The following is a 144179-nucleotide window of genomic DNA, read 5'->3' as shown; positions in this document are numbered from 1 at the left end:
CTTTATGGTGTGAGCCTGCCTATTTAACCTCTAACCACTCCCTAAATACACTCCTAGGTATTTATATTCCTCGGCCCTTGTCACAGCAGCATAATTTACGGTATACGTATTCAATTGGAATGAAGGTTTTCTTGTAAAGGTGCCGTTAACACACTGTTTAACATCGAAAAACTTTTTTGAATCAGCACACCAGGATGTTATTAAATTCGAATAAAGCTGCAGGTATACGGAATCACGTTCATTCGCTACAGTCCGGTAAACTACACAGTACTTTTGAACAAAGCTATAAGGCCAATAGTAATAAAAATGCAAAAACCGATTCATTCAGTTCATAGGATGAAATGTACTACGCAGAAGGTGGTATGGAACACCATCATTTGCTTTTTTGCAGTCCAAGAATGTACAGTCAACCACTTTAAGCTTATCTATTGCAAGAGCCAAATCGCGCGTGAACTGAACAATCTGCGTTGAGCAAGAAAATCCTGACAAAATCCGTGTTTGCTGGGATGCTGGCGATTATGTTTAACCAAATGAGTCATATCTCAAGAGTAGCTAAGCTCACCTTCAAACATCGGAACTAAATTAACAGCTAGGCTTCGTCAGTGCAAGGCTCTGTTGTTATCGTAAATTTAAAATAATTTTTTTTGATAGGCAGTCGTAAAATTACATGAAGTAACATAGTGCAGGGCATGAAGTTGATCCTATCAATGCACGAGCGAGTCTCTTTTACGTTTATTACCAACAACATAGTGGAACATTGCTTGTCGCAGTTTAATTTTAAGCAGAATAACTTGTGCTTTTGCTCGCACTTGCCTTTCTTTGGTGGGGAGTACATGACATGGCGGCGGTTTAGTTCCTGCGTGGTGGCCGCTTTCTCGACGCCCTTGAAGGCCAGTTATTTTGGTGAACCATCTCCATCTCGAACCGGACATCTCTGCCGGGTCGATGTCTCCAATGCTCTCCATTTCTTGAGGGGCCGAATAGCCTCGAGCTGATGCGTCGACGAAGCCGGCGGCAGAGGCGTGGTAGCGGCGATGATTGGCGAGGCTTAGCTCACCCGTCGGTGTGGCACAGTCTTCTTGTGGCAATAAATGCATTTCGATGGCCTAAAAGGTTCCCTGCTCCTTGTACCTTGCCCGTTCACCGAGAACACTCATTACTGTTTGACAAACGATGTTCGTTCATTTAAAACGTAGAAACACGGAGCGGATGAAAAACGCGTCCCCGTCGTTCGGCTCCCTAAAGGCTTTTTCTCCCCCCAGAAAAAAACCCGTCGGTCTCCTTCCAAACACGTCTGTGCATGAATTCTCGGCGCCCAGGCGCGTGCCGTTGTTCGGCGGTATGCAGTTTGCCGAAAAAATGACGTATAACCAGATACCTTACGTAGGCCGGTCTCCTCTTGAACACCGGTTGCCAAATATTCTGTGGCCATTCGCTTGCCGTTATTCGGCCGAAGACAGCTAACCGAACGAAAAACGTATATTCTGGGGCTGTACGTCGGCCGGTATCCTTCATAACACTGGTTGCCCGAAGGAAACGAATATTCTACCGCCGGACGCGCGGTTCACCGTTGAAGCAACGAATGCACGGCAGCCGCGCTCCGGCTGGTCTCCCTACGAACACCAACTGCCGCAAGAATACGCACATTCTGTGGCCGGTCGCTTCCCGTGCTTCGGCCGATTACCGCTTCCCGAAGAAAAAACGGATGCCCTAAGGCCGTACTTCGGCCGTTCTCTTTCTCAAGATCGGCAGCCGTAAGAGAACTGAATATCTGGCAGCCGTTTAGCTGCCGTTGTGCGTCCGGACACGGGCCGACGGCAAAATACTGAAGCGCTGGTTGCCGAATGTTGGCCGTTCAACGCATGATCAGTGGCTGCCGGAACCTGGATGCTGGCCGGACATGCCAGAAAGCGCTAATAGACGGGCCGGTCTTGGGACACACTTTCTGTGCCGCCTGGGAATAGAACGGAGGAGCTGCGGAAATTTCTCTCCACGCCGCCGCAGCCTCAAGTTGCTTCCCTTACCGTTGTGATTATGGAAGAAGTGCAGCAAGCGCTGGGAACTTCAACGACGCCAGACACAACCCACGATGCGCACGCCATGTTCTACGTGGATGCCGTTGGCCGGCCTCGCCCACCTGCTCACTATCGTCACGAGGCTCCGTACCGTCGCCGCTGTCACCGGCCCGACCACCTGCGGTGTAACCCCCCGCCCCGAAGAAGACCGAGGTGTGGCCAACGACCGATAATCGTCCGCTGTGTACCCCTGCGAAGAGGCCGACTACATCTAACGTCGCTGCCCCTGCAAGACGCTCGGTTTGCGAGGCTTCTCCGTCGACACACAATTCCCCCGACCCGGGCAGTGCCATACTGAGATCAAAAACTACCGGTCCAACACCAACCGAGGGCCAGCCCGATTCAACCGTTCACCGTCGCCCTACCTGTTTCAGTCACCAAATCATCGCAGCACTGCTGACTTCTCACGTTTAAGGTCCCCCAGTCTACGCGGGGGAAACTAAAAGCAGCAACATCTGGAGGCAAAGTTTCAGGACCGCGGAAAATTCAAAACCCTCCAACGACGCAGCGAGTTGCTGAACACCATGATTCACAACATGCCCTCAGCCCGAAGACCCTATCTAACTCTGACGTGACTTCCCAACACGACGACAGCAAATCAGTGTGACGCTTACCCGACATGACCGAACCTGCCGCTGAGAATACGACGACGACGAAGACGCATAGCGCCCGACCGTCAACACGTAGAAGCAGGGATACGACGCCACGACGCCCAAGGAACTCGAGGAAGGCAGCGTCCGATGTTCAGATGTCCATCGACGGCTTTGATGTAGTCGCCATCATAGACACGGGAGCCGACTACTCAGTAATGAGCGGTGAATTTGCGTCTAAGCTGAAGAAAGTTACGACACGGCGGGACGGTCCGCACATACGCACGGCAGGAGGCCACCTCGGGACGCCAAGTGGAACGTGCACATCGCCCGTCACCGTAGACGGCACAGGGTAGCCTGCTGCTTTCGCCGTTCTGCCTAACTGCTCCCGCGACGTAATTCTCTCAATGGACTTTTTTACGGACAACGGTGCAATAATTGATATACAGGCCAGGTCTATAACATTTTCCTGCGATCACGACAGGACGCCAGAACCAAACCCTGAACACCGTGCTGCTGCAAGGATCGCCGACATTCATGTCACCCTGTCACCCCGGGCAACCTTGATGATCAGCGTCTACGGTGAAGAGGCGGCTCCTGACGTCGTAGAGAGTGACCAAAGGCTGCTTCTCGGCCGCGGTGTCTCTGTCTCAAGAGGCATTGCCCGCATTAAGCACCGCCACTCCCATGTTTTGGTAACTAATTTCACCGACGAGTACCAGCATTTAAACAAGGGCGCTGCAATAGTGTTCCTCGAAGGAACGCAAGGAGCAAGTGACGTGATCGAAGTTGCCGAATTTGAACACGCACCCGAAGATACCTTCAAGCTTAAAAATCCTTTCGATGTAAATCCGGCGTTCGCGGAAGTAGAACGGGAGAAGTTCTTGGCTTTGCTGCGTCGCTACAGGGAGTGTTTCTCGTCGAACTCAAAACTACGTCAAACACTTCTTGCGAAGCACCGAATAATAACTGAAGAGGGAGCCCGACCTTCCCAATAGTCACCATACTGCTTTTCTTCACACGAGCGGGAAGCCACCCAGACTCATGTGGACGAAATCCTCAGCGACGACGTTATACAGCCATCGAAAAGCCCCTGGGCTGCGCGGTTCTTACTGGTGAAGAAAAAAGATGGCACATTGACGTTTTGTGTTGACTACCGGCGACTAAATAAATTCACCAATAATATGGTTGTTTCCTCTTCCATAGGAACCGGTAAAACACGAAAGTGAAATGTGCATTCACAGGCCCAGCTGAATGTTTATTGTGAATCGATATTAACTTGTACGTCGCTATTTGTATTTCGTCGGTATTGCACCGTTAGATGCATCAACGTTAGACACTGGATGGCACGCACCGGAGCATTGCGGCTATCCGACTGAAACCACAGGCGCTCGCAAACCGTCATCGCGAACGAAGAGAAACGGGTTGTGAGCGAACCGTTTGGTGAACACACGGTCCGCTGCAGCGAAAGGAGCATCGGAGCAGCAGACCGGGTGTCCTGGCGCGCCAGCGCGGCGCCGACGCAGCAATATCTGCAAGGCTATAAGGCGCGTCTGTCGTCACATTCGCGCGTCCGTTCATAGCGCAGTCGGTAGCGCGTTTGGTATCTCCGGTCGCGGCCAGTGAGTCGTGGGATCGAAACCGGGCGCCGCCGCGTCAATTGCAGTTTTTCTGGGGATGTCACTTCCGTGACGGCTAACACGTCACCAAAATCTCTGTGTAGCCGTGAATAAAAATTCCGTCCACCTCCCCTCGCGGGAACCCTGGTGTGATGCTACGCCGAGGGGGGTTCAAGCGCAAGCGGAGAGCAACCATCGACCAAAAGACCGCCGGTGAGCGACACACCGCTTATATGCGCAGCTCGCCCGAAAAAGAGGAGGCCGCGGAGAGGGAGAGCAGCACCGCGCGCAGCGCCGCCTACCGGCGGAGTGTGAGCATGCTGGGCTGCACACCCGCAGATGTTGAGAGAGAGTGTACGCTCTCACCTGGGCACGCGCCGGTGCCAGTGTGTCTGCCGAGGCTATGACGCAACACCATCCACCTTAATCCAATCCAATTCAATCCAAAACCAATCCACTTCAAGCCAAGCCAATCTAATCGAATCCAATCCAATGCCGCTCGCGAGAGAGTGCTCGCTATCGGAGAGGAGAGGAGGTGAGCAGAGGAGAGTACGGACACCGACGACGACGGACGCACGCAGGAAGAAAAAGGGCCGCCGACAAGAGATGCTCTCAGAGTCGCAACTAAAACCCCTTCGTGTTTTAAAAATGACATGTACCCCCTGCCACAAATCGACGATGCCCTCCACAACGTCTGCCTTACGAAGTACCTATCATAGATGGATCTGAAGACGGGCTACTGGCATTTGAAGTGGACGAGAGAGACCGAGAGAACACCGAACCTATAACCCCGGACGGCCTATACGAGCTCAAGGTGATGCTTTTTCGGCTGTGCACGGCGCCAGCAACGCTTCAAACACTCATGGAAACTGTGCTAGCTGGTCTGAAATGGCACACATGCTTCGTATAGTATACCCCGACGACGTTGTAGTATTCGCCCGGACTTTCGACGAACATCTTGCAAGGTTGGAGTCTGTACTCTATGCCATTTGCACGTCGCGGCTAACGGTGAAGCCTGAAAAGTACCGTTTCGTGTAAGAGCAGCTCAAGCTTTTGGGCCACGTCGTCAAAGCCGCGGGAGTCCTTCCTGACCTGGAAAAACTTCAGCTATTGCGAACTCCCCAATGCCAAAAAACAAGAGGGCGTGCGAAGATTTCTCGGGCTGTGCGCATACTACCGGCGCCTTGTCGCAAACCTCACACGCATTACAGAGCCACTCACAGGCTTGACGAAAGATAGCACCCCTTCAAGCCGGGAAAACAACCAAGAAAAAGCATTCAGCGAGCTGCAAAAACGCCTCCGGTGCCCCCCGTGCTTGTTCATTTCGACGAAGACGCCTGAAAAACTCCGGTGTTGTGAAGAACAACTTCAGTCCCGGAACGAGAACGAATTATCTTCTTGTCATCTCCGCAGACCTTCGTGACGAAATTTTGGAAGCGTGCCACCACGACCCGCCTTCCAGGCATCTCGGCACAGCCCGCCCAATTGTAAAAATCAAGGCGAAGTACTACTGGCGCCGCCTAATATCCGACGTCACCCACTACGTCCGGTGCTTCTGTGACTGCCAGCGAGGAAACACGTCACCGACGAGACCCCGTTGACCTCTGCAGCCGAACGGCATCCCATATAGGCCCTTTCAACAGATTGGAATGGACCTTCGGGGCCCGTTCGCTACATCCTGATCCGAGAAAAAGTGGGTTTTCGTTGCGACAGACAACATGATGGGATGCGCGGAGACCGCCGCTACGCCGAGGGGGACTGCACAAGAAGTCGCAATGTTCTTCATGAACCAAGTTGTGCTGCCACATGGAGCCCCTGAAGTCCTAATCACGGACCGCGGAACGGCCTTTACTGCGGAGCTGATGCAAGGAGTATCACGCTACAGCAACACGGATCACCGAAGAACGACGGCGTACCACCCCCAAACGAACGGGCTAACCGAACATCTGAACAAGACAATCGGGGATATGCTGTCAATGTCCGTCTACAATGAGCAAAAGACTTGGGACGAAGTGCTCCCGTATGTCACGTTTGCGTACAACACGGCTATCCAGGAAACTACGCCTACGACGCCGGTCGAGCTTGTCTACGAAAGACGGCCGAATACGCTGCTTGACGCCCTGCTTCCACATGTTTAAACGACGACCTGAACTGCGACGACAAAGGATACCTTCAGCGTGCGGAGGAGGCCCGCCAGCTGGCACGAGTTCGTACAACGGATAAGCAGCTGGTGGATGCCGGACGCCACAACCTACGACGCCGAGAAGCCGAGTACCACCCAGGGGATCGTGTTTGGGTATGGACTCCCATCCGACGACGCGGACTCAAGGAGCAGCTTGTTCCGCGGCAAGGGTGCCACCGAACAAGCTGCTCCTTGAGTCCGCGTCGTCGGATTCGAGTCCAAACCCAAACACGATCCCCTGGGTGGTATTCGGCTTCTCGGCGTCGTAGGTTGTGGCGTCCGGCATCCACCAGCTGCTTATCCGTTGTACGAACTCGTGCCAGCTGGCGGGCCTCCTCCGCAAACTGAAGGTATCCTTTGTCGTCGCAGTTCAGGTCGTCGTTTAAACATGTGGAAGCAGGGCGTCAAGCATCGTATTCGGCCGTCTTTCGTAGACAAGCTCGAACGGCGTCATAGGCGTAGTTTCCTGGATAGCCGTGTTGTACGCAAACGTGACATACGGGAGCACTTCGTCCCAAGTCTTTTACTCAATGTAACGGACATTGACAGCATATCCCCGATTGTCTTGTTCAGATGTTCGGTTAGCCCGTTCGTTTGGGGGTGGTACGCCGTCGTTCTTCGGTGCTACGCTGACTCACGTGTTGTGGGATTGTGAACTGCATCCAGAAGAGGCGGCTGCCTACCCAGGCAGGCTGCCGAAGGACATTGCTAGAGCCGTGCTAGCACAGGACTCAGTGCAACAGCTACAGGCGGTCCAGTGGATCGAGGCAGCTCTCGCTCGCCAAACGCGCAGGGATGCATCCGACGCGATCCAGGGGCTGAAGCCTCGCGGAGAGCGTTGGATTCCCCGACGTAAGCGACGGGACACGACTTGATGACTGCCCCCATATAGTCAGGTAGCAAGAGGGCCCTGCGTGGCACCCTGCTACCTCCGCCGGAGACTTCAATAAAGTTCACTTCTCTCTCTCTCTCTCTCTCAAGGAGCAGCTTCTGCGACGCTATTTTGGACCCTACCACACACTACAAAGTGTAGGCCAAATTACCTACGAGATGATCCCCGATGGTGATTCCAGAACATCACGAGGACGCACACGGCCCGAAGTCTTCCCCGTGGTTCGCTTGAAACCTTTCTATGCATGATGACAAACTTTTTTGTTGTTTGGTCGGACTGTCTTTTATTTTAGCATCGCGTCTATGCACTCTTATAAGGGGGTAATGCCGGAAACCATGTATTGGTTTGTTTATTTTTTGTTTGTTTTTACTGCCGGCCACTCCCGGCTACGCAATTGGTGACACCCAAGCGAAGCGCGTCTTCCATTCTTTATTTTTTTGCCGCGCGGGCCATCTCAATCAGATAAGCAGACATGTCAGATAAGCAGACATCTCAATCAGATAAGCAGCCCAGAATAATCTTCTTTGATCTACAATGTTGTGGATGTAAATCGACGGTCCTAGAAACACTCGCACCCAATAATAAAAGCCTGCAGAGCAGACGCCACGGTATTCGATTCGCCGAGAATCGCCTAAGCAAGTCACTTTGTTGACTGCTGCTTCGCCGCCTGTGCATTATTTGAGCTTTTTTGGGCGCACAAGTTCGCTCCAATAAACTAGTTTTTCCTATTTCAGCTGCGTCCTCTTTGTCTACGTGACCATATGAACGAATATGATGTCGTTAGTGTGCTGCAGAAAGCGCTAAATAACCAATCGCGCCGTTGCGAGGCACGACGCTGAGCAGGCGATGCTTCTCTACGCTACACGTGCCAGAAAAGGCCATGCAATTACAAACTTTCTAAGGCGTGATGGTCATAGGAAAATCAATGACATACGTTCAGGCAAATTTCTAACCCAAAAACATTTTGAAAACACGGCAACAAACTTTGCAACAAAACTGTGAGCTTTCAGTTTTGTTTAAAAGTGTTATACTTTGCCCAGATGTCGTTGACCACCCATGGTTTTTTAGTTTAGGTTTTTTAGTGTGCTCAAAAGGCCTTTCAGTACCCCTTGAAGGAACTATGGCAAAGGGTTTACATCGGCTTTGTAACGCGTCGAAGCCAGGTTTGTAAAGCATCTGTAAAAGCACCTTTGTAAAGCATCTGTTTGCCATGTATATTCTTGCTTCAGTGGTAGTCTTTTCTGAAGACTATAGTGGCCGTGCCCCCATGCCATGTAAACGTTCTCCACTCCTTGCTGCCACTCGTAAAGCCCTCCCCCCTGTCTTACCCTTTTCTTCATGAATAGAAGAAACATTTTTCAATGCCAATCATTTCTCGCCTTCGCAGTGCTCGCACACGTTCTCCTTGTGCAGCTCACTTCCTGTTTTAACATCAAAGTGTTTTATTCTCGGCCACACACAAATATTCTGGTGATGTGATATCCGTCACGGAAGTGGCGTCGCCAGAAAAAGTGCAATTGACGCGGCGGCACCCGGTTTTGATCCTACGACTCTCTGGCCGCGACGTAATGTGCGAAGTGCGCTCCCGACTGTGCTACCTCCTTTTTTTTCTTTATTGGCTGTTTTCGGTATACACAATACAAATAAAAAGAAAGGATTACAAAGCGGAAAAAGACACCAGCACGTCACTTGCTAGTGTGCCATTGTTAAAAAGGCCGAAGCCATGCCACACTTTCCAACACATTTAACCAGTCAGGTGGGGGAGGTTGGGCTTTATACACTTCTAAGATCTCCCGTACACTCTGGAAAAACAACTCTCTGCTCGGCCTCACATCAACATCATCATGGCGAACAGCCATTCGAGATTTCCATATACTATTCAGGGGCAGCAACATCAAAAGATCATAAGGGACGCCGTCGTAGTTTTCAACGGCCAAGAACCTGATTCCATGGCTATTCAACGGGAAATCCTTTTTTAGTGTTCTCTTCAAAACGTCCCACAGGAAAAACCCGTGCCGAAAGTCTAGGAATGCATGCTCTACTGTTTCTGGCTTTTTACAAACCAAGCAGTCAGGGACCCAGGGAACAAACAAACCTTTTTCAATCGTCTAAGTTTTAACAGGTAATACTCCCGCATGTAATTTAAAAAAGGACTTTACGTAAGGCGGGACAGTCATTTTTTTCACTTGCTGACACACATCTTGTCGTGGCCCTGCACTGTATAGGGATCGGTACAAAGGAATCGGTAAAGTCATGTCAATAAGGTCTCTATACAGTTTTTGTCTGTGCAGAGTAGCCAGATATTCGAAAGATAATCGTGAGAATAAAAATCTTGCCGCAAGTACCACCTCACGTAGATAACCATGAATGCCACCGTCACGAACACAAGAAGTAACAACGAATTCTGGCAACGCTATGCCTAGGCGCACTTGACACAAGGTGCGCAAAAAAGGGTTTTGCACATCACGTGGAAAACGAAAGCGGTTCTCTACCTGGCGTAGAAAAAGGTGCGCCAGCGAAAGGCCCCCCCAGCACACTCGTCTGAAAAGGTTAGGCCGGCTTGTGCGCTCCCAAGTGGAATACCAAATAAAAACAGCAAACACCATGTGCAATCTTTGAACATTGGCACGCGAGCAATGCACGACCTGCATCACTTACCAAAGTTTTGACACGAAGAATAGATTACACACAGTCGCTCGCGCGAACACGGACAACTGCTTACCTCCACACTTATCCGCTTTATCACGGATTTCGGTGGCTTTCCTGCTCCAGAACGGATCACTGTCACGATAGTTATCGAGAGGGACACCTAAGTACTTCACTGGCGTGTCTACCCACCTGATACCTGCGAATGTATGCGGCTTCCACAACCAGCTGCCGTGACAGAAACCAATACACTTATCCCAATTGACGGAACTGCCAGTGTAGAGGCAGAACCTTTTAAGAACATTTATACTTTCGTGGGTGCTACTCTTGTCTTGTAAAAACAAAGCAGTATCGTCTCCCTAAGCGAGCACACGAACTTCGCAGGACTGTAACGAAAACCCGCTGATTTTCTCATTTCTAAGGATGTTTACACAAAACATTTCAATAAACATACAGAACAGCAGCGAGGACAGTGGGCACCCCTGGCGTACAGAACTCCTGACCTGAACTGGAGCGCCTACCGACTTGTTGACTACCAAACTTGTACTACAGTCCCTGTACGCCATGCGTACACTATCCGTAATCTTTTTTCCTACGCTTATGTGCTCAAGAATCATCAATAGCAGTTCGTGGGAGACCTTGTCGAACGCTTTTTCTAAGTCTATTTGTACCATTTCTACTATTTGCTCAAGGCTGTCAGAGCATTCCAGGATTCTACGGGCTACATGGGTATTGGTCGTAATAGAACGTCCCTTAATGCCACATGTTTAGTGGGGTCCGACTATTTCTTTCTCTACTAGTTGCAACCGAGCAGCTAAGACCTTCATTGATATCTTATAGTCGACATTTCAGACTAATAGGATGGTACGCTGTTACATTCCGAAGTTTAATGGCATCTTCAGTCTTTGGGATGAGAACTGTGTGAGATAGAGTGAAGGATGGTGGCAGTCTGTTTCTTTCGTACGCTTCAGCGTAAACTTTACATAACACTGCGCTAAGTGTGTCTTTAAAGGCCTTGTGAAAACACGCGCCTATACCATCCGGGCCAGGCGTTTTACATGGGGTTAAATCATCATTGGCACTTAAATTTCATTTATGGTGATTGGCATCTCAAGGATAGCCTTCATGTCGTCTTGTATTCCAGCATGAAAGTTGAAGAATTCGTCTTTGAAATTATCGGCTTCGACCTTATGGACAGAAAAAAGGGCTTCATAAAAATCCTTAAAAGCAGCCTCTATCTGCATCTTATCACTCGTTACCACACCGCGATTTTCGATTTCGACTAAACGATTTCTACAAGCGTAGCGTTTTTCTGATGCAAGCGCTCTCTTGGCGGACGCTTCATCCAATAACAACTTTTCTGCCCTTTCTCTTACGAGGGCACCATGGTATTTATTCTGGTCTATAAGTTCAAGCTTCGATCTAAGCCTTTATTTCTCTTCCGTATTCGACCGCGGGGACTGGCTTTCTTCATTACTAAGCAATGCAAGGTTTTTACGTAGAAGTTGTTCTCTTTGTCTCTCACGATACATCCGTGCACTTGATTTTTCTATCGCACTCAACTATACTTCTTGTTTAAAAATTTCCCACCTAGATGGCAAGCTAGTTTGCCCATCTGGTAAACGGTGTATTTGTTCATTTATTTCAGTTGTAAATTCTTCATCCTGCAATAATTTACTATTCATTTTACAAAGACTCTATTTAAACGTGTTTGCTCTTGGGTTGCGCTCACCAAGCCTAAAAAAACCAAGCAGTGTTCGCTAAACGACACGGGTGTCATGCAATAATCACCGCACTCAGGTAAGCGCTCGAGCGAAACCTAAGCCCGATCCAAGCGGGCGTGGCTTGTGCCCTGAAAAATGGTGAAATGCACTTGTCTTACGCCAAGCAGCGCATACCCGACATCTTCTAAACAATAGTCTGATGCTGCCTCAAGCAACGCCAAGATACTCAAGTCACGGAATGGCGTATCACAGGACTTATCGCGTGCAGAGCACACACAGTTAAAATCTCCTAGAAAAACAACTATACGTTAAGTGTCCAGGCGTGCACGGATATTTTCAAAAAAAACTTTCCTTTCGTTCGCTCGTGTCGGCGCATACACAACTACAACACGCCAATCGCGCGACAAGAACTTAAAATCGCAAACTATGAACCGCCCTGCAAGACAAGCCGTGACGGATTCAATTGAACGCCTAAGCTCTGTTTACTTAACATACACCCCCCAGAAACGCCAACTGCGTGACCTGCACAGACATGGTAGTTAGCATTAAAAGTTTGCGCAATACGCTGCGTTTGCCCTTCTCCCTCAACTTTAGTTTCCTCAATCGCCACAATATCGAGTTCTTTATCGGCAACCAAGTAGTAAACTTGGTCTTGCCGACGCCTGTCAAACAGGCCACGAACGCTTAGCGTGGCGATACGTATAGGGGTGTTAAAATTTAGAATTTCAAGGCAGCGAAAAACTGAGGACGCGCGGGCGTATATGGCGCATTCAAAAAGGGGGAAACACCTCGAGGGAACCTGCGCGCACGGGCCCCACACTGCAAACCGCCAAAAGAGTCATTAACACATCTTGTTGATTCTTCATAATGACGCGAACACTGGTAAACGTCAAACAAGCGTTCTCAATGAGCCTATGAATGCGACAAAAACAAGAACGGTGGAGAGGTACCTTGATGAACGCACACTTTCACGGCGGTTTGGCCCTAGCCGGCGTCCTCTCGTACGGCGTACTGTTTGGCTTTGGTTTAAAGGACGAACGACGAGCCACTAGCCCTTTAGGGGCCGCTATCCCGTCAGTAGCCGTGTCCTGCTTCGTCGCCTGGTCGTCTCGTTAGTGCCGGGGGCGTTCCCTCGCTGAACCATCTTCACTGCGCACCTCGTTAGCGTCGCTGTTACTGGCAGCGTCTCTGGCGTCTTCGGTGGCTCGCGTCAGCGTTTGTTGAGGCAAGGTGGCCTCCGGTAAGACGCTGGCAGCTGAAACCGTTGCCGCAAGCGGCGATGCAGTCTCCTCCTCACGAACAATTTCCTCGTCCCTGGGTGGAGAAGCCAAACTCCCTGGCACTTCTGCTCCGGCCTCCTGCGTCGGTTGTCGTGGGGGCTCATTTCCAGCAGCCAACTCTTCGGTTTCCTCCGCGTCCATGACAAGCTCGGCCGAGCTGTCGCATGGCACGGGTCCGGTTACGGCGGCATACGTCTGCGTTCACTGTGCCGCCTCGTGGCCGAAGCGGCGACAGACACTGCAACGCGGCACCTTGCAGTCTCTTCGCATATACTTTGGCAGCGAAGGCACTGCGGGGCTCTCCCGGGCACGACCACGAGCGCTAACTCGACCGCCACTCGGAGCTGGTGTGGAAGGTCCTCGGCCCTAACGCCCGCTTTGAGTTTGAGGGCAACGGGCCGCGTAGTCGAGCCCTTGTCGTGGATGCCATGAACACTCCACCTCTCCCTGGTAACGTCGGTGACTCTGCCGTACGGGGCAAGGGCAACACGGACGTCTTCTTCGGTCACATTGTGTAGCAACAAATGCAACTTCAGCCGGAGGTCCTGGTTCGCTTGGTCGATGAAAATAAACTGCAGTCCCTTCACTCTCACGTCCTTCGCTTCGAGCATCTTCTTCAAGCTTGCTCATTCTTGAAAGTCTCTGCCCAAACGTGACTCATCTGGAACGCTCCCAAGGAAAGCCCCTCGGGAAGCAGTTCCAAACGAGCCAACGCGTCGCGGAAATAATCCGCGCGATACGGGCAGGCCCTCATATCACCGTACAAAAAAACACTATTAAAACAATACGACCTGTTGGCAAAGTTGGCAGAGAAACCTGGTACTCATCACGTCCTGCGCAAAAAACCTGATACCGCAGCCAAACGTGACCGCGTTAACTGCTCCTGAGGAGCCCTGCATCCTGCGTCCGTTCACGGTGGTGGCCGGAAGCAGAATCCCCGACTGTGCTACCGCCGGACTCGCAAACGGGATGACAAACGCGCCCTATAGCTTCGCAGATGGTGCTGCGTGGCCTCCGCAATCTGTTGCCGGCGGCGCACTGGCGCGCCGCCGTACCCGGTCTGCTACTCCTTTGCTCCTTTCGCTGCAGCGGACCGTGAGTTCACCAAACGATTCGCTGACAACTCGTTTCTTTTCGTTCGCGAGGACGGTTTGCGAGCGCCTTTGGCTTCAGACAGATTTACGCAATGCTCAGGCACGTGCACTCCACTGTCTAACGTTGATGCGTCTAACGGTGCAATACCGACGAAATTGAAATAGCGACGTGCAAGTTCATATCGGTGCACAATAAACATTCAACTGGTCCTGTGAATGCACGTTTCACTTTCGTGTTTTACCGGTACCTATGGAAGAAGAAACAACATTTTTGTTGTTGTTGTTCTGTCTAAACGGCACAAGTGGGATGCGGTGGTGGTGATTTATGAAGAAAGCAGGGAAGAGAAAACAATTCAGGATAGTTGTGAACTGAACGTGGAGTTCACCCTAGTAGAACGCAGTCTAGGGAAGAAGAGTGGTGATTTCAAAGGATACGAACAGAGAAAATGGGGGAAGAAGGAGGCGATTGGGGGACAGTCTATGTCGCTCTCGGCTCCTGCATGGCTCGACGGGTACAGACGCTGCACTAGTCGAGCCACAACCAGAAGTTGAGGTGCTGGAAGGCCTCCTGTGGGAAGCCGTCCCGTCTAGTGGGTAACATTATGTCTTCTAGTTTGTAGATTGGTGCACCCGGTAGTTGGAGTGCGGCGCTTGCGGTGATATGCTGGCGGCTAGAGCAAAGTAACTCGTCTATCATGTCAGACTCTGGGCAGTCGGTGCAGGGGGGGGACGCCTGGCAGCCCTCATGGTGCAGGGGGGCTCGCACGTTGCAACAATTAGGCCGCAGGCAAAGTAGGAGCCACCGGGCGTCTCTACTGATGTGGGAGTTCTGCTATTGTCCTGCTTTGTTTCAACTGGCACGTGCTTGAGCCATTCCGCTCATTTTGAACGCGTCGTTTTTTTCAGCGCCTTTTTCCGCTTATTCTTGTAAAACCCGATCTTAAAAAACGCGGGCACTGCAAATTAGGTAAATATATTTTTCTACAAATTTACCTACAGTTTTCTATTTGCTAAATAATGGAGGCATGCATCACTAGTGATAGCGGCCCAAGGAATATCCGAAGATTCGGCGTATACAAAGCCCTTATTCCAACATTCTTTTACGTTTTGACCAGAAGGAAAAGTGGTGGCTTGGCACTTGCCAATTTGTTTATAAGACAAATAGTTTTTATATTTATTTTTTGTGCAAAAGCAGAGGGATGGCTTTTTGCGCCCTGTTGCACATATGCCAATCCGTGATGTAATGCCATACTATGTTGTTTCAACCTCCCAAATTCGTTATGAATCTGAGCGAAGTGCTTCGCGCCTCATTCGTGTATGCGTCTAGGATTTTTTATGATAGCTTTTTCTCATAGTACATCAGTGGTGCACCACAGAAAAGTTTGTACAAAGTATGGTTGATGTGTGTCTACTTCGTCCGGTTAACTTTTACTTCTAAGCAGTTGGATCGGGAGGAAGCGGTATAAAAATTTTGAAATGACTGATACTGTGTGTTTCCGTGTAATCTTTCTATGTCAAGCTTGAAATAAGCACGAACCCTCGTTACAGAAAAAAGGACAATACGTACACCTCTGGACACATTCCTGCCTCTTTTGTTAAAAAGTGAACCGATTAAGGACATTTATAGGACGGTTGAAATGCGCTCTTCTAAGATAACATCCTCAAAGAACATTGAAATAAAGCCTTGCATTACGCCTCATGAAATTCCGAGTCTGAATTTTACATAAAAAAACTTGTATGACAGTTCAACAAGCCGCCGAGGATGCTTATACAAGGCGAAAGTGTTTTATTGTAAGGGTTGCCTAATAATTGAAGAGTGTAAAGTCATGGTGTCAGAATCTCGGCGGTTACCCATTCTAAATTCATTAGCACAGCTAGGAAGTTTAGGCCACCCAGTTCAACCAGCTGTAATCCGCTGGTTTAAATATATGCATTGGTACTGATACGTGATTGTTGCTGATAAGGTCAGGTCTTGATCGGCTGCTCATGGGCTGGGGACCCGGGGTGGGGGACGCGGTCGAGGACTGCTCGCTGTGGACTGGGGCTGCCCGACACGGCCAATGGTCCCTCGACGGTTGCGCCCAGGCCGGGATGATGCGATGCGGAGGCCATGATGAGTATGACCCCGCACCACACCAAAACGTTAAGTGACGGGAGGACACGAACAATGAACGATAATAATCTATTAACACTATTTACAATCCGCCATGGCAGAGTCCACTCGGTCTGAACGCCCAATTTTTCCTCTTCGTTTTCGACGCCGGCCTATGGCGCCAATGGTGCACTGTCCACCGCTTCCGTGACAATATTTTAAAGCACGGTTGTAATTACCACCAGGCATTCAAAAAAGAAAAACAAATTTGGGCGCAAAGCCGAATTATAGGGCAAACGGGTAAATGTTTGCAGCCTATCTACGCCACCATGCGAATTGATTCGGTATCTCCAGTATTCCGGGCCGTTTGGTTGTAACGTTCGCTGCCTTTTGCTGGTGGCAGAATTCCATCGCAAATGAAGGGTGGACTATCATCTGTCGTCATCTGCTACACATGACTTTGTTTTCTGTGGGGTGCATTTATATTTTTCTATTGACCAGCCGCGGTGGCTGAGTGGCTAAGGCGTTGCGCTGCTGAGCACGAGGTCGCGGGTTCGATTCCCGGCCGCGGCGGCCGCTTTTCTGATGGAGGCGAAAAGCAAAAACGCCCGTGTGTACGAGATTTCTGCGCACGATAAAGATCCCCAGGTGGTCAAAATTAATCCGGAGCCCTCCACTACGGCGCGCCTCATCGCCTTCGTTGCGTCGGCGCGTTAAACCCCACAATCAATCAATCAATATATTTTTCTATTGTGTCCCCTCTCTCCTGAACGCAGTGTGCTTTACCGACCTCTGCACAACCATCTTGGGAATGGCACATAATCGGGACCAGGGTGTTGGAACACAACTTGTTAATGTTTCGCTCTTGTTTCGTAAATAATTTCCCTTTCTGTTCTACTACCAAACGGAAAAAAGGACTGTTTGTTACGGTACAAAGCGGTTGGAGTAAGCCGATGGAGATTTTGACACTTGAGTTTCTTGGTGCTCTGGCGTCACTTGCGCACCAGCGAAAAATGACGTGTAGCTGCTTTTTTGTGTAACGTTGAAATCTGTTAGTTCTGATGCAATCGTTCTTTCGCTCACGTCAAATATTCTATTTTCTTGTTTGTTTAATATTGTGTTGTGTTACAGAATTTGCGTTTTTGGCTTGTTAGCAGGCGCTTTTAACTATGCCTTAGGAGAATGCAGATATGTGAAAAAAAAATCAATGAAGGATTTAGGCAATGAATAAATCCACAAACGGTTTTAAAACATAAATAAACACCGCTGCAAAATACGCTTCGCAACCATCTGCTGCCGGCAACCACATGGACAGCTAAGCATACACCATCAAAAGACATGTAGGGTACTCTAGAAAGATCTGGAACACAATAACAGACGCAGAATGTAATGAAGAAGGCAGCATACCCACCAAAAGAAACATTCTGCGAACGAAACCACAGGAGATTTTTCACGCCAGAAACCGGCGGAGATCTCCCGCCTAGTTGCCAGGAAGTTGCAATGAACGCGGAAAAATCTAAACTTCCGACTCGAAACGGAAACGACAACGTAATATGTTTGTTCTTTATTTCTTCAACGCAATATTCAGCAACAGTTCGTTTCTGTTTTTGTTTCAGCAAAAAATGTTGTTTTTGTTGTTTTTCGGTTCCTGTTTTTAGTTCCACTCCGCCACCCTCATTTTCGAGGCTACTTTGGAGGTATGAGCCACCGCGAAGGGCCCATGTTTTTTTACACAGCTCGAGAGATATTCCAATGGATGCGCCGGTAAATACCCTCGAGGATATGCTCCGCCTTTATGGCCTGGACAATGTAATGCACTTGGGTGGTTTTATTTTCTGCTCGGTGACAGCTTCTCCTGCTGCTGCACGGAAGACCACCGAAAAAGGTGCCGTCGTCGAGAACGGTGCCTAATGTCCTGTGGCTTGCAATGACCCTCAAGTCATCAACGCGAAGGTATACTCGCGGAACACATATTTATCAACGTGAATTGGGCCGCAGCATTAAAACAGCCTGCGGAAGTCTTTAATGCAAGGCAGCAAAAGTGCAGGGGTTTAAACTCATGAATACGGGTAAGCGGCTTGGGAAGATGGCGACTGCCATGGCCGAACCGAACTTCTCAAGCGTAGGAGGCTTGAAGGCGCTGTTTGGGGATAAGTTTTTTGAACGGGTATGAGTCAACAACGGTGAGACCGGCAACCGAGTTAGCGACTGCAAGATTGCCTGCTCCGCCGTCGGTTGGGTGTACGTCCATGACCACGCCCAGTGCCACCGAAGCATGGATAGCCATGCCATTGCCGCGCATGCATGCAGCCCTTATATTATGCGGACGCTCATAAACGATTCACCGAGGCGCCTTCCACACCCCGGAGTAAGCAGGCTTTTGACAGCGTCAGAAAATTGTCCCCACTGCCCCAGTACTCCTCGAGCCAGCCAGAAGAGGAGTCGAGCCAGAATACTGCTCTGGGCGTAACCACGAAGACCGAGGAATCACCGGGCGACAACCAAAATATACATCGCGAGCGCTCCGCATCGCTTTTAGTGGAACCAAATTCACCTGATAAGAAAGCGACATCGCCGTCTTTGACTTACTCTCCCTTTTTTAGGAGCCGCAGCTCTACCAAGAAAAGCGACCTTGCCGGGCAGCCTCAGCGCGAGAAAGGGCGAACCCCCGTCTAATACATCGTTCTTAGCGGACCCTCGAGGGCCTCGCACAGCCACCCAGAGTAGAAACGCAAGCACGGTACGCGCGCCAACACCGCGGCAAGCCCTTCTGGACACGTTTCCAAGCCACCTATAGCCACACGCCACAAGCCACACCCCAAACACAGCTTTCCACACTCCAAACACCCGTGATTCGCTTACGCCCAAGGAAAAGATCGCCAGTCTTCCCACTCTTATCAGCCATGTCCCCGACCAACTGCGCTACCCATGCCTCCTGGATTGGTCTCACGCGGCCCGGCGGAGCCTGCCTTCCTCTTCGGACCGCGCTGTTGCGGATGGCTGTGACAAACGTTACGTTGACATTTCCTGTGAGGACAGCGAATTGTGCGTGATATGGTCAAATTTAATTATTGCATTGGCATAACGATGCTGGTCCATTTTTGTTGCCTGCAAGCTCACGATTTCCGCAACTTGGGCAAACAGCGAATGTACAACAATTGTACACCTACGCAATGATCAAGCATTAAACCCTTCCCTACCTTTCTGCCTATTTTTCTAACTGTTGTAGGCGGTCCACGACAGGGTAAAATTTATGTCGGCGTGAGGGCAGCATATGATCTCGTTGGCCAGTTCCACTATGCGATGCTTCGGTGCAGCTGCTTGAAAAAACATTTCCCATCACATGAGAGATTTTACGGTCCGGCTGCCGGCTGGATACGGTTTACCTGCCGGAGAAGCACGGCCAATATTTTGAGCGCCGTGATGTCCTCTTTTTCTTAGCGGGCACTTTACGTATTTCTGATCACAAGCGGGTCTTAGCGACTGTGAACCTTGGCGCGTGTATGCCCTGTCGCAATATTTGGAATATGCTGACAGACAAGGTGAGTGAAGCTGCATTTAAAAAAATGCTCCACCAACTGCGTCTCGACTTGGCAAGCTCACGCCCAATAGATGCGTTAGAGGCTTTCTGGCGCTATGTGTTAGTGCAGAAGTAGCGAGCGCGTAAAGGCCCCATCATAGTAGCAATAGTGTGGAGGCTGAATAATGGCAAAAGGTTTTGCGCCTTGAATAGCACCATGCGTGATTACGTAATGTGTTAAGCGAGCGATATAAACACGTGTTATGGCATCTTTTCTTGCTGCTAGTCGTGCCAAGTTACTGCACCCGTCGTTTCCTCGCCATATGTGCTACGAAACCAGAGCTGACGCACGTGCCAGAGGCTCTGCTGCAGAAGGCTCAAAAAGAGCCAAGGCAAACAAAATGTGCGAGGTGCTCACGGCACATTTCACTCGCCTCCTCAGAAGAGAGAATACTTTAAGGGAAGAGTTTTTGAGGAACGCCTAGCGACGCTTTGCGGGTACTCCCTCGTGTACCCGATGACACTTCGAGCCGGCTATGCGCGTTGTTTGCAACAGAAAACTTTATGATTGCGTCAGATACCTAGACGCCGTGTCGGCACCAGAGAGCGAAAACATCAGGGGAAGGTTTTACAATACCTTTATCACGCTTGTCGACGTGGTGAACGGCATTCTTTTTCGTGAATAATTTCCGGAACCCTGACACGAAGGGCATGTCGTTCTGATTGCGAATCGGGGAGGGACCTCTTCAGGCCAAGGATAAAGATTTGAGATTTGAGGTTTGGTTCTTGTGGTCGCGCCTCTCGACGTGGTTAACGCCATTCTTCTTCGTGAAAAATTTCCGTCACCCCCAAACAAGGGGCTTGTCGTCCTCATTGTGAATCCGGGAGGGAACTCTTCAGACGTAGCTACGTATAGACCAGTTATTCTGCTTAACACTGGTTAAAGATTGTCGCATTCATTTAGGCCTGGCTAATATGCCAGGTACTCCCGCACACCCTAACCAGTGCGCCAACTTGCTGCGTGTAGGGGCTCTGAAATCTTAATTCTTGGTCCTGAACCCAGGCATATTTTACTCCGCATCAAAAACCCGGTGGCCGGTTGCAAATATCGGTCGATCAGGCGTAAGCCTTGGATAGAGCGGACACCGGTAGGTTCACCGTGTCCTAGGCTTCCACGGCTTCAGTAAAAATATTTATCGTGCTCTAGGATGGCTTCCCAAGCAGCAGAAATGGCCAAACCTAAGCATGGCAAATCATCATTGACCAATGTGTCCGAGCTTGCCATTACTTTGGCCGCCAATATTGGCTTGTGTTTGGTAAAGGTGACAAGCCAACAATTGGCCAAGCCCTGGAAGGCCAATATTGGACAACGCTTGGCAAATTATCTTGCCATGATAACGCCAATGGGTGGACACCACGCAATTTTCATGCACGTTTTTTTCTTCGTGGCCAGTCCTTATGGCCTATGCATATTTTGTGAGTTGCCTCGTGGCCCGATTTCTGCTTTATACATGCCATTATACAGGAAATTATAACTTGCACTCGTTAAAGAATTTTGTGCACAATGGTATATGTATAAAACAGAAATCGGACCGCGAGGCACAATAAACAAACTTCATGAACTTTGCGAAGCAATTACGTGACTTGCCAAAAACAATTGAGCAACACAACACATCAGACCACTTTGCTTACATATTGTATCATGCACATGGAATTCAAAACGCGAAACCTGGCTTAACAGTGGCAAAAATACGAAATAATTTTGTTCATAACACAAACACGAAAGCGAACCCAAACACATCAATCGAGAAAAAATAAAAAAGCTGCTCACCAACCATGAACCGATCAATGCTTGAGACGCCTACAAAACAAAAGCATTCCGGTAAATGAAAACAAGAGCCTCCTCTCAGGTAATTCACCGACTTGTCAAAATTACAACATACCGTTCAACAGCACCATTGTAGAATAGTCAAGATCGGAAGGCTTGTTCTCTTTGCTGCTACCGCCACAGGTCCACGGGAAACATGTTAAAGATTGTAGCGCCTGTAATAAGTAAAAAAACCGTTCACTACAATGATAAAGGCACGCTGATTACTAACTGAAGCCCCCGCCGCCATACTTAACACCTGCACGTGTGAAAATATTCAGCCTAAACTCTGAGCTTGTTAACAATCGCGAGGAAACATCGAAGGTACTGCACTATTTATTTTTAATACTGCGTTTTATGATAGCAGTTACTGGGCTCGTGCATAAGGAAACCGTCCGGAATTTCACTCAAAATGAAATTCACACTGGCTGCAGTCGCGCAAGGTAATATGAAAAAAAGTCCAATAAACAAAGCAACGTACGCCAGCGGTTCCGTGAAATTTGGTCGTGGCTACTGTAGTCACATGAACAAATTTTCATGACATAAATGTCGTGCCATCCGATTTATTATGGTAACTTTTGGTTTCTAACAATGGAGGATCAGAGATTACAAACCTACGCACTACACAATGGCTTCGGAACGCACGAACGTTTGCCTTTTTTGCGAGACATATATGCCAACTTGGAGGTATATGAGAAGCGTTGGGAGGTTTTACTGCGATATATTTTTAAGGGGTAACCATATAAAGCGACAATTAAACCGACGCTCAAAACCTCACTGATTAAACTGGTTATGGTGCTTCTGTCACCGTCGCTGACTTTTACCTCGTCAGACGAGCCAGATGCGGACGGAACCGACGGAGAAGCCACGCGGCAGTGTTTCGTTCGACAATATCTTTACGTTGCTCAAAAAAATAGTGAAACAAAAGCTTCATTTATAGCTATATATAACGAAGCCAGCCTAATACATCCGGGGCTCTTCTGCACACGAGTCTAGCTTCAACGCATGCTGATCACCGTGAACCTGCAGTAGGAGCATGGACGCTTGTTCAGAAAACACAAAGCGGATAGCTAAAGCTGCCGTCACACAAATGGAAGCCCATCTGTGTGACTGCTTCATTGTTCGCAAAACCCAGTAACACTATAGGCACTGCTCACGCGCGCCAATTGTTATAAACGATAGGTGAAATTTTGCGGGAAAGACATCGAGCTCTCCCGTTCAACGCAAGTAAAAATGATATGGTGACTCACCTTTTTAGAGGCCACCAGCAGCAGGCAAAAAATGTTATTCCACCAGTCAGGTACACTTCAAACACAGCCACCGACACCAATACGCACCTTACAGGCATGTCCAGGAGTACTACAGCGGTTTCAACGCCGCAAAAGAGACGCAGACATGGAAGCGACGCGTCCATCGACCAGCCTAGCCGCGGAGAAAAAAAAAACGCGCAAAGCACAGTGCTCAAGTATTCAGACAGACACCGATGCGTTAGGACACACAAATGACCCATACCTAGAGAAGGATTAACACTATCTTACACGCTATTTTCAATACTCCGCACTTTAGTTTGAGTACGCTTTGTTTCGTGGCACGGCGCTGTGGCTCTTTATGTTAATACTTCATGCTTTGTTGTTGCCTATTTACGTGCTGCTAACCTTCATGTTCGCACATTGAAGGCGCTCAGCCTGCGCGTGGCCAAAATGCGCTTTTATCCGCTTTCCGTGTGACATTACTTACGGTAGCCGCTTCCTTGGCGCTCAAGAAATCTTGATTGATTGTAGGGTTTAACGTGGCGACGCAACGCAGGATATGAGGCGCGCCGTAGGGGAGGGCTCCCGATTAATTTTGATCACTCAAGCAATCTTTCAGCCCAGTTAGTGATGAGTGGCAGATAGTTTGGAAGCCAATGGGGATCCATGAGGTTTTCAATCATTGGCAATCGGACTCTGCTGCTTGCGTTACTCGAAGTGACTGCCCAGTACTTGTTTACGGTCGCCTCAATGAGTGCTTCACAGTTACGCGTAGGTTTTTCAAAGGTTGTTCATTGTCCTCCTCACTGTATTCTCTATATTGAATCGTATCCTGGCTTGCGCGCACCATGCCATTTCATCCGCGGCTTCACGCTACTCGGCCGGTAACAGAATATGTTTTCTGCGTATAGGGATTGTGTATTCCCGTTTCGCTGGGACGATGAGAGCTACCTAGCGTTTACAGGATTTTATCAGTGCATGGTGAGCTGTCTAGATTCCGACTGAACAAGAGTAACTTCGGGCGATGCTCTTTGGGATTCTAGTTGCAGAACTTGCAGAAGACGTAGAGTAGGTGAGCAGGTTTGGGTGCCGGCGTAATTTTTCACGTCTGTGAAGAGGTTGCCCTTGAAGCGTGGAAGACGTGGTTAGACATGGCCAAAAAACGCTTTTACCTTCATGTGAAGTTTAAATATTTAAAGCGAAGTTTTAGTTTTCTCCCTGATGTTACGCGAATGCTCTCTAGAAGAAAGTCAACTTTCTCTGACGATGATGATGATTGGTGCTGAAGTGCAGCAAAGTGAACAATCTTTCCGATGACACTTGGCGAGATCTGCGTTACCCCTTTATATTATAGGCTCATGTGCAGGACAGAGAGGAGGGAACACAGGCGTGCGACCGCGCGACGTACATAGGCCTAACGTCAGGTTGTGAGGGGAGCATCGACAGCCGCTACACAGAGGCGACATATCATGGGAATCACGTTCGTCTGCGTGCCGTAAAGCTGATAGCCACAAGATTACTGCTAGCTACAAGGCCACACTTCCCATTTTAAGGATTATGACGTTACGCCAAACGTCACGCCTTGGGCTTTTAACCTCAACCCTGCACGCATTCAAAAATTGCTCATTCGACGCCAAGCAGTGGGTGCCGATTGTCGCCGTACACTCCATACCGAAACGTTTGGCCTACGGAATGCACATCCGAAAGTTTGTGTGGGCATTTTAGAAAACTGGTGTGCACCTACGAGTGGCCCATACTAGCAGTGGATGGTTTAAATGCAAAAGAACCCATCGCAAGAAACCTCCGTGTTGAACTGTCGTCGTCGTTAGGCAAAGCGGTCGATGAATAATTCTCTCCAAGATGAGTCCTAAAATTTGGTCGGGTGTTTCTGCTGTACTCTTTTCCGTAGCGAAGGCGGCTCCGCCGCTTCGTGACATTAAATTTCTGCTGGCATCAACGTTCCGCCCTTTTTTGCGCTTCCAAAAACTACTGAACTGAGCACTTGCTTAGTCTGCGTGAAGCTTGGGAGCCTTTTCCTTGCCAAGCCTGAAAACGATATCAAGTGTTCTAAGATTGCGCGGTGTATGGGAACTGCTAGGTGACAATGAGTACCCGTTCCAACTCTGCTTTACTGCGTCTAACATATTTCTCTTTCGTTGTTTGTGATAAACTTGTTGAAACTTTGTTTGTAGTAATGGTCGCTTGAAAGTTTATAGTTATGTTGATAGTTATCATCGTCGTCATCGCTAGCCGTCAGTTTGCGTGAGCAGTCCTAGTTTGAGCTGCTATTTCTCATCGCCATATTTAATAGAACTTCTGAGGATCGCCGGTCTCAGCGCAGTGCACAAGACAAAATAACAGCCTGGCCAGCTTTAGAAATCTAATTGCGCATGATATGCTGCAGCACTAATGACATGCCGCTCGCGTGTTTCTTTGGGTCGTCTTTCGTAGCCGGACACAGGCGGCAGCTGAGAACGCCGACAAACGGGCGCTCACGGCCCGCCACCTATGCGGGATGTCGAATTGCACGACACTTTGCAGGCGTACGCTGGTATCAGATGTCAGCAGTTTGGAGGTTAGGCCTGTTACTTCGAAACAGAGTTTGTCTGATCGCGGCTCGAGGTAGATTCGTGTCAAACGGTCTAAGCAAAATATTCCTTTCCGGCCATTCAATAGGTTAGTGGATGACTTCGGCGTGTTGTTGAGAACACTGTATGGTGCATTGTAGGGGGTGTAAGGAACGCTTTACAGCGTCTCGTTTGAGGACATTGTGGTTCGAAGACGCAATGTCAGCATGTAAAATGATGCTGCGGTGGAGGTTAGAGGAAGCGCCGGACGCAGATTGTGAATGCAGTCTTGCGGGCATTTTAATGTACTGCAGAGACGTGCGCGCTGATGATGAAGGGACCAAAAATTCACCATGAAGCCACGAAGGTGCGCCGTCGGCATGTTCAACTTCAAGTTCAAGCTCAAGTTTATTCAAGGCAATATTACTAAACATTGCCTTGTTCTTCCTTTGAACAGCCTACATGCGGACGAAGAACGGTGTGTCTGCTGAGAAGCACAATATCGACTGAGAAGCACAGGCCAAGAATCACAGTACAAGAGGATCACCAACTGCTCTCGCTCCAGACGCTCAGCGAGGGCTGTCTTGAGCAGGTGATGGAGTGGCTGAGTGATGCCTTTGGCACAGTGGTGGTATGCCATGGTGTGGCAGTAGACAATGCCCTCAGAATGAAAAGACGCATCTTGCTGCCGATATGGCGATGTTGGCGCATATTGACGGCTAAGTCAACATGGGCCAGGAATTGGGATGCGGAGATGGGATGATTGAATTCAAGTACTATGAATTACAACCAGAGCCTGCGCCCCAGATAGATGTCGAGCGTTAGAAACCCCTGACCATACTTAGAGTTCGCTGCACGAAGCGCCGGCTCGGGTGACTTAGAAGAGCGGTTACCCTTGGGGGACAGAGTGCATTGACCTCAGCACCCTTCTCTACCTGAAAGCGCCACCGGAAACGCCATCCATGACAAGCAACTGTAACGCGTTTGTTTTGCAAGGAAGAGCTCGTATGTTGATATGCGAAGGCGCAGCCGAGTAAATCTGACGGAACACTCTTTTATGTACTGACGTCGAGATAAATGCACATAATAACTTACATGAGAGAACAGTTCTGACTTTTATGTTGAGTTCCGCTCCTAAACTACGATGTCTGAACCTTTTGCCGTGCGCCTTAGAGCAAATAGACTTTGGTGTGGTTACGTAATTTTTTATATGTGCGTGTTCACTCGTATCTTTCAGTAACTGTTTGTACCCCAAGGCAGTGTATTGGGGCCCTTACTATTTTTGTGTTACAGAAATGATATTGTTGATGTAATTGAGCCAGGCGTCCAGATTCGGTTGTTCGCAGAAGACTGCGTTTTATTTCGTGAAATTCATACCATACATGATCAAATAGTGCTAAACAAAAATCTAGACTACATATACAAATGGTGCAACAAATGGGCTATGATTGTAAATACAGAAAAAACAGTTTCCATGTGTATAACTCGAAAAAAATATCCCCTTCACTATGCCTATTTCCTTGGTTCATCTACTGTGAAACAGGTCTGTAACTACAAATATCTAGGTGTTACGTTCACTGCTAACCTGTCTTGGAATTCACACATTGATAATATTTGTGCATCTGCTTTCAGAAAATTATGCTTCTTGAGACACAAGCTTCGCAATTCCCCACCAAATGCAAAACTTCTGTGTTATCAGTCCTACATTCGACCAAAATTAGAATACGCATGCGTAGTGTGGGATCCCTACACGAAATGTAACATAGATAAATTGGAAAGAATTCAGAGAAAAGCAGTTCGCTTTATATATTCTAAATTTCGTCGCACCGATTCTCCATCGGAACTAATGTCAGCTAACAACATTCCACTACTTCAATCTAGAAGAAGGCAACTCCGCTTAGACTTCCTGAGCTCCTTGCTTAACCATAGATTTGCGATTGACCCTTCATTGTATTTAACCCTTTTGTCAACCAGAAATACACGACATCACCAACCAAACTCTTTAACACCATATTTTGCCAAAACAGATGCGTTTAAATTTTCCTTTTTTCCGCGCACAGTGTCTGAGTGGAACTCCTTGTCAGAGCGCGACCGCCTTGCATAGTATGTATGTTTGTCGCTTTGTGTATATTTGCTTATGTGTCACTGTATATATTTCCTCATTTTACTCACTTGGTTATTTTTTGCGTTCGTGATCAATCTTAGTACACTGCTTGCTCGTTGTGATTTGTGATTGCCCGTCCTGCTTGGACCACGTGTTGTGGTCTGCAGTATGAAATAAATAAATAAATAAAATATCCTGTGTACTTACGACCGACGCATGAACAAACTACAGCGGGTGTTAGCAATTACTACGTTTATTTATTCCCAACAAGTGTCTTTTCGTGGCTTCTGTTGGGCAGCGTGAAGCAGGACGACAATGGTGGCCAGATATCGTAAAAACGAACATGCTAGAACAAGAAGCCGGCACCCAAATGTGCTCTGAACATAGAGGAGGTCGTCCAGAAGAAAAGTGTTTTTTGGAGACGACGGAATCCCGGGCACGGGCACAAAAAGAAATTCCGATTGCACAAGTATGTCGGTGTTTTAAACCTGCCGCCGCAAGCGTGTAATAAGACTACGTAAATTTTCTTGCACGAAGTTCCTTAAAGGGCTCTGATTTCAAAGTAAGTAAAGCCTTTCACCCTTTTTATGGGGTTTCGGTGAAAAAACGGTTAAAAAATGGTCGGGTAGATGAAAATATATTTACAGTCTGGGATGTCGTGCGTGCGCGCCGGAAGAAACTAGGATAGAATAGTTTTGCCTGTTATATATCCTGCGAAAAAAAAAACAGGTAAAGGTCTTCCGCTTTAGCATTGTAGAAGAGGCCCCAGCTTGGGAAGATATGTTGTCATTTTACTTTGCATGAAATCATATATTTTATAGCAAAAAAACTACAGGACTTCGTTCCAACACACAAAACTGAGCTTCCGCTTCACTTTTTAAACACTAGGCCACCTGGGGAGTTTCATCAAACAAATGGTGGCGACACTATTCGGCCGGCAAATGCAGTATATAAATCATCAGAGTTACGTAGCAGTTTTATTAGGAGTGAGACACTGAAGAACCCAATTAGTATGAACTCGGGGATAAATGCGTTTACATTCAAGGAAGTTCATCATCTTACACCTTTATTTTTGTTAATTAAAAATAGGAATCAACCCGCCGCATTTGCTCAGTGGCTAAGGCGTTGCCCTACTGAACACGAGTTCGCGGCTTCTGTTGCCGGCCGTGGCGGGCGCTTTCCTGATGGAGGCAAAACGCAAAAACGCCCGTGTGTACGAGATTTCGGCGCACGTTAAAGATCCCCACAGAACAAAAGTAATCCGGAGCCCTCCACTACGTCCCGCCTCATCGCCTACGTCGAATCGGTGCGGCAAACCCTACAATCAATCTTTTGATTTGTTTATTTTGTTTATAACGTACTGCTAGCCTCTCAGTAGAGGCTTTTGCAGGAATTGAATGATACATTCAGAACGTTGACATAGCACATGTCAATTGAAGTTTCGTCGCAAACTTCGTGTTTAAAACAGAGCAATGACATAGCACATACCAGAAAGAAATTCAAAGCACACTTTGCATTTACGATAATCTATTTGCTGATCGTCAAAATAGAAATCAAAACATATAGAATGGCCCAGGCGAAGCAATGAATACAAGAGGGTTACGCGGCGGGCGACTAAAACGGAACTGGGACAGCATTCTTTTGTGTGCCATGATGTATAGTAGGTGCGAAAATGTCTAGAAAATTAGACGCCATCTACGTACCTTACAATGAAATGCTACGTTGTCCTTACGCAGAAAAAGAAAGCGAAACATTGATGTGCATTGAAATGTTGTTCCTCTGTTATTGCGTATATTCGTCATCAAAACTTATATTACAGCGACTGCTATAAGTTCCCATTCCTGCGAATTAAAGGAGATATATTAATATGTGCTGCTGTTTGTGTTAGCAGAAAAACCGTCTAAGGAGAAACCAGTTAATATTAAAAAAAACACACGTTTTATGGGTGGTATTTCAAACCGGGGCTACTTGGTAACAGTTCAGGTTTCTATCGATTGCGCTATTGTTTATTGGTGGTTTAAGGCGTCATCAAAATTATTACTCGGTTCCTAAAGAAAATAACTTTGCTCTTTGTTTAAGCACGCTGCGGCGTCTTCAAAGGAAACAACACATTGTCTACTTCATTCAGACGTCATTGGCACTTCAACATCAGTGCAAAGCAGTAAACATATACGTATAAACACCACTTAGTATCTTCCCATAAAGTTAATGAACGGGCCGGAATTGGAATGCGACCTAATTTACGCAGGAAAAATAACATCTCTTTAAAGCCAAACACAATGGGTCACGAACAACCACAGTTTATTTCTTTTCATTGTTCTTTTAAATCATACTACCAAACGCTTCAACCAAAGAGCCAAAACTACATGTTCTTCAATAGCTCCTTTCATACACAGCAAAGCAATAGTCCTCCAAGCATGAACACTCTTTTTAGGCACTGATGTGTTCACAGAGCGCACAGAAAGATGAAGTTTAAGATGAACATTTTATGCATGGCGGTGCAAGCATGCTTTTAGAAAATGTATTTGATATTTTTCTTTCCCGCTCAAAACGAGCACCGGTAAAAAACTGCGCAAGATATTTGAAGATGAAACATGAACAATGGAACTGCGTTACCTTTACGACCACCTTCTTGAATATGCAAGAATTTTTGGTATACCAAAGATCTGGCTCAACAACAATTTTGCTTAAGTGTGCACAGGACGACGTCTGTCCACTCATGCAACAATGAATAATTTTTCTACTTTGCGCAGGACGACGTCTGTCCGCTCATGCAACCATAAAAAAATGTACTTTTCAGAAAAAACATGTGATAGTAATAAACGTAAATCGCCGCATGTCTGAAGGAGTCGCTTACAGTCGTTCATGGCCACGTAAAGACTTCAAAACCAAGAACAAACACTACGTAAGCACTGCATATTTGCACGTCAAAAACTACCCGAGCAAATGTTCTGCACTTTCGCAAAAAGAAATGAATCAGATATCGTCATCCGTACACAAGAGACCAATACTCTACCTTCATTGAAGGCGGGACAGTTGGTACAGAAATGAGTTATAACATAGCGTTAGAAACAGATCTACAGAAAGGGTAGGCAGACAGGGTACTGTGTGCCTTTGTGTAGTCCTGTATCTAGCGCAGTTTAATAACTCAATACTCTACCCTTCCGTTCCCAGGTTTTAACTTTACTTCGGAGTGCCCTTCTCTGGTTTCGGCTCTACGTTGGGCTATGTTGCCAATTTTCTAGCAGCGAATTCTCGGTTTTGAGATGATGGTTCACAGAGACAGCGATGCGTTTGCACCATAGGAAACACACCGACTGTGCACATCGCTATCGGCAGGGACGAGCCGGGAGCGTGCAAAGTGCATGAGGGAGTCGATGTTTCTTGGACATAGCTCGCTTTTTTGCCGAAAGCGCGGAGTAAATCTCCACATTTTCGAACGGCACTGGCCCAGGCTTCTCGCATGAAACCAGTTGTACGACCAAACAATTAATTATAATAATAATAATATTTATTTGTCAAACAGACGTCATGTACATAATCAGGCCTACCGAAGCCGCAACGGGTTTGTCAGGCAAAGCCTGGCATTAGACACGCGTTTAAAAAAATTATATATGTTACAGTGCACAGTACCAAACACGAACAGATAATCATGCGCTATTCACAAAATCTCTGGAGAGCTCTAGCGCATGCGCCTTAGAGTCTTTTTCAGTTGATATTTAGAAGCATGCGCAAAAAAGTGAGATGGCAAAGTGTAAATGTAGCTGGCACATAATAACGACGTGTTCTTTTCCCGTACCTTGGGGAACAACGAGGAATTGCGTAACGTTGCTTCGGTCTCAGGGACTGAGCAGGAGTGTAACAAGTTATGAATCTATTTATCCAAAAATGTTTTAAGATAACGGTTTAGTTTTGGAGCGAGGTAAAATCGGGCAGCATCAAGGTTTTGAATACATTGTCATCTTTCTCAATACCCAAATCATATGCAATGGTACGCAGCAAAAAACGCGAAATGGCATTGATTCGCTCTATCCAACGTAAAGCACAGTGAACATATACTGCAATACCGTACCAAAGCACACTATAACAAAGGGAATGTACAATGACTTTTCGAAGCGAAAATGGAATATAGTTCGTAATTTGTACAACAAAGATGATACAGCACAATTTTTTTTACATACATAAGCTAAGTGGGAATTCCAAGAAAGGTCGCAACCGAAATACAAACCTAAATACTTCACAGTGGACACATAACTTACAGGAATACAACTAAAAGAAGAGCAGGCCGCTGAGTGTAGAAATAAAGATTTCGTTAAGTAAACTTTTTTCAACTGATTGTGAAAGCAAACAGCTGTGTTTTTTGGCATTACATCAATGGAATTGGCCGTTGACCAATTCATATTTTGCGTTGCATAAACTTGAAGCGACTTGATGGCGTCAGAATGATGAGAAGCATAAAAAACAAGAACCGTGTTTTCGGCGTACTGAAATATTGAAGACGACACAGAATAGGGGAGGTCGTTAACATACAAGTTAAACAGCAGAGGACTCAGTATAGACCATTGTGGTACACCTGACTTTTTAAAAGAAGCATTACTTGAAAACATACCAATGCGAAGAAGCTGAGTTCTGTCAAGTAAGAATCATGTAGCGGAAGAAAGTTCTCCCGAAAACCTAGGGTTTGTAGTTTGGTGAGCAGGAGGGTATGGCACACGCTATCGAAAGCTTTACTGACATCAAGAAATATTGCACATGCAATCTTGTTACGATCGAAAGTATAGTTTAATAAATCAGAAAAATCCTCGAGCAAGCTTTGAGTACCTCGGCCTCCAATAAAGCCATACTGAGATGTGGAGAAAACATCATGTGTCCATAAAAAACTGGTCATAACATTTAAAATGTGTTTCTTCAATATCTGAACTATACAAGATAGAACAGAGATAGGTCTTTAGTATTCCATTTTATTTCGAAAACCTCACCTAAACAAAAGAAAAACTATTGCCTTCTTCAACTATATGGGAATGATGCCACTCAAAATGATATGGTTTAAAATGGAAAGATCAGCTTTAATGTGGTCAGAATGTCTGCGCAGCACACTTATCAAAATACCATCATGTCCAGGTACTTGTTGGCTTTCAGCGCCAACAAGTCAGCTTTGACTCCGGTAACGTTCAGTGCGCTGGCTTGATCTCGACTGAGTTTGGCATTCTTACTTGTCCCCTCCTACTCTTTCAACGAACGAGCCATTGTACACCATAAGCACGACTGTGTTTATGGAGCTGCGAAACACAAATATTTTGGGTATCTCTGCCACTTTATCTGTCTCTCTCTTTGTCTTCCGCACAAAAAAATCGCATGGATGCTTCATCTTTTACCTAGAAAATGAAAAAAAAAACGGCACCATTTGCAGTGATTGAACTGACTGATTTTCTTTCTGTGTATACTTTGGCGAGAAATTCGTACATCAGACAGTGATCTTTACAAGCAATAAATACATCATGGCTTCACAAACTTAGTTTCATAACAGTGCTAGGACAGGTAACAGAGAATGTGACACGATACTGGCAATGACTAACAACCATAGTCGTCCCATAGGCGACTACAGTTGTTATTGTTGTTGACTATGGTTGCAATCCCTTCATTATGGTGTTATTCGCCTGACTAACAACCATAAGCATCAAGTCTTCTTTCGTCTTCTCTAAGTCTTGCCCTAGTGCAGTTATCAAACTATGCACCAACAAGCCCGAATTACCACAGTTTTTTAGCTTCACAAACTTTTTCTTTTAAAACTATATTTGTATGGAATACCCCACGCAATGCCAACCTTGCCGTATTTAGGAGTTCAGTTTCAGTTTCAGTTTCAGTTTATTTTCCACAAGTGGATGGTTCCTCGGGTAAAAGCCACTTTTGCAGCTTGACAAAGCCCGAGGAACCGGTACACCAGACAACGGTATGCAATCGGTTTGCATGTGACACGGAAACAAGACAAAATACATTCCATGATAAAAAGAAAAGGAAAAAAAATCGCCACTTGTTTCGTGTTTGCGAAAAATGACAATAAAGAATAGTGCAATTTCTTCGTTTTTTTTTTGGTATTGCATATTGTCAAGAAGCCAAGGACGACGCAGTTGTTTGGAAAAGAAACAAGTTTATTGGAGCGAACTTGTGCTCCCCTAACAACTGAAAAGAATACAGAGGCGGCGAGGCAGCGGTCAACAAAGTGACGTACGTGCGTCGGCGAGCGTCGCAGAATCGAATGCCCCGGCGTCTGCTCTGCAGGCTTTTTATCTTTCGGCGCGCGTGGTTCTGGAACCGTCGATTCGCATCGAGAACATTGTAGATGCAAGAAGATTATTCCGGGCTGTTCACGTAAATCGGAATGCTCTCCCTATCACAACAGATAACACATTCGGCACAGAAAGAAGGAATGGAACACGCGCTTCCCTTGGCACGGAGATAACACAGACCGGCGCAGCCGGGCGGTAAAAGCAAAACACAAATAAACAAACCCAATGTATGGTTCGCGGCATTACCCCCCCTCTAAGAGTGCATCGACCCGATGCTAACATAAGCGACAGTCCGAAAATAAAAATAAAAGTTCGTCATCGTCCGTAGAAAGGTTTTAAGCGAACCACGTGGACGACTTCGGGCCGCGTACGTCGTCGTGATGTGCCGGAGTCACCATCGGGGATCACTTCGTAGGTAAGTTGGCCAACACGTCGCAGAATCTGGTAGGGTCCGAAATACCGTCGCAGAAGTTTCTCACTCAGTCCGCGTCGTCGGACGGGAGTCCAAACCCACACACGATCCCCTGGTTGGTACTCGGCGTATCGGCGTCGGAGGTTGTAGCGGCCGGCATCCACCAGCTGCTGGTCCCTTATACGAACTCGAGCGAGCTGGCGGGCCTCCTCCGCACGTTGAAGGTATCCTTGGACGTCGGCGTTGAGGTCGTCGTCTTCTAGATGCGGAAGCATGGCATCGAGCATCGTAGTCGGTCGTCTTCCGTAGACAAGCTCGAACGGTGTCATCTGCGTAGTTTCCTGCGTCGCTGTATTGTACGCAAACGTGACATACGGGAGGACTTCGTCCCAAGTCTTATGTTCAACGTCGACGTACATGGACAGCATATCCGCAATCGTCTTGTTCAGACGTTCCGTTAGTCCGTTCGTTTGGGGGTGGTACGCCGTCGTTCTTCGGTGATCCGTGTTGCTGTAGCGTAAGATTCCTTGCATCAGCTCCGCGGTAAAGGCCGTTCCGCGGTCCGTGATTAGGACTTCAGGGGCTCAATGTCGCAGCACAACTTGGTTTATAAAGAACTTGGCGACTTCTTGTGCAGTCCCCCGCGGAAGAGCGGCGGTCTCTGCGTAGCGCGTCATGTAGTCTGTCGCTACGACAATCCACTTGTTCTGCGATCGTGACGTCGGGAACGGGCCTAGGAGGTCCATTCCAATCTGTTGAAAGGGCCTCGACGGGACGGTGATCGGTTGCAGAAGTCCGGTGGGTCTTGTCGGCGGCGTTTTTCGTCGCTGGCAGTCCCGGCAACTCCGAACGTAGTGGGTGACGTCGGATGTAAGGCGGGGCCAGAAGTACTTCGCCTTAATTTTTGCAATAGTGCGAGCTGTGCCGAGATGTCCGGAAGACGGGTCGTCGTGGGACACTTCCAAAATTTCGTCACGAAGGTCTGCGGGGATGACAAGTAGATAATTCGTTCTTGTTCTGGGGCTGAAATTCTTCTTCACGAGGACGGAGTTTTTAAGGCTGAATGCTGGTAAGTTACGCTTGAACGCTCTAGGCACGGCGACGTTTCGTCCTTCGAGGTAGTCGATCATTACGCGCAAGTCGGGGTCGGCACGCTGCTGGGCGGCTAGGTCGCTCTCCGTAACAACCCCGAAGAACGCGCTGTCTTCATCGGAGTCTTGTGGTGGCGGGTCGACAGGGGCGCGGGACAGGCAGTCGGCGTCGGAGTGTTTCCTCCCGGATTTGTAGACGATTGTAACGTCGAACTCTTGCAGGCGCAGACTCCACCGCCCAAGACGGCCAGAGGGGTCCTTCAAATTGGTGAGCCAACACAGCGCATGATGGTCTGTTACAACCTTGAACGGTCTGCCATACACGTATGGGCGAAATTTTGAAATGGCCCATACAATAGCCAAGCACTCTTTTTCGGAGGCAGAGTAGTTTTTCTCCTCCTTCGACAGACCACGGCTGGCATAGGCGATTACGTTTTCGCACCCGCTTTGTTTTTGGACAAGGACGGCACCCAAGCCTATATCACTGGCGTCTGTGTATATTTCCGTGTCGGCGTTTTGGTCGAAATGAGCGAGCACGGGCGGGCTTTGCAGATGTTTTTGCAGCTCGCAGAATGCCTTTTCTTGGTCGTCTTCCCAGCTGAAAGGGGTGCTGTCTTTCGTCAAGCGCGTGAGCGGCTCTGCAATGCGTGCGAAGTTTGCGACGAAGCGCCGGTAGTATGCGCACAGTCCAAGAAACCTGCGCACGCCCTTCTTATCTTTCGGCCTTGGGAAGTTCGCTATGGCTGAAGTTTTCAACGGGTCAGGCAGGACTCCCGCGGCGTTGACGACATGGCCCAAAAACTTCAGTTCCTCGTACGCGAAGCGGCACTTTTCAGGCTTCAGCGTTAACCCCGACGTACGGATGGCCTCGAGTGCAGACTGCAACCTTGCGAGGTGTTCGTCGAAAGTCCTAGAGAATACCACAACGTCGTCGAGGTATACGAGGCAGGTGTGCCACTTCAGGCCAGCTAGCACAGTGTCCATGACTCTTTGGAACGTTGCTGGTGTCGTGCATAGCCCAAACGGCATCACCTTGAACTCGTATAGGCCATCCGGGGTTATGAATGCAGTCTTCTCTCGATCTCTCTCGTCCACTTCAATTTGCCAGTAGCCTGTCTTCAGATCCATCGATGAGAAGTACCTCGCATGGCAGAGGTGGTCGAGGGCGTCGTCGATTCGTGGCAGGGGGTACACGTCCTTTTTGGTGATCTTGTTCAATCGCCGGTAGTCAACGCAGAACCTCAGTGTGCCGTCTTTTTTCTTCACGAGTACGACCGGCGCAGCCCACGGACTTTTCGATGGCTGTATAATGTCGCCGTTGAGCATGTCGTCGACTTGAGTCCGGATGGCTTCACGCTCGTGTGAAGAGACGCGGTACGGTGACTGTCGGGTAGGTCGTGCTCCATCCTCGGTGATTATCCGGTGCTTCGCCAGAGGTGTTTGACGTAACTTTGAGTGCGACGAAAAACACTCGCTGTAGCGACGCAGCAAAGCCAATAACTTGTTCCTTTCATCTTGCGGTAGCGCCGGATTCACGTCAAAGGGGTGCGGAAGCTTGAAGGTATCGTCGGGTGCGCGTTCAAAGTCGGCGACTGCTAACACGTCACTTGCTTTTTGCATTTCTTCGACGAACGCAATTGCAGCGCCCTTGTTTAAATGCTGGTACTCCTCGGTGAAATTGGTGACCAAAACGTGGGCTTTGCGCTGCTTAAACTGTGCAATGCCTCTTGCTACAGACACACCGCGGTCAAGAAGCAACCTTTGGTCACTCTCCACGATAGCGTCGACGTTGGGAGCAGCACCTTCACAGTGGACGGTGATCATCAAGCTTGCGCGGGGTGGCAGGGTGACGTGATCATCGGCGATCCTTACAACTGCACGGTGTTCGGGGTTCGATTCCGGCGTCATGGAGTGGTCGCAGGAAAAAGGTATCGACTTCGTCTGCAGATCGATTATTGCGCCGTTGTCCGTCAAAAAGTCCATTCCGAGAATTACGTCGCGGGAGCAGTTGGGCAAAACGACGAACACCGCAGGGTACGTCGTGCCGTCTATGGTGACGCGCGATGTGCACGTTCCACTTGGCGTCACGAGGTGGCCTCCTGCTGTGCGTATGGGCGGACCATCCCATCTGGTCATAACTTTCTTCAGTTTAGACGCAAATGGTCCGCTCATTACCGAATAGTCAGCTGCCGTGTCTACGAGGGCGACTACGTCAAAGCCGTCGATGGACACCTTGACGTCAGACGCAGTCTTCCTCGAGTTCCGGGTTCGTCGGGGCGTCGTATCTCGGCTTGTGCGTGTTGGCGGTCGGGCACTGTGCGTCGTCGTTGTCGTCGTCTTCTCAGTGGACGTCTCGGTCAGGTCGGGTACGCGTCGCGGCGTATAGCTGTCGTCGTGTTCGGGAGTCTCGTCAGGGTTAGGTCGGGTCGTCTTGATGAGGGCATGTCGTGAATCATTGTCTTCACCGCGTCCTTGCGTCGTTGGAGGGTTTCCAGTTTTTCGCCGTAGAGCAACTTCACCTCCAGAAGTTGCTGCTTTTAGTTTCCCCCGCGTGGGCTGGGGGACCTTCCACGGGCGAAGTCAGCGTTGCTACGGCGGTTCGGCGATTGGTATGGCTTGCGGCTCGCGAGGTGCTACTTTCGTCGTTGGAGTTCCCAGCGCTTGCTGCACTTCTTCTCTAATGACGTCGGTAAGAGAAGCGACTTGTGGTTGCGGCGGCGTCGGAAGCAGTTTCCGCAGCTCCTCCCTCACTATTTCGCGGATAGTCTCGCGTAGGCTGTCGGCCGGCATCCGCGTGCTGCCAAAGTCGTTCGCATTGGCCGCGCCAACAAAGTTGCGGTCATACTGCTTAGCACGCATCTCGAGGGCTTTCTCAATGGTGCTGGCTTCGGTAACGAATTCGGCGACGGTTTTGGGCGGATTTCGGACAAGTCCGGCAAACAGTTCCTCCTTCACTCCGCGCATTAAGAACCGCAACTTCTTTTCTTCCGTCATTTCGGGATCCGCGCGGCGAAATAGCTGCTTCATCTCCTCAACGAAGATCAAGACGCCTTCATTGGGGTGTTGCGTGCGCGTTTCCAACAAAAGGGCGGCTCTTTCTTTCCGCACGACGGTAGTGAAGGTCTTAGTGAACTCGCTTTTGAACTGAGCCCAGTTTGTCAAGGAGCTCTCGTGGTTCTCGAACCAAGTGCGAGCCGAATCTTCCAAGTAAAAGAAAACATGCCGGAACGTTTCTGCGTCTTCCAACCTGTTGAATTTCCGGACGCGCTCCAGTTTCTCCAACCATTCTTCTGGGTCTTCTGCGGGGGCTCCTCGGAATGATGGCGGTTCCCGTGGCTGCTGCAGAACGACAGGAGGATTGGCTTGGTTGAGCATGGTGCTGGTTGCGAGGTCTTTCTTCTTCGTCTTCTCCGGTAGTAGACCGAACTCGGGTGGTAAATCTTGCACGCGGAGGCTGGCTCTTGTTGGACTGGCTTGGCGGCTTCCAGAGGTTGTAGTGGGCATGAAGGGTGCGTACCCCGCACCTCCACCAGATGTCACGAAGCCAAGGACGACGCAGTTGTTTGGAAAAGAAACAAGTTTATTGGAGCGAACTTGTGCTCCCCTAACAACTGAAAAGAATACAGAGGCGGCGAGGCAGCGGTCAACAAAGTGACGTACGTGCGTCAGCGAGCGTCGCAGAATCGAATGCCCCGGCGTCTGCTCTGCAGGCTTTTTATCTTTCGGCGCGCGTGGTTCTGGAACCGTCGATTCGCATCGAGAACATTGTAGATGCAAGAAGATTATTCCGGGCTGTTCACGTAAATCGGAATGCTCTCCCTATCACAACAGATAACACATGCGGCACAGAAAGAAGGAATGGAACACGCGCTTCCCTTGGCACGGAGATAACACAGACCGGCGCAGCCGGGCGGTAAAAGCAAAACACAAATAAACAAACCCAATGTATGGTTCGCGGCAATATAAACCTACATTTGCACACATAAGTACATATATTTGTGGACATTTTTATAGTATATTCATATATACTTATGCATAATCCATGAAATCACACACATCATATATGTACATACGGCAACAAGAAAGAGAAAAATAAGGAATATATAAACAGCAAATAATGTGAGAGTACGTACATGATGAAAAGAAAAATAAAAAACCCAGATAATATTTCTATCATAACGGAACTGTGCGCGAGATAAGAATGCGCTTTGGACGCGTAAGATAAGGATAGTAATTAATTCACATTATAATCACTTTTTGTTCATACTCTTGAAAAAACATGAAACATGTTAATCGCAACAAGCAATCATTCCTGTAACAGCACGAAATGATTTCGCAGCTCCTTGCGAGTCATTCCGCTTGTGTTTTTGTGCTGATTCAGCAATGTTGGAATGTTATATGTTAATGACTGTAGTTTATAGTTTGTGCGAAATGAAGGTACAGCCCATAAAAGTGGATTTCGTGTATTAACATTAGTGTAGTGACTTTGCAATCCAGCTAATTGTTTTAGATAGTTTGCAATAACCGGTGAAGTGTAATACATTGTATCTAATAGCCGGAATTGGTACATGTTATCAAATCGAACAATATTGTATTTTGCAAAAGCCTCTTTTGTTGTTTGCATTTGGTCGATGTTATCAATGACACGAATAATTTTTTTTGAAGGATAGTAAGTCTATTTATATTGGATGTGGTTGTTGTACCCCATACTAGGCTGCAGTTTGTTAAACGTGAATGAAATAAGGCATAATATATCTGTAGTTTTGCCTGCAGTGGGATTAAGGAACGACAACGAAATAAAACTCCATTTACCTGAGCCAGTTTCTTGCATATATAATCAATATGGGTGTTCCAGCTTAAATTTGATGAAAAGTGAACGCCTAGTATTTTATGTTCATGGACTATTTCAACAAGTTGATTTTCAAGATAAATGCTATTTTGTAGACTAACTTTTTTATTTCGTGCACAAAAAATGACAGCCTTAGTCTTGCTAGGGTTTATTTTCATATCGTTTAACTGGGCCCATCTTGATAATTTTGAAAGAACTTTGTTGGAAATAATAATTATATCATCTAATTTGGTGCCAGACAGAAGCAGAGTAATATCATCCGCATACATAACAAGGTGTGCTTTGGGATCTATATCAGCCACATCATTTATGAAAACATTAAATAAAAGTGGACCTAAAATACTGCCCTGAGGCACACCACAATTCAAGGACAAGAAAGAGGATTTGTAGTCGTGAATACATACGCACTGGCTTCTGTTTCTTAGGCAACTATCAAAGAATGATAATGCTGAGCCACGAATGCCTATATTCGAGAGCTTGTTTATGAGGATATCGTGATTGATGCAGTCAAAAGCTTTGCTCAGGTCAATGAATACACCTATAGTATAAAGGTTATTTTGTATATTTTGTAATACATTCTTCTTTATGGCAAGTAACGCCGTTTCTGTACTTTTGCCTTTCCTAAAGCCAAATTGAAAATCTGTCAAGGTGTTATTTTTCTCCAAAAACGTAGTTACGCGGGCGAAAATAATCTTTTCGAGTCCTTTGGAAAAGACAGGAAGTACCGATATTGGCCGGTAGTTGCAGGCAACATTTGTATCCCTACCTTTGTGAATTACAGAAACCTTGGCTTTTTTTCATATTACTGGAAAATATTTCTGTTTCTAGAACTAAATTAAAGATGTGAGCCAGTACCCGAGAAATCGATGATATCACATATTTAATTGGCTTTATTTGGAGGTGGTCAACATCAGTAGCTGTACTATTTCGCATGTTCATAAACGTACTATATATTTCAGTATCATCAGTTGGAGTCAAGAAAATACTCTGAACTGGTCCGGACTGTTTATTCCTAATAGGCAAGACATTTGCACTAGGCCTTACAATATTTACAAAATAATCATTAAAGTGGTCTGCCAGGGATTTGCCCGTCAATTCGACAGAGTCGTAAGGTATTGCGCTAGGGTAGGAGGAAGTGGACTTTCGACCTAAAATTTTATTGATAACGTTCCAAGTAGAAACTGGGCGCTTTTGACTGGCGTCAGCAAACAGGTTTTGATAGAAGGCTGCTTTGGCGAGCCTCAATTTTTTATTTATGTTGTTTCGCAATTTTTTGAATTTGTTTAGCGTTTCTTCTGATTGTGTGCGTTGAAAGGAATGATATAGACTGTTCTTATGTTTGATCATTTTCAAGTGTTCTAATGACACCCAGGGTTTTCTGACTTTTTTTTTGAACGTCTTACAGTTTTAAGAGGGAAACATTTCTCATACAGACGCAAAAAAATTTTCAAGAAACTAATGTATGGATCATCCGCGGTCGTTTTTTCGAAAACCGACGACCAATCGTGCCTCTCAACTTCCAGTTTAAATAGGGCCAAGCCTAGCTCTGTGATTGGCTGAAAAGTGAAGCCATCGCCTAACTCATTCTTTTTTTTAATGTCGGTGTTGTATATACAAAAAATTGGACAATGATCACTGATGTCACAAGAGAGGGTTCCGATTCTGAGAATCTTGGTTTCAACATTTGTAAGAAAAAGGTCAATTGCAGATAAAGTAGTGCTCGTTATTCTGGTCGGTGTCGTGATTAGATTTACGAAACCGCAGGACTGTAACTGTAAATTAAGTTCACGGCTACTAGTACTTTGCTCTAAGACATTAATATTGAAATCACCCGCACATACGAGTCGGAAATTGTTTTTCGCTACATACTCTAGAAAACCTTCAAAGAAATCTAAAAATCTAACAATATTTCCATTTGGCGGACGATACACAACACAAAAAATTTCGTTTTTGCTATGTACAACCAGAAATTCATAATCCTCGTTACTTTTTGTAAAATCTGTAACTAGATTACAATGTGTACTAGATGCAACCATAGCTGCCACACCACCACCTCGTTTGTTAACACGGTTAATATAAAAACGCTCATACCCTGGTAATGTAAGCATGTTGCTGCTGTCGTGATACCACGTTTCTGAAAGCATTATTATATCAAATTTAAAAGAGAAATCACTCAAAAAGATTGAAATTTCGTCTTCCTTATTGACTACTGAGCGCGCATTTAAATGTAAGACAGATTTGGAGGCTGCGCCTGCCTCTTTGATAGAACGCGGTGATGCTAGTTCCTGATAATCTGCCATTTGTGTGCGTCAGAAATGCTTAAGACACCACGTCGGACATGCGCTGAGGGCATATTTTTGCAAGATCGTTTTCATTTTTAATGGGCACTATAGGGGAGTCGTCAGTGCGCTTTGCAAAAATTCTACCCTTAAATGACCACGCAGACTTCCAGTTGTGCTCGTGCTTTTTTTTGATTGCCATACCTGGAAGCTTCTTGAGAGCAGGGCAAAGGTGCTCTTTTACGTAGATCGGTTCGGAACTGTCGAGCGCGATGTCCTCGTTTGTCAGACGCATCTTTTTTGCCTTTTTGAGTACAGTGTCACGCTTAGCTCGTGACTTAAACTGAACAATGATGTTCGTTTTGTTTGCGTTTCGCGTAGGCACACGGTGACATATCTCGATATCCGATTCAGCAACTGGTTCACTAATAGCTTCACCAAGTTTGGACATGATGTCGACAACAGATTCGTTTTGTTTTTCAATGACGCCTTGGATTTCTATGTTAACGTTTCGGGAGTACTGTTCTGTCTGGACCAAACGCACGTCCAGATCACGTGCCTTGTTTTCAACATCTGAGCATTGCTCACGAAGCGCCCTGTTTTCTGCTTCAAGCCTGGCACTGTTTGCAGTTTTAACATTAAGCCTCGTTTTCAAATCGGCAATTTCCGCGTGAGCAAATTCGAGACTTTTGCACATGCTGGTTTGTTCGTTTTTTAGGTCGCGGATTTCATTTCGCAAATCCCTTTCGAGCATCTCGCGGAATGCCTTTTGTTCCTGCTTAAGTTCATCCTTAAGCTTTGTGAACTCAGCTTTCATTTCTTCTTTTAGCTTGGTGATGTCCTTAGACATACTGGGAAAATACTATAGTCTAATTCAGACAACAAAAGCAGCAGCAAAAACTTGCCGCAAAAACTTGGCAGCAATGACAAGAGTAAAAAAAAACACTTAAAACGGAGTACTAGGCTATGTGCTTCGCACCAACCTGCACTGAAACGACAACGGGAGGTTCAGTGGGCCGTTCGTTGCTTGCCACCGCTGCCAAGTGTTCTGAACATCGATGCGGAGGCCCTTATGTAGCGGTGAAACGGTGACGTCGTTGTCCACGTGGCAGGTCACTCGGAAAAGCCGATGTCACGCCTCTTGCACCCAGCTAATCTTCAAAGATCACACGCGTGCCAGCGTATGCGCAGAACTGGTTCGTTGAAGGCGACAAGTGCGGCTGTCGAAAGATGACCGCGTTCTTTGATGCGCAAACGGGAAACCGAGTTTTGGCATCATAGGGGTGCACCGTATATTTTTCAGGAGGATTAATATCACCAAATTAGCATGAGACAAAGGATTTGCTAAATTAAAACGCAATATTAGGTCGCTAAACGACCAATGTTCGGCTACCCACACAATGCATGCCATGAGACTGAAGACGGCAGAAATATAATCTCCGTAAACAAACCTTTATTGCTATGAAGAAAGTGGTAGGCGAAGGTCATTACGGGTAAAGAAGCAAGCAGATATGCGGCCTATTTTTTTCTGCGCAAGAGAGCAACGCTCTAGCGTCTGGACGTCTGACCTTGAAGATCATCTTGACTCTACAAGCATGATGTTTGTTGGGTTTGTCCTAAAATCCAAACATGCACCTAACAGTTTTCAAGTAATGTGAGCATCTTGGAAAGACAGCCGTAGTTTTGTAGATCTCAGTTTGTAGGTTCAGGTGCCATTCTCTTCAGTTCAAATTCAGGCCATCCTTAGCAGCCCTCTTTAAATCAGAAACTTGACCGAAATATTCTAGCCCCTTACATGACTGCTGAGTTGATGGATCTTCTCTCTAGGTTTTTTGTGGGTACTCCTTTCCGTGCAAGGTCCTACTTTTCTCACTCCCTTGAATACACATTTATATATAAAAAGAAGACTGCCCAAACCTAAAATATTGTAATTTGCCGGCAGGACAGTTGACAACATCAACAACGATCCTTTTACAGAATATACGTGGCGGCCATGACATAGCACGCGCTAGAACCCAGCCACTTCTTCGTCGCACGCGTCATCATTAGTCTTGAGCAATGGTAGTATGCCGCATTGGCCGCCTATGTGTCCCGGTTGAGGGCGACCGTTCCGGTCAAAGCCGCGTAACGTTGCGATTATTGTGAGGCGGATGGGCAATGCGATGGAGATATACAGTGACGAGTTGCTTGCCGCCACGGATAACGATTACGCGATTCTTGATGCCTTGCCCGCAACCCTGATGACTTCAGCGGCGACGAAGCGTTGAAGATTGTCAGATCCACGTCGGACAGTAGGGCTGGGGACTCGACTGCGGTTCTTCTCTTCACGGCTTGTTTCGACAGGTTTTGATTGGCATCTCACGGGCTTGGTCGTCGGGCCGTGAATTTGGGCGAGCTGTGGTCATGGCGGGGCTAGATCTGTGCGACATGACCCACATACCAACGACCATAACGTCCAGTCCGCGACAGTGCTACGCTGTGGCGAGGATGGGATTGATAGACCCACACAATCCAATAAAATTCATCTACCATCATCCACGTCATCGTCACCATGTAGTGGATGAGTGGCTGGGGCATTGTCCGCCATATTCCGTGACAATATCATAAAGCACGACGTGACCTAACAGAATAATTTCTCGTAATAAATTTTCACTTACAAACATAAAAAGAGGCCAAGGCATGTGCAGAAGCCATGCTAAATTCATGATGTTTATTAGTCAATTTTCATTGAATATAGATATGAAGCAGCGAAATTTCTGAAAAACACCGATAAACGCAAAAAACCATTCAAGAATTTACTCTGTTAAGGAAAAAAGTTTTGTGTTGAAGTAATGGTTTATTTCAACATTTCGCACCAGCCTTCTTTTCAAACCATGTGGTTTATAAGTGCAGCATGTGAACAATATTTCCTTAGTCAATCTAACTGTATCGAAAACCACACGAATTAAGGGCAGAGATAACATTTGTCGAGCCATACGGCATACGTTAACAGACTCTTTGATGATGTTGATAGTTTGTGTTGAATGGCGCAAGGCCAACAAAGGGCAAAGGGCGACAAAGGCAAAGTTATTTCATGTAGACAGATGTGCCAATAAACATAAAATTGTATAGTGCAACCAAACTTGAAGCGAATGCATGAGGATGGCTGGTGTATAGCGCCGGTGTGATAATGCATATAAAAGAAGCTTTAAAACTTGAAGTCGTATAAAAACTGAAAAATACGATTGATAGAAGACATTGGGTTGTCGGGCAAAAAGTGTGATGAGTGTAGCGGAATGTGTTGCCTTTACAGTTCAGGAAAATGTTCCGTGGTGTGGTGTCGAGTATCTTACATTGAATGAGTATGTGAACTACACATAAGGCCTCTCCACAACTGCTGCAATCGAGTCTACAAGATCCCGTGAGCACATACGAGTACCTTGCATGCCTGTGCCCTATCCGTAGCCTACCCAATGCGACCTCCGTACGTCTGTTGTGTGAGTCAACTGTGTACCATCACAAGTGTGGTTTATTACTTGTAGTTTGTTGCCTGTTTGTTCACTCCAGTGTGTTTGCCATGTTCTATGCCAGTGCTGTCTTATGTGTAGCTTGAGGTGTGTCTGGGATACCGTTGTAATGTCTACAGTGTTCTTGAGTGCAGCACCAGCGGCCCTCTCGTCTGCTAACTCGGTCCCAGTCATCCCAGCGTGTCCTGGGATCCAGCAGAGGAGCAGCTTATGCCTTTTGCGCATAGATAGACTGTTGAACATAAGATTGATATGTGGTTTTTCGGTGCTTGTGTTATGATAGTACACAAACAACACTCAAGGAATCTGTATGGATGATGGAATTGGGAATTTGATTTTCAGTAATGTGTTGTACAATAAGAAATATCCTCTACGGTTCTGCCTCAGAAATGGTTGCGTTTACACTCATGATTCTGGCTGCATTGAACTTCGGTCCATGAGCACCGCACGAAACTACAGAGGAGGTTCTAGAAGCGTCACTGTAAAATTCCGCACATGGGTATTTAAACTGAAGAGACAGAAAGTGCTGCAGTAATGCTGCTCGTGGTAGCAGATTTGTTTCAAGTTTTACAAAAGAAAGGTCGCAGGAAACAGGGTGAACTTTACAAGGCAGTAACGTGTTAGAAAAGGATGATGTGTGCACATCTAAAAACGAAGCGCTGAGATCCGAGGCTCGTTCTCTCACCCTAGGCGAAAAGGGCTGAGTAAGGAATGGGTGATGACAAAGAGCAAAGATCTCGATGAATTGTTAGAGACATGATAAAAAGGATGGTTGTTCAGCGATGAAATTTGAAAGCATAAAGCAAGTCTATGTCTGTCCGTTGGTTCTCAAGGGACCACTTGGTACACTCTACATACAAACTTTTTGCCGGGCTAGTGCGAAAAGCACCTGCCGCAAGGCGTAGCCACAAGTGTAGCACTGGGTCAAGCATTCGCAACGCTCTTTTATTCGCCGATTCATGCACCACACTGCCATAGTCGAAACGAGACCGAAAGAAAGCAACATACAGGTGTATCACAAGTTCCTTGTCGGAACCATACGATTGGTGTGAGAGGACCTTAAGTGTATTTATTGTTTTGACACATTTATGCTTGCTTTCCTCGATGTTGAGAACGCGAGTGAGTTTGTAGTCAAACACAACACCTAAAAACTTGTGCTCCTAGTTAACAGGAACAGACACACCATTGAGAGTAATGTTTGGGTCGGCATGGACGCCACGCTTCCTGGAGAATACAACGCCAGAAGTTTCCCAGGGTTAAATCAAAAACCATACTTTTCGGCCCAGCCGGCACGTTTCTTGAAGCCCAGCTGGACTTGACGTTCGCAGATTGACATATTATATGATTTAAAGGAAATCTGGATATCATCTACATACATGGAATCGGAATAAGATATTGTAGGTGGAAATGCCTTCCCAAGAGAGTCCAGCCTAATTATAAAAAGAGTGCAGCTCAACACGCCACCTTGCGGCACGCCATTTTTAGCACGTGAACCTTTGACAATGCACTACCCACTATCACTCGAAACGTTCTCTTTGACAAGTAACTAATCTGAGTGCTTAACATGCTAACCGAAGCACCGACTGAATTCAGGTCACTAAGTATGCCGTAACGTCATATGGTGTCGTAGGTCTTCTCGATGTCAAAAAACACCGTAACACAGAACTGTTTGCGTACAAAGGCATCGTTTATATATAAATCCAACGCAACCAGTTGATGGTTGGTGGATCTCCCAGCCCTGAAGCCAGCCTGGCAGCTCTTGAGAAGATCATTGTACGCTAAGAAGTAGATGAGTGTCCTGTTGCCGATCTTCTCAAGAAGCTTGCAGAGGCTTCTGGTCAGGGTAATGGGTGGATAGCTAGCGTGAGAGGAAGGGTGGTTCCCTTCCTCACGGCCGCAATGCCCTCACGTCCGTGACTCCCTGATCCTTCAACCCCTCAAAGAGGTCTTCATCTGTTTCATTCAGCAGATCTGGCAAACAGGTAACACCCTGGGAGGTGTTGAGGCTTCGATGGGAGGTGACCCTGATGTCCACATCCCTCATTTGTGTATCAGCTAAGAGCTTAATTTCCTGCTGCTTGTTATTTACCTCGATAATGACCTCACCGGTCCTTTGTTTTTAAGTCTTGTAAGATTTTCTAATTATGCCTTCAAGATATTTAGCAATCAAGAAAGAAAACTGATGTTGTCGCTAGAGAATGACCGGTATCACGAGATTACATAACAAGAAATCGAGAGTAGTTTTTTGGTTCAAGAAAGGTTAAGGATGGCAATGGGGGAAAATATACTTAGGTACGGCCCCTTTTGGGGGGGGGGGTTCAAATACCATACTGCATAGTATCTAAGCCGGGAGGCGCGCTGCTTTGTTCGTCAGCCTTACTCTCATAGCTGAAGAGGTCCCGGAACAGTCTGCCTGGTAAGCAGGCAGGGAGCCCATCCACCGGAGCTTGACCTGGGCTCCGACGGCCAACGTTTGAGGTTTCTACCCTTCACCTTAAAACACATCGTCACGGTTGATCACAACTTATGTATGGGGGCTAGCGGTATGGGGTGTCGCAAATACCGTCACCAAGATTATTCAAGGGTGCCCCGTGTGGGGATTAACAGAATATTTGCAATGAAAACTCTCTGTGTTGGATATGAAGAAGAACAAATTGAATTCGACATTTCTAGTAGCGGAAGTGTCCAAAGAGAGTATGTACAAGACCGGGAGCAACTGGCAACAAATGTGGAATGTAAAGAGTATTTATACAATAAAGGGCATTGTCGCTTTTGGGAAACGAAAAGTCAGCAATACTATAGGTTGGTCTTGGAAGAGTTTTGTGTTATTCAGAAGTTCATTGGGAAAAGAAAACAATTTCAACATCATGTATGTCACTATGCGTAACAAAATGGCTAAATTTGTTTCAGCTTGATCCGGTAAGATTTAGTTTCGATCACAGTAGTTTTCTATGGTTCTAGAGCAGGTTGGCGAAAGTGACGGGTAATCATGCGCAATATGTTCGTCTGTAATTCAAAGGAAAACTTAGAGAACAGCGAAAATAGGAACATAAAACGCACACTTACAGCAACCCTCCAAATACACTAAAACAAATTAAAAGGCATTTTGTGATTTCTCCTTTTTTTAAGAGCTTTGTTATGTGCTGGTAGAATTTTTGCTCTCAAAGTGTCCACCAGAAACAATAACGTTGCTTAAATTCCAACTAAAATATTGTGATTATTTAGAAAATTAAGGCAATAAGAAGCCTACTCGCCATTATATACGTAGGACTTGTAAACAATGTTGCGCGAATACGTTGGTACGGCGTATCATTATTATAAAAATGGCCTCTGTTTCTTTAAATGCGGGTGTGTTGTTGTTAGACGTAATGTTGGCGGTGTGTGGCATCAAAAGACCACCCCGGGGCACATTTTCTACTACTGTTTTCCGCACATTTGGGCGCGTGCCTCAAGGAACCACAAGGTGTCGTCCACGATTCCACGTGGAGCTGCCATAAAATACCAAGAAAGCATTTCCCATGCACCCACGCCTTCAGGGCAGAGCCCAATACAGCTCTTACTACCGACGACCAGTTCGCGGCGTTGGTAGTAAGAGCTCCATGTCGTTAGTAGTAAGGGCTCCAAGTCGCAGCACAACATGGCTTATGAAGAACTTTGACACTTCTTACGGAGTCCCCCTCGGAAGAGCGGTGGCCTCTGCGTTGCGTGTCATGTAGTCTGTCGCTAGGACAATCCACTTGTTTTCGAATATGGCTGTAGGGAACGAGCCCAGAAGGTCCATTCCAATCTTTTGGAAGGACTTAGATGGGACGGTGATGGGCTGCAGAACTCCGGCAGGTCTCGTCGGCGGCGTGTTTTGTCGCGGGCAGTCACGGCAGCACCGGTCGTAGTGTGTGACGTCGAATTCAAGGCGGGGCCACAAGTACTTCGTCTTCATTTTCTAGATTGTGCAAGGTTGCAGAAGGCTTTTTCTTGGCCGTTTTCCCAGCTGAAAAGGGTGCTTTTTTTCGTCAAGCGCGTGAGTGGCTCGGCAATGCCGGCGAAGTTTGCGATGAAGTGCCGATAGTAGGCGCATGGTCTGAAAAATCTGCGCACTTCCCTCTTACCTTTCTTTCTTGGAAGTCTGCTATGGCGGAAGTTTTACCTGGGTGAGGCCGGACATCCAGGGCGTTGAAAACATGTCCCAAATACATCAGTTCCTTGTCACCGAAGTGGCACTTTTCAGGCTTCAGGGTTAACCCCGACGTACGGAAGGCCGCGAGTACGGACTCGAGCCTCTGAAGGTGTTCGTCGAAAGTCGGGAAGAATACCACAACATCGTCGAGGTATACGAGGCAGCTGTGCCAGTACAGGCCTGCTAGCCCCGTGTCCATTACTCGTTGAAAAGGTGCTGGCGCCGTGCACAACCCAAACATCACCGTGACCTCGTATAGGCCGCCCGGGGTAATAAATGCAGTCTTCTCTTGGTCTTTCTCGTCCAATTCAATTTACCAGTAGCCCATCTTCAGATCCATCGATGAGAAGTACTTCGTATGGCAGATGTGGTCGATGGCGTCGTCGATTCGGGGGAGAGTTTAAAAGTCCTTTTTGGTTATTTTGTTCATTCGCCGGTAGTCAACGCAAAACCTTAATGCCCCGTCTTTTTTCTTCACCAGTACGGCCGGCGAAGCCCAGTGATTTTTCGATGGCTGAATGTCGTCACTGAGCATGTCGTCGATTTGAGTCTGGATGGCTTCCCGCTCGTGTGTAGAGACGCGGTACGGGAACTATCGGGTAGGTCTGGTTCCACCTTCGGTTATTAATCGGGGCTTCGTTAGAGGTGCCTGGCGTAGTTTTTTTTGACGAAAAACACTATCTGAAGCGACGCAGCAAAGCCAAAAAAACTCCCACCTCTCCTCGCGGGTACCCTTGTGTAGATGCGACGCATAGGGGGTGCACGTTGCAGCGTTGGACAGCGGAGGAACGGCGCTGGAACGATGAAGCGGAGCGGCCAAGGCCCCGTGTTTTATAGCGCGCATAACGGTGAGGGCACGCGCTGGCGCCAGTGCGTCTGCCGCGGCTATGACGCAAAACAATCTAACACAATCCACTTTAATCAAATCCAATCCAAATCCAATCCAATCCAAACCAAACCAAACCAACCCATTCCAATCCAATCCAATCCAATCGAATCCAATCCAAGGCCCCTCGCGAGAGTGTTCGCTATCGGAGAGGGGAGGGGGTGAGCGGCGGAGAGCGCAGCTGGCGCGGCGAGGAGAATGGGGGAGGGTTGGGTGCTGACAACGCCGGATGGATGCAGGGACAACGCGAGTAAATGAGATGCGTTCACAACTAGTAATTTTTCCCGTTCTACTTGCGGGTACGCCGGATTTACGTGGAAAGGATTTGGAAGCTTGAAGCTATCTTCAGGTTCGAATTCAAATTCGGCAACCGCGATCACGTCACGTGCTTCTTGCGTTCCTTCGAGGAACGCTATGGCAGCGCCCTTGTTTAAATGCTGGTACTCGTTGCAGAAATTAGTTACCAAAACATGTGATTGGCGTTACGGAAAGTGCGCAATGCCTCTTGAGACAGAGACACCGCGGCCTAGAAGCAGCCTTTGGTCACTCTCTACTATAACGTTGACGTCGGGAGGAGCATCTTCACAGTAGACGATGATCATCAAGCTTGCGCGCGGTGGCAATGTGACATGATCATCGACGATCCTTAAAGCACCATGGTGTTCGGGGTTCGGTTCCGTCGTCATGGAGTGATCGGAGGAAAAAGTTATGGACTTGGTCTGTAGATCAATTATTGCGCCGTTGTCCGTCAAAAAGTTTAGTCCGAGAATTACGTCGCGGGTGCAGTTAGGCAAAATGACGAACGCCGCAGGGTACGTTGTGCCGGCTATGGTGACGTGCGATGTGCACGTTCCACTTGGCATCACGAGGGGGCGTCCTCCTGTGCGATTGTGCAGACCGCCCCATCTGGTCATAACTTTCTTCAGCTTAGACGCAAATGGCGCGGTCATGACTAAGTAGTCGTCTTCCCTGTCTATGAGGGTGACTCCTTCAAAGCCGTTGATGGACAGCTCAAGGTCGGACGCTGCCTTCTTCGAGTTCCGGGTGCGTCGTGTCGTCGCATCTCGGCTTGTGCGTGTTGAAGGTCGGGCACTGTGCGTCGTGGTCGTCGTCGTCTCAGCGGGAGGTTTCGTGAGGTCGGGTATGCTTCACGCCGTGTGGTTGTCGTCGTGTTCCGTAGTCAGGTCCAGGTTAGATCGAGTCGTCGGGCTGAGGGCATGTCGGGAATCATCGTCTTCGGCGGGTTGTTGCGTCGTGGGAGTGTATTTATTTTTCCGCAGTCGTGCAACTTTACCTCCAGATGTTGCTGCTTTTCGTTTCCCCAACGGGGGCTGGGGTGTGAAATCGGCATTGTTACGGCGGTTGGGTGACTGGTATAGGTTGGGCGACGGCGATTGTTTGAAACGGGCTGGTCCGCGGCTGGTGTTGGACAGGTATTCTTCGATCTCCGATGGGCGCTGGCCGGATCGGGGGCGGGTTGCGTCGACAGAGAACCCTCGCAAACAGAGCCTCTTTTAGCGGCATCGACGGTAGATGTGGCCTCAAAGTCGCTTCATCTTCTCGACGAAGATCATAACCCCTTCATTGGGGTGCTGCGTTCGAGTTTCAAGCAAAAGCGCGGCGCGTTCTTTTCTGACCAAGGTAGTAAACGTATTAAGGAACTCTCTTTGGATGTGAGCCCAGTTGGTAAAGGAGCTCTCGAAGTTCTCGAACAAAGTGCGAGGTGAACCTTCTAAGTAAAAGATGATGATTATGATGGTTTGATTTTATTGACGCAAGGCCGACACGGGCAAAGAGCGCCAAACACAAAGTTATTTGAGGAGGAGAGAACACAAAATCAAATCACTTAAAAAAAATCTATGAGTACCGCTGGTTTAAAGGGCCAGGGTGAAGAACAAGAGTAGTTCATGAATAAATATGGTGGCTGGTGTATAGGACCAGGGGTAAAACTATGGGTGGTATGAGATGAGTTGTAAAAAGTGAACTTCTGATAGGAACTCAAAGGTGCGCTGAACAGAAAACATGGCATCATCTCCTAAGAAGTACGACGGGTGTGGTGGAATATGTCGTGTGTGTAGTTGTGGGAAGTGTTTTCGTCGTGTAATGTCGAGTGCCTTACATTGTATGAAGATGTGGATCACGGATAGGGCCTCTCCGCAGCTGCTGCACAGTGGTCTTGGAGATCCAGTGAGCAGGTGTGAGTGCATTGCGTGCGTGTGCCCTATCCGTAATCTAGCCAAGGCGACTTCTATGGATATGTTGCGTGTATCGGAGGTGTACGGTCCCAAGTCTGGTTTTATTATGTGTAACTTGTTGTCTGTTCACTCTAATGTGTTTGCCATGTTTTGCGAAGTTTTTGTTTGATGTGTGGCTTCACGGCGGTGTAGGGTAATGTGGTTATGTCTACTGCATTCGAGAGTGTAGCAGCAGCGGCCATTGGATCAGCGGCTTCGTTCCCGGCTATACCACAGTGGCCAGGGACCCAGCAAAGGACGATTTCAAATTTGTGGACATACACCGACATAACACCTTTGGTGATAAGATTTACAACGTGATTTTTTAAAGACTTTGTTGATGCCAATGCCCGCCCAACACTGAGAAAATCTGTATAGATAATGGATTATGGGGTGTGGCTTTGGAGAATATGATTAACAACAAGAAGTACACCATAAGCCTCTGCCGTAAAGATAGTAGTATGTATATTCAGAGTTCTGGTGACATTAAGGCTGGGCCCATGCGCCGCGCAGGACACAGAGGTGGAAGTCTTAGAGGCATCCTTATAAAATTCAGAATAATGATACTTCTCCTGCAAATACAAGAAGTGCTGCGGAATTGCACATGTGGGTGCTCGGTTATTATCTACATGTGTGAAAGATGTGTTGCATGACACAGGGCGGAGTTGCCATGGTGCTATAAAATATGTTACAGAACTTTGGATGGTGTCTAAAAAGGACACAGCAAGCTCTGACGGTTGCTCTCTAACTCTTTAGGAGAAGGACGCAGAGAACGATGGTCGATTTAAAAGGAGTTTAGTCATTGAGGCATCATAAAAAACTGATTTAAAAGGATGGTGAGGCATGGATGAAATTCTAAAAGCATAAAGGAGGTCTGTGTATGCTCGCTGACGTGGTAGGTTCCATTTGTTGCACTCTACATACAGGCTTTAAACTGGACTAGTTCGGAAGGCACCACACGACAAGCGGAGCCCTAGATGAAGCACAGCGTCCAGCAATCTGAGGGATTTTTTAGTGGCTGACCCATAGACAACGCTACCATAGTCCAGTCGTGAACCTATTAGGCTGGTAAAAACACGTAAAAGTAGTTTGTCAGCACCAAAAGAGATGTGCGACAGAACCTTCAGGATATTCATTGTTTATTAGCATTTATGTTTTAGTTGTTTTATGTGTGGGAAGAATGTGAGCTTTTCGTCAAAGATTATACCTAAAAACTTGTGTTCCTTTTTGACAGGAATAGAGGCACCGTGGAGTCGAATGTCTGGATCCGGCCGAATGCCACGCTTCTTAGAAAACAGAACACAAGTGCACTTTCCTGGATTAAATGTAAAACCGTTGCTATCTGCCCAGCCGGCTAGCTTGTTCACACCAAGCTGCACTTGGCGCTCGCAGATAGACAAGTTACACGATTTGAAGGAGAGTTGAACATCGTCTACATAGATCGAGCAGATCGATGGTGGCAGTGCCTTCAGAAGAGAATTCATTTTTACAAAAACAAAGTGCAACTCAAAACACCACCTTGCGGCACACCGTTTTCCTGCACATGAACCCTAGAGAGTGCAGCTCCAACTCGCACGCGAAACGTTCTTTCAGACAGGTAACTAACAAGCGTATTCATCATGTTACAAGACATGCCAAAGGATTTCAAATCGCTGAGGATGCCGTACCGCCAAGCAGTGTAGTACGCCTTTTCAAGATCAAAGAATACTGGCATACAGTACTGCTTACGGAGGAAAGCATCTTTAATATATGACTCTAACGCAACGAGTTCATTGTTCGTAGATCGCCCCACCCTAAAGCCCGCCTGGCAGCTCTCGAGAAGACCGTTGTACTCTAAGAAGTACACGAGTCTCCTGTTTATCATCTTTTTGAAGAGCTTACAGAGGCAGCTTGTCAGGGCAATGGGACGATAACTTGCAGGAGAGGACGGGTCCTTCCCTTCCTTTAGGAAAGCCACTACTATGGCCTCCCTCCAAGAGCATGGAATGTACCCCGAAATCCATATTTTATTGTATAGGTGTAAGAGTGTTTCAAGAGTGTCTGGGTGTAGGTTCTGTATCGTGGTGTGTGTAATCTTATCTGCGCCTGGAGCTAAAGGTTTGCACATGCTCAGGGCAGCCCTCAACTCATAGAGATTGAATTCAGAGTTGTAAGAAGTTTTTGATTTGTCTTTGTGGTGTAAGGGCTTTTTTTTCTGCAGATGTTTTGTGTTTCATGAAAGTGTTTGTGTAGTGTGCTGAACTAGGCACGTGTTCGAAGTGTTGTGCAAGTGTGTTAGCCTGGTCTTCCAGTGTGTCCCCTGTTGTGCTAACCAGGGGCTGGCCGTGTGTCTGTTGTCCTTTCAGCTTGCGTATATGTGTCCAGACTTTGTGTGTGTGTGTGTATGAAATAATAGATGTCAAGAAGGTGTGCCAACTCTCGTTTTGCCTCACGGCGCGCACGTTTTCCAAACGCCTTGGCCCGTTTGAACAAAATAAGGTTACCCGATGTGGGGTACCGACGAAGGATACCCCACGCCTTGTTCTGGGCCTCTCGCGCCCGCCTACAGTCCTCATTCCACCACGGCCTGCTCTGGGTGCACGGGGCACCAGAGGCGTGGGGAATGGACTTTTCGGCGGCGTCGAGGATGTGCGCCGTGAGCAGTTGGGTAGCTTCTTCAACGTGTGGGTGTCCTATGGATGTGTGGTGTAGTTTGGATGTCTCTGTAAATGTATTCCAGTTAGCTCTTCTTCATTAAACCTTTTATGGCAAGATGGACTGTTCGGGCCTGTACCTGTATACGTTAATAAAGTGGGGAAATGGTCACTACCATATGGGTCCGGGCCACACCCCACTCAAGACATGGAAAGAGAATTGCAGAACCAATAGCCTGGTCAAGATGTGAGTATGTGTTGTCACCTATGTTATGGTATGTAGGCTGTTTATTGTTGAAAAGGCATGCTCCAGAAGATTAAGGAATTTCTCTATCAGGCGACCTCAGGCATCCGTTCTGGAAGAGCCCCAAAGAGAGTTGTGAGCATAAAGGTCGCCTGTAGGGATGTATGGTTCGGGCAGCTAGTCAACCAGCGCCTCGAAGTCGGAGCTTCTAAGTGCAACATCAGGAGGAATGTATATGGAGCATACCGTTATCAACCTATTAAATATTATTGTCCGAACGGCTACAGCCTCAAGGACGGTGTTCAAGGTGATAGGGTGACATGCTAAGGATTTGCGGGCGATTATGGCCACACCGCCAGAAGAGTGTGTGCAGTCATCCCTGTCTTTCCTGTATACCAGGTAACTATTCGAGAAATTTGTGTGATTTGAATTCAAATGTGTTTCCTGGACACACATTAAACTTGGCTGATTGGCATGCAGAATCTCATACACGTAGTCAACATTCCTTACAATTACAATTTCAGGGAGCACGAATAAGGTGACCGGGTCAAGTCGTACTGTAGAATCTGACCCAGTTTTAAAATTTTGAAACCGCTACAATCTGGCAATACCGATTAAAAGCAAAGCTGTTGAATACACGATTGGTGAGTGACTAGATTTAGGCAATTGGTGAGAAAAATTGCCCCTTCTCTCGAGCTTTCACATCCGCCATTGCTTAGAAAGAGGTGTTTTTCCTAGAAAACAATACAGTAAGAACGGCATCCACCAAGTTGGTGGTGGCTGCAAAAAATGTAAAGGAAGATTGTCAAGCGAAAACTTGCTGTTTGCATGGGAATACTCTGTGAACACGCAAAGCGCATGACGAAGGGGACTTCTCCGATCGATAGCATGCATGTGGTTCCGGAGCTGCAGACCGCACGCACCTTTTGTGGTGACACTCCTATTTGCTTTTCTTTCATAACCGCTTTGTAACCCGCCGCTACACGAAGGGAAGGTTAGCAGTTTGCCCTGCAGTAACATACGTGGCACGCGCGGAAACTAAACAGAGGTTGTTCGTTTTTCTCTTCCGCATACCCTAGCAAGGAATGCGCAGTAAGACATGTTGTGGCGTAAACGCGTGGCGCAACACAGTGTTCTAAGCTGAGCAAGAAGATCCCATTGGCTCTACGAGAACGCACAGTTTTATTAGTTTGACCTGAGATAACAAGGTTCTCCTAAAAGTGTCTGAATGGTATGTAACCAACTGCATGACACAAGCGATCTTGTATCCGCAAGTATTAGGATCAATACATTGACAATGATTTAGGTCCTTTATAAATGAGTAGAGATTTCATTCAAACCCTTCATTGCATTCCTTTTTGAATCTTGATCCTTCCACGAGGAATTATTATAGCTGCTCCTATCAAACATCTTTTCATTGTCTTTTTTTAGAATGCACAACCCACTCGTTTATTTAATTTCGCACTACCCTTTGTTTCTATAAAATATTTCTGGACACTAATTGAGTACTCACAAAATATTTGAGTAAAATTGTGGCAATTGTAAATACCGGTTTTACATTAATTTTTTGATAGTTGTAATTTGTGCAAAAGTTTATTTTGTGGCACTGTATATTTGAACAAAAAGAAAAAAACGAAGTGATCTTGAAATTTCTTCACGTGGATCAAATACTGGAGTTCAAATCATTTGTCTGGTCGTAATTAGTACCCTGTGTGGTTGTCATAGCGTCTGACGTGGCCAAGGAGAATGATAGATGACTTGGGTAAACCTAGGTTATTTTTTCGTCATACAATATATGTACAAATTATTGGATGTCATGACATTTTGTAAACTTTTACGGACAACTACGAATAAAAAAGGCTAAACAGTAGGATAATAAGCAGACAAAAATTTGGAAGCAATTATTACAGAAATAGGAGTAGTACAACACTAATATGGCTGTTAAATACCCCGACATTGTGCGGAAGAAGACAGACGTTTAGCACCGTTTCTCTTTTTGACAGACTGAAAACACTGTCTGTTGTTGCATGTCCAATCAGATGCTAACAGTGTGCAAAATATATTTCAGTTTAAAGAGGTAAGAAAAAAATCCCGGGCCATCTCTACTAAGGTGAACCCTGATGCGGGATGAAGAATGCAGTTTATAAGTGTACTCGGGCTCCTTGGAGTTTTCGCCCACGTATATAAACGTGTTGGCGGGTACACATTTAAACGTGTGCTATAAAAGTGTCGTACCTGAAGCGCGCAGCCTCCTAACTCGTGGCGTTGAAAAACAAGTGTTCCGGTACATTCTTTCATTACGTGTTACATGCTATCGGGAGGAGTTCGAAAATGAGCGTTGCTGTGTTTTATCACCATGACTACATCCGACCAGATACGAGGACGATAAGGACTTGAGACGCCGACAGCTCGACCCCTTAAGGAGCTTCGGCCGTTTTATTTTTTCGCATAAAGGTTTCTTTTATCCTAGAGCACTTTTGTGAATGGGGTATTTAGGCACACAAAACCGTTTTGGTTCTTTCCTTCAGAAATGGGGCTTAATTAAGCTCCGTTTAGAACGTCATTTGAATTGAGGAAAGGAGGAGGCGAAATGTTTATTGAAAAAAAAAACGGTGGGTGGCGTCCTCAGTTCAGGAGGCAGCGCGCCGCCGCTGCTCGCGTGGCCCGCCGGATCAGGCTGAGCTGCTCCTGCATGTCCGAGCTGGTCAACGCACATTCCCGCTGCTCGGGGGTAGCGGAAGACAGAGGAACAGGGTGTTGATGGCACAGGAAGACGAAGTGGGCAGTGGTGGCTAGAACTTGAAAGTCCGGGCAGTTGTACTCGAAGCGTGAGGGGGAGATGTGGAAGAGGACGGTGGAGCTATAGTATGTGCCAGTTTGTAGTCTGCGCAAGATTCGGGATTCTCCGACGGACAGGGAGAGTGCGGCGGAGGATATTTTCGGCGACCGTGGCGGTAGTGGGATAAGCTGTCGGTGAAGCAGGGTGGAAAAGGATGGATGGTGGCCGTCGTAGAGTCCGAGCCGCCTGGCCCTGTAGGGAACGCCCGGAAGTGAAGCTCGCTTGGCCGTAGCATGTGCTGCTTTATTCCCAGGGAGTGAGGGGCGTCCCGGGTTCTATACGATGGTTATTGTAGGTAGGTCGGGAATGACTTTCAGGAGCTTCAGCGCCGCCAGGGGTACCCTTCCCCAGAGGTAATATCGGCCGGCTTGTTGAACTTAAAAATATTTAATTTTTTTTGCATGGGGCACAATGATTCCCCAGTGAAATGCTTGAGTTAGTAGTAAAGATGTTTTACTTGGCAGGATAGTTTGAACCGGACACTGATACGGAGTGCTATCCTAGATTCAGATTAAAAGCAATATATTAAATTGCAAAAACCTTAGTAGAATTCATGGGGAACAAGTTCTTTCGAATAAAATACGTCCACCCCACGTGTGGTATGTATTGATGTATTGTACGTGATTTTTCCTGTAACTTAAAGCGCGCAAAATTGTTGTACATTTAAATAGGCAAAGGTAACTGTACCAGGTTTCTTGGAAAACAATGCTGTTAAACTAGATAAGGCCTTAGCAGACAATACACTTGGATGACAACAATGATTTATGTTGTGCCATTGGCTAAACAGTAGGATAATAAGCAGACAAAAATTTGGAAGCAATTATTACAGAAATAGGAGTAGTACAACAGTAATATGGCTGTTTAATACCCCGGTACCAATAAGTTGTGTCGTGCAATCGGTACCATTGTATCGGAATAAAAACTTTATATGAAGTGGCTGATATTTCTTTGTTATAAATTCTTGCTTAAGGCGATGGCAACATAAGGAAATCACACTCACTTTGAAGGGCTCCATTTTAAAGCTCACAACTTCATCTTCGCGGCATTCCAAAGCAATTTTTAAACAGTCTTTCATTTTATAAAAATGTGTATTTTGGTACATCAGAGAAATAAGCTGTTGAATGTGAACAAGCTCTATACATATTCCTCGACAGTTGTACGCAAGGCTGCAGAAACTATATTTATTGCAGTCTGGTACGCTTAAGCGAAGCATCCTTTTTGAATTGACGAAGCGTGTGCAGTCTCTGCAAGAGGCTTTTCAGCTGGACGGACGCCACACTATCTTCAAGGTCACAAAAGTGCTGGTGATTGTTAAATATGAAAATAAATCCCGGCTTTATTGATAACTTTCTTCAAACAGAGTCTAAAATGCTTGCAAAGGACAACGACTTGTTGATGTTTATATTAATTTGGGAAATTTGCTTAGGCATGGCAGCGCTTCACAGTGACTTTTTCATTGCACCGCAGTACAGTCTACTGGCCTTCGTTAAGTGTATGTTTTCTTTCAGTTCTCGTTCGTGTTTTCTGTATTCTTACAAGGGTCTTCCTGGCTACTCTCATTTTTAAACGGTAATTCTAGCCATTTTCAACTGAGCCATATTCTTTTTGTATGTCTCCCCATTTAGGGGAAAGCGGAAAGTTCTGAAAACTTAGATGCCGCCCACACTGAGGACTCTGCAATTTTTTTTGCACTCTGTTTAGGTATGTCACAAGGTATGCAGTTTCCTCTTAGAACCTGTGCATAATTCTTTCCGTAATTGCAAGGCAATAAGAGCTTTTGTTCGTAGTCTACATTTGGCCTTCAAAATTTTAAGAGCACAACATTGTCTTGAAAAAAAAACCTATTGTGGCACCCCACTTTTGGTTCTGCCGGGTTTTAAGAATTGCTTGCATTGTTTCTCAGCGGGTTGTCTATGACTTCCCGCTTTTTTTGAATGACTTTATTGTTTTTAAAATGCTTTAGGCATTTGTATCGTTTGTGATGGACATTCTCGGCTCCTGCTTCTTGCATATATTTGCAAACTACCGGCTGAAGATTGGTCTCGAAAAGGTGCTACTGCATTGTGAACTTCTATTTTAACCATTGATTCTGTGCACACAGACTATCCCAGACCACTTGTACATCACCACTCCATGTATATTCTCTACAGCAACAGTATGTAACCCTTAAATATTTCCTGGCAACTGTGCCTTCACTGCATTTTAATCTTTAAAATGTATATTTAAAATCGCCTTTTATTTTTTGTTTATTCTTTAGCTGCACACAATTTCCGTTTCCAATATTTAAACAGTAAAAATTCGAATTCAAAGCCATTTTTTTTTGTCTGCACTATAAATTGTTTCTTTGCACGGACACCCCTACAGCTTAAACTCATTGTTCTACATGTTTCTTACACTTCCAAGCACGGAGCTCCTTCAGTATTCATGGGAACAGGATTGACAAACTCGCGGGCACCGATCCATTCAGCGTAAGCTTTACGCAACCGTGTTGAGGTTTTAGGGGCGAAGCTCCTAAAGCCATGGGCCTGTCCATCCTTTGTGTCTCGTGGTACGTGACCGCCGCATGCTTTCGGAGATGTCGCAAAGTGGGCCGCGTTGCACGCGCAAGAACCGGCTGCAACCGGCAGCGCAAACTCGCCACCGGGAGCGCGAGCTTGTCTGTGTTCGCCAACGGAGGCGCGAGCGCACGTGCACTGCGAGGGGGAGATCACGCAAGAGATCACGCCACGAACGCAGGCAGTCGTTCTCGGAGATCGAACGAGATGCAAGGACCTTTGCTCGTTTCCTCTCGTCTTGGTCGGGCACAAGTTCGCCCTAAATAAAAGTTCTTTCTTTACCGTTGTCTCCCATCCTACGTGACAAATTGTGGTGAAGGTGCGGGGTAGTGCTCGATGGCGCGGGGTCTTTCACCAGGTCTGGGCCTGGGAGCATTGACTCCGAAAATAAAAGTTGATTTGTACAATGTACGCACACAGTCTTACGTCTTTCTAATGATGTAATGGGCGAACTTTTACGGGGGAGTTACGGTTACCGATGATATCCCCCTCTCGAGCTTCGCCCCACTTATCATCATTCATTCAGTGGATATGGCGTGATTTTTATAGGTGGAGGGTAAGAAACCACGAGCGGTAGAAGTCGGAGGCTTGGTCAAGCTCTCGGCGGTAGGCCTAATGTCTGTTTTCCAAGCAAGGAGCGCTGCCACGTCAGCCGGTGTAAGGTTAAACTGGCCAAAGAAAGCCCCCATCCTATGCTTTCTTTCTGTGCCATATGGTATGTTAAAGCACCCCTTCTAACCCTTTCAGCTTAGAAATGGAATGCAAGTGCCTTTGTCACTAATATGGTCCCAACATTCGGTTTTCCAACTATGCAGGCGATTGTTTGGCTGACACACAACGCGCATATATCTATAAATATATATACACCGATATGTATGTATATCTATATATATATATATATATATATATATATATATATATATATATATATATATATATATATATATATATATATATTGTACAGAGATAGCCGACGCCTTGGTAGCCGGTTAGAGAGGGGTTGATTCACGGTGGAAGCGTGCACACACAAGAACTGAGAGCAGCGTTCCGCGAGACCAGGTGGCGAGCGTTCTTCTGCCTCTTCATCTTCCTACACCGATGCACCGCATACCCGCATAGGCGGATAGCGCGGCGTTAGGTCGCCTTGCTCTGAGGCGTCCGCTCATACTCTTCGCTACAATCACCCTCCGGCGCTTCCCCCTTGCAAAGAGGAGCCTTCCTGGCGTATCACGGGGACGATACAATAAGTGGTTCGACGTAAGCTTTGAGGCGCTGATAGCGAACGAGGTCACGGCCACGATAGTGCTGGTGGGCAGAAGGGGTGACCGGCTCGACAACCTAATTTACTGGACACGTGCGTTCAACAACGCTGTAGGGGCCGTTGAATCTCGAAAGTAGTTTAGTGGATAGTCCAGGTGACTTTCGGGACCCACAGCAAGACGAGAGAGCTGGCCGAAAAGCTACAGGCAGGTCTGGACTCATCGTGCCGGGTCGTCTGGCGAGCTTGTTCTTCGGTCGTGAAGGATCGCGGTAGCTGGCCGCACTCTTCGGAGTGTTTGGCAATGTCTTAAATTGGCCTCGTTTCGGAAGCATCGGCGTGGTAGGGAAGAATCGTGTCGATGGAGCAAGAGGGATCACGCCCGTAAAAGGAAAAAGAGACAAAACCCCGTTGTGGACTGTGTGGCAGTATTATAAGCGTAAGTGACGAATTAAAGCCGGTCATCCCAGTGAGAATGATCTGACGCCAAATACAAAGCCAGCATGTCGCCCAGTGTACGGTTGAAGTGCTCGGTTAGGCTGTTGCACTGCGGATGATAGGCCGTAGTGGTACGGTGGTCGGTACGGCATGCTGTCAATAGTGCCTTGACGACTTCCGATAGAAAAACCTCACCCCGGTCACTGAGGACTTCGCGGGGCGCACCATGACGCCGAATAAAATGGCGAAGAAGGGAGGACACAACGTTTCGGGCCGTAGCCGCGGCTAACGCAGCATTCTCGACGTACCGGGTAAGGTGTTCTTCAGCAGCGATGAAAGAGCTGTTGCTAGTCGCGGTGCAAGGAAGAGGCCCATACAGGCCAATTCTGATGCGGTCGAATGGTCTCATTGGACAAGGTAATAGGTGCATAGGGCCGGACTTATGCTGAGGCGGGGTTTTACGGCACTGACAGTGTGTGCAAGAGGGAACCTACTGGCGCACAAAGCTGCACATGCCCCGCCAGTATTGGTGAAGCCGAAGATGTCGGTAGGACTTCAGGCCACTGGCGAAGGCGCAACGACGCGCATTGTCAAAGGAACCGCATATTTCTGCGCGCAAGTGGCGGGGGACGACGAGTAGCCACTTGCGCGCGTCGGAGTGATAGTTGCGTCGATACAATACGTTGCCATGAATGGTAAAGTCAAATTCATGGCGCCGAAGTGTGCGAGACGCTCCAGTTGGGGTGGCACTGGACAGATGGTGGAAAAGAGCACCGATCCAAGCCTCTTTGAGTTACTCGGTTGGCATGAAGGGGGGCTACAGAGGGGCTACATAGCAGTTTGCGCTGGAAACGCCATCAGCATAAGGCGTCAAAGGAGAACGCAAAAGGGCATCATCGTCGTTGTGCTTGCCTCCTGAACGATATACAACACGAATATCGTAGTCCTAAGGACGAAGATCCTCAAACCCGCTACCCAGCACCCACCTCTTATAAAGGAGATAGCCGACGCCTGAGTAGGCGGTTAGAGAGGGGTTTATTCACGGTCAATACCTGCACACGCAAGCGCAGGGTTTCGCAAGACAACACGCCGATCATTCTTCTGCTTCTTCATGTTCGTACACCGACGCACCACATACCCGAATTGGCGGGTAGCACTGGGTTAGGTCGACTAGCTCTGAGGCGTCCGCTCATACTCCCGCTCCCCTATATATATATATATATTTATATATATATATATATATATATATATATATATATATATATATATATATATATATATATATATATATATATATATATATAAATCTAGAGAAAGATAAACTCACAAAGCGCGCAGAAATAGTATAAGTAAAGAGTCGGATACACAGCAAGCACAATAACAAACAATGTTTACTTACGTAGCGGCAACGGGACTTGCCTTCATCAGAGTAAAGTTACATGATTTTGCTGTCGCAAACATTTTGAACACATTTCTTATATAGGTTTGCATAAAACTGTGAGAAAGAGCGGAAAATGTTTCGGAAATGGGGAGTGTGCATGCAGTCAGGCTACGCCTATGTTACAACATCGACAAACAAACAAGAAAAATAAAAAGGGGGGGGGGAGCGAGAGGGAGGAAAAGGGGTCGTGTTAACAATGCAGCGTTCAAGGTTGCACCATGATGGGTAAACGTATGCCGCGCGGGCTGCAAGTTCAGACAATGGGGGAAACTGGACAACCGCGGTTTGAAAAGAAAGGGAAGAGTGTACACTGACGTATTCAGTGACTGCTGAGACTGTTTCGGGGGGAAGCGAAGATGGGTGTGCACCCCGCGGGTCAAGAGAATAGATAGGGGGCACAAAAGAGCATTTCACAGAAGCTAGAAATTGAACAGGAAATAGGTAGGGTCACAAAAAATTAAACATGAATAGATCACAAAGAGATCACAAACATGAATAGATCACAAACATTTTGAACACATTTCTTATATAGGTTTGCATAAAACTGAGAAAGAGCGGAAAATGTTTCGGAAATGGGGAGTGTGCATACAGTCAGGCTACGCCTATGTTACAACATCAACAAACAAACAAGAAAAATAAAAAGGGAGGGGGGAGCGAAAGAGAGAAAAAGGGGTGGTGTTAACAATGCAGCGTTCAAGGTTGCACCATGACGGGTCAACGTATGCCGCGCGGGCTGCAAGTTCAGACAATGGGGGAAACTGGACAACCGCGGTTTGAAAAGAAAGAGAAGAGTATACACTGAGGTATTCAGTGACTGCTGAGACTGGTTCGGGGGGAAGCGAAGATGGGTGTGCCTCCCGCGGGTCAAGAGAATAGATAGGAGGCACAAAAGAGCATTTCACAGAAGCTAGCAATTCAACAGGAAATAGGTAGGGTCACAAAAGGTTAAACATGAATAGATCACAAAGAGTTAAACATTCTTAAGTGATGGTGGGAACGAGGCCTCCCTCCCCAGGACAAATGGCATTGTTGAGCCCCATTAGGCTAATAAAGCTGCTGTATTAGGAGAGTTTCTGCGAATTCTGATGGCAAACTCGAGGGTAGGAATAATGAACATAGTTATAAAAATTATGAAGCCGCTAATTTTAATCGAGGGATAAGCACGTTAGTTTTCCGTAACTTTCATTAATTCCAAGCGTGGCTGACCCAAACTTATAAATTAGATCAGATTCCCGAACCTCGCGGTCGTGGTGCGTTTTGAAGGCGGATTCTAAAATCGTTGCTTTAAGATGTTCAAATGCATGCCCGGGACTGTTCACATGTCTTGACAGGGGCAAATAAGGGCAGCTTTTTGCATGAGAGCGGTGATTATTGAACCGTATTGGGAAGGGCGTTTCAGTTTGGCCGATATATTGTTGCCTACAAACAGTGCACTCTAGAAGATATACGACATTAGCGGAGTCACAGTTAAAGTTAACTTTTATATTTACGTAGTAGTCTGAAGCCGTGCTGGTGGCGCGCTGTGTAGTGGTCATGTGTGGGCATACTTTACATCGGGGTTTATTGCAGGGCATGCAGCCAGTAGTTGCCGGTCGGTTGATACGAGAGTTAGTAAGAAAGTCACCTAAATTCTTATTACGCCGGTAGACAACGCGTGGTGGTTCGGGGAATATGCTTTTTAAGCGGTCACTTTGCATTAGGATATTATGATGTTTTTTGAGCACGGTTGACACTCTTGGAGCGGAGGATGAGTGGGTTAAAACTAAGTTAGTTTTAACCGACAGATACTGCCGCGTGTCTGTCGGTTTTCTATACAGTTTAGTTTGAAGCCGAACTAAACTGTATAGAAAACCGACAGACACGCGGCAGTATTTGCACTTCCGAAGCAGCCATGTCAGACACTGCAAGACAGCAATACCTTACAGCCAAGCCCACCGATTTAGGAGAATTCGCTCAAACCAAGCCGACTTTGACTCAAACTGTCGAGAACTCAAGACCGCCCTCCTGAATAAAATATACCCGGAAAAAGTTATCGACGACGCTATTGTGCGAGCCAACCAATTAGACCGTAACGAAATCTGTAAGAAAAAAGCCCCCAACGGGAACCCGAAAACTAACTTAGTTTTAACCCACTCATCCTCCGCTCCAAGAGTGTCAACCGTGCTAAAAAAACATCATAATATCCTAATGCAAAGTGACCGCTTAAAAAGCATATTCCCCGAACCACCACGCGTTGTCTACCGGCGTAATAAGAATTTAGGTGACTTTCTTACTAACTCTCGTATCAACCGACCGGCAACTACTTGCTGCATGCCCTGCAATAAACCCAGATGTAAAGTATGCCCACACATGACCACTACACAGCGCGCCACCAGCACGGCTTCAGACTACTACGTAAATATAAAAGGTAACTTTAACTGTGACTCCGCTAATGTCGTATATCTTCTAGAGTGCACTGTTTGTAGGCAACAATATATCGGCCAAACTGAAACGCCCTTCCGAATACGGTTCAATAATCACCGCTCTCATGCAAAAAGCTGCCCTTATTTGCCCCTGTCAAGACATGGGAACAGTCCCGGGCATGCATTTGAACATCTTAAAGCAACGATTTTAGAATCCGCCTTCAAAACGCACCACGACCGCGAGGTTCGGGAATCTTATCTCATTTATAAGTTTGGGTCAGCCACGCTTGGAATTAATGAAAGTTACGGAAAACTAACGTGCTTATCCCTCGATTAAAATTAGCGGCTTCATAATTTTTATAACTATGTTCATTATTCCTACCCTCGCGTTTGCCATCAGAATTCGCAGAAACTCTCCTAATACAGCAGCTTTATTAGCCTAATGCGGCTCAACAATGCCATTTGTCCTGGGGAGGGAGGCCTCGTTCCCACCATCACTTAAGAATGTTAACCTCTTTGTGATCTATTCATGTTTAACCTTTTGTGACCCTACCTATTTCCTGTTCAATTGCTAGCTTCTGTGAAATGCTCTTTTGTGTCTCCTATCTATTCTCTTGACCCGCGGGAGGCACACCCATCTTCGCTTCCCCCCAAACCAGTCTCAGCAGTCACTGAATACCTGTGTATACACTTCCCTTTCTTTTCAAACCGCGGTTGTCCAGTTTCCCCCATTGTCTGAACTTGCAGCCCGCGCGGCATACGTTGACCCGTCATGGTGCAACCTTGACGCTGCATTTTTAACACGACCCCTTTTTCTCTCTCTCGCTCCCCCCCCCTTTTTTATTTTTCTTGTTTGTTTGTTGATGTTGTAACATAGGCGTAGCCTGACTGTATGCACACTCCCCATTTCCGAAACATTTTCCGCTCTTTCTCAGTTTTATGCAAACCTATATAACAAATGTGTTCAAAATGTTTGTGATCTATTCATGTTTGTGATCTCTTTGTGATCTATTCATGATTAACCTTTTGTGACCCTACCTATTTCCTGTTCAATTGCTAGCTTCTGTGAAATGCACTTTTGTGCCCCCTATCTATTCTCTTGACCCGCGGGGGGCACACCCATCTTCGCTTCCCCCCGAACCAGTCTCAGCAGTCACTGAATACCTCAGTGTACACTCTTCCCTTTCTTTTCAAACCGCGGTTGTCCAGTTTCCCCCATTGTCTGAACTTGCAGCCCGCGCGGCATACGTTGACCCGTCATGGTGCAACCTTGAACGCTGCATTGTTAACACGACCCCTTTTTCTCCCTCTCGCTCCCCCCCCCCCTTTTTATTTTTCTTGTTTGTTTGTTGATGTTGTAACATAGGCGTAGCCTGACTGCATGCACACTCCCCATTTCCGAAACATTTTCCGCTCTTTCTCACAGTTTTAGGCAAACCTATATAAGAAATGTGTTCAAAATGTTTGCGACAGCAAAATCATGTAACTTTACTCTGATGAAGGCAAGTCCCGTTGCCGCTACGTAAGTAAACATTGTTTGTTATTGTTCTTGCTGTGTATCCGACTCTTTACTTATACTATATATATATATATATATATATATATATATATATATATTGTGAATGATGTTTTTATACCGATCGCTACAGTGGTCATTATATATATATACATATATATTGTGACGGGGATGTTCGGCTATGTACTGAGCCGACGGGTATGCGTCAGTGTCTGTCTGATGAGAGCTGAGCAGCTAGAAGAGGAAGTCGACGACGATCGCTCTCGACTTGGTTCGTGCGTGAATCTGGACACTCTGATCTGGCTTTCCCCTTGTAAATACCTTTGGTGAATACAATACCTTCCCCGTAACAATATATTTATATTGTGAACGATGTTTTTATACCGATCGCTACAGTGGTCATTCTCCCCATTCATAGCATCTAGAAACACCCCCATCATCTTCATTCACGCGCCACCGGCTGCCACGCTGATATCCCGTGCCTGGTGCGACCGTCATCTTCGTCGGAGTCGCTGCGGGTTGTTCCTTTCGCGAAGCCGGAATAAACGGTCTGCGCTTCCCCGCGACTTTGCCTTTCAAGTGGTGGAGTTGCCTTTTGACCCCGTACTCCGCTGCTCCCAGTTACACCCCTGGAGTGCCGTTCCGGTCGACGCATCCTGCTACCAGCTCCGCCGATGCAGCGAGAAGCCAGGTCGGAGTCCGCTGCTCAAACGGCGTCGACGTGGTTGCTAACAAGCCCCCAGCGTGACCCTCCCTTCTTCGCTGGTCTTCGCGGGGAAGATGTCGACGACTGGCTCGACGAGTTCAACCGCGTCAGCCAGTTTAACCGGTGGGATGACGTTTGCAAGCTGCGCATTGTCCCCTTCTCTCTAAACGAGGTGGCGAAGACGTGGTTCTACAACAACAAAGGACGCTTCGCTGATTGGACCACCTTTACGGATGAGATACGCCAGGCCTTCGGCACCCCGTCTCTTCGCTCAGATTGTGCCAGAAAGAAGCTGAACTCTCGCGTGCAACATCCCGAAGAAACATAAATTTCTTACATCGAGGACGTTCTTGCCCTATGCCGCAGGGTGGACAAAAGCATGACCGAGGCTGACAAGGTGCGCCACATCTTGAAGGGAATTGCTCCTTTCGCATTTAGCGCCCTTGCTCTTCAGAACCCCACAAGCGTTAATGATGTGCGAACAACCTGCCTACGTCTCGACCAGTTGCAGTCCCTTCGCTTGCAACCTCAGCCTTCGTCAACTTGCATGGATGGGGACATGGACTTACGTACCCTGATACGTAGTATCATCCGTGAGGAGCTAGAAAACCGTACCTCACCGTGCCCCCCAAGTGACAACTGTCGCCCGAACGCATTTTACCTGCGAGACCTCATCAAGGAGGAGCTTGCGTCCATGACGGCGGTACCATCTGTTAACCCCGCCCCTTCTACCATCCACGCCATGTCATACTGCGATGCCGCTTCGAAACCACCCATGCGAGTGGAAGCTCCCCCGCTACCACCTTCACACGGACATCTGACAGCAATTTCAACCGGTCCGTATCCTCAGCCATACTACTCGCACGTCCGTCCCGACCGTCAGCTTTTCCCGCGGGACCGTCCCGTCTGTTACTAATGTGGTATTCGGGGCCACATTTCTCCCTTTTGCCGGCGATGCCAACAGGACGAGCGACGACGTTACGCGCATGATGAACGGGATGACACCCGCTTTGTCTACGGGGCTCGTCGTAATGGGTACGTATCGCCTCCTCGCCGTCCTTCGCCTCCTCGAGACTCGACCGATATTCCTTATAATCGCGCGGCACGACGTCGATCACCCTCGCCGTATCGCCGGTCACTGTCGCCTCTTCGACCTGCTTCCCGTCCCACTGACCAGGCTTCGGAAAACTAGCGCCTGCAGGTTTTGGAGGGGAAACTGCATTGCTCCGAGAAACCAGAACTCCTCCGGACAGTCCGTCGAACATTTTATCCGTAGAAGTGGAAGGGGTGTGTATTGATGCGCTTGTGGATACGGGAGCCAGTGTTTCGGTTATTAGCGCACAGTTGAGTTCCCGCCTGAGAAAAGTTAGAACTCCCTATACCGGTCCGTCTTTACGAGGAGCAAATGGTGATAAGATTCGCCCCTCTGGATACTGTACAGTGCGTGTTATGATTGACGGGCTTCTACATCACATTCAGTGTGCGGTGCTGACTCTATGTGCTTATGAAATCATTCTGGGTTGGGTCTTTTTATCAGCATCGTACGCGGTAATTTCCTGCCGACAACCGGCTATTCACCTCACCGAGACAGCCATTGCCAGTGTGTCAAATGCGCCAATACAGCGTTTGGTAGCTACCGAAGATTGTGTTCTGCCTCCCGGTGAAGAAACTGTATTTTTTGTGGCCTGCGACAATATCGCCGACGGAGATGTCTTTGTCACACCAGCTGGCAGCTTCGCTTGTAAAGGAGCCATAATACCCCCATTTCTCGTTCGCTTTTCGCGGGGATCAGCTCTAATCGCCGCATTGAATGTTGCCTCTGAGCCGATTCTCCTTCCACAAGGCATTACCGTTGCCACTATTTCCCAGGACGACGTTACCTCTCCAGCAATTTGCCCTCTTGCGTCAGTGCAGTGTGCCTGTAATCCAGAGCTTATGGTCTCGTGCCTTACTTCTACCATCAGCCCTGAGTTTAGCTTGGAAAAGAGGGAAGCGCTCCTCGCTCTGCTTACGGAACACAAGGCCTTATTCGACTGCCACTCTTCCACTCTTGGACGGACATCAGCGGCAACTCATTGTATAGAAACCGATGGTTCGTGTATAATTCGCCGTCGTCCCTACCGCGTTTCGGCCTCAGAACGCAAAATTATTCAAGACAATGTTGACGATATGCTTCAGCGGGACATTATTCGCCCTTCTGGAAGCTCCTGGTCATCACCGGTTGTTTTGGTCCGCAAGAAAGACGGCTCCGTGCGCTTTTGTGTGGACTATCGGGCGCTTAACAAAATTACTAGAAAAGACGTTTACCCCATGCCCCGTATTGATGACGCTCTGGACACTTTGCACGGTGCCGAATACTTCTCGAGCCTTGATCTTCCATCGGGATATTGGAAAATCCCTACGAATAAATCAGACAAAGAAAAAACAGCTTTCGCAACACCCGATGGCCTTTACGAGTTTAACGTCACGCCATTCGGACTGTGCAATGCTCCAGCCACCTTTGAGCGCATGATTGACACCGTCCTGCGTGGATTAAAATGGAAGATCTGTCTTAGTTACCTTGACGACATCGTTATCTTCTCGTCCACGTTCGATGAGCATCTTAAACGTGTTGACGAAGTATTAACCTGACTCCGCAACGCTGGTCTTCAGCTCAACACCAAAAAGTGTCGATTTGCCAGTACCTCCATCAAAGTCCTGGGCCACGTTTTAAGCAAGGATGGAATACGCCCGGATCTGGACAAGATCAACGCGGTTCTTAACTTTTCTCGGCCGCTCCGTCAAAACAAACTTCCCAGTTTTCTTGGATTGGCTTCTTATTTCCGTCGCTTCATTCACAATTTCGCAACAATAGCCTCACCCCTGAACAAACTATTCACATCCGGAACCCCATTCCTCTGGACCGAAGACTGCGAAACAGCTTTCAAAACCCTCAAACAAGCTCTCACATCTGGACCTGTCCTCGGCCATTTCGATAAGTCGGCACCGACAATTCTCCACACTGATGCCAGTGGGCATGATCTTGGTGCGGTCCTTCTGCAGCGCAATGATTCGTCATTGGAGTGCGTCATCGCGTACGCCAGCCGCACTTTGACACCCGCTGAGCACAAATACACAATTACTGAAAAAGAATGCCTCGCGGTTGTCTCGCGGCGCCACTTCTCCGTAGTGACAGACCACCATGCGCTTTGTTGGTTATCCTCGCTCAAAAATTTATCGGTACGCCTTGGCCGCTGGGTTCTCCGTTTACAGGAGTACGATTTTACGGTGACTTACAAGTCGGGCAAGACTCACAATGACGCTGACGCCCTGTCCCGTTGCCCACAGCCGTCCCCCGAGGATACCACGTCCCCTGCCATTTCTTCACCCACGCTGACAATGGCGCCTTTGCGCACAACAGAACAAGATATTCCATCAAACCTTGTATCTCTTCAACGAACGCACTCGTACTGCCGACACCTCATGGAACAACTCGATGGTTCTGCTTCACTACCTAATGGCCGCTCCCGCCGCCAACTAAACAAATTTTGCCTCTTGGATGGTGGAGCGCTTTACCGTCACAATTATCACCCTACCGGCGACAGGTGGGTTCCAGTCATCCCTCGCTGTCTTCGGAACCAAATCCTGGAAGTCTTTCACGATGATGCCATGGCTGGCCATCTTGCGTTCAACAAAACTTACGACCGCATTAGGAGCCGGTTCTTTTGGCCAGGCCTTTCCACCAGCGTCGAAAAATATGTTGCATCATGTCCTGCCTGTCAGCGTCGTAGACGCTCAACCTCAGCCCCTGCAGGGATGCTACAGCCTCTGCCTTGCCCTCCTGCTCCATTCGAAGTCATTGGCATCGACCTATATGGACCTTTGCCTTCAACTTCAACTGGCCATCGCTGGATTGTGACTGCTGTAGATCATTTGACTCGATTCGCCGAAACTGCTCCTCTGCGTGCCGGCTCCGCTTCCGAAGTCGCAGATTTTTTTCTGCAAGCCATCTTTTTACGTCACGGACCACCTCGCACTCTTTTAAGTGACGGAGGACGCACATTCCTCTCAGCAGTCCTTGCGGAAGTTCTTCGGGCTGCCGGTACCATTCACAAGACAACTTCAAGCTATCATCCTCAGACAAATGGCCTGACAGAACGCTTTCATCGTACTCTGTCTGATATGATTTCTGTCTATATCAACCCCGACTACAGAAACTGGGCCGCCATTCTTCCCTTTGTAACATACGCCTACAACACTGCTGTTCAAAGTACCACTGGATTTTCACCGTTTTTCCTCGTGTATGGCCGGCATCCACCATCTGTTCTGGACGCATCTTTCTTTTCCTGCCCGGTTTCTCCAACAGTTACCAAGACAGATCAATTTGTTTCTCGTGTCGCGCATTGCCGGAACCTCGCCCGATTGAACACCGAGCCCTGCCAAAATGACCGGAAGTCTCGATACGATACAGATCGCCGGGACGTCACCTTCGAACCTGGAGACGAAGTGTTGCTTTCCACACCTCTACGTGCTCCAGGACTATGTGAAAAGTTTATGCCACGATTCATTGGCCCGTATACAGTCCTTCAGCGTACCTCTCCAGTGAACTACTTAGTTACTCCTACGTGTGGTGTCACTGACCGTCGGTGCCGTGGCGTTGAGACTGTGCATGTTTCGCATCTAAAACGATTGCTTCGCCGATCACCATCCCTCTGACTTGCGGCCAGCTTGGCCGCTTCCACCGCCGGGAAGTTAGTGTGAACGATGTTTTTATACCGATCGCTACAGTGGTCATTCTCCCCATTCATAGCATCTAGAAACACTCCCATCATCAGCATTCATCTTCATTCACGCGCCACCGGCTGCCACCCTGATATCCCGTGCCTGGTGCGATCGTCATCTTTGTCGGAGTCGCTGTGGGTTGTTCCTTTCGCGAAGCTGGAATAAACGGTCTGCGCTTCCCCGTGACTTTGCCTTTCAATATATATATATATATATATATATATATATATATATATATATATATATATATATATATATATATATATATATATATATATATATATATATATATATATATATATATATATATATATATATATATAGACAGAAATAAAAATTGGCATTCAAGAAAACGTCGTAAAGCAAAGGGGGGGCTGTAGTTATCCAAGATAACGAATTTGGAAAATTGGAAAGTGGCAGTTTTGGGGCCATAGGGAGCTTAAGAGGGTTCAACGCTGGTCGACCACTCTCGACATGTCGTAGAAGCTCGAATCACGGCCCGGGGGTTAAAAAGAAGGTCACCTTCACCCCGAGTAGTCCGAGTGGCGCTGGCTACCACCCCCAAGCGCAGGCAACAAAAACACCTGAATATAAATACCCCAGAAAGTGGAGGCTAAAGTAGCCCGGCCGGTAGTGTAGTGGTTATCGCACCGGACGGGTATTCTGGAGGTCGTGGGTTCGGATCCCACCTAGCGGGCATTTTTTCTCCACTTTCTTATTTTCCAAATCCTTTATCTTGGCCAACAACATCCTCCCCTTTGCTTACCGAGGTTTTCGTGACTGGCAATTCTTATTTGTCCTATTTTCAAGGAGCACCTCATTTCCTATTCTGATACGATATATATATATATATATATATATTGTGGGCATTGGGGGTGTACAGTTGTGATATTTATGCGTGGAAGCGACATGACCATTGTTATATCCAGTGTGGAACACGGCGGGTCAATCCCTCTGTTCCTTCTACCCATCCAAACCTATCGCCACTGTCATCTGTGTATAACCATCATCATCCCCGGACAGTTCCGTCTTTCCGTGGCCTGTGCTCGGGAGCCTAATTAAAAGTGGTCCTTCAGCACCTCGGAGCTCTGTCTGTCAATACATATATATTGTAAAGAACCAACGTCCGATGCCTACGACGCCATGTTGATTCTCTACCCAGAGCGAGCTCCCCGCTTCTTCCTCCGCTTCCAGTCGGCGGCCATCCTACTTGGTTTAGCCGGGGACTCACCACTGAGCGTTCTTGAAGCTTTCCTCTGGCAATGCGTTGCTCCTTTACAATAAATAAATATATATATATATATATATATATATATATATATATATATATATATATATATATATATATATATATATATATATATATATATATATATATATATTTATATATATATATATACAGAAAGATAGGTCAGCAGTCTACAACGCCAAAGGGGGCATTTGGGTGTGGTTAGGCTCTTTTCTTTTTCACTACAGTTAATTAGGTAAACATTTTTTTATTATACAGAAGAAAGAAAGAAAGAAAAACACGCGCCCAGAGTGGGGACCGAACCCACGCCTTTCGATTACATGTCGAATGCCTTACCAATTCGGCTATCTGGGCGACTGTGTTCTCCTTCACTTTCTGGGCTATTTATATTTACTATAAGTGTATCTGACGCTTGAGGGTGGTAGCCAGCGCCACTCTAACTACACGGGGAGAGGGGGACCTTCTTTTCAACCTCCGGGGCGTGACTCGAACGTCTACAGCCTGTCATGAGCGGGCTACTGGCGGGAAGCCCTCTTATGCTACCTAGGCATCAAGGCTGCCGGAACCGAGACCCTCGCTGGGCTTCCGCAGAATAATATAGTAAGGCAATGAGGGGCTCGTTGAGGAAATACAGAAAGATAGGTCAGCAGTCTACAACGCCAAAGGGGGCATATGGGTGTGGTTAGGCTCTTTTCTTTTTCACTACAGTTAATTAGGTAAACATTTTTTTTTATTATACAGAAGAAAGAAAGAAAGAAAAACACGCGCCCATTGTGGGGACCGAACCCACGCCTTTCGATTACATGTCGAATGCCTTACCAATTCGGCTATCTGGGCGACTGTGTTCTCCTTCTCCTTCACATATATATATATATATAAATATATAAATATATATATATAAATATATATATATATATATATATATATATATATATATATATATATATATATATATATATGTATATATATATATATAGTCTGGAAACAAAACACGCACACAGAGCGCGAAAGAATAAGGTAAGTAGAGACAATAAAAATAATAGTTTACTGACGTTGCAGGAAGCGGACTTTCTTTCTTCAGACTGGAGAATAAGTTGAATAAAGGGTTATATATATAGAGAAAATGCAGCAAGGGCAAGGACAGGGCTAGGGAACGAGGCAAACAAGAAAACAAACAACGAAATAAAAAAATTAACAAGATAGTTCCCCCTCTCCTGAGGCAACAGGGATGAAAGAGGGGCCAAAACAAGATATGCCCATGCACGTGTTTGACATCGGCAAAAAATTATTCACGCGGAACAAAGAAGGTCCTAAGAAGATATGAAGATATGAAGGTCCAAAGAAGATAGGGCGAATATCTGCCGATACACACCCGTTCTAAGAATCTGGGTGAGGTGATTGAAACATGAGACACTTAGTTTCTGTTGTTGGGAGGCAAGGGTCGCACCCAAGATCAGTAGGACAGGCCGTTTTGACAGGAAATGAGTGTACATTAGCATACAACGAGCGGGAGAAGAAAAAAGAAAAAAGATAAAGAGGCGGTCAAACAATTCATAAAAAGAAAGAAAACAGAAGGCAGGGGCACGCGTATGACGCGGCACCGGGTGGTATGGATCTGGCGGGTACATGGTACCAGTTCAGGGAACGCCGAGGTGGTCAGCAACGAATATTAGAAAACAGCAATACAAAAAAGAAAGAGGACAGGAAAGCAATCACACACCCTCGCGCGCACAAATTGATTAAAAGGTGAGAGTATCAAAGATAACATTGGTACTGCAGCCTTCTACCCAGAACCTAATGCCCAGACTTGAATGTTAAATTTGGTTCGTGAAGCCATTGTGCTGTGCTAAAAAACCTGGTGCTAGCACGAAACTATACCATACGGGAGCTCGCGAACTGATTGGAGAATATTACCGAGGGAAACAAATGATAATGCATAATACTAGCCTGAGAAATCGAGCCGAAATTTTAAACGGAGGAAACACACGTCAATTTCCCATAACTGTCATTGATGCAAAATGACGCTGGCTTAACCTAAAGATGAGGTAGGACTCACGAACCTCGCGATTGTGATGTGTTTTAAAACTAGATTCAAGAATTGTGGCCTTCACTTGTTCAAAAGAATGACCAGGAGGGTTAACATGCTTTGATAGAAGCAAAGAAGGGCGGGTTTTTGCTAGAGAGCTGTGAGAGGTAAACCTCAAACGAAAGGGTGCTTCAGTCTGGCCGAAGTATTGTTTGCCGCAGAGGGTGCATTCCAGCAGGTATTCGACGTTGGCGGAATCACAGTTAAAGTATCCTTTCACATTAACATAATAGTTTGAAGCCGTGCTGGCGTGGCGCTTTGCGGTGGTCATTTGTGGGCATACCTTACACCGTGGTTTGTTACAAGGCATGCAATCAGTAGTCTGTGGTCGGCTGATGCTGGATTTGGTGAAAACGTCACCGAAGTTTCTTCTGCGTCTATAAACAACGCGTGGCGGCTCGGGTAATATTCTTTTAAGCGTTCACTTTGAGAAAGGATATTGTGATATTTCCTTAGTATAGATGCAACTTTGAGAGAAGAGGCTGAATGGGTCAAAACGAGGTTTGTTTGTTGAATAGGGCTTGGAGCTTTTTTACGGAGAATGTCGGTGTGGTTCAACTGGTTAGCTCGTGTAACCGCGTCATCGATCACCTGCTCTGGGTATTTTTGATTCAAGAGCGCGATGTTAAGTTCTCTGCGGTTAGAATCGAGTTCCGACTGGCTTGTTCAGATTCGTCTAAAACTGTGTTATTTGCTAGAAGGTTTTCCAGTCTTGCAATGCCTGACATAGCTGTTGTGGAAGTGCAAATACTGGCGCGTGTCCGTAGGTTTTCTTTAGAGATTGGTCTGAAGCCTGCCCTGAGAAACTGTGACAGTAACATCCAGGAAATTTATTCTGTGGGTATAGTAGGAATGAGAGAGGGAGATAGTAGGATGCGCAAGGTTAAAAGCCTCAATAAACGCAAGAATTTCCATTTCACCATGCTACCACATCATGAACAAATTATCTATATGCGTTTTGTAGTACAATGGCGTCAAATTTAGGGTTGTGAGGAAGTTTGACTGTAGACATCCCATAACGATATTTGCGTAGTTGGGCCTGATTTTGGTTCTCATTGATGTTACGATGACTTGCACGGAATTGACACCATCAAACGCAACATTGTTAAGTTCAAGGATAAAGTGAAGGAAAGTTTCAAGGGTGAGAGAATCGATAGGTTTGTCACCAGCCGAAAGCTCCTACGCACATTATAATGTGGTGATTCCATCCGCATGCGGAATGTTAGCATATATCGACACGACATTCAGGGTAATAAGTAAACAGTTACGAATTTCCATCTTCATCCATGAGAAAATCATTTGTATCCTTAATTAAGGATGAAAACCTTGGGGGAATGTCACGAGTGAGAGAGTCGACATAGCGCGAGAGGTTCTCGGTGGTAGTACCAATGCCAGAAACAATTATGTGACCTGGATTGTTATTTTTATCAATATTATCGAGAAGGTAGAATCTACCAGCTTAAGGGGTTAAGCGAACGAGCAGTTGTTTCAGATATTTCCTGATTTTGAACAAGCTGAGCGAGCTGTTTTTTGACAATTAGCGTATAATAATTAATGCGATCTCTAGGGATTACTCTGTAGAACGTAGACTCTGATAGTTGTCTATGAGCCTCGTTGACATAGTCAGCTTTGTCGAGGATCCCGATGGCCCATCCTTTATCGGCGGTTTGATTACTATTTCGTGGCAACCGGTGGGTTCCTCCAAGGCTTTCTTTTACTTGTTTGTGATGTTCAGCGGAAAGAGATTTGCTTTTGGTATGCCGCTCGTACATCCCGATGAACGGCTTTAAAATATACATGTCGAGGCATGTATCGCGCTGCGTAGGAGGGGCCCAGTGCTTATGGCTAGGTAATGCAGTTCAGGCTTCGTCGGTTGGGGGACGGTTATTGAAGTACTCTCGCAGTCCCATATTTCTGGCGAAGTTATCTAAGTCCCTAAAAAGTTAAATTTCGTTGGAAGTGCCAGTCGCCGGAAAAACTTCAGACCTTTTGACAAGGCGCTCATCTGATATGGTGACAGGGTAATACTAGAGAGGTTCATCACATTCCCAGTAAAATTTTTGTTAGCTTTAAAAGCCTGAGTAGAGCTGACAGAAGGGGATAAAAATTTGGGTTTGCCTTGGCAGACTCACTAGTACTGGCGCTGATGTGAGCTGGTGAATGGTTTGGGACATTGATCGCGTTAAACGGGCGATTTTCATGTGCTTTCCCAGATAATTGACAGCCAGTAGTAACGGGGCTAGCTTTATTCTTAGAGGTGTAGTCATGGCTAGGAATATTATCTCGTGAAAATTTACGGACTTTTGTTTCGGATATGGCAGACGCCTTTTTGGGTTCGTATCTGCGTAGAAGGCGTGATTCTCTTTCGTTTAGCTCGTTACTAATAATTCCCTCTTCCTGGCACAGCGAATGCAACATAGTCTCGTTGTGATTTAGAATTATCTGCGTAATTGCAAGGATGCGTTGTCTAGTACTTGTTGCCGCTTCCTCTGGTTGGATGGGGACAGTTCGGTTGTTGCAGGTCTCAGCCTAACCCTCAAATCCATGGGAGCTACCTCGGCCGAAAATACTGTGAAAGTGCGGAAACGTGCAATTGGGATCGTTAGCGTTTTTTTAGTAATCTTTCTTATTATAAGAACTGCTTTGACACTGGGTAGGAAGCTGCATTTCGGGGTTTTCGAGTCTTAGTCAGTTTGTCAGTGCAGAAGACACTTTCTTGCGCAGGTTGTACGGGGCATGGGGTGCATTTGGGGCATCTGAAGGCAGTGCGGAAACCTACCGACACGCGCCAGTATTTGCACTTCCGCAGCAGCTATGTCAGGCATTGCAAAACTGGAACACCTTCTAGCAAATAACACAGTTTTAGGCGAATCTGAACAAGCCAGTCGGAACTCGATTCTAACAGCACAGAACTTAACACCGCGCTCTTGAATCAAAAATACGCGATAATCAATGGCGCGATTACACAAGCTAACCACTTGAACCGCACCGACATTCTCTGTAAAAAAGCTCTAAACCCAAATGAACAAACAAACCTAGTTTTGACCCATTCAGTCTCTTCTCCGAAAGTTGCATCCATACTAAGGAAACATCACAATGTCCTTGGTCAAAGTGGACGCCTATAAAGAATATTTGCCGAGCCACCACGCGTTCTTTAGAGACGCAGGGGAAATTTGCGCGACGTTCTCACCAAATCGAGCATCAGCCGACCACAGACTACTGGTTCCATGCCTTGTAACAAAACATGGTGTAAGGTATGCCCACAAGTGACCACCACACAGTGCGCCGCCAGCACAGCTTCAAACTATTAGGTTAATCTAAAAGGGAACTTTAACTGTGATTCTGCCAACGTCGTATACCTGCTGGAATGCACCCTCTGCGGCAAAGAATACACCGGCCAGACTGAAACACCATTTCGTTTAAGTTTTACAATCACCGCTCTCATGCAAAAATCTGTCCTTCTTTGCCTCTATCAAAGCATGTTAACACTTCTTGTCATTATTTTGAACAACTGAAGGCCACAATTCTTGAATCTAGTTTTAAAACGCATCACGATCGCGAGGTTCTTGAGTGCTACCTCATTGGTTGCAGACAATTCATCGAACGCCATTGCATCGAACGCCATATCATAGAAGCCGTTTCATCGAACACCGTTTCATCGCACTCCGTTGGGTAGAAGGACGTTTCGATTGATTGTATGGTTTAACGCGCCGACGCAACGCAGGCGATGAGGCGCGCAGTAGTGGAGGGCTCCGGATTAATTTTGACCCCCTGGGGATCTTTAACGTGCGCCGAAATCTCGTACACACGGGCGTTTTTGCTTTTCGCCTCCATCAGAAAAGCGGCCGCCGCGGCCGGGAATCCAACCCGCGACCTCGTGCTGAGCAGCGCAACGCCTTAGCCACTGAGCCACCGCGGCGGTTAGAAGGACGTTTCATCGAGGAAATCTCATTGAATTTATTCGTGCACAAAGAGCAGAGCATGCAGGGCGCATAGACCGCTACACATGAGATTGTTAATTTTTTGCGCGCTTTCATCTACATTCTGATCATATAGGCATGAACATTTGAATGCGAAAAAAAAACCGCTCATTTATTTTGTTGCAGCATGGGACCAATCACTTTGCCATCTAGCTAAGCTTTTCCGAGTTCGCTAGATACTGCCAGATACATGAATTTCTCAGCTTCAGCAAGCGACGCCAATTTTTAGGCCTCCGTCGGATAAAACCTGGGGTTTAACATTCGTGCCTCACGATATAATTCGACTGAACGGTAATAGATTACAGGTACAGCGCGTATAGCCAGAAACTTTCAGGCTGTCAGGCGTTTGACGAGCTGACGAAGGAGTTTCGGCGAGCCGTTTGGAAGCTGGTATACTTGTTCGAAAAAAATACGTAGTTGGAAAGCCACGCCAGTTGCCCGAGCTGCACGGTGGAATGGCGATCCGCGAGCCAACTGCACGATGGAATGGCGATCCTGCCTCCTGGCCCATTAAGCAATTAGCAGTAGAAAGGTTACCATGAGAAAATATATTTGCAGAAAGTTGGCACTTCGGGTTTTCAAAAGCTGTTGGAATCCGACATCCCGGCATTGGGCGGTTCCTCAGCCGCCTGCAAGAGGAACACAAAGCCACGGACGACCGGCTGAAAGCAATTTGCGTAAAAAGCAGCAGCCTAAGCAGAGGAAAGCTATGTTACACAAGAAGAAGCCTCCGAGCACACCTCGTACCATTGAAGAAACACGAAGGTAGAGAGTTTGTTGAGGGCAACTGCCCATTAATAAAAACACTTAGAGCGTTTGCGTAAAGCTTTATGCTATTGCACATTGTAGTTGCATATGCAGCTCATATGGGCCTTGCAAAATAAACTTTTTTTGATTTCAGTCATTCGGTCGATTAATTGTTGGTGATTCCGGAAAAGTGGGCATTCTGGCGATTTGTTCCCTATAAACCAAAACTCAACTTTACACTAAACCAGAACTGTAAACTTTGCATAAAACCATTTATAGAGAACCGAAAGAAAGGAAATAATCACCAAATTCAGTAATCACAATACAAAAGGCAGCATCACACGGAACAACTAGAACTCATTCTATGTTGCTTATAATCGTCATGGAAAGTGGCAGTGACACCTACTCGGGCTTCAAAAGTACGCGCTTTTCTTACGCGACCCTAAATTATAAAGCCTTCGTGCTTCATGCACCTCTTTATGACAAGAAAACAAGAAAACCTTTTCTAGCAGCAATAATAATCGAGACCGCAGTTTCCGAACAGCATTCGATAAAACGGGCGAAGTCCGCTCGATGAAACAACGTTCTATGAAATGGTTTCGACGAAAAGAACATGCCTTCGATAAAACGCCGTTCGATGAAACAGAGTTTTATGAATTTTCACATACCCCTACTTCATCTTTAAGTTTAGGTCAGCGTCGTTTGGCATCAATGAAATTTAATAAAAATTGACGTGTCTTTCCTGCGATAAAAATTTCGGCTGCATTTCTCAGGATAGTGTTATGCCTGTTCATTTATTTTCCTCGATGATATTCTCCCATCAGTTCGCGAGCTCCCGTAGATGGTATAATTTCTTGCTAGCACCGCGTTTTTTAGCACAATGGCTTCACTGAACCAAATTTCACAAGCAAGTCTGGAGATTATGTTCTGGGTAAAAGGCTACAGTACCATTGTTATCTTTGATACTCTCACCTTGTAATCAATTTGTGCACGCCAGCGTGTGTGATTGCTTTCCTGTCCTATTTCGTTTTTTGTGTGTGTATTGCTGTTTTCTAATATTCGCTGCAGACAACCTCCGCGTTCCCTGAACTGGTACCATGCGCCGGCCAGATCCATACCCCCCGGTGGCGCGTCATACGCGTGCACCTGCCTTCTGTTTTCTTTATTTTCATGACTTGTTTGACCATGTATTTCTTTTTTTCTTTTTCCCCCGCTCTTTGTTTACCAATGTACACTCATTTCCTGTCAAACTGCCGGTCCTACTGCTTTCGGGCGCGACCCTTGCCTCCCACCAACAGAAGCCAAGTGTCTCATGTTTCAATCAGCTTACCCAGACTCTTAAAACGGGTGGGTATGTGCAGATGTTCGCCCTATGTGTGCATGGGCATATCTTCTTTGGACCTTCCTCGTTCCACGTGAATGATTTCTTTGCCGATGTCAAACACGCGCATGGACATATCTTGTTTTGTACCCTCTTTTACCCCTGTTGCAACGGGGAAGGGGAGGACTACGTAGTTATTTTTTTCTCCGTTGTTTCTTTTCATGATCGTACCACGTGATTGTTACTTCTTGTTATCCTTTTTATACCTTTTTTTATTTTTTACGCTCTCTCTTCCACTTCTTTCATTTGTTTGCTGCCCACCAACCATGATCCATCTATACGAACTCTTCCTTCCCTTGCCCTTCCCTCGCCCTTGCTACATTTTCTGTATATATATAACTCTGAAACCAACCTATTCTCTCTTCTGAAGAAAGGAGACCTCTTACTGAAACGTCAGTTAACTTGTATTTCTATTTTTAATGTCTTTCTCGTGTGTCTCTGTCTCTACTCACCTTGCATATATATATATAAATATATATATATATTTATATTTATATATATATACACATAGCGAATCAAAATTGGAAATGACGGGATCGTTGTAAATAAGACAGAATTAAGAGTTCGCAGTCAAGAAAACCGCAAAGAGCAAAGGGGAGGATGTGGTAGGTCATTGAAAGAGTTAATGAATTTGGAAAAAAAGAAAGTGGAGAAGAAATGCTCGCCAGGTGGCATCCGAATCCACGACCTCCAGAATACCGGTTTGGTGCTATATCCACTAGGCTACCGACGGGGCGGTTTTTCCCTCCACTTCCTGGAGTATTTATGTTAGGGTATTTTTTTCTGTGCTTGGGGTTGGTTGCCATCGCCACTCGGACTACTCGGGGTGAAGGACATCTTCTTTTACACCCCCGGCCCATGACTCAAGTGTCTACGACATGTCAAGAGTGGTCGACCAGCGTTGAACCCTCCTACAATTCCTCTGACAGCAAGACTGCCAGAATACACGCCCTCACTATGCATGTAGCGAATCAGAATGGGAAATGAGGGGCTCGTTGAAAATAACACAAAAATAAGAGTTGGCAGTAAAAAAAAAAACCGCGGAAAGCAAAGGCGACGGTGTGGTAGGTCATTGAAACAGTTAAAGAATTTGCAAAGAAAGAAACTGGAGAAAAAATGCCCGCCAGGTAGGATCCGAACCCACGACCGCAGAATACCGGTCTGGCGCGATAACCACTAAGCTACCGGCGGTGCGGTTTTTGTCTCGACTTCTTGGGGTATTTATGTTAGGGTATTTTTGTTTCCTGAGCTTGGGGGTGGTTGCCAGCGCCACTCGGACTATTCGGGGTGAGGGGGACCTTCTTTGTAACCCCCGGGCCATGACTCGAGTGTATGCGACATGTCCACAGTGGTCGACCAGCGTTGAACCCTCTTAAGTACGAGTGGCGCTGGCTACCACCCCAAGCACAGGAAACAAAAATACCCTAACATAAATACACTACGAACTGGAGGGAAAAACCGCCCCTCCGGTAGCGTAGTGGTATAGCACCAGTCCGGTATTCTGGAGGTCGAGGGCTCGGATCCCACCTGGCGGGCAATTTATCTCCCCTTTCTTTCCAAATTCTTTATCTGTTTCAATGACTTACCACATCCTCCCCTTTGCTTTCCGCAGTTTTCTTTACTGCCAACTCTTATTTCTGTCTTATATATTTAAATATATATATACATATATAAATATATATATATATGTAGCAACTTTCCTGGCACGATGCGAATATCATAATCCGTGCAATAATCTCTCCTGAGCAGCTCTCGCTTCAGCAGCTTGATCTTCCTCATTCCACCATCTTGTTAATGGAACCACCATCGCATCACAGGGAAGTATCAGCCCTTGGTCTCTTCTCTTATTTTATATGGTGCCGAAACCCGGGAAAAAGGCGCTCCTGCGATTCGGAGTCTTTCGAACTTCGGCCTTTTTTAGAAGGACCCTTTGATAGCGACGACGGACCAATGTTATGGCCTGAACCGTTGGTGGTACCCAAAAGTGACCGAGGCGATGCGCAGACTCTATGACGACGTATCCTCACCTCCGATGATTTCCCTTAATGGACAGTGATTCCAAGGAAACGGTGAGGAGAGTGCCGCAGGGCATAGCGGAAGGAACGCCGGGCTTCGTCTGCAACACGATCTGAGTTTTGATATATCTGGTATGCACATCCAGAAACAAAAGACAAACATGGAAGAGGAGAAGATACTTGCTCAAAAACTATACAGAAACGGAGAAGCTACTTTGAGGTTGACCGTAATGACACGGGAGGTATGTGATGCGTTGAAGGAATTTATGCGCCAGCTGTGAAGAACAGAATTTTTTGGGAGATTGCTGAATAAAGATATCGAACCTTTTATTGACACAGACTCCCTGGATGAGGAACATGCCACCAACGTGGAATATCAAGATGAAATCACTCATGCTATGCTCTTTAACTAATATGAATTCAAATACTAAAGGTCATCAGCATCATTATGACCATCACCAGCATATCTACGCCCACTGCTGGGCAAAGGCCTTTCCCATTATCATCCAATTACCTCGTCCCTGGGCCAACTGTGGCAAATTTATCCCCGCAAACTTCTTGACTTCATCGGACCATCTAACTATCCGCCGCCCCCTACAGCGTTTGCCTTCTCTAGGAATCCACTCTGTTACCCTTAATGACAAGTTGTTATCTTCCCTTCGCATTACATGGCCTGCACAGGTCCATTTTTTTTCTAAATCTCTACTAATAGGTCCCTAACACGCGTTTGTTCCCTGACTCACTCCGATCTCTTCTTGTCCCTTAATGTTACACCTATGATTTTCCGCTCCATTCCCCGCCGAGTCGTTCTCAATTTAAGTTGAACCCTCTTAGTTAGCCTCCAAATTTCTGCCCCGTAGTTGAGTATAGGTAAAATGCAGCTGTCATACAGTTTCTTGTTGAGCGAGAATGGTAGGCTGCTATTCTTTATCTGAGAATGTCTGCCATATCCACTCCACCCCATTATGATCCTTCTAGTTATCTCTGCCTCATGCTTGGGATCCAGGGTCACATCTTGGCCCAAGTAGACATAAGCGCTTACCACTTCCACTACTTCGCCCCCTATCCTAAACTGCTGTGCCTCCCGAGGTTATTGATCATTACTTTGGTTTTCTGCATATTAATTTTCGGGCCAACGGTTCTACTCTGTCAGTCCAGTGCAGAAGGCATGCTTTGCAATTCGTACCCCTAGTTACTTAGCAAGGCAACGTCATCAGCAAATCGGAGGTTACTGAGGTATTCTTCATTAACCCTTACTCCCATCTTTTCCCAATCCAACCTTCTTAATACTTCTTGTAAACATGCTGTGAATAACATTGGAAAGATTTCGTATCCTTGTCTCACGGCCTTCCTTATAGTATTTTACTGCTCTCATTATAGAGGATAATAGTAGCTGTGGACCCATTGTTGATATATTATAGTATTCTCACATAATGCTCATATACCCCTGGTTCCGTAATGCCTGAATGACTGCTAGGGTTTCGACCAAGTCAAATGCTTTCTCATAATTTATGAAGGCTGTATATAGGGGTTCAGATACTCAGTGCACTTCCCTATCACCTGACTGATCGTGTGGATATGGTCAATTGTTGAATAACCTTTACGGACCCTGCTTGTTCTTTAGGTTGACTGAAATGTGAGGTTGCTGAAATTCTGTTAGCGATTACCTTGGTAAGTGCATTGTACACGACCGACTGTGCGCTGATCGGCCTGTAATTTTTCAGGTCCTTCAGATCACCTTTCTAAAGGATTAGGATTATGTTCGCGTTCTCCCAAGATTTCAGTACACTCGCGGTGATTTGACATTGGGTATACATTTTTGCCAGTTTTTCAAGTACAATTTCTCCCCCAGCCTTCAAAAGGTCCGCTGTTATCTGATCCTCACCAGTTGCTTTGCCCCCTTTCATTTCATTCAAAGCCTTTCTTACTTCTTCGGTCGTTACTGGTGGGATGCCTACCTCCTCCGAACAACTTTTTCGTTCGGCCTTATCGTGGATGTCCCGGCTACTGTACAGATCCATATAGAACTCGTCAGCCCCAGTTACCATTATATCCCTTTTTGTGATAACATTGCCTGTCTTATCTTTGGGTGCATACCTCTGATTTTTCTCTACGACAAGATGCCTCTTTACTGCTTTCAGGCTACCTCCGTTCTTTACAGCGTATTCGACCCTATCCATATTATACGTCCCTCTGCCAGCCGACTTACGCGTATTGATTAACTTCGAAAGCTCCTCTAGTTCAACTCTGTCAGCTGGGGTGGAGATTTTTATGGTTTGCCATTTCCTAATCAGATCTTTCGTCTCCTCTGAAACTTTACCACTATCCTGTCTAGCCATCGTACCAACGACTTCTACTGCACACTCCGTGATAATGCGTTTAAGGGTTTTGCTAGATTCCGGTGCCGTAAGCTCGGCTTCCTCGGTTAGAGCTGAATATCGGTTCTGCTCCGAGATCCTGAATTCTTCTTCTTTATATTTTTACTGTTACCTCAGTATTCAGCTTTTTCGTTCTAGCTTGTTACGGTCCCATCTCAACTCTAGCCTAATTCGAGATCTTACCATCCTGTGGTCACTACACCTTACCTTTCCGAGCACTTCCACATCCTTCACGACGCCAAAGTTATCGCATAATATGAAGTTGATTTCATTTTTATGGTCCCCATTCTGGCTCCTCCACGTCCAGTTCCGGCTCTCCCTTTTACAGAAGGTATTCCTTATGCGTAGGTTATTCGGTTCTGCAAACTCAACTTGTAGGTCCCCCCGGCTATTTCTACAGCCCTGACCCTAGTTCCAAACTGCCTTGTCTGCAGCCTGATTCATGCCTACTTTAGCATTGAAGTATCCCATAACTTCGGTATACTGGGTTCTTACTTTAGCCATTGCCGATTCCACATCTTCATAGAAGCGTTCCACTACCAGGTCGTCGTGGCTGGATGTGGGCGCATAGCCGTGCACGACCTTGAGCTTGTACCTCTTATTGAGCCTAATTACAAGACCTGCTGGCCTTTCGGTATTGCTATAGTATTATTCTATGTTGCCAGCTATGCTTTTATTGACTAGGAATCCCCCTCCCTGTGCTCTTCAGTCCACTAGACCCTGGTAACATAGACCGTGTCCATTTTTCAGCAACGTAAATGCTTCACCTGTCCTCCTAACCTCAGTAAGCCCTATGACATCCCATTTAATCCTCTTTAATTCCTCGAACAACACGTCTATGTTCGCTTCACTAGATAACGTTCTCGTGTTAAACGTTGCCAGGTTCAGATTACAATGGCGGCCTGTCCGGGTCAAGGGATTCTTAGCACCCTCTGCTGCGTCACGCGTCTGACCACCGCCGTGGTCAGTTGCTTCGCAGCCGCTGGAGACTCAGGGCCGTGGGTTAATTGGCGTATTCATGGGAGGTTGTGGGCGTTACTATAACAGGGTGGCCAATTCTGCTATGGTGAGGGAGTGCGTTACCGGCAATGGTCGCCGGTAACTTACAAAACGTACGAAAGGTACGATACCACAAAACCGAGCCAGATCGACGAGATAATAAATTCCTCTACAACTTTTGATGAGTTTTATCTACTGACACAAGACTTATATGCCCGACTTCATGAGAAGAATTTCCAGGAAGCCTATGCGAGAGAAAGAAACTTTGCATGCGCCACAGTTCCTACGGGAAGCAGAGCGTGAGAATGAGACAACTTCGTTGACTGCGCGTGATCTTCACACAGAAGCTGCCTTGATATCCTGTGCCTTCCAAGAAACTGCCGACACTACCGTGAGCTTCTCAGGCATCGCCTCAAAATCACAGATGTGCCACCCGGAAAGATAAAGGGGAAGATGAGACGCAGGTGTTGTCAACTAAAATACTATCGATGGATGACGGTGAAAAGTGGAATACTGCCATTTCTGAGAGACATCCCAAGAGGATTGTCCTTACACGCATCCTACAACACAGCCGAGGAGTTGGCAATGAGCCCCATTTTATGAAACGGAATGCATCTCACAATGACCGTCCCAAGTAGGAAATTTCGAACGTCCAGAAAGAAGCTAGAAATTACTAAGAAGCTGTGTTCCAGTCGAGATTTATGTCAAATGGTTGTGTATATATCCGAGTTAAGGGGCGTCGAAGATAAACTTCAAATTTCCGCATGCAATCGTCTGCACCGACTCTACCGGCTTGTGCTCCGAAGACGGCCCCTGACGCAGGTTCGCCTACCGATTGCGCCAGAGTATCTGACAAGAACGAACGAACTGATGGCCCTTATGGGACACGGACTGACCACGGCTTCTGTGTGGGCGGAGAAAATCGGGCCGGGGGAGATGTAAAATCTTTCTAATCATCATCACGGCACCAAAGCGAATATCACTATTGGTGCCCGAAATCTCTCGTGAGCAGGTCTCGCTTGAGCTGCTTCATCTTCCTTGTTCTGCCATCTTGTTAATAGAACCACCATCACATCACTGGGAAGTCTCGGCCCTTGGTCTCTCTTATTTTGTAATATATATATAGATATACAAGATATATATTTTTATGAGATGGATTTATTTACACTGACGTTGGACGGTGTAGGACGAGCGCCGATGGTATAGCGGTCCGTGAATGATGAGCCAAGCCGGACAGCAACCTTGTTCTCTTCTTTCTCTAACTCCGGTGCTGAGGCTGGCATGGTTGCAACCCCTGGCGTGTAATATTGGCGCAACATTTCCCCTGTCCCAGGCGAAGCCCTCTGGGCAAGCCAACTTACACTGCGTTTTTGGCAACGTTTTAGGCGGGCAACATGCACCACTTGTTTCTTTTTTGATGGTCGCCCACTTTTAGTTAAGCGTGAAATAAGATACCCAACATCGCTGAGATGCTCCATCAATAGAACAGAAGCTTCTCGGACAGCAATGCTTTCGCAATGGTCGTCCATAACCACCCAAAGTGACCCGGCGCGTACGTGACATCACGTCGGCGACTGTCAAAGCGCGTCTTGGAGCGCTCTTTGGACGCGAGAGTACGTAGGCCAGCAAGGCGGCGGGCATCTTCAGCTCCCCAGAGCATCCTCGCCAACGAGGGTTCGTCATGCAGCGAGAAAGGAAGCATGGTGTCCAGGCAGCTACTGGGTTGATGGGCGTAAAAGATGAAAAACGGGTTGTAACCAGTGGTTTTATGCTTGGTCGTGTTATATACGTATTTTATAAATGGCAACAGCTCGTCCCAGTTTCTGTGGTCCGAAACGACATACATTACTAGCATGGACGTCAATGTTCGGTTGGTTCGTTCGGTCAAACCGTTATTGTGAGGGTGATATGGTGAGCAGTGGCAAAATTGCGCTGCACGAAGGCGAAGAAGCTCTTCAACCACCGTTGCAGTGAATTGGCGCCCACGGACACTGATTATGACTTTTGGGGGTCCATCGCGTAGTAGTACCTGCCGGAGCAAGAAGAGCGAGATTTCTGTCGCAGTTGCAGAGGGTAGAGATGCCTCTCAGCGTAGCGGGATATGTATTCCACGCATACAATATTTCAGTAGTTACCCTGCGATTGCGCAGGAATGGTCCCAACAAGTCTATGCCAACTTTTTCTAAAGGACGATATGCCGGGTCCACAGGCTGAAGTCGACCTACCGGGACAGTGGTGGGATATTGGGACGGTGGGGGGACATTGGTTGCAAGAAGTCGCATAGCGCTCAATAGGTTCGCGCATATTAGGCCAATAAAAGCGTTGTTGTGTGCGTTGAAGAGTGCGCGCTAGCCCAATGTGGACGGAAGGTACGTCATCGTGCAGAATGGTCAGAGCAACGTTGCTCAGGATTGGTGGTACCACAAGATGGATGCGAGAACCGACGGCGAAATAGTTCTTGAGAAGCAAGCCGTTGTGGAGGCACAAACGGCTAGTAGGGTTCGACTCTGCTGAGGCGAAAAGGTGGTCCGAACTCTTGTCCTTGCGTTGTTGTCGTTTCAACACAGATACATCGGCGAACGCCATCGACACCTAGGTGAGGCACTCATCAAGGTTGTCAGCATCTGAGTCTGTTGATTGTAATAGCAGCAGGAAAAGGCAGTCGGCATCGGCATGCTTGCGGCCACTCTTGTACGACACCGTGAAATCATATTCCTGTAATCGGAGAGCCCAGCGCGCCAGTCGCCCTTCGATTCATGAGCCAGCAGAGGGAATGGTTGTCTGTGACGACTGTGAAGGTATGTCCATTGGGGTAAGAGCAAAATCATTGGGTGGTTAAAAGGACCGCGATGCGCTATTGTTCTGTGACTCTAGTTCCGCTCTGGCCTATTGAGAGTGCGGCTCACATAAGCAATAACATGCGCCCCGTCACTGTGTCATTGAACAAGGACTTCCCCCAGTTCAATACCACTGGCATCAGTGTGCACTTCCGTTGTTGCTGCGTGATCAGAGTGACGAAGCACCGGCTCCGACGTCAAGAGATGCTTCAGGTGGCGGAAAGCAACGTCACAGTCGGAGCACCATTTGAATGGGGCGTTCTTCTGGAGAAGGCGGGTGAAAGGGTAGGCTATGTCGGCAAATCCGGGAATAAAACGGCGAAAATAGGAGCATAGTCCTAAAAAGCTGCCGAGGTCTTTAACAGAGCACGGTCCTTTAAAGCGGATGACGGCTAGAAGTTTTTGCGGATCTGGTCGGACGCCCTCTTTATCGACAACGAAACCGAGTACAAGTGTTCGCCTTTCGCCAAATGGGCATTTTTTCGAGTTTAGGATGAGACCAGCCTTTTCCAAATATACCAAAACAGTGGCCAAGCGAGCGTTGTTCTCTTCAAAAGTGCGACCGAAAATCACGATATCATAAAGGTAGTACATGCACACCTCCCATTTAGGTCCACGAAAAACAGTGTCCATAGAGCACTCAAACGTGGCGGGGGCGTTACAAAGTCCAAAAGGCATTCCATTAAATTCGAAAAGTCCATCGGGCGTGACAAAGGCGGTGTTTTTCTTATCGTCACGGTGCTCAGGAATTTGCCAGTAGCCTGATCTTAAGTCAATTGTGGATAAGTACGATGCCGAATGAAGACAGTCTATGGCGTCGTCTATCCGGGGCAGTGGATATGTCCTTCTTGTTAATTTCGTTAAGGTGCCTGTAGTCAACGCAAAAGCGCCACGACCCATCTTTCTTTTTGAACAAAATCACCGGCGCCGCCCAAGGACTTGAGGATTCCCTAATCACGCTCTTCTGCCAGATCTCGTAGACTTTTTCGTAATTGACTCGTAGCTGAGAAAGAGTAACGCGATAAGACTTTTGCCTAATGGGCCGGGCTGTTCCAGTGTTAATAAATGGTGGGTCCGTGTGTTCGGTACAGACGAGCGTTGATGTTGGCGGGCGAAATCAAACACACTTGAGTACCGCGTAAGCACTCGTACCAATGCGCGACGTTTTTCTTGGCTAAGGGATTCGTTTACCATACTCTCCAACTTGACAGTGTCCGCCAGGCCATTATTAGAAGGGAAATCCAACGTTTCTGTAAAAACCGCAACTGAAAAAGACGTAAATTCGGATAATTTGACAAGCTTAGACCACGGGGAAGCACGGCGGGCTCCGCAGAGTAGTTAACTGTTCACAATGCGGTGTATTCTTGGACAAATAAAACAACTGACCGTGGCGCCAGAATGTCTTTTTTGGCACAATTCAGAGGAACTGGTTCGACTAATGCTTTAATGCCGTCTACGTCAACTCCGGGACAAAGCACAGAAACAAATCCGGCTGAGCTCGCTGGTATGATTGTGTCAGCCAATGCGTAGAAGGCAGGGTTATCAGAAGAAGAGCCTTCCACAAGGGCCGGAAGCGCGGTCCCGTCCACGTAAATTTTTCAATTGTGACAGTCAACGGTGGCCTCGCACTGCTTCAAGAAATCCATACCCAAAATGACATCGTGCGTAGATCGTGGAAGCACTGCAACTTCCGTTCTTAATGTGTGGCCACCAAACAAAACAGTAACTGAGCAAACCCCAAGAGGGCAGAGGCACTCACCACCAACACCCCGAAAAGTCACCATTCGGTCCCATGTAAACATTGCGCTACGACCAAGGCGGTCTTTGAAAGCTAAACAAGACAGACACTGTTGCTCCGGAATCAATGAAAGCAATTGTTTTTGTGTTATCTACTAATACTTCAACTGTGTTTTTTAAAATAGATACAGGCGAAGGTAGTTCCAATTGAGACTATTCGGTAAGAAGCATACTACGCGATGATTGTGCTGCGGCCTCACTTCCATTGCCCGCCCTGGCTAGATTTCCGGTGGTGGGGACTGACGCCGGAAAGGTGAGGGCGAACGTCGCTTTCGTGAGCTTGGAGGGGTTATACTCCAGTCAGATGCAGGCGAATCACGACGAGGCGGTGGCTGTGCCATGGGGTGCACATCCTGTTGCAGAGGAGTGTCGTAGCTGCCATTCTGATGGTTGCGACGGTTCCACATAGGCGGTTGCTCGTACCGTGTTGCTCGACGGTGACGGCGGCCGAAGCGGGAAATGTCTCTCTCCATACCACAATTGTAGCAGGTAGGGCAACGCTCACGGCGGTCAGGGAAGTATTCCTCGTACAGATCGTTCGAACGAGGTTCAAACGTTGGGCGCCGAGGACGCTGGTCATACGTTGTACGTTGGGAACGCTGAGACAACTGTTCAACGTCGCGACTGGTGCGTGCTGACTCGTGGATACTAGGGTGCTGCAGACTGCTAGGGCGAGTCATAAATCTCGCATCGTGGAATGCAACTCTCGAGGGAGAAAGTGTGTTGGCCTGGATGTCCTGTAGCACGTAATTGTCCCGGATGCGTACGCTGTCGCTATAGTGCCGGGCTCTTCTTGTCGTAGCAGTTCCTCGCAGACGATGCGTCGTATTATTTCAGCAAAGTCTGTAGGCGGTTGCAGGTCAACGCCAACGCTTGCCGCAGTCGTAACATTAGCCAAACGGCCAACGTAGGTGTAATGCGACGCTTCTTCAGCACCTCGAAGGTGCGACAATGCTGGACAACTTCTGCCGCTAATTCCAACTTTTCACGTCCTATTAAAAAGTTGTGGACGTCTTCAGCGATGCCTTTAAACAGGTGACCCACTTTATCATCTTTAGACATTTGCGGGTCGACGAGTCTGCAGAGCTTTAACACCACTTCAATGTAGGTGTAGCACGTCTCGCCCGGGACTTTTGCGCGATGGAGCAACGTCTGTTCAGCCCACTTATTTCTGACGGAGTCGCCAAAGCGGGATGAAATTTCTTCGATGAAACGGTCCCATGTTGTGAGCTTGCTTTCATTGTTATCAAACAACGTCAGGGCATTTTTCATCTAGCGATAACACGACATTCGAGGGTTGTGCAGCAGCATCCCAGCGGTTGTACCGGCTCAACCATCGATAATGCGTCAGCCATTCCTCAACGTCTTCATCGGCGTTCGTAGTGAACAATTGGGGCTCTCGCGGGGGATGCCAGCAAGTCGTGGAGGCTGGCACAGTGTTCCCAACTTTAGGCATCGTAGGAGACAGCGGTGGCAAACCCGCGACACGTCGGCTACCGCGGAAATCCTGGAGGTCTGGCGTGGCGTAGCCATCACCTTCACCCAACTGTTACGAGATGGATTTATTTACAGTGAGTTTGGACGGTGAAGGACGAGCGTAGATGGTAGAGCGGTCCATGAATGATGGGCCAAGCCGGAGAGCAACGTCGTTCTCTGCTTTCTCCAGCGCCGGTGCTGAGGCTCGCATGGTTGCAACTCCTGGCATGTAATATTGGCGTAACAATATATATATATATATATATATATATATATATATATATATATATATATATATATATATATATATATATATATATATATATATATATATATTGTGAGCACAGGCGTCATCGTTGTTTCATAACTGTTACTCGAATGGCCAATCCCACCTAGCAACTCATCATCAGTGTGGCGCACGCGAGCAAAACACCATCTTCTTCATCTTCCATCCTCGCGCCTTCTTCACCATCGCTTTTCGCAACGGCCTCTCGGCGAGGCTGAGTCGTCAGTAAACGCGTCCCTCAAGTCTCCCGTGTCCGAGTCTTGCACGTGGTGGAGGTGCACCTCGATCCCCGTACGCTCTCCCCGGCTTCTCCCTGGAGCTTCGTTCAGGTCGGCGTGTTCATCTTCCCACTCACAGCATGCCGCAAGGCGATCCGACCAACCCTGCCGATGGCCCAGCACCCGCAAGCCCGCTTGCCCCAGCCTGGATGATCACAAGCCCGCAGCGAGACCCTCAGAAGTTTTCAGGACTTCCTGGGGAAGACGTAGAGGATTGGCTCGACGATTATAACCAGGTGAGCACCTACAATCGGTGGGATGATAAGCTCAAGCTCGCCAGCGTCAATTTTCATCTAAGAGAAGTCGCTAAGACGGTATACCGACAGAACAGCACGCGACGAAACGGCACGCGACAAAACAGCACGGACATAACAGCACGGCGTCAAAAGGGCACGCGACAAAACAGCACGCGACAGAACAGCGCAGCGTCAGAAGGGCACAGCGTCAAAAGCGCACACGACAAAAAAGCACAGCGACAAATAAGCACAACGACAAAAGCGCACGCGACACAATAGCACGGCGTCAAAACAGCACACGACAAAACAGCACACCGCAAGGGCACAGCCTTGAAACACTAAAACAGTTGCGTGCGGTGGCGCAGCTAGGTAGTCTGACGTAGTGCACTGGCAGGGCAGGCTCGGGCCGGGTAGTACGCATTTTCTCGGGCCCGGGCCGGGCTCGGGCTTGGGCCAAATTTTTTTCGGGCCGTGCCAGCCCGAGCCCCCCGGGCCATCCCTGAGGTCGGACAATCCTGTGCCGCAAATTATAAATTGTTGACAACAGAAACATTTTTGTTGATCTTTCACGTTAAGTGAGAATAAAAAGAAGTCAAGTGTAAATTCATTACGGCGCTGTTAAATAATATGATAAAAGACGATGGCGCATTTGAATTCATGAATTCAACATTCATGAATTCATGAATTTATGAATTCAACATTTGAATTCATGGGTATGACAGGGGCACGCGTGCTGGCTCAAATAGCGGCCGTGTTGATTTTCTCGCAACATACGTTCACCGCTACTACACCACGCCCAGTCGCGGAAAAAATGGTCACGGAAGAAATGGCCCCAGAACTAATGGTTCCGGAACAAATGGTCCCAACTTCAAAGTAGGAAAAAAAGGTCCCACTACTACTGCACCTATGCGTGAGCGCCTCTATGAGAGAAGGAGGGAGGGGTCAGTGTATTTATATTTATGTCTGTATTTGTGCACAATGGATTTTGCATCTGTCAGGCTGATCAAAGTTAAGTCGACATTTATTCTGAAAGACGCTTAGATGTACGTGAAGACAACCGCTGCAGTTAGGTTATGCGCCAAGGAGGACACACAGTGAGGTGGTAACTATAGATGTCCGTGCCTTAATTAACTTAAATTGATTGATTAACTTTTTAGCGGCGGCAGTAAGCAGGCACGTTTGTAATGAAAATTTAGAGGCAATCATGTTTCGACGCAGTTCCATTTGGCAGAATTCTTTTAGAGCATTCGTACTCTGAGATGTCGAAACGTAAAGTTTAATTGCCGTTCGCATGATTACGCATGCAAGACAGTGAAGACCAGCGCAAAGCTCCTCACTTTTGTGACGCGCCTGCTGTGTACAATGTTTAGTTCGACAACGAGGTGGAGGCATAAGAAAAAGTGATAACTTGTATCCTCTCAGTCTTGGCTGGCGTTATCGCAATCTGCAGTACTCAGCTAGAACCGCAATCGACACAGAACAAAGGGGAGGAGCTTTGCGCGGGTCGTGTCTGTCTAGCATGCGTAATCATGCGAACGGTAATTAAACTTCGCAGTTCGATATCTCGGAGTACGGATGCTCTAGAAGAATTCTTCCAAATGAAACTACATGGAACTTCTCAATACAAATATGCCTGCTTACTGCAGCCACAAAGAAGTTAACTCTTTCGTTACCACGCCTATTCAAATCGATCACCGGTGATCGATGATTTATATTGCCTATTTCGACATGTTGTAGTCGTTTCGCGTACACCTAATGCAGCCAGTGATTAGTCTAGGCATTGCCCTTTTAGAATCAGTTTAAATTTTCCCGCTCCGGCGATATTGAGATTTTTGGCGGCGTGTTTTGCGAGCTGAGGTGCGCGTGTTTTTGACGAACGAAGGGGGCGTGGCTGCTGCACTTGAGAAAAAAGGATGCAGGTCGTGGTTAGGCTGCATTACCATAATATTTTTTTTGTCAAAAGGCTCCTGGCAAGTCAAATACCAAATAATGGGGTCAGCTTTGTAATCCGACAGCGTTGAGAGGTGATAATTACTTGAAAATGTCCCCAGCTATTCACTAATGATCTTTGGTTCGGGCAAAGGGCAGCTTTATTCTCCCAAAGCTTATTTCTGATGGTCCCCCGCATGTCTAGCAAGTGTGCCTGACATTTTCAACCAGTTTCCAGCAGTTTCGGTTTCGTTTTCGCATTGCGAAATTCATATTTGGCGCTACTACGCCGTTACCCAACTACAAGCTCATTTGCCATGGCGCCTCCGTTGCCCGCTACTGCTCCTCAAAACAAGCATGCCCTCGCGCTTCCACTTTATCTACGCCTTGCTTCTGCGATAAGAGCTTCCGCTGAAAGTCAAACGATAACACCAAGTCGTCGGGTATCAGTTCAGACGAGGAGAACGATCCAATTGGCCTTGAACACCGCCAGCTGTTCACCGGCCAGTTTCGGTTTCATACGAGGGTATTTCCGGAAGTCTAGTGTCGCTTCTTAGTAGTACTGTTTATTCTGACAAAGTCTCCAACAGCCTTGTATTTGTTTCTTTTCGAAATTGTTAGGTGGCGCTGCAATGTAGTAGGCTCGTAGTGCTGAACTTGCTTCACAGCCCGACGGCGGCTTGGTGAAAGCTTGCTTGGCATGATTCTAGCGCATCGTACCTTATTCCTGCAAGCAGGGCTACCATAGTGAGTCAGAACATGATAATAAAACGCAAATGAAAGTTCTGACTGATGAGCGATCATCAGAACGCCAACAAGCATCCACCAAAGAGTTTGGTTCTCAACTCCAAGCGGATTTTTTCACATCGCTTGCTTGCCTTCAATATTGTGCCGGTCATAATCATTGACAAGGTGTTTTTACATCACGTGGAGGCTAATTTGGGCCTTTAATAATGTCAAACCACCAGATTCCTTCTAGAGAACTATCCAAAATAGCAAAACTTGAAATAGAGGTTGGGCTTCACCACATGGCATGGGCACCACATGGGCTAACATTTTCTTTTATATCTGACAAATTGTACTGCGCAACTCAATTTTTTTTCTAGGACGGGTTTTTGAAATGTCTACCTACAAAATGTGTATCCTAAATTTTTTCTACTACACGTGGTTTATTATACACAACTTACTTTTTTCTTTTTCCTTCGACGCGCGGACAAAAATTTCGAATTCGATAATTTTTTTCGGAATCATTATTTAGGAAAACATTGATAAAACTGGTGTCGTCGGAAAGCGCGTGGAATAATCTACATTGTATGTCACTTCAATGTGTGCCTAACCAATATGTATAGCACAAAAAAATGTTTTGTTAGACCCTTCAAAATTGGTCAATTTCCCGCGGTAACGAAAGAGTTAATTATTTAATTGTAGTTAATTAAGCCACAGACATCAATATTTAGCCCCTCATTCTGTGTCCCCCTGGACGCATAAGCTTACTGCAGAGGTGGTCTTCACGTAAAATTAAATGCCTAATTTAAAAAGAAAACTGTCGACTTAACTTTGATCACCCTGTAAATACTATATTTGCAAAGGCTGAATTTACTCGAGTTAAATGCTGCATACAAATTTGTAGTCGTACGTGTATGTTCTCCCGCGCTTCCTTTGCTTTGTTCTTCTGTTTATTAAAGCTTCTGAAGCGAGTCCCACTTGAGCCTTTGCGGGGAGCCTATTTACTGTGGCAGTATTATTTAGGTTATGTGAAGTATCGAAAATGCGAGTGGGCCGGTAGTGCTGAATAGTAGACAACATAGAGCTGTACTAGTGCATCACGCTCGCCGATTTATCGCTATTTCAATAAATAATTTTACATGATGAACGGTATATTTCGTTATCTAAGCTGCGTTACTGCGCTCTCCATCTCAAAGGCTTGGATATCTGCAATTTGGATCAAGCGAAGCGGCGCTAATAAAGATTTTGGACCTTGATAATTTGGCAGCTTGCAGCTTAGATAATTTTCTTTTTCTCTAAAATATGCAATGTAGCTAATAATACGCCTCGTATCTTGCTGCAAGGTTTAGAAGACTGCTGCTAACATGATTTGTTAATTTTGCCGGCGTGCTGCGGGAGCGTAACAATCGCTAAAGGCAGCAGGTGAGCTCACCGAAACTGTTCACCCACCATCAACAACAAACTTTTTTTGTTCGGAATTGCATTTGAGTACGAATATATGCAGTATATTTGCACAAATACAAAAACATGTTTTCGCTCGTCTTTCTGCTGGCTTTACTTTCCAAGAAATTGCGAGAACCAAAGACAGTCGCTTTTCATGGTTCAATGAAAAGCCAACAATTGATGCAAGTTGATGCGCCACGCCGTTGGACTTGCCTTTTTGGGACGACCCTTACAAAGCGAGATCAAACAGGAAGAAGCGGGCGGGGGGGGGGGGGGGGGAAGGGGGGGGCGGGGGGGGGGGGTAGGTGGTTCGCTTCGGTAAAATATTTCTTTTGCTTGAGCTGGCCCTCGTTGCCCTCTGTAGAAGAAATTTATCATGGTGCTCAATGTCGTGATAGCCACGTAAGACCAGCGGCCCAGCCGATGGTGCGCGAGGTAGTCGTAATCAGGTATGCCCATGTCTCGGAACTCCGCCTGTCACCGACGTCTCTTGCTCGCGGCGGCTCCTCGCGACAGGTGTGCCTTTCTGGAACACGGCCGGACTCATAAACTATCTTCCTGAATGAGAAAGGAGCGAAGAGTCTGGCTTTGCCTGGACTTAGTTGCTGTTAGTGCAGTTGCTGTAACAAGGAAAACCTCGGAGAGGAGTGGGAAGAACTAGCAAAAATATATAATTAGCGGATGTAACGCTTTAATAGCTATAATAGCGTAAATAGAGATAAATTGTAGGCGTAATTTTGATAAATACAAAAAAAAATAATACGAAAGAAATAAAAAGTAAGATATTGCAAACAACTAAAGAACTAAAAATGTATTTTCAAAAATCTACAACAAAGAATGAAATGAAAAGCCGGAAAATAACGGCGGAAACACAAATAAAAAATAACAAGAAACAGGCCAAATGTGTTACGCCATGCATTTGCCTTTGCGCTAAAATGCATACTAAAATGAAGAGATGGTTTACTGGCAGTTTTTGTTACAGAAGGCGATACAACACTTCATCAAGATGCAACATATTTAAACAAAGAGCCAACGTAAGGTTTTGTGGAATCATTTTGCCCGAAGAGGTGCCCGCGACCATTTGTTCTGAGGCCATAAGTTCCGGGACCATTTGTTCGTACTTTGAAGTTCGGGTCATTTGTTCATACGTCCCGGGGCCATTTGTTCTGGGACCATTTGTTCCTGCACCCCACCACGGCCAGACGGGGCTGCGAAGTGGCCGTGCACGGAATGTCTGTGCATCGAAATGTCCGCACCAACACGTGCTGCACCGAAATGTCCTACACCGAAATGTCCGGATCTCTGTGTAGGACATTTCGGTGCAGGGCATCTAGGTGCACAGCCATATCGGTGTACGGACATATCGGGCCACGGACATACCGGTCCACAGACATTTCAATGCACGGACATTTCAGTGTGTAAAGTTTTCGGCGACTGCTGTAGTTTAAAAAAGCCGTTTTTTTTTTATTTCCGCATAACGGGGGTTATGAACAGCAATCTAGTGAAGTGATTGCAGTTTTATGATCATGCCGTGTTTGATTTTTGCCAGTTATTCTAGAAGTCGAGCATTTGTATATTTTTGTTTTATAATTCGTTCAAGGAACACCTGTCATGCAGACAACTGATCGAGTTCTTTGGTACATGTTTTTTTATTCAGAAAAAGTCGTTAATTTATATTCGCTCTTTTTTTACGGCAAGCAAATTAGTAAGGCATTTGGGCGGTGCTCACTACGGTATAATGCCTTCTTAATGATATTTGCTGAAAATAAAGGTCACTCTCCTTTTACAAAGAAAGCAGTTTTACAAACATTCACTTGCCCGTAAAAATGCAGAAAATCCTATGAAAAGTTTTAAGTAAACTGCGTTGTCACGATAAACTGAATTGTCAAACACTGTTGTGCCTAGTTTTTTTCTCCAGAGAAGCCTGCGATATTGTCGTGGAGGAAGAACTGACCTTTTTGAAAGCACGTGCACGCATTGTACGTCCCCGCGCACGCCCTCGAATACCGGTTTGTTGCTGTTGTGTCAGGGGAAGCGCGGGAAGTGGGGGGGAAGGCCATTGTATAGTCCAGGGCAGGGATCTGCCCCTTTGTTCCTCTTGGGTGCAACAAAAGCTGACCCCCCCCCCCCCCCCATCCGCACCCCCACCCCCCCTTCATGTTTTCATTGAGGAGAGGACGCAGTCGAGGTTACACGAACGGGGGCAAATGCTGACATGTGCGTTTGAAAGGAGGGATTGTAAACACGAGTGCCAAATAACGCGGTTGTTTTGAGAGGGGGATTCATAGACTGGCAAAGGGCGTTCGGGTTGTTTCGTGGTCCACAGACCGCAATGTCCGTGCACCGACATATACACCGAAATGACCGGATACCAGCTGGAGGGCCCCCTCTTGCTTGTTTTTCCAGTCATTTTCATCACTTTAATTAGCGGGCACGACATACCCATGTTCGCCAGCTCAAGCAGCGGCTGTGTTGATTTACTCGCGTCATATCATTCACGTTCTTTTTTTGTGCGGATTCCGTGACCCCCGAGGGGGACACTGGGACTCGTTGCAGCTGCACCGACGATGTAGACGAGATTAGGAACGAGCCCACTCGTCACAAGCCCACTCGTCACCCGAAAACTCGTCGTAGGCCAACTAGTCACACCGGCCTTTTGGTACAGTGCCATCTCGAGATAGGAATTCTCGTGCAAGGCGCCTTTTCGTCGCATGGATTTCGTTACGCCGTGGCCGGGTGAACAAAAGCCTAGAAGCCCTGACCGGAAATTGGCGTTGAAAGCCTCTCTGAGGATGGTTTCTACAATGGTAAATTCGTTACGGCTGTTTAGGAGGGCGTGGAGAGGTCTGTGCGGCCAGCAGGTGTGCGTAAAGAGCTGCTTTTTTTTTCTTTGGGGGGGAGGCGGGAGTGGGGGTAAGGTCGGCGCGGCCTGCACTTGTTCAAGTGCTGATCGTCAGGGGTGTTGAGGTGGTGTATTTTCGCTCGTATAACCTGTGCTTGCATACAACCCGCACCCACACTTTCAGTCTGCGAATGAAAAAATAAAAAAATGGCCAAGTTTGCACTAACTTCCACAAGGCTTGAACCATAGCTAAGTTAGAGGATTTCTTTCTATGTAAACACTGAAGAACGCACCAGCACGCATTGCATTAGGTTTGAAATTGTTTATTTGTTGATTTTATTGATTGTGGGGGATTAACGCGCCGGCGCTACACGTGATTCGGCGCGACGTAGTGGAAGGCTCCGAATTGATTTTGACCACCTGGGGATCTTTTGTGTGAGTGCGCCGAAATTTCGAACACACAAGAGTTTTCGCTTTTCGCCTCCATCTGAAAAGCGGCCGCCGCGCCCGGGAATCGAACCCGGGCTCAACTGCACGCTTATCCAGTGCGCCACCGCGGCTTGTAATTGTTTGTTAACATTTTCTGTTGTCGCTTTTTGCGGCGGTAGTAGTAGTCATCGTCGGACAGCACCTACCACGGCTCCCACGCGAATACCAAGATGTCAACGATCGCATCGCAAGAATCCTGGCTGATCACGACAGCGGAGCCTCAGTTAACACGATTCGGAATATTGCCCGCAACATCCCGCTTCTGAACTGATGCAGTGAACAACGTCGAAATCGAGCGTTGATGACGCCTACACAACGAGACAGCGAGACAACAGTGCAATAGTACAAATACTACAACAGTACAAAGCGAGTGCAATAAACATTTTTTTTGTTTCATGTACAACCTGTTCACTGCATCATTTACTACAATTTGTTTACTTTTTATGGGTGCCATGTAATTCAAATTTCTTTATGCGATTATCATTTTAATATAATTAACTCGGTATGACGGCATATTTACCTACATAAATTTCTACGTCAAAAACTTTGAAATAACACTCGCTCGCCTACATCATTTTTAAATGGGCGATGTATAGCAGGCGGAAACATCGCTTTAACGTTCCAAAAAAAAGCTCGTAATGCGAGTTTTCCGTGTGACGAATATTCCGGTGATACCAGAATTCTTCGTACGAAATGCCCTGTGACGAGTTGGCATTCCTGACCAGTTTACCTGTGACGAGTGGACTTGTGACGAGTGGGCCTAGACCCGACGAGATTGAACTCTCCGGCTCATTATATCATGATTGCTTGTGCCATCACTCGTTTATTACAACTTTGGGTATATTGCAAAGCGATGACTAAACTCTGGCAACACGCCAGCTATCGGCTCAAGCCGGCAGGCCTCTCTGTTCAACGTCTTCTTCTACACTTCCATTTTCCCACCGCATCAGGTTTTTACCCTCCAAAAGATGACGACCCACGCCAATGCCATGACGACCGTCACTGGTCCGCGGGGCGCCCGGAACTCCTTCCTTGGAATTTGGGTTCGTCGACCTTCCCCCCGCGAGCCGAGGCACGCACGTGAAGTTAACGAGTCTAAAGTGTCCTGTACAATAGCGTCTCAATTATTTCCCTCGGGCTGTTCGGCCGCCACCTACACTCCCTTCCCCCCTCTCATCTGCGGCATTCCTGGCAGAAAAAACCTACAGAGACTTTCGCAGGTACTACGAAAGCATACGCACAGACTAAGGCAAAACAAGCTGACCCATTTCATCTGGACGCAGTTGGTCAAATGAAGTTTTGAACGCCCAAGAATAAAAAGAACAAACTTACAAAAATTACTTCACCAATTAAAAAGTGTGCATCTTATAGATATTCTAAAATAACAAAGACTGAAATATTAAATCCCGAAAAATAACACTGGAGACATGATTGAAATAGCGAAATTATAATTGCGCGTGTTTTTGAAACAATGTCTTCTGCGAATATTTAATGAGGTTAGCTCGTCGATCCTTTTTCATTGGTTGAACTTTCTTTTAAACGATTTTTCAACACGCACTCACTTCAACTACGCAGGCCGTGGCGCTATATTACTCAGCTGTTGTCGCAGGTTGCTCAAAGCTTTGCTCAATAAAATATGGCAATAAGTCGTTACAAGAAACCAGTGAAAAAAAAACACGATGATACTGTTACTGATTTGTTCTATAAATTAAGCCCTTAGAAAAAAAGAAATACCGAACAAAATTGACTGAAAGCTTCGAGTATGTCAGCTCATATTCCACAAATAAATGTATATTTTCGGCAAGGCCGCATAACCATCCGCTGGCCTAAAATAACGCAGAATTGTGAGCAAGAACATATCTAATAAATAGTTCAGAATTGCGTGCTTTCTGAATCGAATTATACTCCAAGCCGCTCTAACATCTGAATAAATCGAATTCAAAGAAACGAATCGTAAGCGCCCACTTTCTTCATTTAAACCAGAGAAAGCTTGGTGTTTCAGCCGTCTTCCTTATTAAATGACTTTGATTATTTTTTTGTGTGTCCTGGAGCCGTATTTGCATATAGCATTTGAAAGGCAGCAACTTAATTAAACAATGCATACATTTTTGCCATGTTAAGAAAAATGCATGCAACTATCCCGCAAAACCAAAAGAGCTAAACCCTTCATAGGTATAAATTCGTTTTGAAAGACATAAATGAGCGGCATGGATACCTACAGTGTACAACAAAATAAGAACAGAAGATTGCTTTCGAAATACCAACTTTAAATGCATTAAGCGTGAATATAATACAACAACCTCGCTTATCTTTTGTCCATCCGCGCAAAAGACGCTTCTCTAGATGTGTACGATTTAATTCTACAAAACGTCTTGACAGAATCCTCCTTCTACACAACGCCGTTCGCTAAGAAAGGCATTATTTGGTGGCGGTTTATTTCAGCGCGTTAACTGATTGTAGGCTTACTTGTTTTAAGCCACCGGTATGGTTTTATGTCCACGCTGTGCCTTGACTATCAGCTGTGCAAGCGTAATTTGCGTTGAATTAAATAACTACATTGCTTCCCGCAGTGTCTTCGTATATAGTATTTAGTTTGCAACCTGCTACACTCAATGTCATTATTGTTAGGTTGGAGCCAATGATCTGATTCTGTTTTATTCGGAATTGCTGTCCTGTATGTTAAGCCAATCATCGGTCACTACTTTAGGGGCGAAGCCTCTTAGGGGCTCGGAATTTCTGCGTCTCCTGTCATTGTCATCTTTGCAGTTACGGTGATAAAACACCGGAACACTCGTTTTCCAACGACTCGCGCTAGAAAGGGACATCACCATGGGAAAAAACGCTTACTAAAAGAACCCACCGGGACACTCGTTTTCAAACGCCTCACACTAGAACGCTTACCGCTTCAAAGAAACTAGACTTTTTCAGCAAACCTGCATACCTCTAGGCTCTACCCCCCAACGGATTCACCTCCATGGGAAAAAACGCCAAGGCGCCAAGAATACTGATATACACTGCATGCTTTGCCCCTTTCCAGGTTTCACGTGAGTGGAGATGGTACGGGATTTTTTCTTCTTTCGCAAACACTGTTCGCTATTATGTTCAAACTTTGTGTGTTGGTTGCTATAATTTCTTATCCTCGTATCTAGCGAATTTGAATTTTCCAATTTTTTACAAGGTACGCATTCGAGGGAACATCGTATTGTTTATATTGTAAATATTTCGACACTGTAGGTTTATGCAGTGTAAGCCATGCCATGTATTGAATACTTGGTCCCAGTCAATCTATGTTTAAATCTTTTACTCCTAGGAACCCGTCTGGGTCTTTTAGAAAATAGGTAGGTAGCTGGGTTTACTGGTTTATTCAGAGGAAGGGTTGGAAGCCAGCAAACCCCGGCTACTCCATTTCGCTGAACGAAAGGCCATACACCCAATTAAAGAAATCACATGTACACGACAACGTCCACAAGGTCCCCGAGGATTAGTTGGTCTTTCTGGGTTCGTTTTCTGGAATTGGTGGCGAAAGGCTTAAACTACCCGTTATTAGTTTGAAGAGATACCTATTGAGTTATAGAATGCATTGAAGGCACGGACAACCTTATTTTTACGTCCAGCGTCAGGCCTTATACCTAGTATTTCTTGGACCCACCATAATATGGTTAGCTACTGCTATTGTTTGTGGTACAGTTCACGTTTTAGCCGGGAGTATATTGGGCAGTCTAAAATAACACGCTGGAAACATCTACCTTGTGCTCTCCTGATGCGCGGGATAGTGAATTTTCACAGTCATTTTAACAGAAGAACTGGTTAGGTCGAGCTTTGTCCGTCAATCTCACCAAAAAGCCTCGAAGCCTTAGAAATAACTGTGGTTCGGGAGGGCATAAAACCAGAAACCAGAAACGCCATGAAACCGGTAACCTAACACTGTGCCACCCCAAAGGCCCCAGGGTGGCACGGTTGTACCGGCGGCAGTGAACAACACAATAACAATAATTGGAAAGAAAAAAAATTCTGGGCCATCTCAACCAACGTGAAACCTGAGGTGGGGCGATGCATGCAGTGCATAAGTGTATTAATGGCGCCTTGGCGTTTTTGCCAACGGAGATAACACCACTGGTGGTAGAGGTATACAGCTTTGCTGTAAAAGTCTCTTGTCTTTGAAGCACGAAGCTCTCTTGCGCGAGGCGTAAACGAGTGTTTCGGTGTTTTTTTAGTAATGATCACGAAGCGCTTGTAAACGAGTGTCCCCGTTTTTTATTACGCGTTACGTTCTAGTGCGAGGCGTAAACGACTTTTCCTGTGTTTTAGCACCATGACTACGTCAGACGACGATTACGACGACGAAGACCACGACAGGAGACGCCATCATCCCCAGCTTCTAAGGGGCCCCTGCCCGCGGTCGGTATCGAACTTGGGATCCTCGCGTTATGGATACTGATTGAGCATCACATTCCGGGCGCACCGCATTTCCTTTGGGTTCGTAGCGCGGGCGTTGACTTTAGACTCGGCCGCCAGTTTAATATTGCCCAACCTTTCGTCTCTTCTTTTTGAATTTTTTGGTTCTATACAAGTTCTTTTTCTCTCGGTGTCTGAATTGTTTCACCAAATGACGGCCCTGGCTTCTGCCGCTTTGATTTCAAACATCCTGCATAGTGTAAAAATTAAAGCTGGAACGCGTTTTTCGAGAAAGAGTAGCGGAACGTGAAGAGAAACTCCTACAGAGCATCTTCCGCCCTCTATAATGTTTGGATACGCTTTAAAATCTAAACGATTGCCCAGTTAAGCATTCCATAAAAGCGTGCCCTTCTGTCGCTGTGCTGTTTTGACGCTGTGCTGTTTTGGCGATGTGCTCTTCCGTCGCGTGCGGTTTTGACGCCGTGCTGTTCTGTCGCGTGCTGTTTTGTCGCGTGCCCTTTTGACGCCGTGCTGTTATGTCTGTGCTCTTCTGTCGCGTGCCCTTTCGTCGTGTGCTGTTTTGACGGCGCCCCGCTAAGATATGGTACCTGAATAACAAGGAGGACTTACCTGACTGGTCGCGGTTCACCGCAGAAATACGTCGCATATTTGGCACGTCCACTTTGCGCTCAGACGCGGCCAAGAAGAAGCTTGCTGAACGATATCAGCACCCCGCCGAATCGTACACGTCGTACATTGAAGACGTTTTGGCTTTATGTAAGCGAGTGAACCGAGAAATGGCTGAGTCTGATCGAGTGAAGCACATCCTCAAGGGCATTTCTTCCTTTGCGTTCAACGCGCTCGCCGTGCAAAACCCGACCACCGTGGGTGATATCGTGACGATTTGTCAGCGCCTAACTGATCTCCAGGCCTTGCGCCTGCAGCCATCATCTTCCGACACACTTGTACCTGACCAAGGCAACCTGCGAGCCATGATAACAGCAATAATCCGCGAAAAAATGCATGGGCAGGCGTCATCGAGCTTTCCGGTGGTGCAGCCGCAGACATTCGGCTCCAGCCTGCGGGAGATTATCAAGGAAGAATTGGCCGCAGTCACGTGCTCTTCACCTCCGAAGCCCGACTTTCGCGCCGGGCCTGCGCACTCTGATGTGGTTGCGATGCCACACATACCGTCCTCGCCCTCCGTTCCTGAGGCTTCCCATGTTCACCTGGCCCTCGTCTCCACTACATACCAACCGGCCACTTACCATGCACCATACCACCCACCATGGCGGCCACCTCGCCCAACATGCTACTACTGCTACATCCGGGGCCATATTTCCAAGTTCTGCCGACGGCGCCAGCGGGATGAACATCAAGTATTTTCTACTCCGCCACGGGGTGATCCCCGGTCCACGTATGACTACCGACCGCAGCCATTTACCTATTCTCGCCGCCGCTCACCTTCTCCTCCGGACTCCATTGATCATCGTGCCACCAGCAGGTCTGACCGCCGCCGATCCCCTTCACCTTTCCGTAGATTTTCGTCTCCCCTCCGTCCAGCCTCTCAGAACGTCGACCACCGCGGGAAAACTAGGAGCCGCAGTTCAGGGAGGTTAAACTGCGTCACACGAAAAAAAGACAAGTCCTCCTGACCAACCATGCAATATTTTGGAAGTTGTTGAAGGAATTCCCGTCGAAGCTTTAGTGGACACTGGAGCGAGCATTTCCATTATTCATGCAGACTTGTGTTGGCGGCTACGGAAGGTCAGAACTCCTTATGTTGGTCCTGCTCTACGCGGCGCCAACAAAAATGTGATTCAGCCTTCCGGGCAGTGTACAGCGCGTGTATTCATCGAAGGCATCCGTCATCACATTCTATTCGCGGTATTAGCCCCATGTGCTCATCAGATGATCCTAGTTTGGGACTTCTTGTCATCAGCATCTGCTATCATTTCCTGTCGTGCACCCGCCCTTTCTCTTACTGACACGGCTTTCGACGCGGTACTGGACGGGCGAATACGTCAATTGGTGTCAGCTTCCGATTTTGTCCTGCCTCCTGGAGAATCCGTATTTTCAATCACGTCTGAGAGCATTGTCGATGGCGATGCGCTCATCGTGCCAGCTGGACACTTCATTCCCAAAGGACTTATGATACCGGCATGCCTTGTCCGTTTTTCTTCCGCTTCAGCTCTCGTAGCCGCTGTGAACACTACGACTGAACCCATTTTACTACCTCAAGGCGCTACTATTGCTTCTGTAACCGTTCTTCCGGTCTCTTCGCTTTCTTCGGACCAACCGAGCCAAGCATCAAAGCCCTCGCCTTCCCTTTTTGCTAGTATCATCAGTTCTGACCTGACCTCGGATCAAAGAGAAGCATTGTTCAAGTTGTTGACTAAGCACCGAGGATCATTTGACTGCTACTCTTCCGTCCTTGGCCAGACCTCTGCCACAACCCATCGAATCGAAACGGACAACTCCTGCATCGTCCGTCGCCGCCCATATCGTGTGTCTCCGTCAGAAAGAAAAATTATTCAGGAAAACGTGGATGATATGCTGAAGCGGGACATCATTCGGCCATCATCGAGCTCTTGGTCATCACCCGTTGTACTTGTTCGGATGAAAGACGGAAGCGTGCGATTTTGTGTCGATTACCGAGCCCTGAACAAGATAACTCGTAAAGATGTATACCCGATGCCGCGTATCGACGACGCTCTAGATACCTTGCAAGGTGCACAATTTTTCTCCAGCCTTGACCTCCGGTCAGGATACTGGCAAATTCCTATGGATGAGGCCGACAAAGAAAAAACAGCCTTCGCCACACCAGATGGTTTGTTTGAGTTTAACGTTATGCCTTTCGGGTTATGCAACGCGCCTGCAACCTTTGAGCGCATGATTGACAATGTTCTTCGTGGCTTAAAGTGGAAGACGTGCCTGTGCTACCTTGACAACATTGTTATCTTTTCTTCTACCTTTGACGAACACCTTCACCGTCTAGACGTAGTTTTAACGAGCCTCGCCAATGCTGGCTTGCAAATAAACACCAAAAAGTGTCGCTTTGCGAGCAAATCAGTCAAAGTTCTGGGGCATGTCGTCAGCAGTGATGGAATTCGTCCCGATCCCGACAAGATCAACGCCGTAGTTAATTTTCCGCGACCTCTTCGTCAAAAAGACCTACGAAGTTTTCGGGGCTTGGCGCCCTACTTCCGTAGGTTCATCCGCAATTTTGCCCAAATAGCGTCGCCACTCAATAAACTACTAGCATCTGCGACCGCTTTTACCTGGTCTGGTGACTGCGAAGCTGCATTCCAGACACTCACGGATGCCTTGACTTCTGTACCGGTTCTCTGCCACTTTGATGATGGTGCTCCCACTGTACTCCACACGGACGCCAGTGGACACGGTATCGGCGCGGTCCTCCTACAACGCAACCTATCATCAGTTGAGCAAGTTGTTGCCTATGCAAGCCGGACTTTAATACCTGCGGAGCAAAACTACACTATAACGGAAAAGGAATGCCTTGTCGTTGTTTGGTCCGTCCAAAAATTTAGACCGTACTTGCACGGGCGTCATTTCTCGGTTGTGACTGACCATCACGCGCTTTGCTGGTTGTCGTAACTGAAAAATTTGTCGGGCCGCCTCGGACGTTGGATTCTCCGTTTACAGGAATATGATTTTACAGTGACCTATAAGTCAGGGAAGAAACACATGGATGCGGGCGCTCTTTCCGCTGCCCGCTGTCGCCTCAGTCAGATGATGAGCATCCTGGTGTTAACTCCCTAATTTTGCCGATTGCACCTGCAGATTACGATACCTACCACTTGCCTGATAACCTGATCTCTCTGCAGCGGTCCGACACGTACTGCCGAGACCTCATCAATCGCCTCGGCGGCTTGGCGCAGCCTTCTAACAGCCGCTCGCATCGCCAGCTGGACAAATTTCGACTTTTGAATGGCGCTCTGTACCACTACAATTACCATCCTACCGGGGACAGATGGGTTCGTGCGATTCCCCGTTCGCTTCGAAAGGAGATTCTAGAAGTTTTCCACGATGCCGCCACCGCTGGCCATCTGGCGTTTCGCAAAACATACGACCGCATCAAGAGCCGGTTCTTCTGGCCTGGCCTCGCCACCAGTGTCGCCAAGTATGTTGCATCTTGTGCTGCTTGCCAGCTTAGAAAACATAAAACCACTGTACCTGAGGGACTGTTATAACCAATGCCATGTCCGTCCGCTCCTTTCCACGTGGTGGGAATTGACTTGTACGGGCCCTTGCCATTGACGACAGCAGGTAACCGTTGGATCGTCACTGCGGTGGACCATTTAACCAGATACGCCGAAACTGCCCCGCTTCGTACCGGCTGCGCTTCAGAGGTGGCTCATTTCTTTCTAAAGGACATATTCTTGCGACACGGTCCTCCCCGCATTCTTCTCAGCGACCACGGAAAAACCTTCCTCTCAACACTGCTGAATGAAGTTCTTCGCGCTGCTGGTACCGTCCACAAAACCACATCGAGCTACCATTCCCAAACAAATGGGCTGACTGAGCGATTTCACCGCACCCTCTCCGATATGCTTTCGTTTTATATAAGCCCTGACCACACGAATTGGGACACCGTTTTACCTTTCGTCACTTATGCGTACAACACCGCAACACAACGAACTACTGGCTTTTCGCCCATCTTTCTTGTTTACGGCCGCCCTCCGTCTTCCGTCCTCGATGCTGCTTTCTTTTCTGCACCTGCCTCTCCGCAAGCGGATGTCCCAGGAGAGTTTGTCTCTCGCCTTGAACACTGCCGCCGTCTCGCACAGTTGAACACCCAGGCCTGTCAAGAAGACCGCAAGCCTCGTCATGATGCGACGCAGCGGACTGTTTCCTTTCAACTAGGCGATGAAGTGTTACTTGCGACTCCCATGCGTGCAGTGGCATTATGTGAAAAGTTACTTCCACGTTTCATCGGTCCTTACACCGTTCTGGAGCAGACTTCTCCAGTAAACTATCGAGTGGCTCCTACTCGCCCCACGTCCGACCGCCGGCACCGCGGAACTGAAATTGTCCATGTCTCGCGCATCAAGCCGTTTCATCGGCGCCCCTCATCTCTTTAGCGCCAGGAGGCGCCCCTTCCGCCGCAGGGGGATATTGTGAGCACAGGCGTCATCGTTGTTTCATAACTGTTACTCGAATGGCCAATCCCACCTAGCAACTCATCATCAGTGTGGCGCACGCGACCACCACACCATCTTCTTCATCTTCCATCCTCGCGCCTTCTTCACCATCGCTTTTCGCAACGGCCTCTTTCGCAATATATATATATATATATATATATATATATATATATATATATATCTCGACATGTCGTAGACGCTCGAGTCACGGCCCGGGGGTTAAAAAGAAGGTCCCCTTCACCCCGAGTAGTCCGAGTGGCGCTGGCTACCAGCCCCAAGCGCAGGAAACAAAAACACGTGAACATAAATACCCCAGAAAGTGGAGGCTAAAGTAGCCCCGCCGGTAGCGTAGTGGTTATTGCACCAGACCGGTATTCTGGAGGTCGTGGGTTCGGATCCCACCTGGCGGGCATTTTTTCTCCACTTTCTTATTTTCTAAATTCTTTATCTTGACGTACTACATCCCCCCCTTGCTTACCGAGGTTGTCTTGGCTGCCAATTCTTATTTCTGCCTTATTTCAACGAGCCCCTCATTTCCTATTCTGATTCGCTACATGCAGAGCGAGGGCCTCTGTTCTGGCAGTCTTGGTGCAAAGGTTAGCTTAAGAGGGTTCAACGCTGGTCGTCCACTCTCGACATGTCCTAGACGCTCGAGTCACGGCCCGGGGGTTAAAAAGAAGGTCCCCTTCACCCCGAGTAGTCCGAGTGGCGCTGGCTACCACCCCCAAGCGCAGGAAACAAAAACACGTGAACATAAATACCCCAGAAAGTGTAGGCTAAAGTAGCCCCGCCGGTAGCGTAGTGGTTATCGCACCAGACCGGTATTCTGGAGGTCGTGGGTCCGGATCCCACCTGGCGGGCATTTTTTCTCCACTTTTTTATTTTCCAAATTCTTTATCTTGACGTACTACATCCTCCCCCTTGCTTTCCGAGGTTGTCTTTGCTGCCAATTCTTATTTCTGTCTTATTTCAACGAGCCCCTCATTTCCTATATATATATATATATATATATATATATATATATATATATATATATATATATATATATATATATATATATATATATATATATATATTTATATATAGGAGAACCGGCCCTCTCGGCATGTCTCGCAACGATGACCCCCAGCCTGCCTCAATACCCATCGTCTGCGCGGGTGCAATTCGTGAGCGAATTCATCGGCACCGATGAGCAAGACGCAGAGCACTGGCTTGTTACTTTTGAAAGAGTGAGTACCCATAACCAATGGGATGACCACCTCCAGCTGAATAACGTTAAATTTTCCGTGACTGGGCTCGCAGAGAGATGGTTCTCGAACAATGCGGCACGTCTTAAAACGTGGCCGAGTTTAAAGATTACTTCCTAAACGAATTCGGTCGCACTGCTGCTCGAAAACTCGTCTCAAAGTAGCGTTTGCGTGAGCGTGTCCAGAAAAGGGGTGAAAACTTCGCTTCTTACATTGAGGATGTCGTCGCTCTGTGCCGAAAGATTGACAGTGCCATTCCCGAACCAGAAAGAATAAAACACATCTTGAAAGTCATCGACGACAATGACTTCCGCATGCTGCTGGCGAAAAACCCCCAAACTGTGGCCGAGGTCATTACTATTTGCCAGAGTTACGACGAGTTGCAGAAGCAGAGGTCTCTCACTCGGCGACCCCTCGCAGAAAATCAGTTTGTTTCCAGCTTGGCCGCTGATGACGGCGAAGGTACCTTGTTGCCACGGATTCAACAGTTTGTGCGCGAGGAAGTGACTCGGCAGTTGTCCATCATCAACTAAGTGCAAAAGCAAAAATCTTCCCTCAGCCCTGAACTCAGGACCGTCATCCAGCAGCAAGTCGCTGAATCCCTTCCAGCTGCACTGCAGTCAAGCCCCGTTGTTGTCCCTGTGCCCTATGCCGCCACCATACCCCAAGCTCCAGCGACTTCAACACTGCCTTATGGACACTCTATGCGCTTTGTCACGATGGCCGCTCCATTACACTTTGGCGCCTCTAACCCTCAACGATCTCACGCTGAAGTCGTTGCCATAGTACTGCCTCGGAGCCCCATGGTTTTCCCCACCACGCCGCCTTTACGTCCGCTGATATTGTCTGGTCTCTCACTCACCAACCCATGAAGGACGCTGGACAATCACCCAGTTTGGTTTGCCTGTAGTGCTCCGGGACACGTGGCACGCTATTGCCGCCGCGCCACGGTGACAGGACGCAACCCTCCCACAGCTTCTTCCTACGCCAATTCCCCACTCATGCAGGAGGCCACCGCTTATTCGCTGATGACATAAATGCCACCCTAGAGTAGTGACTTCGGAAGCCGCCGGTCTTCATCTCCGCGACGCCTCTCACCGTCTCCCATGCGTCGTCGTCCTGTTCCCACGGAAGTAGAAAACTAGGCGCCACAGTTCCGTAGGCAAGAACTGCGTCGTTGTCGATCTGCCCAAGGCCTCCTTCCGCTCCCACAAACGTCATTCGTATTACCATAGATGGAGCTGAAATCTTAGCCCTTGTCGATACTGGAGCAGCCGTTTTTGTCATGGACGCCAAACTTTGCCGCCGCTTGAAGAAGTTTAGGACGCCACACCTTGGATGCTCCTTACGGACTGCTACAGCTCACCCCATTGATCCAACTGGCGTGTGCACTGCCAGTGTCGTTATTCGGGACGTAATGTACGCTGTACAGTTCGTTCTCCTGCCTTCCTGTTCCCATGATGTCATACTTGGTGTGATGAAGAGTCGCTGGAGAGGCCAATCCACCGATTTCCACGGGTGTAGCCGACAAACAAAAGACGCAAGTTACGAGGAAGAGGAAGAACATGAAGCGGTTCGTTCTCGGCGGCAGAACGACGGCCACCCTCGCGGTGTAGGCCAGAGGACCGTCGCCGGCTCTCCCGACTGAGCCACTGCCTGGGCTTCCGACGAGAAGACCAGAAGCGGTTGCACCAGTTGGAGTTATCGTAGTTCCGGTGGCGTCGAGCGCGGGCAGCGAGGCCTCGCTGCAGACCACTCCTCATCTCCTCACGCCTGATCCTAGCCATATGCTACCGTTTCTTGCCAGCGAGGCACCGGTTCGAAGCTGGCAGCAATCTGCTCCGTTTGTCCGAACGTACTCATCGTCAACTACCGAGAAGTCGCTCTCCGATTTATCACTGCACGACGGTCTTGCCTCTACGAATGTCGCAAGTGTATGAATGGTGCTTTCTAACTGTGTTCACTCTCGCTCGCCCCTGACTGTGTTTCCGCGTCTACTCCGTGCCTGCGCTTGTGTCCATTCCGCTTTGTACATTTTACGTTATTATATTCGTGTGTGTACGTTTGCGAGAACATAGTCCAGGCTCGTGACTTTATACGCCGTCCGGCCCAACATTCATTACACAAGGGTGTGACTTCCTTTCTCAACATGGAGCTGTCATCGACTGTGGTCGTGCCGAAGTTGAGCTTTTCCCGTTCATGGATCATACCACTGATCAACCACCCGTACCTTCTGTCATAAAACTGGTCCTCGCGGAAGACGTTAGCATCCCCCCTCATTCCGCTGTGCTAGCTTCTTTATCCTGCCGATTTCTGTCCAATGCGACATACGCCTTACGCACTTTGACCTGTTTCGCCAGCGACGTTGTCTTCGGCTTCCTTTCTCCCTGTCTCCTTTTCAACTACGGATCGAGTCCGTGCACCTTGCAACGCGGAGAGTATGTCGGCCACTTCGAGAACGTCGATTCAGTTGTCGCTGTGGATGTGCCCGACGATTTAACACCGCTTGAAATCAGTGGACTGTGTGCTCCTACAGCAGCAAACTCCTCTCGTCTGCAGACGTCGTCCTTCGTGCCATTGATGCCGGTCTTTCCCCGTCCGAACCAGACCAGCTTCTCGAACTGCTGAACCAATTTCGGACGTCTTTTGATTCCATCCAGACTGGACTGGGACGTACCACCACTGTCGAACACACCATCGATACCGGGGGTCACGCACCCTTACGGCAACGTCCCTACCGTATTTCCCCCACTAAACGCCGCGTAATCGACGAACAAGTCGAGGACATGCTCCAACGTGGTGTGATTTCAGCTTCAACCAGTTCATGGGCGTCGCGGGTAGTGCTTGTCAAGAAAAAGGACGGCTCTATTCGGTTTTGCGCCGATTACCGATGGCTCAACAAGATAACTTGCAAGGACGTATATCCTTTGCCACGAATTGATTACGCCCTCGATTGTTTACAAGGCACAGAGTTCCTTTTCTCCATTGACGTACGTTCGGGTTATTGGCAGGTCCCCATGGCAGAGGCTGATTGTGCCAAAACGGCTGTTGTTACTCCAGATGGCCTGTACGAGTTTAACGTTAAGCCGTTTGGCCTCTGCATTGCGCCTGCAACCTTTGAGTGGATGATGGACAACATTTCCCGTGGGCTCAAATGGCAGACGTGTCTTTGTTACGTCGACGATATTGTGATCTTCTCTCCCGATTTTTCGCCTCATCTGATTATTTGAGCAAATTCTGACGTGCTTGACGTCCGCAGGCCTTCAGCTCACCCTCAAGAAGTGCGTTTTGCTGCACGAGAGCTTACCATCCTTGGCCACGTTGTCTGCAAAGATGTGTTCTGCCGGATCCTGCCAAGTTGCGTGCTGTGGCAGAATTTCCCAAGCCGACAACGTTTAAGGCCCTTCGGAGCTTCATGGGGAGGTGTTCATACTTTCGCCGATTCATTCGCAACTTTGCATCTCTCAGTGCGCCTTTGACAAAGCTCCTCAGCAAAGAAGGTGGCATCTGTGAGTGGTCCACGGCATGCGACGACGCGTTTACTAAACTTCGCCATCTCTTCACATCTCCGCCAATCCTGCGGCATTTCGATCCTGAGGCCCCTACCGAGATCCACACGGACGTGAGCGGAGTTGGTTTGGGGGCAGGTATCGCTCAGCAAAAGGCAGAATATGACGAGTATGTCGTTTCTTATGCAAGTCGCACACTAAGAAAGGCCGAGGCAAATTATTCCATGACCGAGAGAGAATGCCTAGCCGTTTTTTGGGTGCTTGCGAAGCTCTGCCCGTACCTCTACGGGCGCCCTGTCCATGTTGTGCCCGACCACCGCGCGCTCTGTTGGCTGTCCTCGCTCGAAGATCCTCTCGGTCGGCTGGCGCGCTGCGCTTTGAGGCTACACGAATATGCAATTCGCGTCCCGTATCGGTCAGGCCGGCAGCAGAATGATGCTGATGGCCTTTCGCACTACCCGCTGCCTCATGACAGTGACCAGGTCTCGAGCTCCGAAAGCAACGTGTCGCCATTAGAGATCCACTCTATGTCGTCCGAGCAAAAAAAAGACCCTTGGATTTCCTCCATGTTGGTCTTTCTGTCTGGCTCATCAACGAACGCTGCATCTCGGACACTACGCCGGCACGCGTCGCACTTTGACATTCGTGACGGGCTGCTTTTCCGTCGCAACTATCAACCCGAATGTCGCAAGTGGCTGTTAGTATTTCCACGCCACCTCCGCTCTCAAATGTGTGCCTACTTTCCGGAACAGCCACATTGTGCTCAAACCGGTGTCCCCAAAATATACGAATGCTTGCGCTTGCGGTAATACTGGCGACGTATGTACGGCTTCGTTCGTCAATACCTCCGTTCGTGTGTTTTATGCCAACGCCGAAAATATTGTCACGAAGCCAAGGGCGACGCAGTTGTCTTGCAGGAGAAACAAGTTTATTGGAGCGAACTTGTGCTCCCCTAACAACTCAAAAGAATACAGAGGCGGCGAAGCAGCGGTCAACAAAGTGACTTGCGTCAGCGAGCGTCGCAGAATCGAATGCCCCGGCGTCCGCACTGCAGGCTTTTTATCTTTTGGCGCGCGTGGTTCTCGAAACGTCGATTCGCATCGAGAACATAGTAGACCCAAGAAGATTATTCTGGGCTGTTCACGTTAGATCGGAATGCTCTCCCTATCACAACAGATAACACATGCGGCCCAGAAAGAAAGAATTGAACACGCGCTTTCCTTGGCGCAGAGATAACACAGACCGGCAAAGCCGGGCGGTAAAAGCAAAACACAAATAAACAAACCCAATGTATGGTTCGCGGCATTACCCCCCCTCTAAGAGTGCATCGACCCGATGCTAACATAAGCGACAGTCCGAACAAATGAAAATAGAAGTTCGTCATCGTTCGTAGAAAGGTTTTAAGCGAACCACGTGGACGACTTCAGGCCGCGTGCGTCGTCGTGATGTGCCGGAGTCACCATCGGGGATCACTTCGTAGGTAAGTTGGCCAACACGTCGTAGAATCTGGTAGGGTCCGAAATACCGTCGCAGGAGCTTCTCACTGAGTCCGCGTCGTCGGATGGGAGTCCAAACCCACACACGATCCCCTGGTTGGTACTCGACGTCTCGGCGTCGGAGGTTGTAGCGGCCCGCATCCACCAGCTGCTGGTCCGTTATACGAACTCGAGCGAGCTGGCGGGCCTCCTCCGCACGTTGAAGATATCCGTGGACGTCGGCGTTGAGGTCGTCGTCTTCTACGTGCGGAAGCATGGCGTCGAGCATCGTAGTCGGCCTTCTACCGTAGACAAGCTCGAACGGCGTCAGCTGCGTCGTCTCCTGGATAGCCGTGTTGTACGCAAACGTGACATACGGGAGAACTTCGTCCCAAGTCTTATGTTCAACGTCAACGTACATTGACAGCATATCTGCGATTGTCTTGTTCAGACGTTCTGTTAGTCCGTTCGTTTGGGGGTGGTACGCGGTCGTTCTTCGGTGATCCGTGTTGCTGTAGCGTAATACTCCTTGCATCAGCTCTGCAGTAAATGCCGTTCCGCGGTCTGTGATTAGGACTTCCGGGGCTCCATATCGTAGCACAACTTGGCTTATAAAGAACTTCGCCACTTCTTGTGCAGTCCCCCTCGGAAGAGCGGCGGTCTCTGCGTAGTGCGTCATGTAGTCTGTCGCTACGACAATCCACTTGTTCTGTGATCGTGACGTAGGGAACGGCCCTAAAAGGTCCATTCCAATCTGTTGAAATGGTCTCGATGGGACGGCGATCTGTTGCAGGTGTCCGGCGGGTCTTGTCGGCGGCGTTTTTCGTCGCTGGCAGTCACGGCAGCTCCGGACGTAGTGGGTGACGTCAGAGGTAAGGCCGGGCCAGTAGTACCTCGCCTTGATTTTTCCAATAGTGCGGGCTGTGCCCAGATGTCCGGAAGACGGGTCGTCGTGGCACGCTTCCAAAATTTCGTCACGAAGGTCCGCGGGGATGACGAGGAGGTAATTCGCTCTTGTTCCGGGGCAGAAATTCTTCTTCACAAGGACGGAGTTTCTTAGGCTGAATGCTGGTAAGCTGCGTTTGAAGGTCCTAGGAACGGCAACGTTGCATCCCTCGAGGTACTCGATTATGACGCGTAAGTCGGGGTCGGCACGCTGCTGGGCAGCTAGGTCGCTCTCCGTCACGATCCAGAAGAACGCGCTGTCTTCATCAGAGTCTTGTGGTGGGTCGACGGGGGCGCGGGACAGGCAGTCGGCGTCGGAGTGTTTCCTGCCGGATTTATAAACGACGGTAACGTCGAACTCCTGCAGGCGCAAGCTCCACCGCCCAAGACGGCCAGAGGGGTCCTTCAAATTGGCGAGCCAACACACCGCATGGTGGTCTGTTACAACCTTGAATGGCCTTCCATACACGTATGGGCGAAATTTTGAAATCGCCCATATAATAGCCAGGCACTCTTTCTCAGAGGCAGAATAGTTTTTCTCCTCCTTCGACAGACCACGGCTGGCATAGGCGATTACCCTTTCGCAGCCGCTTTTCTTTTGGACAAGGACGGCACCCAAGCCGATATCACTGGCGTCCGTGTGCATTTCAGTTTTGGCATGTTCGTCGAAATGAGCGAGCACGGGCGGGCTTTGCAGGCGCATTTGCAGCTCGCAGAATGCTTTTTCTTGGTCGTTTTCCCAGCTGAAAGGGGTGCTATCTTTCGTCAAGCGCGTGAGTGGCTCTGCAATGCGTGCGAAGTTTGCCACGAATCGCCGGTAGTATGCGCACAGCCCGAGAAATCTTCGCACGCCCTTCTTGTCTTTCGGCCTTGGGAAGTTCGCAATCGCTGAAGTTTTTGCCGGGTCAGGTAGGACTCCCGCGGCGTTGACGACGTGGCCCAAGAACTTGAGTTCCCCGTATGCGAAACGGCACTTTTCAGGCTTTAGCGTCAACCCCGACGTACGAATGGCCTCGAGTACAGACTCCAACCTTGCAAGGTGTTCGTCGAAAGTCCGGGCGAATACCACTACGTCGTCGAGGTATACGAGGCAGGTGTGCCACTTAAGGCCAGCTAGCACAGTGTCCATGACTCTTTGAAACGTCGCTGGTGCTGTGCACAGCCCAAACGGCATCACCTTGAACTCGTATAGGCGGTCTGGGGTTATAAATGCAGTCTTCTCTCGGTCTCTCTCGTCCACTTCGATTTGCCAGTAGCCGGTCTTCAGGTCCATCGATGAGAAGTACTTCGCGTGGCAGAGGTGGTCGAGGGCGTCGTCGATTCGGGGAAGGGGGTACACGTCCTTTTTCGTGATTTTGTTCAGTCGCCGGTAGTCAACGCAAAACCTTAATGTGCCGTCTTTTTTCTTTACGAGTACGACGGGCGCAGCCCAGGGGCTTTTCGATGGCTGTATAATGTCATCGCTCAGCATGTCGTCGACTTGAGTCCGGATGGCTTCCCGTTCGTGTGAAGAGACGCGGTACGGTGACCGTCTGGTAGGTCGGGCTCCATCTTCGGTTATTATTCGGTGCTTCGCTAGAGGGGTCTGACGTAGTTTTGCGCTCGACGAAAAACATTCGCTGTAGCGACGCAGCAAAGCCAATAATTTTTTCCGTTGTTCTTGCGGTAGCGCCAGATTCACGTCGAATGGCTGCGGGAGCTTGAAGGTTTCTACGGGTGTGCGTTCAAAGTCGGCGACTGCGATCACATCACTTGCTTCTTGCGTTTCTTCGAGGAACGCAATTGCAGCTCCCTTGTTTAAATGCTGGCACTCTTCGGTGAAATTAGTGACCAAAACGTGAGATTGGCGTTGCTTAAAGTGCGCAATGCCTCTTGCGACGGAGACGCCGCGGTCGAGAAGCAACCTTCGATCACTCTCTACGATAGCGTCGATGTCAGAAGCAGCATCCTCACAGTAGACGGCGATCATCAAGCTTGCGCGGGGTGGCAGGGTGATGTGATCGTCGGCGATCCTGACAGCAGCACGGTGATCGGGGTTCGGTTGCGGCGTCGTGGAGTGATCGGAGGAAAATGTTATCGACTTGGTCTGCAGATCAATTATTGCACCGTTGTCCGTCAAAAAGTCAATTCCGAGAATCACGTCGCGGGAGCAGTTAGGCAGAACGACGAACGCCGCAGGGTACGTTGTGCCGTCTATGGTGACGCGCGATGTGCACATTCCACTTGGCGTCACGAGGTGGCCTCCTGCTGTGCGTATGTGCGGACCGTCCCATCTGGTCATAACTTTCTTCAGTTTAGACGCAAATGGTCCGCTCATTACCGAATAGTCGGCTCCCTTGTCTACGAGGGCGACTACGTCAAAGCCGTCGATGGACACCTTGACGTCGGATGCCGCCTTCCTCGAGTTCCGGGTGCGTCGGGGCGTCGCATCTCGGCTTGTGCGTGTTGACGGTCGGGCACTGTGCGTCGTCGTTGTCATCGTCTTCTCAGCGGACGTCTCGTCGTGTACGGGAGTCTCGTCAGGTCTGGGTCGGGTCGTCGGGATGAGGGCATGTTGTGAGTCACTGTCTTCCGCGAGTCGTTGCGTCGCTGGAGGGTTTTCATTTTTCCGCGATCGTGCAACTTTACCTCCAGAAGTTGCTGCTTTTAGTTTCCCCCGCGTGGGCTGGGGGACCTTCCACGTGAGAACTCAGCATTGCTACGGCGGTTCGGCGACTGGTATGGGTAGGGTCACGGCGAACGGTTGAAACGGGCTGGTCGACGGCTGGTGTTGGACAGGTACTCTTCGATCTCCGATGGGTGCTGGCCAGTTCGGGGGCGGGGTGCGTCGACGGAGAACCCTCGCAAACCGAGCCTCCTGTAGGGGCAGCGACGGTAGACGTGGTCGGCCTCTCCGCAGTGGTAGCACAGTGGACGATTGTCGGACGTTCGCCACACGTCGGTCTTCCTTGGGGCAGGGGGTTGCGCCGCAGGTGGTCGGGCCGGCGAGAGGGGACGACGGTACGGAGCCTCGTGACGATAGGGTGCAGGTGGGCGAGGGCGATGTACAGCAGCCGCGTAGGTCATGGCTTGCGGCTCGCGAGGTGCTACTGGCGTCGTTGAAGTTCCCAGCGCTTGCTGCACTTCTTCTCTAATGACGTCGGTAAGAGAAGCGACTTGTGGTTGCGGCGTCGTCGGGAGCAGTTTCCGCAGCTCCTCCCTCACTATTTCGCGTATAGCCTCGCGGAGGCTATCAGCCGGAACCCGCATGTTGTCGATGTAGTTCGCACTGGCCGCGCCAACAAAGTTCCGGTCATACTGCTTAGCACGCATTTCGAGAGCCTTCTCAATCGTGCTGGCTTCGGTCACGAATTCAGCGATGGTTTTGGGCGGGTTGCGGACAAGTCCAGCAAACAGCTCCTCCTTCACACCGCGCATCAAGAAGCGTAACTTCTTTTCTTCCGTCATTTCGGGGTCCGCGCGGCGAAATAATTGCTTCATCTCCTCAACGAAGATCACGACCCCTTCGTTGGGGTGTTGTGTCCGAGTTTCAAGCAAAAGCGCAGCTCGCTCTTTTCTCACAACGGTAGTGAATGTCTTCAGGAACTCCCTGTTGAAGTGAGTCCAGTCGGTCAAAGAACTCTCATGGTTCTCGAACCAAGTTCGAGCAGCATCTTCTAAGTAAAAGAAGACATGCCGGAAAGTTTCTTCGTCGTCCCACCTGTTGAAGATTCGGACGCGCTCCAGCTTCTCCAACCATTCTTCGGGGTCTTCAGCGGGGGCTCCCCGGAACGATGGCGGTTCCCGGGGCTGCTGCAGGACGATTGGCGATGTTGTTTCTTGCACCATGGTGTTGGTTGCAGCGTTCTTTTTCTTGGGCCCTTCTGGCATCAAACCGAACTCGGGTGGTAAATCTTGCAGGCGGGGGCTGGCTCTTGTTGGACTGGCTTGGCGGCTTCCCAAGGTTGTAGTGGGCATGAAGGGTGCGTACCCAGCACCTCCACCAGATGCCACGAAGCCAAGGGCGACGCAGTTGTCTTGCAGGAGAAACAAGTTTATTGGAGCGAACTTGTGCTCCCCTAAGAACTCAAAAGAATACAGAGGCGGCGAAGCAGCGGTCAACAAAGTGACTTGCGTCTGCGAGCGTCGCAGAATCGAATGCCCCGGCGTCCGCACTGCAGGCTTTTTATCTTTTGGCGCGCGTGGTTCTCGAAACGTCGATTCGCATCGAGAACATAGTAGACCCAAGAAGATTATTCTGGGCTGTACACGTTAGATCGGAATGCTCTCCCTATCACAACAGATAACACATGCGGCCCAGAAAGAAAGAATTGAACACGCGCTTTCCTTGGCGCAGAGATAACACAGACCGGCAAAGCCGGGCGGTAAAAGCAAAACACAAATAAACAAACCCAATGTATGGTTCGCGGCAATATCCTCCCCGCCAAAGAACTGGGCCTTTGCAGCCCTTACCATGTCCAGCAAGACTATTCAACCATGTAGGCATCGACCTTTATGGACCTGTTCCTTACACTGCACATGGCAGCCGATGGGTCGTTGTTGCTGTCGACTACTTGACCCGGTGCGCCGACACTGCCGCCCTGCCTGCTGCTACCGCACGCGAAATAGTCGCCTTCTTTATTGGGAACTTCATTTTACGGCATGGGGCGCCCCGTGAACTCCTTAGTGATCGAGGAAGGGTTTTTGTGTCGGAAGGTTTAGAGGCCGGGCCTAAAGCCTGCAACATGCTCCATCACACCACCACGGCGTATCACCCTCAGACCAATGGCCTCACCGAACGTTCCAACCAGAATCTCAGTGACAAGCTTGATCCATCGCACCACCACGGCGTATCACCCTCAGACCAATAGCCTCACCGAACGTTCCAACCAGACTCTCAGTGACAAGCTTGATCCATCGCACCACCACGGCGTATCACCCTCAGACCAATGGCCTCACCGAACGTTTCAACCGGACTATGAGTGACATGCTCGCTATGTACGTTGCGGCGGACCATTCCGACTGGGACGTCGTACTACCATTCGTGACCTACGCATACAACACCGCCAAGAAGGCCACGACCGGCTTCTCTCCGTTTTTTCTTTTGTATGGCAGTGAGCCTTCATGCCCCCTGGTCACCATACTTTACTATCGGCTCGATGACTCAGAGTGCACGCCCATTTCCGACGTTACCAAGCACGCTGAAGAGTGTCGTTAGTTGGCCCGATCGTTGACCACGGAAGACCAGCAGCGTCAGAAGTCGCACCACGACGAAACGACGCCCGCTCCTACCTACTCCCTCAGCTCGCTTGTCTGGCTGTGGGTTCCAGTGTCTTCGCCAGGATTGAGCAGTAAACTGATTTCGTGCTACCAGGGTCCCTACCTTATAGTCAAGCGGACGTCTATAATAAATTATGTAGTTGAGCCTCTCACTCCTTCACCCGATCAGCGTCGCCCCGGCCAAGACATAGTCCATGATCAGCGCCTCAAGCCTTACGTCGACCCCATCGTAGTTTCATCTCCCTGGGTCGCCCGGATGGCTCTTTCGTTCCTGGGGGCAATTGTAAGGTAGAGCGTCGTCAGCACCATACTCATTTAAATAATGCAGGAGCGTGCACCGCGGACAGCATTGGTCATTCGCAATGAGTGGGTATGTGACACCGGCCACACAGGAAAGAGGCACCAACTCGTGGCTGTCGCAACGCCATCGCTGGGACAAAGAAGTCTCGTCTCGTTGGCCCTCCGTCTCGGCTTGCTGGGCAGCGCGACTTGGTGCTTCGGTGCTACTGGTCCTGCTGAAGAATAAAGCCTGAAAACCGTCCTATTTTATATATAGATATATATATGTATTTATATAGATATATATATGTATTTATAAATATATATATATATATATATATATATATATATATATATATATATAGAGAGAGAGAGAGAGAGAGAATTGAAAAGCTTCGCAAAGGAAAAGCTGGAAGCGCTGTCAGCTGAACTCCACCAGCGGCTGGACTAGGGCGGCGGCTGATGGCAAAAGAAGACAGATTTTCGGAGCTCATTCGTGAAGAAAAACAAACATTCCGTTGTGGAATATGGCAACAGTTTGAGTACGAATGGCGTGCTCGACACGCCTTCATGCCATACATGACCTGCATCCTTCATGCAGCGATCCGGCCTCAGGAACTGCCCTCAGCATCGGTGAAGATCGCGTAGGCCTTCCAGCACAGTCAAGTGGGAGACCACGGCCTAAGAACCTGCGCCGAACGGAGGTAACTCCCAACCCCCTGGTGATCCAGCCTAGGGCGCTGCTTTCGCAGCGGCTTAGGTTTTCTGGGCTCGCCGCTGCTTCCGCCGTTCTCGCTGTTATTTCTGTCGGCCTCAAACTTTCCGCCGTGAGCGACCGACCTTCCTAACGACGACGACTGATGTGAATGCCTGCAACCCATCTTTGGCTGTACAGGCCCTAACAGATTTATGTTGGCGGCATCACGACGTCATTCCCGTCCTGCTTTCATCGCTTGCCAAGCGGGCGCCCCTATCTTGAGAGGTATCCAGCACGATGCACTTTGTTGGAAAAAGCTAATCAGCGCAAGTGCCACCCACCACTCCTGGGCGACAACACGGTGTGGGTATTTGCACAACAGAATCTTTGCGACGCTGCTCCAGCAAATCACCCTTTACGAATATCGCTCTCCTATTTCCTGTGAAAGCTAGAATCGCGCGTTATTCGCTACAATTGGTAACTGGATTGCCAGCTATGACGCTCGACTCATGGAAATGAGTGCACGTCACCAAGACCCAAGCGAAGACGTCGTGACCTACATCAACGACAAGCTGCGGATACTGGCAGACTGTGACCTCTCCTAGGTGTCTTCTTTTGCGAGGCAGTGGGGAAATGACGGCCTGGCCGACCCCGCTCATGCTGCAGTCTTGACCGTGCAGCTGATGGAAGAGCGCTGTGCAGCGTCCATCCACCTGGCTGCCAACTTGCCATAAAGCACCGCACGGCGGCCACCGTAGCCTAACCTGAAAACCTCGCGGCCGGCTCTAGCAATGTCTGCTGGCCCAAAGCCGGAGACGAGTAATACGTCGCTATTCGCTCAGGACGGGAAAAACGCTACGCCCTTGACTGTCACTGAAGACAGGACCCCGCATTCAATGTCTTCATAGCAAACCCGCCGATGGTTTCGTCCGTGCAGGTGCAAACTTTTCTCCTCGGCGAGGCATCTTCGACATGTGCAGGATCGGAGTAGTAGCCGCTTTTCTACAGGGCCTCTGGGCAGTGCAACTTCAGTCCACTGGAAGACCATCGAAATCCGACCGGGGCAGACCAGGTCCAGAAACCAATAAGCTGCGCCGTCGAAGAGGTCTACCGGCAACGTCATCAGGGAATGTGCGCGCAACTCAACGACATTGTCATCATGAGGAGCAGTGTCACCTTCAATTTGCGCTTTCCCTTCTGGCATCCAAATGTCCACCGTAGTAGCGGTGGAGGTGCTGACGCTCACGCCCATGCCTCTGAGTAAACTAAGCGCTGACAGATCGTACCACGTGGCGGCCAATATGTAACCAAAAACTCATCCGCCAGTGTTTATGAAGCCCGCGGCCACGAACAGGCCACGGTTTCAGCTCTGCCCGATGAGGCTGGGATGGAGAACATACCCGTAAATGCCAGAGAAGAAGTAGCGTCAAGCTATTTATTGGACGACGAGAATGGTGAAGGCGACAGAGATGCAATCGTGACAGACAAGGACTTCTGAGAGACCCTCGTTGAAGTATACCGTGACAAAAAGAAAAGCAAGAACACCCAAGAAAAGATGCAGTCACTGAGTAAGGGAAAAACGAACAAGACAACAGTGGCGGTACGAACACACATGACATTTTTAATCAGAAAACTGCCGCGGGTTCCTTTGCAACGAGAGAAAGCATATCACCGGTACAAGCTTGAGAGGATAGGATGAACCACAGAACTACGAGACATGACCACCAGGAACCGACGTACGACGGCCGTTGTGCCAAATTCAAGCACCAAGACAAAGAGCTTGTTGGTGCCCGCCATCGCCGTTTGGCCGAGTTTAGAGGCACGAAGTTTTTCTAAGGAAAAGCTGCAAGTGCATTCAGCTGCCAATACACCAGCAGAGCGATGAGGGCGGTGGCCGATTTTAAAATTAGAAAGAAGATGTCGGAGCTAGTTCTGGGAGAGAACAAGCTTGGCGTCAAAGAATATGGTGGCAGTTTCATAATATAAATACCCACACACACACGCACACGCACACGCACACACGCACACACACACACACACACACACACACACACACACACACACACACACACACATATAGACAAAATTAAGAAGTGGCAGTCAAGCAAACCTCGGAAAGCAAATGGGAGGATGTAGTAGGTCTAGATAAAGACTTTGGAAAATAAGAAAGTGGAGAAAAAAGGCTCGCCAGGTGGGATACGAACCCACGACCTCCAGAACACCGGTCTGGTGCGAAAAACACTATGCAACCGGCGGGGCTACTTTAGCCTGTACTTTCTGTGGTATTTATGTTCAGGTGTTTTTGTTTCCTGCGCTTGGGGGTGGTAGCCAGCGCCACTGGGACTACTCGGGGTGAAGGGGACCTTCTGTTAGTAGTCCCGAGTAGTCCGAGAAGACCGAGTAGCACTGGCTACCACCCCCAAGCGCAGGAAACAAAAACACCAGAACATAAATACCCCAGAAAGTCGAGGATAAGTAGCCCCGCCGGTAGCGTAGTGGTTATCGCACCAGACCAGTATTCTGGAGGTCGTGGGTTCGGATCCCACCTGGGGGAAATTTTTTCTCCACTTTCTTATTTTCCAAATTCTTTATCTGGACCTACTACATCGTCCCATTTGCTTTCCGAGGTTTGCTTGACTGCCAATTCTTATTTCTGTCTTATTTCAACGAGCCCCTTGTTTCCTATTCTGATTCGCTACATGCATAGCGAGGGCCTCTGTTCTGGCAGTCTTGGTGCCATAGGGAGCTTAACAGGGTTCAACGTTGGTCGACCACTCGCTACATGTCGTAGACGGTCGAGTCACGAACCGGGGTTTAAAAAGAAGGTCTCCTTCACACCGAGTAGTCAGAGTGGCGCTGGCTACCACTCCCAAGCGTAGGAAACAAAAACACCTTATCATAAATACCACAGAAAGTGGAGGCTAAAGTAGCCTCACTAGTAGCGTAGTGGTTATCGCACCAGACCGGTATTCTGGAGGTCGTGGGTTCGGATCCCACCTAGCGGGCGTTTTTTCTCCACTTTCTTATTTTCCAAATTCTTTATCTGGACCTACTACATCCTCCCATTTGCTTTCCGAGGTTTGCTTGACTGCCAATTCTTATTTCTGTCGTATTTCAACGAGCCCCTCATTTTCTATTCTGATTCGCTCCACACACACACACACACACATATATATATATATATATATATATATATATATATATATATATATATATATATATATATATATATATATATATATATATATATATATATTTATATTTATATATATATATATATATATATATATATATATATATATATATATATATATATATATATATTTATATATATATATATAGTCACGACCCGGGGGTTAAAAAGAAGGTCCCCTTCACCCCGATTAGTCCGAATGGCGCTGGCTACCACCCCCAAGCACAGGAAACAAATCTACCTAACATAAATACCCCAGAAAGTGAATGGGAAAATCGCCCCGCCGGTAGCGTAGTGGTTATCGCACCAGACCGGTATTCTGGAGGTCGTGGGTTCGGATCCCACCTGGCGGGCATTTTTTCTTCACTTTCTTTCTTTCTTTCCAAATTCTTAATCTGTTTCAATGATCTACCACATCCTCCCCTTTGCTTTCCGAGGTTTTCTCGACTGCCAACCCTTATTTCTGTATTATATATATATATATATATATATATATATTATATTTGTAGGCGGCTGATGAGATGGTGCGGCAGGGCCTACATTAATTTCCAGTTGCGTTGTGGTGACAGCAGGGACCCTAGAATCAGCCAGCGGCCGTGGAGTGCGGCCGAGCAGTGCGCAGGATGCCATGATGTCCTGATCTCAGACATCATCTCGAATAATGATGATGATAGGGTGCGGGCGTTGGCGTTGATGATGCCGTCACATATATATGTCTGTCTGTCTGTCGGTGTGTGTGTGTGTGTTGGGATGGTATTGGTGGCTAGTAATTTACACTAGCGTTGCTAAAGAAACAAGACAGGCATATCAGAAGGGCGTACAAGACGAGGCGAACATTTACTGAGACGGGACGATGTAATAGAGAGTGAAATTACAAGGAAAACAACAGTTCATCACCGTCGTAGAACTAAAAAAACTTGGCGCGTTCAGTGACAGTGAAGCTTCCCCTCAAACTGTGAAGCCTCATTCTTAGGTGACCAGGTCTACGGCAATGGCTCAGGGGAGTGATGAACTGTGCGCAGAGCAGACTTGTGCCAGACGCGTGGCCAGAAAAGAAGGCGTTGTTGAAAATGAAGGACGCTTGGGGGTCATACACCAAGAAAAAGTGTCGGTCGCCAGTAGTCCTTCGGCCCTGACTGTTGTAGGCAAACGTATATGACGGAAAAATTGTGTCTCAATTCGTATGGTCGGTCCCAGTGTACAAAGAAATGATGTCAGACAGAGTACTGTGGATACCCTCATTAGGCCAATTTGTATGCGTGTGGTAAGCCAACGTATTTTGTTCACTGGGTTTGAACGGCGAAGACCTTCCTCGACATGGTTAGATAAAAATGTCTTGCCGTGAACCCCTTAACAAAACTCGAGTGGCACCATGACGCAAGACGATTCCACAAAAAAGTCGTGTAGTTTAGTTTCACAGCCAGAACCAACTGTCGCAGTCGCCATGCACCTCTTTAAGTGATCAGTGGCTGTGATTACCCAGCCATACCCAGCGGGCGTAGAAGGTGACAGCCCATAGAGGTTCATTCCGACATCTTTCATCGCCGCCAAGTGGCGAGGAAGTTGCTATATCCGGCCAGTAGGGGCGGAGTTTGAGCTTTTGCCATGTTGGCACTTGTCAAACAAAACAATACAGTGAGCGACAAAGGTGGCAAGCACAGGGCACATAAAGTGGCTACAGGCCTGATCATACATCTTCTGAAATCTCAAGTTGCGAGCAGTGCGCGTCATCGTGAAGAGCATCCAATAGCTTTTGCAGGAGGTGGTTCGGCACAACGGGAACCCACCATTTGCCTGAAGATTGTAAACTAGAGTGAGTAAGAACACCCTCTACAAGGCAAACATGAACTGATTGCGACCACAGCTTTTAACAGGTTCTTTGGGGCCGACGAGTTGGTCCGTTATACTGCAGTTGTATGTGCGTTATTTCTGACGCGTAGTCAAACCAGACAGATAGTTGGCGGATGTTTTCGTGACATTAGCTATGGTAAATGCCGCATCATGTGGAATGTCAGAAGGAACACTTTGAGGTAACCGCAACAGGTACCGCGAGAGGGCATCTGCGGCAAGGTGCTTTTTTCCGGATGAGGTTTTTTATAGACTGCAACTAAATGTAGAACGTGGTGGTCTGTCAACAGGGTGGCCTATGATCTTCTAAATTTTTGAAACTCTTTTACCACAGCAAGGCACTCCTGCTCGGTGATTGTGTATTCTTCGTATCCTGACTCAGAGAACGGCAGGTGTACATTACAAGCCTTTACCTGTGTTGGTCACCGGCCTGCAAGAGAACAGCGCTTACCCCAGGGCCACTGATGTCAGTTTTAAGAACTGCAGGCCTTGACTCGATATATATGACACAATACGTTATACGTATTATTCGACAAGTCGCCATACAGTCGAACAAGTAGAAAAACCTCGTTAAATGCTCCTTCTAAGCAAATGATGCTTGTTGAGGGGTGAAGCCATTGTAGCGGCAGCTCGAACGAAGCGACGAATGTAGGAATTGAGACCAGACACTTTTATGGATCATTTTGCTGCTGAGGTTGTGGGAAGTCCGTGACAGGAGCAATCTTGTCGAAGTCCGGTCAAATTTCATTATAACTAACTACGTGCGCTACGGCTGTTTTTCATCGAGCAGGGAAACGGAACTGCGTAATGTTAAGCATAAGGCCTGCATCGGCAAGACCAGTTAGAACTTCATCCAGGTGCCTTAAACACCCTCAAAATTTTAAGAAAAGATAACAGTGTCATCAAAGCAAGACAAGCGCGTTTTCAGTTGAGACTACAGAGAACAGTATCGATCATGCGCTCGAATGTTGTAGGAATGTTGGAAAGCGCTAATCGCGGCACGTTGAATTCGGTGTGACCATCTGGTGTTGCGAACCCGGTCTTTTCGTGGTTGTCCTCGTGAATGGAGATTTACCAATACCCCCGGCATATATCAAGACGAAGAATATTCGGCGTTTCGCAGACAAACAAGGGCGTCATTATAACGGGGCTTCCGGTACACATCTGTTGGTGTGAACTTGCTCACCGAACAATATACAGCACAAAATCACACAGAACTGTTCGTTTTCCACAGCACACCAACCGGTGACAAGCCTACACTAGTTGACTGCGGAATAATTTTCATTAAAGCATGTCGGCTACACTGTCGTTGATAACTTTCTGTTCCGAAGAGGACACCGGGTAGTGCAGCGTCGAATGATACGCGACCCCTCGGTTTGACGATGTGTTGTCAGTGATGTGCGGCCGAGTCTGGTGCAGTTTTCGTGAAGTAAGAGTCCGCGTTTTCGGAAAAGCTAGTATGACGATTCGGTCTCTGCAAGGGAGAGATCTGAGGCGAATGTGACTATGAGAACAAAGTGACATGCTTCAGGATTAAGACATCATGAAGACTATTACAATCGACAAATGGAAAAACACTGGTGGCTTCAGAGTCACCAACGATAGCATCTGTGGTGCGTTCATGTAGGATTCTGTGATTCGTTCACGTGGTGCGTTCCCGCAACAGCACTGCGACGCAAAAATCGCACCATGTTTCTAGCGACGACCAAACCTTTGAGTAGAAAGCGAGGAGATGGAGGAATGAGGATGTGGCTGGCTATCACAGAAAAGGTCGCAACTAACACAGATGACTTTTGCGCACAAAAGAGTTGATTTTTTTTCACTGAGAATTTTTTGCAACCACCAAACGCTGCTGCGGGGCCTCGGGTATACGCTAATAATCTATTTAAATTAGTTCTGTTTCAAGGGAGGTGAGAGGATATAATGGTGGATACCAATGAGTAGACATCCCACACCAACGTTTATTTATGAGCATACAGTGGTAAGATGGCGCGCGGTATCTGGTGGGGGGTTCCATTCATAAAAGCACGCACTCTGCAATATCTGGTTGGTGTCACCTTCGTTAGCATGGCACAAGCTGGGAGCAGCGTAAGGGGTTTTACTTTGCGCACCTGTGAATACAATTTAGAATTACTACTGATATACTGGCTCCTTCATAAACCGGGCAATCCACAGTTATTGCTTATATATGGACTCCTTGTTTTTACTTTCAAGAGTTCGAGGCTAGTTGTGCATGAATTGTGGGCTTTTCGGCTAGTGCAGTTTCCCATCCAGAAACTGCAGAAGGTAGTTTTACGGGTGGCTTTTGCGCGGTTGTAGGCATGACGGACTGTCGACACCCAAGGACAATACAATGAAAGCGATCGGCGGTGCAAGTGACGGTCATGGCTATTGTCCAAGCAAGCCTATTGGCGACGATGGGCGCGTGCAGGCGAAAGATATGTCTGCATCCCATAACCGTACCATAAGCGAGTGGTATCACATTGATTGGCGCAGAGTACCTCCCCTCGTCTTGCTGATGCCGACGAGAAGAGTATGAAATATTGCTTTGAATTCCGCAGTGGCAGCGCACCTTGACTTTGCTGGGAAAACGCTGACAGATGGGCTGCAAATACGTGTTATTGGTGGTCAGACCAGCTTACGTGGTGATCGCGGTCACATGTGCCTGTGGCGAGGGTGTTTAGGCCTGCAGGGGTGGTTCATCGCAAGTGAAAGGTAGGACGGCGTGGAATCTCTTGCCAAAGGAAATAAAGTGGATAAATATTCAAATTAGCTCCTCCGTGGTAATGTACCTCCTAGAAGGTGCGCTAGTTTGAATATGAAATGCTGTAGAAAGGCTAGATATGATATTGCAGTGCTTCGTTGATGATAACCCGTATTTGCTTGGGATCCGCGTGCATAGGTACAATAGGGGTCGAAGACTCCTGGTGCAGGTCTACAGACTGGAAGTCATCCACATGTTGGCAAGTTGTGTACACATCGCCAATGCTGACAGGATTATGCACAGCCAGTGGGCTAAGGCAATTGCGCGATGCCCTGTGGATGTGGCGTTCTTTGCCAACCTCTCGTACGTTCTCATCTACGCCGCGGCAGCGCACAACGACGTCCTCAACATATCAGACATATCTCATCAGGGCACCAGCTCCGAGAAGGCAAGCTTTTTTGAACTGCCGGCGAGCGGATGGATCGCTTGCCATCCATGGCAGAGCCTTCGATGTCGAGAAACCACGTCTTCACAACCTTGGGCACAGAGAAGCTAACGTTTGGGAGCTTAAGTGTCCCTGCACACGGGCTAAATTTGTTAACAGATATGAAGTTACCAAGGCGTTGGACTGGGCTAGTTGGTAGATGTTTGAATGGAATAGAAGCCAGCGGTAAACACAGGACACAGTAGAATAAGCCAGCCTGTCCTGTCGTTTTCTTCAACTTGTTTCCAAAACTGACCGCTGGATTTTATTCCATTCAAATATAAGTGTCTATCCTGCCGTCCCCGTCCTCGGCTGGGACGGCAGGAAAACTGTTCGATCGCGTTCTTGGCTTGTGACGGTACACCAAGCAGGTACGACAGCTGAGATGACGGCGGTTATTCCTTTTATCGTGCTACATACTCTCACGCACAACGCCTACCGGAACAGAGCTCTTGGGGTGCGACAGAGCGTGCTAGAGAATAGGGCTGAGATGCAACTCCACCACTTGAGAGACGCATATAGGACAACGTCGGCACAGCGTGTTTATTCCTCAAGGGAGCCAAGAGCTCCAGCACCAGGAATAGTGTTGATAGTAATTATAAGCAGATGCGTTATGACATGATGATGAATCTGGCCATGAGAAGCAGATAAATTGGCCCCCAAAAAAGTTCCCGCGTTTTTGCAGGCGCCCCTTTCCACAGGGGCGATTTTCCCTGCAAGCTGGGTGAACTACCCAAGCGTTGTAGTCCCACGAAAGGGCCGAGTGCCAGGCCGGGCAATCGCTTGCACCTATTGCACCGGTTATGCCCAGCGCCACCAAGAAACACGAATGCACATGGTGCCTTCCATAGCCACAGTGGATGCTCAACTCGCAACCGCCTGCGGCAGGACATGCCGCCAGACTCTTTCATCTCGGAAATGGCGCAACGCGGCCGGATGGCCGGGGGCACCGCCATTTAGACAATGGTCTAGGGCCCCTCGCAATGATAAAGGCAGTTTTCCTGGCGTGGATACCCCCTTCAAGGGTCCGCACTCAACCAGGGACGCCTGTAGCCGTTATATAAACCGGTATGTAAAATGCTGTACCAGGATTCGAACCCACTACCTCCCGCATACAAGGCGACTGCTGTACCACTCAGCCATCGCTGTGGTTTGCACCACGGCACTTTCGTACGTCCTTGAATTGCGCGTTGCAATTGCACCATGCATGTATGTATATATAAATATATCTATATATATACATATACATATAGGAAATCCACATTTAAAATGAAATACGCGTTGAATTTGGACAGAAATCAGGGATGGCAGTCAAGAAAACTTCGGAAAGCAAAGAAGAGAACGCGGTAGGTTACAGAAACAGATGAAGAATTTTTCGACACAGAAAAAAGTGGTTAAAAAATACCCGACGGGTGGGGTCCGAACCCACGACCTCCAGAATACGCGAATTGTGCGATGACCACAAAGCTACCAGCGGGGCGTTTCACCACCACTTTCTCGGCTATTTCTTTCCCCTAAGTGCAGGAAACCAAAAATACCTTAACATAAGTAGGCGAGAAAGTGGTTGGGAAACAGCCCAGCCGGTAGCGTAGTGGTGATCACACCACACTTCAATCAATGCTGCGAGCTTTGCTTGTTAAAAATAATTTTCTTATTGGAAAATATTCCCCATTGGATGAGTCAGCTGTTCATTTTGAGAGCCCCAGAAGTTCATGCTTGATATGTGGCATACACAAATGCGACATCAAATTGTGACCCCTTTACTTGCATTACTAGAGATTACTTGCATTACTACAGATATCTGTACACAAATTGTTTTCGTCTCAAGTTACACGAGCTTGTCAATGGATTTGGGCCCATAAAGCACAACGCACGTCCATACAGGAGAATGTTAGAGAAGAAAATTTTAACCTTTTCCGCCCTGTTGGTGTCAATTTATGCCATCACCTAGTTTCTCTAACACACAGAGAAAGAAAACAGAATGTCCACATTTCTGGGGAATTGCTCTCCAATGATGCCTACTACAATAGATATCACAATTTAACTGTAGTGGTGCTGGATGCTTCAAAGATTGGGGAGCGCTGGTGAAGACCAAATTACGATATTGAGTCTGAAAAAAATAACGGTTCGAGGTTTATTCCCAAGCTTGTTATTATTTAAATACGTGCAATATGAACAACATTTCTTGTAGGGTCCTGTAGTGATAGTGTTAAGGCAATTATTCAAAGGTGATGTCTCTGCTCAACATATCTTTTTTAATTGACAGATTTCCTAAACATTTTCCCATTATTAGGTGTACTAATACAACTTCAAGCTCAATTTTTTGGTTGTGGGCGTGCCGGACTCTAAATTGTAAGGAAACCCAAAAAACATTGTTATGCTTGAAATAAAAAATGAGCACTGAAAGGGTAATGAAGTGCTTACAACAGACCTATACTAAACGTCTTGTGAAGAACTAAAATATGATGTCTACACACGCGTTCTAAGACGTTATGAAGCATGTTCGTGTAGGCACTGTGTAGTTTGTTCTCACCGAGACATTTTAAAAAGCTTGCGAACAAGCTGGGTCTCACTGCTCGTAATACAGATTTATAAGACTTCTTTGCATACACTTAGCTGTTTCGAGAAGTTTCAAGCTGTTTCATGCAGTCTGCAAGACGACGTGTTTTCATGGGTATAGTTCACATATTGTATGCATTTCCGGTAAACTGTTGTGGCACGCATTGCACAACACAAACAAAAATACAAAGAACTGAGAAGAAGCAGTATATGTGAAATATCTAAAAAACGGCCCCTCTTCCCATGTAATTGTATTTTTTTTCGCAAAAACGCAAAGGTGAATAAACGTTAGCGCAGAAACTACAATATAGTTTCCTTTGAGTACCTCACAAGATGCATTGCTGCCAAGACTCTAGTCTCACGCTTAACCAGCTCCGAGAACCGTTTGATGCACGATGTTTTGCTTCCTACGAAAATACAATTAGCAGCCAACATCTTGGTGGAGTTTGAGAAAAATAGGTTGATTAGTTTACTTTGGAGCTGATCTTAGGGTTTTGTCACTTTCCTAAAAACTATACAATGGGCAGATATTTTTATTGTGCCGAAATTGACACGAAAACCCTTTTTTTTTAACTGTATTCAAAGTATTTTAGCGTTATAGGAAAATATTTTCTTATGTAGAAAACAAGTACAATATCTAGAAATTTAAAGGAGGTCACTATCACTTCTCAAGATGATATTTCAAGCGATACCTTCGAAGTCCTGACTTTGGAGACCTGGTCGCTACACCAAGAAGTCTTGGCGTAGCGACCGTGTATTTTGCTCTCACCAAGACACCGTCAAAATGTTTGCAAATAAACTGCTACACGCGCTGTTCGTAGTCTACAGTATAACATTTCTGCACGTAGAAGTAGCTGTTTTGAGATGTTTCAATCTCTTTCAAGACGTCTGCAAGGTGACTTGTGTTTCATGAGTATACCCCAAAAAATAAGTAGAGGAAAATATTGTATCCATTTAAAGGCAGTAAGTCTTGGCAGATGTTATACAATACAAACAAAAATAGAATTAACTGATCAAAAAAGGACACTAAAGTTTTGAAATCATTGCAATGATTATATCCCGGCCACCAACAAAATTATTTCAGAGAATTGTACACAAGCCGAAATTGGGCATGAACGGTTCTAATGGCCACTTAGGACGATTTTATTTTCGTTGCTATTGCTGAAATTCGCCGAGATGCGCAGGCGGGTAGAGGCGGTTTTCACTTTGTCAGTGTTCAAAATTATTTTACATTTGGGCTATTTCACTTCGTGGGAGCATCTTGATGAATAATGACATTGCATAATAGAGAAGTGATATAATTATTTCAATAAAGTACGAAGGTCGACAACTAACCTTCGTTCGGCCATCCAGAAATCCTCTATTAGAGCAAAGCTCTAGACTAAGGCACACCCATTCGAGTAGGGTTGAAAATACTTACGTGGTTGCATTATTGCCAGTAACATGCGGGAAAAGTGGATTAATTTGTAAAACTGCCAACAAAAACATTGTTGTATATATTAAAAGGTTAAGATCAAAGTATTTCTTGAAAGAAATAAACTTGCATGATGTTCAATGGCAGCTACAACTTTTTCTGAATTTATACTGTGTATAAAGATAAACGAATACATAATATTGAAAAATATTCCAGGTACATCAGGTAAGTTTTTTTGAGAGCAATGTATTTTCGGCTTGTAAGTTATTCTGCTTAAGGTTGTAAAGAACGAGCCAAAGACTTGTTATTTGTGTCTTTTTATTATAATTCAACTAAAGTACAAATGCAAAAACGTGCCACGTAAAAAGTTTACACTTAATAAACGCTTCAACAAATGCTTAGATATAGTATTGAGATTTCCTCTATATTTTGTGTTTGCCTTTACTAGCGATTTATTCCTTGTGATTCTCTGCAGCAGAAGAAACGGCACTAATTACGGAGATTCAGCCGTCAATTTTTGAGAATCATTGAGAAGTTTTCTTCAAAAGGCCAAAAGAAAACGTTTATCTTCGAAAAACACTTTAAATAGTAGAGAAGAAATTTTGAAAAGTATAATCCTAAGGACTTTCTCCAGGATGCGTTATTGCGAGCCCCATTTTCAGAGATTGTAGCCGGAGGTTTAGCTTCCGGAGTAGTTGCAAATTGTTTTTGTTGCTCCAGAAAAAGCCATTAAAGAACCATTTAACATAAATATTTATGTATATGCAGAAGTGGTATAGAGGCCAGTATTCAAGAAGCATAGGCTCATCGCATTGTATTGAAGGGTAGCCATTGGATCCTTGCTCGACCATCGCTTCATGTTGAGATACCATATTGGGCTCCGCGCGAATTTGGCCACGGTGCTTACTTAAAGTTCAAGTTTTGTACACGTGTATACCCTTACGCAAACGATAACACTCTTCTGTAGCAAAATATTTCTTTGAAATATTCTTTTCAAATCTTCTATTCTAGGCTTGAATAACCTTTCCATAGTTTTGTTTCGCAAAATTGCCCTCAATTCAGTCTAGCCTAATTAAACTGTTTTTTCTGCCGTTAGCTTTTCTTGCGTAATATTGAGGGGCTTTTTACACAAGTAACACATATGTACTCCAGTGTGATACAGTTTCTTAGTATAACATCATAAACATATAAATAAAAATTTAAAAGAACTTGTAAGCATTAGTTTAGGTAGATGAATAGTGTGCTTAGCTTCAGGACACAAATTGGCTTAAGAAATAGTGCAGCATAGAGCACGAGGGAAAAAATTTGATATCCGGCCACATAAAAGTAATTCAGTCCTGGCAACTTTAGCCCTTTCGTTATGCAAAGTTTAATTGTGGACTGCAGAGTACCTCTCAGCCGGCCGAACGCTGTATACTTTTTAAGCCGAATAAAACTGACATTAACTTTTACTGGGCAAGAAAAATCGATAATATTGAAACGTTTAAAAAAATCGACTTTGCCACCTATTGCAAAATAAGGTTATCAAAAAGCATCAAACGCGGTCATATATATCCCTTTTCTCAGACACACGTGGCCGCCATAAAGGTTTTTATTTGTAGCTCTTTGTAAGAAACGTAGCGCACTCTCTGACTGACTCACCCTTCCACTGAGCACAAGGCTGCATAAACGATTCGAGTAGAGCCGTCATTTCTTCTCCACAGCGTCCAGGTATACGAGGTAATCACTAAATCTGACCACCATCCGTGGGAAACTGGCCGTGGCAGCAAACTACACAAATGAAACACCTTCAACACGCAAACATTTAAAGGTTAGAGAATGTGACGCATCACAATCACTATTATCTACCTCAATTCGACCGTACACACTGACAAATCAAGTCCTACAAAATGGTTTAGTGCCAGTCCGCGTAAAATGCATGAAATGCTGGAAATAGGCGAACGCCGTTTTTAGTTGCATTTAAAGAGCGTAGTTCAAGGCTGCCCACGAAGTCGGCAACAAGCATATGAAGAAGTTCCGGTGGATAGGTTTCACGTAAACGCATTTTGTACTTAAAATGCTTTGTAAAAAGTTGTGACACTAGCGTTTTGGTAAACGGCTTTACGAAATGGTTTAAAAATTTCTTGGCTTAAAAATTTTTCCGTCTAGAAAAAATGTATGCTTAGTGTCCCTTTGCCTTACCTTCTCTACTTGTTAGTGGTACTCTTTCAGCCTGTTCCTAGAAAATATTGTATGTGACGCTTACCACGGAATATCTGAAATGAAATAACTAAAGCAGTAAAAATCAATAAGAGCTTGTCGTATTTCTTTAAACTCTCAGATGCTCTTGTTTTCAAATTTATCGTAGAACATAACACCTGCCTGTGTGCATAAAAACACCTCTACGTTCTCAGCCACTTTTATTATGCGTTTGCATCATTACTGGATGTAAGGTATCGCAACTGCTCTCACCTTTTATGAGACCCAATTTCTCGCACATGTGCTGAAACAGGCAATAGGGAGATTTGTTTCTTGATAAGGGTCGCCTGCTTTCAATCGAAAAGCCATAGTAACAAATATCCTGATTAGGTACAAAACACGATTGACGGCCTGGTGGAAACGCTTTGCGTTTCTTGGTGAATGGGCTAGTTTTATCACTTTGACGAAAGGGTCATTCCATAAAAAGCACATCTAGCTATGTTACTTTCGGCTCTGGTCCTTCGATAAATAAAATTGCTGATTTACGAAAAAAGCTGTCGGCCCGTACAAAAAGGCGGACCAATCTCACTTAGCTTAACTCATTTGCGGGACGAAGACTTATTCGGTTACCATTTTCATCTCAGCAAAACGGCACAACATCGACAAGCCTTTCTCAACGAATGTGACCGACCAGAATTGTGGGCAATTAGCAGCTTGTAAATTTATCCGAAAACATCCCAAACTTTTGCCTCTAAAGAACCGGTCCTCATGGCACCTTTCAAGAAAATTTGGGTTTTCTGGCAAACCCTCTTTAAGGAAATTGTTGCACGATTTCATGTGACTGTTGACAATTTATACATACTTTATACATGAATTCACTATGGTGGCCTACCAGAGTTCTTCTATCGGGTCAGTTGAGAACTTCTGATGTCTACTCCGCCTTACCTACTTTTTTAACGGGCGTGCATAATCTGATGTGAATGTTGTGCAGAAATACGTGATATTTCTTGCCTCACAGGTGGCGCTCTTTTAAAATCCTGTATATTTAGGCGGCTTTTACAAGCATAGAGCACGGTTTTTAGTATATACAATTGTTGCACCTGTTTTTTTGCATGTCACTGATCACGGAGTATTTAAAAAAATGTAAGAGTCAAAAACATCCCGGGTGATCAAAAACGGCCTCAGCTTTTTTCACAATAAAAAGAATGCAAGCAGTTTCACACACAAATTGCCTGAAGAAGGTATATGCAGTACCCTGACATCTGTTTATACATGTCCCATGAAGCATTTTTTCATGCATATTCTTTGGTCTAAACAAGAAAATTCTGAGTTTTATTTGCGCACACTGAAAAGTTATACAGAACGCGAAATCGAGATCCCACGTGCATCTCAGTCTAGATATATCCTGTTATCATGAAGCTGCACTTGGATGACAAGAAAGGTGCAGTAATAGGAGTGGCAGTTTTGTGCGCGGAGTACCTTAGGACCTCACAGCGTCCATCTGCGTCCATGCGCATAGTATTTACAAGCGCAGGAAATCATACAGGCGCCGGCAAGATTCGAGCCTGTGTCTGATAAACCAGACAGAGTTAGTGCCAGTCGCCTCACCCGCTGGGCTACGACCATGAGTTAGTGCCCGAGAGTCAAACGGCTTACTCCCTTGCCGGTATTGGTGATGGTGTGGAGTGGATTAGGACCTCCCAATGTCCATCCCCGTCCATCCATGCGCACACCACCATCAAGCAACAATGTTTGCGGAAACTACCTAGCAAATCGGATGCCACTCCGTGCGCAACTTGGATTTCATTTCGAGCCCCCATACTCCGTACCCTCGTCATCATCCATGGAGTGGAGATGCGGACGTATTATGGCAGCTGTCTATAGGGCCTTCTCGCTCACAAAATCCGCCGGAAATATTGGAAAAAAATAAGGACTCTCTAAAGGTAGGACAACCGCATATCCTGTCTATTTAACCGGTCTCCCGGTGCCTTAGAAAAAATGTTGCTATCTGCATGAAGTTTGTGTGGTTTTCGGTTACCTTTACCTTCGCGCAAATGTGTTACAATAGAACATTGAAATAAAAAAACAATGAAAAAGCACACCACTCGCTTTTGCATTGTTTAAATGGCGTATTTTGTTGAGCCCCACGGTACAGCGGCCAATTTTGATTTCAAGAGACTTGTGTACGCGGCGCCTCCGCGGGATGACGCCACCGAGCCAACCGAGCTGCTCCAGGTGCGATGAGCAGGCGAGCGGAAGCCGCACCCGCGCACCGCCGCCGCAGAGAGCAAGAAGAGCACTCCCCGATGGGCCGCGCGAGCCGCCGTGTAAATATAATCAGTTAAATAAAAAACGAGTTATTTAAGTTCAACCAAGCCAGCGGCTCTCAATAATAGATAACAGTTCAGAAGTGGGATCAAATCACAACGTCCGAACGTGAGAAGCCGCCCAGCAGTTATGATGGGGCCTGTGACGCGAAGCGCAGCATCTTCAGCGACAACGAACGAAGATGGCGCGAATCAGGCCAGCGGTGACGACGGGGTGCGCAGCGACACCAGATCCGAAAACGAAGTCCCGAGTGACTCCACGACACCACAGCCGGCGATGGACATGGCAGCCGTCATCCAAGCAGCTGTACAGGCAGCCGTGAGGGAAGAGATAAATGGTATGGCGCTCCTTCAAACGCAACAGACGCCTGCCACGCCCGTTACGCCCGCGGCAGAGACTTCGCGTCTGGTGCCATCGTTCGATCCCCTTTCATCAGGCTGCTCGACCGTCGACACATGGATTCGGCGAGTCGACGACTTGGCTGACATTTACGGTTGGTTGGACAGGCTGACCTCCTGCAACGCACTATGCAGATTGGAAGGCCCGGCCAAGACCTGGTACGATTCCCTGTCATCAGTGGACAAAACGTGGGTGCAGTGGAAAGACGAACTAAAGCGTGCATTTCCGTCGACATCAGGAATGCAACGCCTCCACCGTGAAATGGAAGCCCGTTGTCGCAAGCGAGGTGAGCCCATCGAATCTTATTACTACGACAATCTCGCCAAGGCTCGCCGGTGTAATATCAGTGACAAAGGCTGTGTCGAGTACATCATCACCGGCCTGAATGGTCCAGACACAATTCGAGCAGTGAGCGTTCGCACGTACGATACTCCCGAAGAATTGCTTCACTGTCTCAAGCGTCTAGAAGATCGTCTAGGAAACGTAGTTTCGTCGGCTTCCCGCAAAAACGCCAAGCATTTCACTGACTATCAAAAGGGGCTCTTCGAAGGGGCCGATCACCTTACCAAGGCAACCGGAGCCAGCATGGCCGACGATCGCCGAGACTCCCTCTCACGCAGACAGAGGAAGAAGCCTCTCTCCAACGAGAAAGGGGAACCGCTGTGCTTCAACTGCAACGAATACGGCCATTTGTCTCCCCATTGCCCCTCTCCCCAACGAAAAGCGCGATGCGGCGCTTGCGGACGAGTGGGCCACGAAACGAGAGACTGCAGAGCGAAGAAGGAACGAGAGCCGCGCGTCGCTCAAAACGTTGTGAAATCCGACTTCCGCGCTACCGAAGCAGTGAACGAGAAATATTTCATGCCAGCCAAACTGAACGGACATGAAATACGTGCCTACGTCGACTTGGGGCG

At 47.4% G+C, this 144179-nt stretch overlaps 1 non-coding gene across 1 annotated transcript; it reads left to right on the top strand.

Moving 5' to 3' along the window:
- Positions 1–128638: 128638 nt before the first annotated feature.
- Trnat-agu (transfer RNA threonine (anticodon AGU)) lies at positions 128639–128712 on the top strand. Its single transcript has one exon. It is a non-coding gene; the product is annotated as a tRNA-Thr (tRNA).
- Positions 128713–144179: the final 15467 nt, after the last annotated feature.

Source organism: Haemaphysalis longicornis, unplaced genomic scaffold, assembly GCF_048455015.1.
Source record: "Haemaphysalis longicornis isolate Haplotype H1 unplaced genomic scaffold, Haemaphysalis longicornis Haplotype H1 scaffold_11, whole genome shotgun sequence".
NCBI classification, from domain to species: Eukaryota; Metazoa; Arthropoda; class Arachnida; order Ixodida; family Ixodidae; genus Haemaphysalis; species Haemaphysalis longicornis.
The sequence above is the reverse complement of the archived record's forward strand: the minus strand, read 5'-3'. Positions and strand labels throughout refer to the sequence as shown.